The sequence below is a fragment of the Pseudopodoces humilis genome, chromosome 19 (genome assembly GCF_049639895.1).
Source record: "Pseudopodoces humilis isolate 2021_Gansu_Grassland_sample_001 chromosome 19, ASM4963989v1, whole genome shotgun sequence".
Lineage (NCBI taxonomy): Eukaryota > Metazoa > Chordata > Aves > Passeriformes > Paridae > Pseudopodoces > Pseudopodoces humilis.
In genome coordinates this window covers 7,430,375-7,539,476 of record NC_142218.1, presented here as the reverse complement: position 1 = coordinate 7,539,476, position 109,102 = coordinate 7,430,375, and the positions used below count along the sequence as shown (strand labels likewise).

Here is a 109,102-nt window from a genome sequence, read left to right as displayed (position 1 = left end):
GAGCAGGGAGGGGGAAGGATCCTGGGCCCCGGAGAGGACTTTGTCAGTTCTGCTGCTCAGTGCTGCCCGTCTCTCCCACAGAAGAGGGCGGTCACCACTCCAGCTCACCTCTGGGGTGAGCCCTGGGGCTGCCCTGCCTCACACCCCCGCGGGTCCCGGGCGGTTCATCCCCTGGTGCTCCCCGGGGCCGGCTGCGGACGGAGCGGAGCGCGCGGCCGGGCGCAGCAGGACCCCAGCCGGAGGTTCCAGCCTCCTCGCACGATCCCCATGTCTGCAACACTTGCTGTCCCCCAGGACCGGCGCCGCCAGTCCTGGAAGAAGCCCACAATGGAGTGTGAGGTAGAGTACGGATGGCGACTGCAAGACAGTGTTTCTCAGTTATCTCCTTCCTTTCTTCCTTCCTTCTCTTATCTGCAATGACTTTAATGAGTGCGAGGTGTCCTTCCAGCCGGAGGTCTGCTGAGCTTGCCGAGTCTCTGCGGGAGGTTCAGACCCCACTGCTGCTATAGAACCCCTTCGAATAAAGGCCTAAGCAGGACGCTTGCGCTGCTGTTCAGCTCCCACCTACGCTCACTGGAGGCTGAGCAGCCTCGATGTCAAGGACTGGATGGCAAACTTGCTCCCTGTGGGACAAGGGTTCACCAGAGAAACAGGCAGAGCTGCCTGGAAATTAGTAGTGTAGTGATATGGAATGTGTTATTTCACAGGAATAAATTCCTTCTGATCAGACAGACAAAAAACTGGCAATCTGTACAAACTCAAAAGAATCCATTTTCAGAAAAATAAATTACTAAGGGGAGAGGAGGGTCCATTTCTCAATAAATATGTGATTCAGCTCACCTAAGACTTGGAAATTATCCAGGGATGGGAATCTAACATTTGGGTCCACAAAGGTTATTCTAAATACATCTGCAGCCCCAAACCTCCCCAGGCTCCCTTCTGCCCTTCAGAGTCCCACATCCTTCCAAGCTGCAGGGTTGGCTTCTGGTCGGTCGGAGGCACGGGTGTTGGTACGGTTCCAAAACATGTCCTTGTGCCTGAAGTCCCAGGTGCTTGGAGTGTAAAAGAAAACAGGTCTTTTGGATCCCACCTTCTAAAACTACATGTGCCCACCGCGTGGCGGGAGGACGATGGTGGTCCTGAGCAGGACACCGCCGGGAGCCTCCTTCTAGCAGGTATAAATTGTCTTGTCGACCGAGGAGTGATGCAGACACGGGGAGTCAGTTCTGCTGTAAAATGAGGTTTTCCAGTTCGTCTGCAGAGCGGAGCAGGAATGCCGCCGACTCCCGGTATCCGGCGATGAGCTGCCGCACGGCGCTGATCTCCGTGGGGCTGAGCTGGGCCGCCTGCATGCCCCGGCTGGTGCTGTTGGAGGGGGCTGTGCTGGAGGCCCCACCTTTCATGCTGAGATCGGTTGGACCTGCCAAGGGAAAGTGAGAGGGAAGCTCAGGCACAGCAACCTTTCCCATGCTCATCCTGTTGTGATTCCAGACCTTTGCAGCACTTGAAAGGTCCCCAGAGTGCCCCAGATAACGTGAGGAGCGCCTGCTCCCACAGACACCAGAGCAGCCACTCACTGCCTCTGCAATAGGAATGCAGGTTCAGAGGAGACCACAGAGATGCTCCAAAGGCTGGAGCACCTCTGGCAGGGGAACAGGCTGAGGGAATTGGGGCTATTCAGCCTGGTGAAGAGAAGGCTCCAGGGAAACCTCAGAGCTCATTCCAGTGCCTAAAGGGGCTCCAAGAGAGCTGCAGAGGTACTTTGGACAAGCGTGTGGAGTGACAGTAAAAGGGGCAACAATTTCACCCTCACAGAAGGCAGGCTCATATGGGATATTGGGAAGAAATTCTTTCCTGTGAGGGTGGTGAGGCCCTGGCACAGGCTGCCCAGAGAAGCTGTGGCTGCCCCATCCCTGGAAGTGCTCAAGGCCAGGTTGGATGGGGCTTGGAGCAACCCTTTCTACCCTGCCTGTGGCAGGGGATTGGAGTGAAGTCAACTTAAGGCTTTTTCCAAACAAACAATGCTGAGATTCTATAAAGGTGTCTCAGAGCCAACATGACAAAAATCCCATCCTGCAGCCTGGCCCACAGCTCTGTGCAGAGAGGGTCTGCTGGGAGGTAAGCCAGCTCCTGTTGGCACCTGCACCATCAAAACTGCCTTCCAGGTTCTGGTTTTCCCTCTGCATATGGGGAGTAAAATCTCATATGGACTGTGCTCCCCTGGTTTATCTTGACAAGTGACCCCAGCAGGTAAAGGCAGGGGAAAAAGTGGACTTAGCTTCATGTTGGACTAAGCAAGAGAAGCAAAACAAAGAGCAAGAAACACACTATCAATTGGAAATGAGAAATTCCAAGAGATGTACTAGAGATGTGATAGTCAGGGAGAGGAGGCTGGCGAGGCTGCAGCCTGGAGGGAAGGAGAGAATACACTGAACTAATCCCTGGGCTGTGAGCTGAAGTGCCACAGGTGGCTGGAGCTGTTGGTGATGCTGGAGGAAGGCTTTGGGATGGCTGCTCCTGCTGGGTGGCCTGACACAGCCATGGGACACCATGGACACAGAGCAAGGACTGGGTGCTGTGGCTGTTTGCAAACTGGGATGGGAGAGTTCAGCTGCCCCCAAGTCCAGGTGGGTGCCACTGGTGATGGTGGCAGGGAGGGGAGCTCATTGCCCTGGGTGGAATGGAAAGCATTCAAGGAAAGCAGTGCTGGAGCTGCGGGAGGAGCAGCACCAGCAGAAGTGTTCCATGCCAAGAGAACCAGAGCTTCAAAGCGGGGGAGGAGGAGGAGAAGGAGGAGGAGAAGGAGGAGGCTCTCATGTGAAAGCAATTTCACTGGACAGAAAAGGCAGCAGTAAACTGAGCCTGTTTCCCGGCTCACCAAGGGGGAAGGAGCTGGGAGCAGGGATGTGGGCTTGAGCAAGAACTGCCTGAGGTGGGGGATGGAGGGTGAAGACACTTCTGGGCAGCAAAGCCCTGTGGGGCCTCTGCTCAGAGGGAGGAGAAGATGCAGCTCCTTGCAGAGTGCTCTTCCCTCTGAAGGACTGGGAAAGAGCTTGCAAAAACACAACTGCAAAACAGAGGTTTAAAAATCCTCTAGAAAGAAAGGAGAGGTGCTGCTGGGTGCTGCACCCTGGAACTGTTTGCTGTTCCTGGGACTGCTCAAGAACCTTTGTGCAAATTCACTGTCTGACATGGAAGAGCCAAAGGAGGGTGCCCAGCAGTGGGGGACCGGGTGCCTGTGCTGTTCTGGGGAGGAACCATTGCTGTGAGGATTAGGTCTCAGCAGCTGGAGGCCGGGACAGGATCTTTATTCAGGGTTAAGAAGCATTAGGAAGGGATGATAAGAGTTAATCCCAGACAGGCATCTCTCAGGCCTCCGGAAATCACATCCTTCCAAATCCTGGCTCCCGTCGGGGTGGGTTGGGGCAGGAGCCCAGAGCACACCAGGACAGGCAATGGTATCCCAGGGATTTCAGAAGGACTGGACAAGGACTGGCAAGGGATCCAGCCCCTCCTGCCACCACTGCTGCAGGACAGAGGCAGAGGGAACACTTAGTCTCATCCAATACCTCTCACTCCAGGTGTGGGTGAGTCACCAGCTTGGAGCCCTCCTGTGTGCCCTGCTCCTGTCCAGGATACTCTGCTCTGTTCATTTGCTCCTAATCTCAAGTTCTGCCTATGCTCTCCTTCAGCCTTCCTGCCCTGCAGCATCAGTCCTGTTTTCTCAACTGTTCCCAGGCAGTCCCCAGCCCCTCAGAGCCCTCCTGAGCTGTGGCTGTGCCCCCCACCTTGTCCCCATCTCCGAGAGCGGAACGGCTCATACCAGCAGGAGATCAGAGCAGTGATAGGTGCTGCCCCTGTTAATAATTAACAGAGAATCTGATACAGATTCTCCTTTTTTTTTTTTTACGTGACACTCCTTCCCTCCACCAGTGCCACCCAAACCGTCCTTCCAAGAGCAGTTCAACAATTAACCAACCACCTGCTGATGACATCAGCAGAGCTGCCAGACAGAAGGGACAAGAGGAGATTTTGGAGCAGCTCTGTGCAGCAGTGGGAGAGGTGCTGCCACGACTGGGTTCTGTGGGAGCTGCGGGAGCAGCCCCTGCCCCTCCTCCAGCAACCAGCCCAACCCCACAGCGGGGGATGCCAGGAGCCCCTGGTGCACTGCCCAGGCATGGGGCAGAGGTGGGCTCCCTGTGCCCCTGGCACAGCCACTTACCATTACTGTGGTTGCCCGTCTGGAGGGATGCGGGGGGCTGCAGGCTGCCCCCCAGGGACCCATAGCCACGATAGCTGTAGTTCAGGCTTCCATTGATGTAGACCGGGTCTTGGGAGTAAGATGAAGCTGGCAGTGAGTAGGAGGAGTGGGTGATGGCTGTGGAGTCTCTGGAGTGCTGCTTGTCTAGGGCGATCGGTTCATCCTGCACAGGGGAAACACAGACCTGCTCCAGCAAGGAGCCTGGCTGGCCTCTGTGGCCAGCAGGATGGACAGTGCAGGGTGTCCTGCAGGGTGTTCTGCAGCTGCAGTGTGGCCAACCCAAACCAGCATTCCCATCTCCACTGGCCTGAGTCTCAGGACACACCACGGGGTTCTGTTCTGCAGCCCCTCAGACTTTCAGAAAGACTTCTGACCCCCCTATAGGACACTGCCAGTTTTGTTCCTCGCCCACCCCCAGCTGCCAACACCATACCTGGGAGGTCTGGTAGATCTCCAGCCGCATCCTCTTGGCTGCTTTCCGCGTTTCGCTCTCGCAGGCAGCAGCCAGGATGTTCTCTGCCATGGCTGAGGTTAGGTGAGGCGGCGTGGGCCTGGTCTGCAGGAACACAAGCAGAGAGAATGCTCAGTGCTGCCCTGGGCACTGGGACAAGGGGCAGGGCTCTGGGGTGGCCACTCACCATCTCCATCCCATTCTTCTTCATGCGACGGCAGGACTTGAGGTAGGTGCGGATGCGCTTGCGTGCCCGCTCCTGGAACTCGGGGAACTGCCGGCTGCAGGACTCAATGATGGCCTGAATCTTCTCCTTGGGCTGCTTGGAGATGGGAACCATCCGGTCCAGGTTCTCATCCACAAAAAGGCGCACGAACATCTGCAAATGAGAAGACAGTTGGTGGGAACCCCGAGACAGAAGGCAGGTGGGCTCGCCCTCCCTGTGGAGATCTCCTTACATTGAAGGCCTTTAGCCTCTCTGGGTCCATCCCCTCTGAGTCATTGATCTTATCATTGTCTTCATGGTCATCGTGGTCATCATCATCTTCATCAGCTGTGGGGGCCCTGCCGACAGTCAGGTCCTCGGGGCAGCCGCTCACCTCCGTCTTGATGGAGTCATAGCTGCCAGAGCTGTATGGGGGGGACTGAGAGGAGACAGGGGTTACCACCAGCAGCTCTCACCTCATGCACCTGCCCTTTCTCCTTGTCTCACTATGTCTGTCCCCTCTCCCGAAGGCCCCCATGCAACCCAGGGAGATGAATCCATGGCCAGGCTCCTCTGCTTGTCACCTCCTGCCTGCTTTGGGCAGGGGGGAGCATGGTGGCCTCAGCAAGCCTGTGATAACCTGGTGGCCTAATGGCAGCTCTGGCTGGTGGGGGTCACAGCTCTGCCTGATCCTGCAGGAAACACTGCCTGACCCAGCATGAATGGGCTCCTCCTCACATGGTGGCTGTGGTGCAGCTGGTCAGGGGTGAGGTGAGCCCTCTGCAGTGCCCAGCTCTGGGGCAGCGGGGGCGTGGGGCACGTCCCTGGCTCTCCCAGACCATCCCAGGCCATACCTCTGCTGTGGTCTTCACCCCGTACTTGACCCTGCTGCGCAGCCCGTCGGCACTGCAGCTGTCAGATTGGTAGGAAGGGGTGATGTGGGCAGGTGTGAGTTTGTCGCAGAGGTTGATGGGCTGGTCGTCAGCAGAGGCAGTGAAGTCCATGGGGGCTGCGGTGCCATTGCCGTTCATTTCGGGGAAGGCGCTGTCGCCCTGAGTGCTGCTGGAGGTGGAGGGGTTCAGGGTGGAGGAGCCATTCCCACTGCAGCTCTCTGATGAGGAGTCATCTGCAAGGAAGGATGTGTGGTCACTCCCTTGGCACCTTAGGACCACCCTCCCGAAGCTGCTCTGGGCTGACTTGCTGGCTGAGTTGCCACTGGGAGCCAGGCTGGCACTGCTGCGCTTTGGGCCCTGGGATGCAGCAGTTGGAAGTACTGCTGGTGTGCAAGCCTGCAAGGCCATTGTCACAGGGATCCACTCCCTCGTCCCTCAAAGCACACCAGGTGCTGCTGTGCCCCATGCCCGAGCCACCCATCCCTCTGCAGGTGACAGTCCCCACGCCTCCGCCCTCAGCCATGGTGCTTGGGCTTGAATAAGAACTTTGGAATTTGGTCCTTTTCGGTTTCTGTTTGCATTGCAGGGAGGAGAAAGGGGCACTGCCTCTCCCTGCCAGGTCCCCTGCATCCTCCTGGCCCAGTCTGGGGCTGGGTGTGGTGGGAAGTGAGAAGTTCCAGCAGTGGTTAAGGGACATACACCTCTGCAGAGCGCTGGGCCATGGGGATGACACATGATGGGCTGACTGGGGTGGGAAAACCCTGAATCCATGGTGCCTGGAAGTAGCATTAGGAGCTCTGCTCACAGCTGGCACACTACACAGCAAGGCTCCTGCTTGGCATGCTGCTGCAGGGAGGGGACAGGGGCTGCACGATGTCCTTCCTGTCTCACTCAAAGCCCAAGTGACCTACACTCTACATGGACACTCCCGTTCCCAGTTTCCACACACCCTAGACCCATCCCCACAGCACATGCAAGGCCTTTTCCCCACCACACAAACAGGTCAGGGCCCTGGCAATGCCAGTGCCACAGACACACAGTGCACAGATCTTGGCTACATTCACACCCCAGGCCCTGGCACCATTCCCCTGCCTGTGCCTGCTCCCACCATGGCGGTTCCCAAAGAACAGCCCAGCAGTGGCAGAGAGCCCGGCACTGCCTGCACCCACCCTTCCTGCACCTGGCCAGGGAGCCCAGCCCTGGGGCCAGGCACGACATTTCCAACTGCTCAGCCCGTTCCCTTCCCTCCCCCTCGCCGCAGTAAATCCTTTATTTCATTAGGTGCCTCCGCGAGAGGGAAAGGGCGAAGCACGTGGGAGCCGCTTCCTGCGCCAGCGTGCGCCGGGCGGTGAACAAAGAAGCTGTCGGCAGCGACGAGCAGATGGCCGTCCCTGCGCCTGGCCTGGCCACCGTGGGACAATGGGCTGGGGCTGTGGGGCGGCCGCAGCCCCGTGCCGATGGCTCCTGGCACATGGGCGCCAGGTCCAAAGGTGTGCAGGCTCAGGGTGGCAGGATGGTGCCCAGCTGCTGCCATCCACCCTCCTCCTCCCCCTGCCAGCACCTGCGGGAAACTTTCCTGCCAGGCTGAGTGAGTGCTGTGGTGACCCTGCGGTGGCCCAGGACTTTGTATCCCTTAAAATAAACGCACTTGAGGACACTCGGGCATCCAAACCGACTGTGGGGCTGGCCGGGGCTGCCGCCGCGTGTCCCCAGTCACCCCGCCACAGGCGGCAGCGCTCGCTGCCCAGCCTCGCGCCTGCGCCAAGGCAGCTCCTGGCCCCACGAGCCCCTAAATTAAAAGGTCCCTACTGGAGCTCCCTGCTCGGCAGAGCTCCCTCCCCCTCCTTTCCCTTGTGCTGATCCACTTATTCGTCTGAGCGATGACCAGAGCTGACCTAATCCCCGGGGTGGTGTTTATGTGCCGGGTGCTCCGGGCCGGTGGCAGGCGTCACCCGCCCCACCACGGGGCTGGGTCCTGCCAAAAGCCCTTGGTCCCAGCTCTCCGTGCCAGGGAGTGCGGGGCTCCAGAGGGGCTCAGCAGCCAGCACTTATCCAGGGGCACCCTCCCAAGCCACCTCCCCAAAAGGAGCTCCGGCCTCCTGTCCCAGTGTTTGCAATGCTGGCGCTGCAGTGGGCGGCTGCATCCCAGACCACGTCCACAGGTTCCTGCTGCATCTGGAGGGGCAGGATGTTGGGGCATGGCCACATCCTGCCCCCACACCCCTCCTGGCCCAGGGCACTGGTCTGGTGCTGAGCCTCCCAGGGTTTTGCTGTCCCTCAGCATGGGTGCAGGAGCAATGCTGGCTTGGCTGTGGCCCCAGCAGGAGCAGGCAGGTGGCCGGGGGCACAGAGGCCTCCCTGCCCAGGATGGCGGCTGTCCCTCCCCCAGCACTGTTCTCTGCGCCAGGGGAGATGGGGCTCCCAGAGGGAGGCTCCAGTCTCATCCAGCGATGCCTCTCGGAAGGATTAAGGAGAATTATTCCCATGCACGGAGGCACGAGCTGTAGGCCAGGCCCTGCCATCGGCCCGGGCACAGCCACAGCAACAGCGCTGGGCCAATCGGCACCGTGGCCAGGATGATGGTGGGGACCTCCTCCCTCAGCTCCTTGGCAGCCCCTGGCATGGCTGCCTGCACCAGCAGGGCTGGGAGCCCCCCACGGCACAAAATCCCTGCCAGGCAAGGGCACCAAGAGAGGCGTCACCTGGGAGAAGAATGTGCAGGTGCCCTGAGCATCCCCAACCTATCCCAGACATCCGTAATCTGCCTTAAGTACCCCCACTCCACCCTGGGCATCCCACTCCGCCCTTGCCCATCCACCTCCAGCCTCCTCACAGCCCCCAGCTCTGGCCCCCCATTCCCATAGGCAGTGACAGTCCTGCGCTGGCTGCTGACACCGGACAGGATCCTGGGGGTGACACCTGGACCGCCCCGATTCCTCCATGTCTCAGGTTTTCTTTTGTGTCACACAAAACACACAGCAGCAGCTGCATGTCAGGTTTCCACCCGATGCTGCTGCATTTACGAACCCTGGGTTAGCTACAGGAAAAAGATATTACAAACAAAGAGGGAGATGTCTCTAGGAACCTGCCAGGCGGGATAAGGAAATTAAATGGGAATCTAATATCAGTGCCCAGCACCTACAGAAACAACAATTTAGTTTATACAAGGACAGATGTACACAAATAATGATGTTTTTAAACCCATGAGCTACAGATATTTTCTTATTTCTGCATTTTTACACGTTATGCTGTCCCATGAGCTCCACATACAAAGTGGTGGGTTAATCTCAGTACTGTGAGAAGAGAAATGACCACAAATTCAAACTGCTGGGTCCTTTGGTCTGAGTGGAAATGGCCTCAGCCAGCTTGAAAATGCAGATGAGCTCAGGAGGGAGCTGCAGTCTCCTTGTTGGGATGGATGGGACAGGGATGGGGATAAGGCTGCTCCCTGGGCAGTTTTACTGGGGTATCTCCAGCTCCCAGCCATTCCTGAGCACCCCACAGCAAAGTGGGACCTGGGGGAGCGGGAGCAGGAGCGCTCCTGCCTTGGGTGCTGGGACCAGATTTAGGCTCCAGCGTTGCTTTGGCAGCTGTGTCAGGACTCTGAGCAGTGGTGGGGCTGTGTCGACTACACTCAATTCTGGCAAAAACCACCAAGCTCCAGAGCTTGGAGAAGTTTTCCACATCTCCCAGCAGTGCCCAAAGCACATGTCAGGAGCAGGGCTCCAGCAGCAGCAGGCGAGCAAGGCCAGGCTGTGCAGCCATGAATATATTCATTATCAACCAGCACGAGCCTGGTGAGCTCCCTGCTCACGGCTGGAGCTTGGCTGCATGAGGAGCCCCTCTAATGAGGATAATTGGGAGCCCCCCTGCTCCACCCCCGTGCCCTAATTGAAGCAGATGGAACTGCAAAAACAATGTCACTTCTAACCGGTTTGATCTTTCGGTTGGAAAACGGGACTATTTCGTTCTCCTGTTTAATCCCCTCGAGCTGGGGCTCCTTGGGCTGCATGGAGGTGGAGGAGACGCTGGCACTGTGAGGGAGACACTGGTGAGGCTGGAGAGCCCAAGAGAGGCAGCAGGCCCCGAGGTCCATGCAGTGCTGCCCTCTTCGGCCCCTCTGCAGAGGCCAGACCATGACAAGACACGTGGTGAGGCTGGTGAGGTGGCTGTGTGGGAGCAGCCTTGTGCCTGCGCTGCAGCCCCGGCATCGCCCCGGCATCAGCCCAGGAGAGCAAGAAGCAAAATGGCTTCTTGGGTCGCGGTGCTGGGGGAGGAGGGGATCAGTCACTTATTAAATGAATTAATCAGGGCTCAGCGTTTTCATTTTGAAGAGGCTGCTGGATTATCCTTGATTTCTGTGGCGCTGGATTTGAGGAGATCAGGAGGGGAAGGGGCGATTTCCAACACCTGCTCCCTGGGAGATTTTACAGCGGGGAAGTGGTTGGGTTTAACGTCTCTGCCGGCGCAGGCCACCGCACCACTCTCCAGAGCAGAGTTAAAGATGAATGGGGCAAATTGTTCCTCCTCCTGTCACATCTCCAGAACGGAGACAAAACCTCTTTTGACTCAGGAAACAATGAGCTTATGTAAGAGCCAGCGGCCCACGGAAACCTCGCCGCAGCCCCGCACCATGCAGTGGGCCAGGGTCCACCCGGCTCTGCCCACATCCCGCTGCCATGGGACTCCTGGCCGGCCTTGGGGCAGCCCTCCCTCAGCTGCTGCCCACCTGCCTGGGCAGTTGTGGGTGTCACAGCCATGCGATGTCCCACCAGTGACCTCTGGTGCCCCATGGGCCGTCATGGGTCCACCAACCATTGCCCTGCCTGCTTTGACTCCATGGGTGATGGCAGTGGTTCTGCCACACCTGAGTTCCTGTAGCTCGTGGGTGTGTCTGTCCCATTTCCAGCCTGCCATGGCACCGGAAAAGGATGGAGCTGCACACCCAGCCTGGGAGTGGCCGTCAGGAGGGCACAGAGCATCCCACCACTGCCTGCCTGGAACAACAGCCAGGAAGATGAAAAGTGCCATAAATTATTCACTTACAAAAGAGACGAGAAGGGGGAAAGAGGGGAGGAGGAAAGCCTTCGAGGAAGGGATACTTAATACAAATTAGAGACACTATGTGGGAATGGGGGCCCCGTGGGGGGGCCATTACTGGGTGTTTGAGCCACACTCATTAGGGGCAAGGGACCAGTACCACAGGGATCCTGCACCCACTACTGGGTGGTGAGTGGCAAGAGGCCCTGGTCCTGCTCCACTCACGCAGTCAGAGCACGGAGCCCATTTTCTCCAGGTCCTGCCCAGCGTTTTCCTCCAAGATGCACAAAAAAAGAAAAAACCAACGTGGCCGCGGGCCGCAGTGCACTGGGGCTGGCCAGGTTCCAGTTAAGACGCTCTATTTCCTGTCTTCCTTCGCTAACGCAAACCTCGTTATGTCCCAGACAAAGTGTCCACCCTCCACACTCCCTCCCTGGGTCCCTGCCTCGACCAGAGCCCTTGACAAGCCAGACATCTGGCACGGCCGGACACAATGCGCGTCTGCAAGGAGAGCTTGGCCGGACAAGGCAGCGCTGTGCGGCCGCCTCCCCGTCCCCTGCCATGAAAGGTGCCCCCCAGTGCCGTCTCCCCCCGGCTCCACTGCCCAGCCCGAGGGAGCAGCTCCCTCCGGCACCGGGATCTCACCGCGCCAGCCCCGTGCTGGACATTTTCCCATGCACCAAAGCTCATCAGCTCCCGCTGCACAGAGCAGCCTTGTCACAAACACTCTCTGTCCCTCTGTTTTCCCTTCTCCTCCCAAACACTGTCCTTTCCCTCCCACTGCTGCTCCTCCAGCCACCTTGCAGCTTAAGGAATGCTCGAGCCAGGAGCTGGCCCTTACTCACATTGAGGAAGGAGGTGGCACAGACCAAGCCTCTCCTTGTGCCACTGCTGCTGGCAGCCACCCGGATCCTGCTGTAGGGAGGGGACATGCCTTGGCCCCATGCTGCCTGGGCACTGCCTCTCCCCATGCCAAACAAACGGGTTTGGTGGGTTTGGGCTGGATTCATGCTGAACCTGAAACACAGACCTACCACCAGAGAGACCCTGCTGTGCACCTCCAATCCTTTAAGGACTGTCCTTTAGCACTGTGGGGCTCACCCTGCTGTCCCCACTCACCCCTCTGGCTGGGGGTACTCAGTTTGGGGTGGAAGGGAGGGACACAGTGGTACTGGCTGTCCATAGCCTGGTGATCCTCTCTGCTCCAGATTCAGGAAGAGACCCCCAAAATTCCTCTCTGTGCACCAGCAGGATGAACTGACTGACTCGGCAGCAACTGCACCAGACATGAGAGAGCTGGAGCCGAGCTCAATGTACCAGGCTGGGAAAACCACCACAGCCTCACAATGTCCCTGCTGCACTCCCCAGCCTGGCAGCAGGGAAGGACAACTTTCAAAGGACACCGAAAGGAGGGTGTTTATCACAGGCCAGGGCCTTTGCTCGGGAGGAGCAGATGTGCCCCTGAAGAGGTGACAGGAATGGAGTCACCAGCCCAGACCGCTCAGGCGAGGCAGGGACATGTCTGTCGACTCCTGCTGTGGAGCCAGCACGACATGGGGACACCCTGGAGAAAGAGGAAATATATCCCTAATAAAGATGAAATAAGGTTGTGTTTAGCTGTAGTAAGGCCCGGCTGCTGGTCCTAGTCTTGTTTAAAGATAAGGCTTTATGGGGGCCAAAATTCAACACTGGTGCAAGAAACCCTGGAAACCCTGGGAAGTGGGAATTTTACAGCCTGGGCTAAGCAAGTGTCTTGGGGCTCACAGGCCATCTCCTGCACGAGCCAGCTGCCCATGGTCTGCTGGGCTCTGGCTTACAGAGGGTGTTTGTATTCACCTGGAGCAGGGCTAGGCTGGCTGAGGAAAGCCCTGGGAGCTGTGTGACACCCAATGCTGCAACAATGACCCTGTGAGGTGGGCACCACTGCCCCACAGTCAGGTGCCAGCTGTCAGAAGTGTAGCTGTGGAGTGGGACATCGCTTGGGGATGGAGCCTGGCTTTTGATCAGCACATGGCAAGAGGCTGCTCCTCCCCTGAAAGCTCTACTAGACTGGTGGTTCAGGGCAGATGGTGACGAGCAGCACATCATGGGCATCTCATCAAGTGCCAGCAGTGTGACCCAGAGCTGTGGGATATGTGCCATACCAGCGGAGAGACTGCAGTGCTTGGGACAGCTCTATGCCATCCCTGACATCCCAGGGCAAGGTTTCCAGAGGAGTGACACACCTTACAAGTGTCTGGGACTTGGAATCCAGAAATAATGCTTGCCCACATGTCCTTGAGGTCCCTCCTTGTAGCACTCCTGAGGAATGTCCCCCACACCCAGAAGCCTCCCCAACCAGCTGCCTCAAGGGATGCCCCCAAGAATCGTGTGCCTTCACAGTTAAGTAGGTTAAGAAAGTCCTTTCTCCAAGGTCTGGATTAGCCACTGCTGCTCCGGGCAGAACAGACTCAGCTGCCAGTCAAGCGAGGACAGCATGTGGGGATCTCAGCAGAAAGGGATCAGTCCAACATGGTGCCATGAAGCAAACCCATGTCCCTCCCACGGAGTAAGCACACCACACACCCAGGAGTTTTCCCTGCTCTTCAAAAGAGGCTGAGGAGCAGCAAGCCCTGCCCATGGGCTGTGTGCTGCTCCTGGGCAGTGGAGCAGGATGTACAGCCAGGGACAAGGCAAGGTGCATCCTGTCAGTGGGCAAGACAGAGGCTCTTCTGCAGGAGTTCAAGCATTTGTCACACACTGAGGTTTGGGGTCTGACTCCTGCTTTACTTTCAAGGGTGCTGCACTCACCAGAAAGTCACAGCAGGCCTGGGGTGGAATACCCAGCACCCCTCTGGTGGGATATCCTGCTCAACTCTACACACCAAACCAAACTGAGAGATTTGTAGCATGGTGCTCACCTGCAGAAGCAGACAGGCTCTGAAGATGGACAGAGCCCAGCTCAAACTGCCACAACAACACAACGCCAGGGCCTGGGCCCTGCGCTCAGCTGGGACTGGGCATGGGATGCTTTCAGGAATGGAGATCGGCCCAGACAGCGGGACAGCACAGCATTCCGGGTCCCTTTGCTCCCAGTGTGCTCTGGCTCCCACAGATGTGTCCCTCCAGGATGTCCGGCACAATAGCTCCGCTTCAGCAGCGGAGTTTGTGTTGATGTTGCTGTTGCTTTGGGCAGCCGGCGGCTTCCTGCGGGCACGTACGCTGTGAGCAACATCCGACTGGGAAGGGATGTTGCTGGGAGCTTCACGTTTTCCGTGCTGGGGCCCGCAGGATGAGTAACAAAGGAAAATGGAAGGAGCGAGTGTGCGTGTTCAGTGTCACTGCTCAGGGCTGGCTGGTGTGTCCTAGGCCCCACCGTGTGCCCAGTGAGCCAGCAGGAACCCCCACTCTCCTGACAGTGCCTGCTCTGTCCATGACCCAGCCAAGTCTTTAGGTGTGTCTTGCTCTCCCTGCAGTTCCAGGGCTGACACCAGCTGCTGCATGGCTGTATTGGGCCAAGGCCTCTGGGCACCAGGACAAAGGCCTCTGATGATTTAGTAGGTACCTGTTTATCAAAGCATGGGATGACAATTCCCTGCTCTCCCGCCTCTCTGGGTTTCAACAACTCTATGCCACAGAAGAACACTTGCCCCTCTCAGGCCTTGAAAAGACCTGGAGCTGGTGCTTTGGTCCTTTAAACAAGACTTTTTTAACAAGCGTGTCAGACGATACTGCTCTCCTACTAGGCAACTCTTCATTAAAACTTTATACTTTAGCAAGCCTTTCACTGAAGACACACTCCAAGCATCACACCTGTCAAACAGCAGCAGGCAGGACCAATTTAGTAACTCAAAAGGTTTTCCTGAAGGCAGAGAGTATCCAGTCCTGAATAAGCTCCCAGCTGAAGGACATAGTGTGCAACCAGATCCCTCTGTAGTGCCAGGATGCCCAGAGTTGAGCCCAGCCTGGCTGCAGGGGATATGTGGGGCTCACTTTAGCACTGGCTGGAGCTCTGCAGGATGCCTGCAGGGCACAGGGGACAACTGAGCACAGGAGATGTGGACAAACTTCCAGCTTGGGAGTATTTGGGCTGCTCCAGTGCAAGCACACTGCACCAGCAGCTTGGCCAACTGGGCTCCAAGGAGGCTCCACAGCTTATGTGGGCTGGTTACTCACATTTTTTTCACCTTAGCAAGCTTGTGTGAACCTGGAAAACACATTTGTTTCCATAAAAAAAGAAGCACTTTCATAGGTTGAGAGAAGAGGAAACCAAAGAGTGGTCGACACTTGATAGTGCACATTCCCTTCCCCAGAGCAGTAATCTGCTTTTCCTCTCTCAACATGTTCCTCTGCTCCATGCTCCTTCTCTGCTCCGTGCTCCTCCCATAACCCACTGCCCTCCTCAGTTACTCCATTGTCCTTCTTCCCTTCCTGCTCTTGTGTGTGCTCCATTCCTGGGTGGGAGCATTGGTTTGGCAGAGGGACTGACTTGAGGCAGCATTAGTCTGTATTTAGAGCTCTGATACAGATCACGGGCATTCACCACAGGCACAAAACCTCAGTCCACAAAATGCTTCTGAAGTGTGACAGCCTGCTGAAAATTGCAATTCCTGTTTTTTTTTGTTTTTTTTTTTTTTTGTATGGGTCTCATTTGTCACCCTGAGCTTAGCTTGCTTATTTTTTTGACACCATCACTTCTGATCTTCTAGACTTCACAAAGTCTACCCAGTTCAGCTGATGCTGACACCAGGAACACTTGCATTCCTACGGGACTATTTCTGCTTTATTTCTCATCACTGAACCTTACAAAAGAAATTAAAGGAGCCAAGAAGAGCCCCAAAGAGGACACCTGCTTCTGAAGGAAAACCACGGGGCATGAAAAATTGGAAGCAATTCCTAAGAGGGCACAGAGAGAGGGAGGATTTAGATTTAGTGAGAACATCTTGATTTGCCTAAATACGTGAGTCCCTTATTAAATTACTGTCCTTTTGAATAACAGTGTTCAGCAAAGAGATCAAAACTGTGTCATTCTAGATTGTAAATGAGACTTGGGAATTCAGTGGTGAGGGCTAAGTCCCAGTGGGAGAATGGCAAAGTTCAAGGGGTACAGAGAGACCCAGTCAGGCCACAGGGATGAGAGGCTGGGCTTGTTGGGGTGGAGGCTGCAGCCTAGTCCCGAACAGCCAAGAGCCAAAAGCTTCTATGGGAGCAATTGTATCACCACCAAAACACTCTTCCTCTTCCTCTTGCCAAGACACAGCCCCCTGGGGCCCTTGGGCAAGCAGAAGTGCCTGTGTCCATCCCACCACCGGGATGCAGTGCCGTGCACTCAGGTTTCACATCCTCACCAAGGCTGCCTGGCTCCGGTGCAGGGGCTGGCTAGGGAAAACCAGCAGTTTCCCAAAACTGCAGATTTGCAATGGAAACTGAAACACCCCAAGTCACTGGACTGAAGAGAGCAGTGTCCCTGTTTCCCCTTCTGTCTCTACCATCCCTGCCACCGGCCACACCACCAGCTAAAAGCCACACCAGGGAGACCTGCCAGCACAAAAGCTTTTTCTTTGCTTAGGGGTGGTTTTCCAGTCCCCTTTCTTAAAGCAGGATGCACCCAATCTCAGTTATTCCTCAGATTCCTCTGCTCCTTCCTGCACTCCCAGCAGCAGCCAGGCTGGGACAATAAGGGATTCAACCTCTTGAGCAGAAGCCGGTAACAGTCCAACCACCAAATCCTCCCAAGCATCACGGTGACGAACTCTGACCTGAACTCATACTTCTACCACTTATTTACTTGCTCTTTTATTTTTTTTTTCTATTTTAAGCTTGCATGTTTCACAGACGCAACACACCACCTCTCTTCACAAAACTCTTCCTCCCACCCAGCCCATGTGTGCTGCTTTCAGCCCTTCCAACCGCCTGCCCTGAGGGAGGAGACACCCACGTTCACCCCACACAACATCGCTGTGGCTGCTGCAGATTATTCACAATTTCTTGCCTGGGGGATGCAAGACCTGTCAAAGGTGCAGCTTTCCAAACACAGAAACCTGTGACTGTGCTGCAAAGCCTTGGCACCCTCCCTGTGTTCAGAACCAAGAGTGCTCTCCTCATTACCTGGGAAAAGAACTTGGGGAAATAAGTCCTCCCCTTAGAAGGGGATTTAGTGACCTCTTTCTGGAGGAGCTGGGAGACAGCTCCAGGCAGAAGGACCATCAGCTCCAAGTTGGACAGGTCCCTGGCTGAGCAGGAACCCTGAGGCTAAACTGGAAGGACTAGAAGCCAGCTCTGAGCTGATATGAAATCCATCCCACAGGTGGGACACCTGATCAGAAAGGACTAGTTAATGTTTAATAAGTCACAAAAACATCCTGTGGCAGAGGTGCGGGGCTCTTCCCGCCTGCCGAAGCACTCACCATCCTCATGGCCGTGCAGGTTCTGCGGGCTGCGCATGCTCTCGTCCTGGCTGGGGCTCAGGCTGGAGTTCAGGTGCTGGTCAGCTGAGATCCATGTGGAGTCGTTCATATCAAAGTCCTCGCTGCTCACCGACGTCTCATCCTGGAGGCAAGCAGGAAAGGGTTAACTCATGGAGCTATTTCCTTTCCTCCTTTCTCTGGCTTTAACATCTCACCACACTCCTTCCTAAAAACAATTGGGTGGGCAGCTCCTGTTCCCCGCCCTGAGAAGCCTTGCTGGCCCCTTGGGCTTCCCAAGGCCACTGCAAGCAGCCCTTCCCTGTGCAGGGCGAGGTGGCTGCCCCAGCGGGGACCAGGGCTCTGCTTCCTGCCTGAAGACTTGCCTGAGCAATGGCACTGTCTCTAATTGAGGACAATTAGAAAGAGCTCACATCCTGTAGGAGCGGATGGCTGAGCCCTGGAGTTTACCCTTTAATCTCCATCCACCCCAGCGTGCTCCCGGCGAGGCAGCGGCGTGGGGGAGCTGAGGACAGGCAAAAAATGGCTCCATAAAACAACTCGGACTTTTCTGAGATCAAATCATCTGCTACATGAGGAATCACCAGAGCACTGGCAGCAGCAGGAGCAGCTTCTGGGGCATATATGGACACAGGTATTGATCCCCACAGGTCTGCACTGCCTGATGCTGCAGAGGAGGCTCCTCCAGACCTCTCCAGAGGGATATAGCCTCTGTACCCTGATCAAAAATGACAGCACACACCTTGGGAAGGGGCTGGGGGAGTGAGGTCCCCAATGAGGCAAGGACACTCCAGCTCAGGCCAGGGACCCCAGCCAGCTGCCTGCTCCCCGACGATGGCATAGATGACATTCCTCTCTCCCACTTCTGCAGCTCAAAGGACATTTTCTCTCTCCCTCTCTCCCTTCTCACTAACCTTTACAGTACTTCGAGACACAGCCCTTGGATCGCTTCCAGTGCCGGAAAGGTCAGCCACAGGATTTCAAAACCATCATCATAAAGGCAGCACTGAGATCCTGAATGAGAGGAGGGGCTGCGGGACCTCCCCAGGCTGAACTCTCCCAATGCAAAGCTTGGGAGGAAGCAGATACGTGCTCCTGTATGGACACGGTCCTGCTGGTGATCCCTTTATCTGCCTTCCTCTCCCTGCTCCCCTCCCAAAGCCAGGGGCACAGACCGCCCTGGGGTGCAGGGGAACACCGAAAATGTTTCCAGAGCCGCTTTCAACTCTGCTTTCCTTTGATTGAAACATTTCAAAGGCTTGTAAACCTCTCTGCTCTTATTTTTTTTACCCTCCCCCTGGTCCTGAGATAAAATACAATCCCCGCTCCCTTTCCGTGTAAGCAGTAATTGGCAGCACCCCTCCAACCTACGCCTGCTCCTCATAAAAACAGCCCTGTCTGGCTGCCGCTGGCTGATAGTTTTTATTGTGAACAAACAAATGTCTTTAAAGACAGGTTTGTGCTTTTCCTCCCAGCTCTTCGTCCCTGCAGACACATCTGCTGGCTCAGGGCTCGTGCCGCCCCCAGCCCGCTCCCTCCATGTGCCTCCCGGGGAGTTTCCTGGAATTTATGGCTTGTGAAACCCTGCATGCACCAAGGGACAGACTGGAGTGATGGACAGATGGACAGGGCTCGGCAGCCCCATGCATGCCCCACACAGGGACACCCTGACCCCAGACCCACCAGGTGTCCCTGAGCAGCCCCCCTGTGCCCAGGTGGGGCTGAGGAGGAGGGCAGAAGGTAGGGACAGGCACAGTGCCCCTGGCTCAGCACAGCTCCACTGCCACACCAGCCACAAAGCAATCCTGCCTCTCCAGAAACTCCATCTTGTACGTACAGGAACAGAACTGCAAAGGTCTCCCTGTTGCAAACTATAAATAGTCTCTTTATTGTAAGCATTTGCAGGGAGGCAGCCACCCTAATATCTGGCCTTCTTCACAAGGCTTACTCAAGATTACTGTCAGGCTTAAGAGACAAATGCAAATGCCAAGGTCCTTGCTGCCCACAGTCTCTCACCTGTCCGGTGAGGAGGAGCCCAGGGAGCGACCCACGATGTTTTCAGGTTGTTCAGGCTCAGCTGCAGAGGACATCCAGCCTCAGCACCCAAACCACAACCCAGAAGGCATCATGCTCTCCGTGCACTCACACATGGGGGAGAAGCAGTGACACGAAGGATGCCTCACATGCACATGCGATATAAAGTGCTTTATAAATGTGTACAATTCTCTCGAGGTGCAATAACATTTGCCTATTATTAGAAATACTCTGGCTATCAAACCAGAAACTGATAAGCTATAAATGACTCAAGTTAAACAAGGCTGTCACACGTTCACCAGTCCAGAAAGTTACCCCCTGCTTTCCAGACAGAGCTTTCTGCTTTCCAGCACTAATACCCTTGGCCAAAATGCCAACAGGATGAACTTCCCGGCATCTCACAGCTCCCACTGCACAGCCCACCCCAACAGAACACAAAGCCAAACGTGCAGGTGGCAGCAGGAGAACCCTTCCTGGCAGTGGGAACTGTGGAGAAAGCATCCGCTGCCTGCTGGGTCTGGGCAGCCACCCGGCTCTGCCCACACCACAGTGCCCCAAGAACTCTTCACACCTTTGTGTCTCTTTACTAAAGAAAGAGAAAAGCCCCAGCCTCAAGTGTGGCTCTGGCCATCCCCATCACTCCAGCTCTGGCATCCTGCACTAGCCCTTGGCTGCATTCCTCACTGCTTGTAGGGACACCAGAGGCCACCAGCAAACTCCTGCCTCAGGACACCCCTTGGAGACTGAAAGCTGAACACTGTGACCTCCAAGTGCTGCCCATGAACTGCTGGCACTGCCTCCTCATACCAGGGACAATCCCAGGGACAGGAGGCCCCAGCAGCAGTGTCCAGAGCACTGGCTGCCCAGCCACAGCCCAGGAGCAGAGGGACAGCAGCACAGCACAAATCCAGCCTCAAAGCACAGGCCACCAGAGCAGGATCAAAATTTCTGGCTCGGTGGGAGCTCTGGATCTCCCTGGATGCCTGTAACCTGGCTGAAGGCTAAGCCTTGCAGTGGGCTCCCCATCCAGCCAAACAAGGAAGCATTTCTCAACAGCAGCAACAGCCACGACTCGGAGCAATACGGTAAATCTAATCTACCCTTCCACCCTCTTTTGGCTTGCAAGTCAGGCAGCTCATTCTTTTTCCTCTCTGGGTTCTCAGGAGAATTCCCTCTGCTAATTTCTTCTTTCCTGTAAACAAACTTCAAATGAAACTTTCATTAGAAAACAGAATGCAATCCATTACCAGTGCCTGTCTCAGGACCTGCTGCCTTTTCCCCAGTTCCACACCACTCGTGGCACAGATGGAAGTGCCAGTGGCGCCCCAAGCAGCCAGCCCAGAGCCAAACCCTGAACCCTAGCAATGTTGCTGCCGCCCTCCTCCTTCCTGCCTTTCCCAGCTCTCCGGAGAGATCTCCTCACCCCGCAGTAAAGTCCCATCGCTTTGTTTCCAATGTTCAAGGGACTGAGCGATCAAGGGTCAGGCAGCAGAGCTCCTCTCTGCAAGGGGAAGTCGGATCCTGCTGCTGCACTCATAGGGCACACCCAAACATTTGAGCAGGGCTCCCGGCACCACTCAGGGTTTGGAAAACAAAATCCTTGCTTCTCTCCTTATCTACAGTCCAACATTCACAGCTGCTCTACAGACATTCACAGCCAATATTTTCTACCCAGCAGAGGCAGACACTCACATGTGCAGAACTCACACTCCACATTTCTGTCCCACTTTCCATTCACGATCTTCAAGCACTGTGCCTGCAAGCGTCCGCTGAGCTTCCCAACTTCACTGAGAGTTAGGAAACTACTCCTCGTATTATAAAGCTGGAAACCCCCGGTCCTGACAGCCACCCTGGCTGGTCCAAGAACACAGCGAGTCGCTGGCAGACCCGGGAACCTAATCAAGCCCTCCGGACTCCAAGGCTGTAATTGCCAGACAATGTTTCTTCACCAAAGCTCTTCCTCCTGGAGAACAACCTCCCACAGCACGGGCTGGAGCAGGGCAGGGGGGGAAGCTACTCTTATAACCTCGTAAATATATGCAAGACTATCGGTAACCTGCTTATTTTACAGCCAGGCTCAGTTTCTTGGGGACTGCCTTGCTATCTCTCTCCAGTCATTTACATGCTGTGCCTCACGTTTAATATTCCAAGCTCCGAGTCTCAGGACGGTTTATTTTCTCTCTTTAAGTCCTTTTATTTTAAAGCATATCCTTTCACGCCACAGCCTACTATCCCGATGGGATTTCCTTCCGCGGAGCAGGAACCGAGGCTGTGTGCCGTGCAACCTCCCCAGCACACAGCCACGCTCAGCTTCCCACCAGAACCAGCCGTGTTTTTAGAATCAACAAAAGGCAACGCGTGACTGCCAGCCCCCAGAGCTGCTCCACTGCCACGCCGGTGCCGTGCACGACCTGCCCGGCACAGGCAGCCCCCAGACCTGCCAAACCTGGCCAGGGCAGAGCTCCTCGCACCGTGACCCCCGGCAGCGGCGCACAGGGACGAGCTCGCAGGAAGGCAGCCTCATCTCCGTCTCAGCCACTGTTTAAACCCAGCCCTCTGAGCATGCCAAGAAGGTATTGAACCAGATTTGACCCTAACTTAACCAGTTCAGCGCTGAGAAAGGCTTGCTAATGGAAGATAAAACACTCCGGGTCAAAGATTGGTACTGCAGCCCCAAATACTGTGGTGGTCATCGCTTCAAAGCGCCGAGAAGCCTCACAGCACACGGGTGTACGCGGGCTGTGGCGGCGGTGAGCTGTGACTGCGCTGCCTACTCGTGTGTACAATTCTCACACCAAAGAGAACATCCCCGGCGCTCTTTGTCAGGTCATTTACGTCCTTATTTACCGCGATTTCTGCTGATTTCTACGGGACCCAGCAAAACCCGAGTAATTTCTTAGTTCCCGTAAATAGGCAAAACAGTTAATTTTAACGGCAAACGGCAAATGGAAGAGGAAGGGAAGCTCATCCCCTTCTCCCCCTCCCCCTTCTCTAAGAGCTCTTCTTCTGGGAACCCCCCGAGCATTCCCACAGCCCCGAGGCACCGGGAGCTTGCCAGGGCGGGGGGCGGCCCCGCAGCCCCTTCCCGGAGCCGCTGCCCCGTTCCTGCTGTTCAGCGGGGAGGTGCTGAACGCGGGGCAGGGGGGACCGGGCTGCACGACTCCCACCACCACCCTGGAGCCCCGCACCTGCCTCCCCCGCACCTGAACTTGCTCACAGACGTTTGCTTTTCCATGCGAGGTGGGGACGGTGCCTGATAACCGCGCGGTGTGAAAGGGCACTTTGCTCTTCCCCCAGCACCGGGAAGCGAATGTCGGGGGGGGACGGACGCGGTTTCGGAGGCGGTGGCCAAGAGGAGCAGCGCTGTGGGCTGAGCGGCCGGGGGTCCCCGTGTCCCCTCCCTCCCCGACGGCCACGGGACTGCGGTGGGACGCAGCTCCCACGCGTGTGTCCCCGCAGCAGCGAGGTGCGAGGCGCCGACAGAGAGTCCCCGTCCCCGTCCTACCCCCGCCCGCAGGTAAATAGATACTCCCGCGATGGAGCCCTGCCCGCGCGTGTGCGGGGCTCAGCGTGCGGCGAGGATTGACACGTAAGTAGGGCTTTACCTCCAGGGAGGCGGCTATTTCCAGCACAATCCCCGCCCGGGGCCGGGGCTGGTGGTGATGGCAGCGAGGGGCCGGTGCCCGGGGATGGCCGGGGACGGAGCGCTCCCGCCGCCGCCTCCTCCCACTTTCTTCGGCGCTTTTGTGCTCTTCCGGGCGCGGGGGAGCCGCGCCGGGCGCGGGGAAGGACGCGCCGCCCTCCCCCCCCCGCCGCCGGGCAGCCGGGCGGGCGACCCGCAACTTCCCGGGGCCGCGGGGCGGCCGCTCCCCCCGGAGTTGGGGCCGGGCCCCGCGGCCACCGCCCCCCCCCCGCCCCGCCCCGCCCCGCCCGCCGGTGCCCCCCCTTCCTCCCCAGCCCCGCAGCGCCGCGGCCGCGTGGAGCCCCCGCGCATCCCCCCCCGCCCGCCGCCCCGGGGCCGGTACCGGAGCCCCCCGCGGGCGGGCGCCTACCTGGAGCGGAGCCCGGGGCCTGCCGGCCTGCGCCAGCCCGGCGGCGCGGCGGGGAGCGCGGGGCGGAGGGACGGAGGGAGGGGGCCCGGGCTGGCGGCGCTCCGGAGAGGCTGACAGCCAGCTGCTGCCCGGGGAGAGGGGCCGGCGCTGCGGAGCGCGTCACTCCCGGCTCCCGGGGGGGGGCCGGGGAGGCGGAGGGGGGCGAGCGGGGCCCGGCCGCGGGCGGAGGGGGCGGGGGCGGCGGGGGAAGGGGAGCGGGGCCGCGGGGGGCGGGCGCACCGGGCCGGGCGCGGCGGGGGGCGCGGAGCCGCGCTTGGAAGAGCACATTGTGGAGGGCCGGGAGGGCCCTTCCCCGGGAGGAGACAATGTCCAGGGCCGGGCGCCTGCTGGAGAGCGCGAGAATGCGCGGCCGGGGCACGGTACGGATCGGTTCGGATCGGCCGGGAGGGCCGATACCCTCCCGGGCATCCTCCGCTCCGCACGGCCCGGGGGGCTGCAGGCGATCCGGGGACCCTCCTCTCGGGCACGGCACCGGGGTCTGCCGCCCGTCACGGCCCGGCCCGGGGACCCTCTGCCCACCCGGCTCGGTGCGGCCCCGGGAGCTCCGTCCCTGGGTCCGCCCGTGCGCGGGTGCAAGTGCGGGGCCCCTGCAGCGAGCCCCGGGCGCCGTGGGTCCCGCAGCCCCTTCCCCGCGCGGTGGGTGCCGCGGTGCCGAATCCTTTTGTTCCCGATGATTCTCCCTCACTCCGCGGGAGCAGGAGGACCCCGCGCTTCTAGCAGCACCATCAACCACCGCCGCAGCCTCTGAACGCTGGAGCAGGGCTGTTGGGAAACCACCGGCTTGCCCAGCACAGCTCTGGGCAGGGCACCGGCTGCCACATCCCCGGGAGGATGGAGATTCTGCACCCCAGCCCTGGCAGGGCAGCGCTGGGGGTCCCGGCATCCCCCAGGGTGGTACCTGCTCTCAGGCTGGGCTCCGAGGGCAGTGGGTCAATGACCTCTGTCTTAGTTTGGGATCACCATGATGGGATGGTGATCCCCACCACAGTGATGGGCACCAGCATTGTAACATCCCCCTCCCCATCCCACTTCACGTTTCACTATTTAATGGTTACAAAGGAAATGATTTATGAAATAAACCAAGTGTAGCAGTTCAGTGTGGAGCCTGCAATAGGCTGGTACCAGAAATGGTGCCAGAGCCAGCATGGGAACTGCCAGGTTTGGGTTTATGGCTTGTTAGTGCGGATGTCCAATTATGATGTTATCTGTTCCAGCATTAACCACCTCACTGCCAGGAAAGTGGCAAGGGAAGAGGGTGTCTCAGGAAGATCTGAGGCCAGAGGTGAAAATGGGCATCACTCAGTAGTACTACATTTCCATCTCCTCCAGGCTGATCGTGGAGCCAGAGGCTGAAAGGCAAGAGTGGGAGCCCTGGGGGTCTTCTGCAGGAAGTGGATGGCTGGGAGGGCAGCGGGCTGTGAGCCCCCAGCCACAGGGCCTTCTTTGCACTCCCTTCCAGCTCCATGGCTGCTGCTCCTCCCTGAAGCTAAAATAAAATCCTGACCATTTAAGGTGAACAGGAGCCTTGCAGAGAACCTCAGCGGAGCGGGCTTTAACCCCTTCCCATTGCTGGGCTTTGTTTACTCCTTGCACTTCCTTTGGCTTCAAGCTAGACCGGCTTAAAGCCATTTGGAAGAGCACATCCCCTGGGACTGAAGTGCCTGCCCCTCTGTTTGTTGAGCTTGCAGAGGACACAAACTGGCCAGGATGCGAGTTTGAAGCACAGTCACTATTCCATGCTGCCTCACCATGTGGACACTCTTATTTTATACTAAGTGCCTTTGTGTGGGTTAGCTTAATCCACTTTGGAAATGGATTAACCTAAATTTCACATCGGCAAACTTAGTGTGGAACAGCCGGGTCCACACGGGGAGCGAGGGAGGAAGAGTCATTCAGCAAGAGTTGCTGGGCAGGAGCTGTTCCCCTCGCAGGAGAGGGGTCCTGACCCCAAGGGGGGTCACCACTGTTACAAGTGGGGTCATGAGCCCGACAGAAATGCAATTGTTTGTGCCAGCGCGCGGGGTCACGAGGCTGGCAGAAGTGGGGCTCACCAGCGGAAGAGGGGCTGCCTCCAGAAACAGCCAGGGAAGCTCTGGGAAACAGCCCACCAAGAGCCTTTCTAGCGGGTATTTTTCGAATTCAAATGGTCTAGGGGGAAATAACTGGCAATTAGATATAGAATTGGTAATAATAATTTATCGAGTTGTCAGTAACAGGGGTAAGTGCCTTATGAGATTACACATTAAAAAAACGCACACCATAACAAACCAGTGCTGCTGTTACTATATCACATATATAATATACATCAAATCTATTATTTATAAGTCGCTTCCTTCCCTCTCTCTTCACAATGTGTTCATTACCTCTGGTACCTGCCTGCCCCCTCATATGGACACAGATCTGCCCATGCAAAGAGCCTGGGGCTCCCTGTCTGACTGTGTTGGTCCAGCAGGGTCCTGCAGGATGCCACCAGAGCCAAGGTGCAGGTCCTGGGAAGAGCCATGTCCCAGCTGTGACAGCACCCACACCACAGAGCCTGCCTGAGCACCAGGCAGTGATGCTTCCAAGGGCATCGCTAACGATGACCTGACCTCATCTATTGTCAGTTCCTAAGGCAAGGCTCCACAAGAATACCAGGACTGCTGTCAAACCCAGGAATACACGACATTTAAGGCGCTGCAGGAGCTTAATTGAATGGTTGTGGTGCTGTGGATTGTGGGCACGGGGATCTAGTGGTGGGAGCAGGGACTGCAGGCTCTGGCCATCACACCAGAGTCACTGACTCATGGACGACCTTGTGCGAGTCACTTGATGTTCTTGTGCCTCTGAAAAGTAGGTTAAATAACAAACGGGACCTCCTGCATTGAGTCCTCCGTGACCATCAAACCCTGCTGAGGAATAAGCAGTGAAATGCAATTCTCTCAGGGGCGAGACCAGGAAGGAAATGGGCAGGAGGGACTGGAGGAAGGCATGGCATGAGGGGCAGACACAGCTTTTATCCACACTGTACCTTATCTGCCATCCAGAACAGAGTCAGGGAAAAAAAGGAGGGTAAAGATTTGAGAAACTTCATTATAGATCAGGTTCTTCATGGACTGAGGGCTGTATTCCCACTTCATCCTGAGAAGTAGCAGTAGTTAGCATCTGGCATGGGCATGAATAAAAGGGGCTTTTTCTCTCAGGAGCCAAGACCAAGAGAAGGAAAGGAAATACAGCTCCGTACTTCACAGGGTACACCAGTCACTGCCAAATACAGGAGCAGGAAAGGAGTTGTTTCTGTGGATAGAATTTTCTTCTTCTGGAGTACAGGGAATGGGTGTTTGAAGAGATAGGTCCCTAACAGTCAAATACCCCCTAACATTCCTTTCCACTGCCCAAATCCACAGCCCCAGTAGTGATGTCTGCGCTGCTCTATACAGTGAGGACAACCCTCACAGCTTATCTCTTGGCTCCCCAAATCAGAATGGTGTAACCATAAACAGAACCCCCACTAAACCCATTTTTGGCCATTCTCAAGCATTCCACACGATTCAGAATCCATCCTTGTGAGTAAAACTGACTCCTCAGCTCCTTCTGTGCACACACAACTCCTGGTGTGGGTCTGAGGGGCGTGTGCAAGCAGACAAGGTGCAAACCTGCCCGCGCAGGTTGAACAGCAGCGGAAACAAAAGCAAGCACACAATTCAAGGTTAAAAAGCTGAACCACACAGCTTCATCTTCTGTAATAACGGAAATCATTAATAACAGTTTGCGCTCTCAAAGTAGTTGCCATCCAAGCTCTTGAAGAGCTTTATTAGTGAGCAAGACCTCAGAAGTCTCTCTAAGGTATTATCCCCTTTTTAAAGGGAGAAGGCAATTAAGAAACAGCCATTTGTGTGACTTGATCAAAGTCAGTGTACAGCATGTCAGCACCTGAGCTTTGAGATGATGCAGAACAGCCCACCATGCACAGCTTTCCACAGGAACAGGACAGATCCAACTGGATCCATGAGACTACTCCACAGATGTTGCAATAGTGATTTTTCATCTCTCTGAGGTTGACATCTTTACTTTTTCCCCTGGAAATATTTCCCAGCCCCACTTTACAGGCCCTGAACCAAAACTTTGTTTGCTGTTCTACTGGGAACAGCTGCCGCTGATGCTGGTTAACACACAAAGGATTGGACAGCAGCTCTCCTTACCAAACAGGGAATGTAACTAGGAAGAAATGAGGAATTAAAGAGAGGTAGTGTGGCTTCTGGCCCTGCTTATTCAGTATTCCAAGACACAAGCTCATGCAGCTCGGCTGTAGCAGGCTTCTGAGACCAGATAACAGGCACCAGGATAGGTGTGTGTGGTGCAGAGTGATCAGTCCCAATTTCCCATGGGTGGATCTGCATGACAAACACAGCTCCACCAAGAGCCAGAGAAACTTCTAAACATCCCCCAGCTACTTCTCCAGGACCTTAGTTGAGCTGCACAACACCATAAGGAAGTGAAGAGAGAGTGGGGAAGGGACAGAACAGATTGGAGCTGTCACATGCAGAAACTAAATACACCTGAGTAGTTCGGGGGGATGAATTGTCCCCAGCACCAGTAGAAACAGGCAATGCCACTTCTTTTCTTATAGAAAATAGCATGATTAGCCCCAAAACAGCAAAGAGTCAGAGCCTTGGCATCACTTCTCACTGGAAGACAAGAATTACAGTGGCAGGACCGACCCCAGCCAGCCCATGTTGGTCTCACACTGTTTGCTTGCAGCACACGTCATACTGAACAAACAGAGCTCACCTGGAACACTGGGGAAAGTACCGACAGATCCACACAGCGGGAAATAAAAGCTCCCGAGTTTTTACTAGCTGGGAATGCCAGAGTTAATTCCCGTTAACAAAAATGAGTTGCCCTTCACTGAAAGCAACCCATTCACACCAGGGTGAAACCAGGCTAAATGGATCGGTCATCTGACCTCCTGCATCTCATGGATGTTAGGCAAAGGATGAAAGTTTTGCTAAAGCATCTTTGCCAGTAAAGAACCCTGGTGTGACAGCTGGACCTGGCTTTTCCTGGACTAAGTGTGTCGTTAAGAACAGATCCGAAGTTTTCCAGGCAAAGCCGGCTCCCGGCGGCAGCAGCTCTGTCCCCACTAGAGGGCTGTGCAGCCGAGCAGCGAGGAGATCTGTTTCTGACTCGGTGTGTCCCTGTGCCTACGGCCACCGGTCCCTTCTGTGCCTAAGGGTGCGTTTAGGGAACTTCTCTCGTGCTCAAAAAAGACTGAAAAATTGGCAGCAGGAAACAAAAATCTTCCCAAGCTAAGACAAAGCCTCCTGATAAGAGCTATCTGGAGCTCAAGTCAAGTTGATCTGGAGGTATTTATTCCCGGAGATGTTTAACACCCTCTTTAATGGACTGGGAAGTACCTTATCATCCTCATGTGATGCAAACGCATCATCCCACTTCCTTTCAAGTACTGCCTGCTTCTGCCTTCCTCACCTCTGTGAACACACACAGCGTTTCTTCAGGATGCCTTCACGAAACACTCAGCTAAATCCAAATCCCAGGGCTTGCCCAGCAGCTGCCAGCTCTGCCAAATTTGCTCCCGATCTCTGAACTATGTGGAATGAGATGTCTGCAATTTTCACTACTGAATTTACAGACTGAAAATAAAAACCCAGTGTGCCCTCCTCTGTGGCTGCAGGCTCCCCTCCCTGCCTTCTGCACCCCCAGGACTGGATGGGATGCTTCCAAAGCAGAAGGAAGCGAGTGAGCTGCCAGGGGAAAATGCATCTCAGCTCCTCTCAGAGCGTCTGAGACACTGAAGTGAGCAAGCACAGTAATGGGTAGACCAGGGAAAAAGGAGGAGGAATTCACACTGCCAACCAGCCCCTGGTCATGAGGCTCTGTGAGCTCTCAAATCCTGCAGAGGCTTGATCCTCACCAGCACCAGACAAGACCAACTCCATGTACATCGGTGGGATTTAAGCCCCTGCACCCCCCTTCTAGGATTATCCAGCTGTCTGAGCTAAAACATTGCTTGAAATAGTGCTCTGAAAACCACCTCTCATCCACGCACCATCGCACACTCCAGGCTCACAGGGAAATTACTGGATGGATGGGATATGTGATGGTGCAGGACAAGGCTCTGTCCCTCTCAAACACTTACAAGTCAGTGCAGCAAAGCCATAGCAACAAGAAAAACACTCTTCTTATTTCCCATCCAAGAGCAGCTCCTGCCATTCACTGATTGCGTGACCTTCTGCCAGCAGCCACTGAAGCAATCTTTGAAAACATTTCTGTATCATTTAAACCTGGTTACTCGGCCCTGGACTGTTTCTGCCAAGGTAGCAGCAACAACTCCAGAGCAGAGAGAGAGAGCCTGGCATTTCAGTGCTGGGATTTGTCCTCTGAAAATCTGTCTATTCCTCCCATCACCAGTGGAAACCCTGCCCAACAGCGGCATAAAAAATAAATCCAAGGCTGAGGTTCAGCAACACAGAAAAGATTGTCTGAAAAATGACTGCAATAAAATAACCAATCATTTAAAAATGCTAATATTTAGCATTTGAAAATGAGGTGGAAGGATCATTATAGATAAATATCAAATATCTTCTATTCATTCCTTTTTGCTGCTAGATTGGGAAGGTCATCAGTTCAGAGATGCTTTAATGCCTTGGTAGATACCATGAAATGGGGCTAATTCAGTTCTCTGGAAAAAGTGGCCTGATTTTTCACACATGTGAGAACTGGTAAAAAAATGGGGATAAAGGAAGATTCCACCCCAGAAGAACCTGCATGTCCTACTGAACTCAGTATAAACAACACAAGTCTCTGCTGTTTTCCATTGTCCCAGAACAGATGTTCTGACTCCAAAAAATATATAGAAATATATTCTGTGGGAACTCTTAATTTTGTGAGCAACCACGTAAAGAGCTTCTCTTCTGACAGTTTTTTGTCCCTAAGCAGGGATAAAATGCTTTCTTTAAGGTCCTTCTGGCTGTGCTTCCTTCTGGAGACACTGGTTCCCTAATACTGATGTGCTTAGCAGTACTAATAGATTATACTTACACACACTTTTTTTTTTTTTCCTGAATAATGAAGTTAAAAGGCCACTTTGGCATAAATTCACTCATTGTTACCCTGAATGAAGAGAGTTTCTCCTGGTGCTGCTGCATACAAATAATTGCTTTTGGCCAAAGCCAAGGGAAACACGAGTCCATTGCTTAATTTATTTCTATTAACACCATCAAATGTTAGTGAGAGGAAGGCAGCAAAGTGGCACAATGGCAGTGCTCAGTAAGAGCAGCCTGGATATGCTGGTAGATAAAACCCTTGCAGGGGATATCTGCATAGTGCAAATTTTAATTTTTTTTCCTGCCTGTTTTGCATTTGCATAACAGTCAGAATTAGTTCTGCTGTCTTTAGAGGGCTCTTTCAGTTGGCAAACACTTGGAACTCCAAAGGCTGCAATACCTGAACTGTGCAACCCTAACCCTAACCCTGGGGAAGGGAGAGCAGCAGCCTGTGTCACACAGCCTGTGTTCCACGGACTGCCAGGATCCTCCAGGAAAAAAGGATGGCACTCTTTTCTTTCCAGTGCAAAGTATGAATAATAAAATTAGCAGGGGAATGCCTGTGGAGGGAACTGACCCCTGTTATTGGCATTATTACACACATTTTCTTCACGTAGCCTCAGCATTAGCAGCTCCAGGTCCAGCCACAGCTACTTGAGTGTGGCACTTTTCATTCAAGTTGCACCAGGGGAGGTTTAGATTGGATATTAGGAAAAATTTCTTCACCGAAGGGGTCATCCAGCCCTGGAACAGGCTGCCCACCATCCACGGAGGGATTTAAGCCATGTCAATGTGGCACCTGGGGACATGGTTTAGCGGTGGGCTTGGCAATGCTGGGGGGAATGGTTGGACTCAATGGTCCTGAAGATCCTCTCAACCTAAATAATTCTATTGATTCCCCAGAGAAAGCTGGGAAATGTCCCATGTCAGAAGGGACTGCACTCAAATCCTGCTGGATTCTCCCCAATAGATCCAACCATCTGAATCCTCCCCAGACTTTTGTCATGATGGAAAATTTCAATGCTTCAGAAGTCTGAGCAATAGGACTGATCTTTTTTTTTACTTTGCTCTCAGGAATCAGTAGCACAGTGAACAGCAAATTTTACTTCTTCCAAACAGGTTTTTCCCTTGGCTGCTATGGCTTGAAAAGCTTCGAAAGCTGCGCTGCAGTGTAATGACAGGAGCACAGGAGAAGGAAAACTTTAGAGGCAGGGAATAACATCAAACCATTTGATTTATGATCTAAACCAACAACTGCTGGTTGCCTCAGCTGGTCCCTTTTTGTTCCCACATGACATACACTTCTATTCCAATCCCTGCAAGCTTCAGGAGTATTCATGTTAGCAGCACGTTATATCGATCTAGTGACAGTTCCAGTGCAAACTGCTGCACCAAAATTCAGGCTATAAACTCTAAATTACCAACCAAAGTTCTCAAAACAAGCATCCCTAAGCAGGCGGCTCGAAAACTCAAGATCCACTACTGAAGCCTCCCAACTTCTGGGTGGTGTGCTATCCTGAGAGTAAGATCAAACTGCAAGGCCAGTTTGCCACCTGTATAAATTGGGTACAGGAGTTTAATGAAGCCTTGCAGCACACATTTCCTTCAAGCAGCTTCAGAGCCAAGAGGAACTGTTTGAAAATGTATAAATGGTGACAAGTCAAACTACTCAGTCCTCTGTATGCAGCAAACTTAACTTGAAACAACCACATCAAATGCTGAAAAGCACAGGCAGCTTTCATGGCCCCTGAGTCCCTGACCTTGGTGAAGAACAAGATTGCAGGGTCTGCCACACCAACGCCACTCTGCCGGGAGCTGCACCAAAACCCAGCAAACTGCACAACCCAAAGGTGGCTGGAACATGTTGAAGTGGTCCCAAAGTAGCAATCAGGTGGCACAAAGGAGTACATCCATCCACTCCACGTCCACAGCCCCATTCAGCCCAATCCAGTTCAGCCCAGCTGCCCCCCAAATTGTCCACAATCCTACTGCCATCATGAGCAGTACAAAACCTGGCACATCAGCCTTTCACCTTTCAAAACCTGAAACCAATCCTGAAACTCACTCAGGTGTCAAACAAATGCAAAGGAAAAAACTCTGAGACACAGAAGTGCTTCCCACCAGATGCCATTTTGTCCTCCAGCAAGAAGGTTTCACAACAGAAGTGATGGAGGAGCTCGGTATCCCTCCAGCAAACCCACATTTGGCACTTTACACCCTGCCAGTGATGTTCTAACCCACATCCCTTTTAGAAGCTGCTGGATAAAAACCCCCACCGGGTGCTCAGGCTCCCAGCAATGTTTTCCACTACAGCACCATGCAAACGCTGTCACATCTTGCCACTGGCAGCAATGTGTGAAATCAGGTTCAGGTTTCAGTGTGCTGGAAAGAAAATCCAGCACTGGCTTCCAGTGCAGATTGTGGGGAGCAAGTAAAACATACTTTTCTTTTTATAGACTGTTTCCATGGTGCACAGAGGTTCCCATAGCTAATTCTGCAGCTGCAGAACTTCAGAAAATTGCACAGCCTGGGTATAATCCTGTGGCAGGGTGCCCCATACATCCCCAAATTAAAATCCAGAGGCTTAACGCTGTCACCAAACAACAGAGCTGAGTCCCAGTTTGAGGTGGGAGCAGAGCGGCTGCAGCTGAACCCCTTCAAGTTGCTGAGCAGTTTAAGAGAGCCCTGGAGCAACCAAAGCTAGGTCTGGGCTTCAGACCCCATCTGCTAAAGCTCCCAGACATCAGTGGGAGATAAACAAATTACTATTTGCCATATTTATTTTTAAACAATTTCTTAGAAGAACCGTATGTCTAAAGAACAAGCAGACTGTTACAAACAGTAACTTAATCAACCCCATCTCTGCCTCTCTCCACTGGCACAACTCTGAAGCAGCCCCTGAGCCAGGAGATCCAGGATGCACTGCCTTCCAGCTTGCTGTGCTTGGTCAGAGCCTGACCAGCTTGGACAAACCAGCCATTCCCAAAACCATCCTCCCAGAATCAATGTGCCCGCTCATCCCCTCGGCACAGGCAGATCCCGGCACGTCACTCACCTGCTCCTGTGAATTCATCACCCGCAGCTTCATCTGCTTCAGGTAAGTCGAGGTGAGGGGCATGTTGTAGTCAATGATCCCAGAAACCAAGGAGGAAGGTGGCTCGCTCTCTGAAGAACAGAGGAAAAGCGTTACTTAGATGAGGGACCTGCAGGTATGTTCTTGTAACTGTTACTATGGGGTATTCAGGAGAACTTCAAATCCCTGGCAAGAGCCACCACCTGCTGAGAGAAGGTTCCTCTAAGAACTTGACCCCACCAAGAACATAATTACAGAACAGATGTTGTCTTGGGAAAAAAAAACAAAACATTGCTATCACCTGTGGAAAAAGAAGCTACACATAATGTATAATTTTTCAGTGTCCCTCAAACTTGAGGAAGAAACCAAGTCTTGCTGAAGCCTCAGAAGTGCTTCCATGCACATGGGATTTATGCAGGGAGTGATGAACAAGAATCTATTTGCAGCTTGCTTCAGCATTGCAAAGTCTTGCCAATTTTGCTGGGATTCCCTCAGGTAGGAGTTAACATTAAGGCAACATATTAAGTATCTCTATCTGGTGATGAAGATTATTTTTAACATCCTCATTAAAACACAAACTTAATTTTAGAGATCTTTAATTTAAATTGTTCCTGTTGATTCCTCTGGCTGTATCACACTGAGCTCTAGAGATGGCTCCAAGTTTGGATGCTCCTGCAAATTGCTCTGTCTGGCCAGGCCCCACAAAGCAAATTCTCAGTGATTTCTCTGAATTCTCGAAGATTTTTCTGCTCTGCCAACACCACTGTGGACACAGAACATGAAGGCTGCTGGAATGATCTGTTCTAACACTGAATTTGCAGGCTCATGCAGTGGGTTTGTCCAGAAGGAAAGCTGCCATTGTTCACAGGGATGGCTGATGGCTACAAGCAAGATTTTTTTTGCCTTCAGCACAGGCAACTGCAAGTTTGGAGAATTAATCCAGCCCTCCAGCACATGTTGAAGAGATGTGTGGTACCCACTGGACAGGGAGCTTAAGCAGCAACAAAGGAAGAAGGATTCCCAGGAGCTGAAGGTGAACTTATGGTGGGAGGTTTCCATTCCTGGTTCTGAATCTCCCTGGCTGGTTTGCATTTTCTGGGGTCACTGGTTTCACAGGCATGTGTGACAGAGCCCCTTGAAAAAGCCTTCACAAAATGTTTTACAGCACCTCAGAAAAGCCATCAACCCAATCCTAATGGGCCTGCTTCTCAGAAATGCTGAGTGTCAAAAAATCCTGTTGAAACTCAGCAGACCTGAAGATGCTCCACACCTCTGGAAACACCACATCCATCATGTCTGATTAAGAAATTACCTGACCTCAGAACCGCCTGTAATTGACTTAAACATCACAAAGGTCTTTGCAAATCTTCTCTATCAAGACATTGACTGGGTCCATAGAAATACAATGCTTTTTATCTCATGTTCATCTAGTCCATTCCTGGGTAGATGGAGCCTTCCTGCCTGTGGATGCAGGGAAGGGTGGCTAGTGCAACTCAAGCCATTAACTTGCCCAAATATGAAGGTCCAAAGCTTTTAGAAACCTTGTAAACTGATTCCTCCATCTTTTCTCATGGCTTTTTGTCAGCAGTCTCTGTCACACTTTGACCTACAGATTAGGAGCACTTCTATGTCTCTATATATTAAACACCCAAAATAAACCCTTATTCTGCTGTGCATGGATGCTGTGCTGTGATGAAAAAATGCTAAAATCCCAGTGCAAGGGGAGCTTTTCACAGGAACAAAACCTGCCACCTTCCCCAGCTGGCTGAGTCCCTAAGAGTTTAGGAAAGCTTTTGCTAAGAGTAACACAGATTGAGCTGCTCTCTCCTGAAGCTCAGGCATGGATGAGGTGAGTGTTTCAGATCTCTGAGGATTATGAATTGCTGTCCTGCCATTCCCCACTCCACTGCTCATCGCTGCAGAGATGAATGAAGCTGAACAGGAGCAGCTCAGCAACTTCAGATGGGGACCAAGAGGGAGATAAGTGATCTTTTAGTGCTTAGATACTGGCTGAAACCATCCTGATGTAAATTTGGAACAATCCCATTGTAGGCCACAAATTTACAGTGAATTTGTGCAACTGAACCATATAAGGGTTTGAGCCTAAGAAACCAAACCCTTTTTTTTTTTCCCCTTTTTCTAAGTTATCTGGAAAAGAAAGAAAACCTTTGTTTTAAAAGGCCTGGAGGGGCTCCACGGGAACAATCCTCACATCCTATGTCACAAGAGGAAGCTCCTGGAATCCTTTAGCTCATTTTTCAGTTATCTCTATCACATGCCCCACATGTTGGACACACAGATGGAACAGGCAGAAATGGTTTTGATCCTAGTTCCACATTTTATCACTCCACCAGAATTACTTCTAATTTAATAACACCGTAAAGAGATCCCAGTGAAGTCCAGTGACGTTCAAACTTTCCCACAAGCAACACAATTTGCTTTTATGATGTGGTGCCCTGCAGGGTTTGATGTCAGATATGTTTAATTAGGGATTTTTGTGATCACAAATTAAATGTGTTCAGATTTGTTTCACAGACAAGAGAAATAGAAAGAGATGGGAATTACTCAAATTTTGTCATCTCACTGAGTTAAACTTTACCTGTCTGTGCTTCTATGTGCATATGCATGTGCATACACCTCAGTAATTCTTCTATGACCCCAGTGTTTTTTTTAGGTGATTTGCTCCTGATAAATTCCTGAATATGTGTTAGTGAAATCAAACACCCTTCTCCAATAAAAGTAACCTTATCTAATCTACTCAATGCATTTTCACATGTACTTAGTCACTATTTAGGTGCTATTCAGGCAGAGAAGCACTTCTGTCCTTTCATTCCTGAGGGTAAGACTTTTTACCTGTGGGATCCTTTGTATTCCTGATTGATTTATTTTTAAAAGAACTGCTAAGGGGAGAAGCTTTATGAAAATAACCAATAATTGATATTAAGCTATGAATTTGTTCAGGACAGATGGATGTCAGCTCTGATCATGGTTCCCACAGCTAGGACCACACTCTGGGGGATTTCCACAACCAGATATTCCCTGAACTGCTTCTGAACAGGGTGGGTGTGTGTTGCTGGGAGAGACACAGGAGATGCAGGATGGTGGGTGGGTGGAAGCCCCTGAAGGAAGACCAAGTTGGATGGCCTTTGAGCAACCTGACCTAATGGAAGATGTCCCTCCCCTTGGCAAGGGGCTGGAATGAGATGGACCTCAAGGTTCCTTCCAAACCCAACCAGTCTGTGATTCTGTGAAGGAACAACAACCCTTTTCATTAGATGCCTCCTGACACAAGATCCCAAACTCTGGAACTGGCAGCTCAGCTACTGCCAGGCATTTAGGAAGGTGTCTTGGTGTGGGTAAAGCCAACAAGTGACATCCCTGTTGGCCTGACTCATCCCATCACCCTTCCTGTCCATGAGCTGGCTGCTGCAGCCGCAGTGCCAGAACATCACCTGTGATGGATGCAGAGCAATCAGTGTGAAGGTCAGGTTTGCTCCCAGCAAGGCCAAAGGCCAAAACTTTTCTTGATGTAATTGGAAAGAGGGATCAGGCCCTTAGCTGGCAGAGTGGGAAGTGTTGTGGTAATGGAGTTTCAACTAATAGAATTCACATGGAGTTATTTGGGAGAGTTTTTGAGAGTTTTTAAAAATGTAACAAGTACAAAGCATTTCAGTCACTACCTTTGGATAGATGGCACATAATCCACTTACACAAAACCTCTGGGACGTCCTTAGCTCTGCTCCCAGAAGTAAACAGTTGGCAATCAGTATTTAATACTAGAAATTCTCTATTGTTTGGCCTTTTGTTTCTTAAATTCTGCTTCCCTTCTTGATAAGAGCTGCCAAGTGAGCCACTTTGCCTTGCCACTTTTGAAACAGACCAACTCCCTGCAGTTTGCTTAGTTTTTTTTAAAAGAAGCAATTTTAATGGCTGAAACCAATGTTACTTTGATGCTTTGCACGTGATCATGAAAACAAGTTTGTAATTCAGAAAAAAACCACATAAACATTTAACCAGCTACAGTGGAAGACAACCTGTTCCCATCTTCTTCCCAATCCTGCTTTCTCTTAGACCTAAGGAGATGCAGATTGGACCTGTCCACAAAAGAACTGTAATGAGTCAATCACCTCACTGGCCACACTGTTTGTGTACACAGGCACAGTGTAACTGTGATTGCCAAAACACTTGCCATTATCTAACTCAGGATCACGTGCTTATCTATTAATTAGTGTAAATTGCTTCTTTATCAGAAACTTCAGCTATTCAGACATATTTTGTGTCTTTCAATACAAAATTACCAGTTCCAGGGAAAAACTTTAGGTTATATTTTTTAGAAATTCAAGTTTCCACCCACACAGGATCATGGGTGCAGCCATATCTGTGGTATTTTTGACCTGTATTTTGGGCAGCACTGGGGAAGCTCAGAAAGAATGCCAGGCTGCTTCTGCTCCCTAAGCTGTAAGAAGCAGGTTTATGCAATTCCTTCAGCTTGGCTATAAAATGAAAAATAGCCCAGGTTAGGAAAACCCTTAGTTTAGGATGTATCTCCTGGGCAGGGCAGTATCTGGCAGCTGTTGGTGGCACTGTGCTGGTGCAAAATGCAATGTCAGTTCTGCTGGCACTTTACCTTTGGGCTCCAGGCCGTTGGAGTTGAAATGCATCCTCTTCTGGCACTCAGTGCAACTCATCAGGAACCTGGTCACAGCCTCTCTCGGGAGGAAAGCATAGGTCTCTGCAATCTGGGGGAACAACAGAGAGCTGTATGTCCTGGGAGAGGGAGAATGGGGCAGAGAGCACAGAGACCATGTGCACAACTGTTAGCCACACCTGGTCCCCTCCAGCCCTAAATCCCTCCCTCCAGAGCAGCTGTTGGTGGGGGAACACTTTGGGAGCGTAACTGGTGTGCCAGTGAGGCACCAAGACACAAATGAACAGACCTTTGTATCCCTCAGTACCCATTACCTTCCCAGAAACTCCTTCCCATTCCCCCTCGGAGTCTGGGAAGAGCAAAGCTATGAACGTGTAAGAATCAAATGTTAAAGTAAGGCCTTGTCAGCTCTGTTTGCATTGTTAATTACCATCACACCAGTAACCTGAATAATCCATTAATCTTTTGTAAGGGCAGGTCACTTTTTCCCACAATGACAATCAATTACTGTTAATAATACTTTGCACTTCTGTGACATATTTTATCTAGGGAATTGAAAACATTTTTCCAAACAGTAATGAATTAAGTCTCCTGAACCTTTGTGGGATATGTATTTTACAGATGAGGAAAAGCTAAGGATAAATATTTAAAACTTGGTTGCTTGAAGTTAAACAATAGATCCAGACCTAAGCACCTACAGAAGGTGTCTGGCAATCCCAGAGTCCTATTATTGCAATTAATTCCTGCCAGCAGTAATTTTACAGTATTTCTAAAGATCAAGACTAGGTTATTTGGAGAAGGAATGAGTCAATTTTAATGCAGACTTCTTTAAGGCCATAAAAGACCATCAAATCTTGGAGTCTGACCTGTGTAGCACAAGTCATGAAACTTCACCCAGGTTCTCCAGCAGCCCAGTGGCCTGTGGTTTGCCTAAAACATCATCCAGGAAGACATCTGGTCTTAATTGGAAGGCATTAAAAGGTGGAGAGCCCACCTCTTACTTTGGGCTGGTTCCTATGGTTAATCTCCCATCCTGTTTGGTCTAAGTGACTTGTCCGAGCACGGCAGCTCCCAAACCAGGGGCCGTGACCCCCACAGGGGTCACAGCACTTACAAGTGGGGTCATAAAGCAGACAGAAATTCAATTGTTTGTGCCAGTCCTCGGGGCTGCGAGCCCGGCAGAAGTGGGGCTCAGGACGGGAAGTGGGGCTGCAATCAGACACCTCGTGGGTGAGGGCTGGTGACTGGGCTGAGCTGGGAGAATGGCCCAGGATGTCCTGATCCCCCTCCTCTGGCCAGTGGGCATCATCCTCCTATCTTAGATAGTTAACAAATAATACCTAAATTCTAAAAGTCCACATTAAATACAAAAATACCTAAATTCCATGCATTTTTCTGCCCTGAGGGGGTGCTGTTCTAGAAGCAGAGCAGCAGGGCAGGGGCAGAGGCTTTGCTGGATCATGGCTAAGGCAGCGCCGTGCCCGGCTCTGCGGTGGGAGGGAGCCACATTCATCTCCACTGCGCGGCAGCAGAGCCCGGGCTTTCACACACACAGAATGCCAGATGGGTGGAAAGTTCAGGGGATCTTGTCCCAGCGCTCAAATGGAGGCTGCAGTGCCTGGTCCTCATGGGATTCTCCTTCTATTTAGCTGCAGCCCCAGCGAGCTCTGTTGTGGCCAAGCGGATGCCAGCTCAGTCTTCGCCTCTGTGTGATACTTATCGATGCACAAGCACAAGGGATTCCTGCAGAAACGCTGAAATGAGGGGCCTGGAAATTGTTGGTGGCAGCCGTGGTGCAGTGTTGCAGGCAGGGAACTGTCCCTGCGTGCTGCCTGCCGGGCTCAGCCGTCTCCCTGCCTCTTTTGCTCCAGCAAGCCCACAGTCTCTGCTGCAAATGTTCAGCTAATTTTAGTGATACAGTTGTTATTTCTCAGCTGATTTGATGCTCTGCAGAGCAGACAGCTTCCTTGATGAGTTATCTCCCATCCAAACTCCCTTTCTGATTGCCTCCCTCCGGAGGTCATGGACAAGGGCAAACTCTCCAGTGTCTCTAATCAGAAGCGGTGGGGAAAGGGAGCAGGGAGAAGGAAGCAGGGGATCCACAGCCTCCCAACTGGCCACCCAGCAGAGTCCCTTTGTGCACCCGTGTCAGGCATGGCGTGTGCTCTGCACCATTTCACCTTCCAGCTCACAAAGGCGCTCCGGGGAGCAAGGGCAGGAGTGAGGGCAGGAGCGAGGCTGGGCAGCCCAGCCAGCAGCGTCCTGCCAGGTCAGGAGGGGATACACGCTGCTAATGTGATGATCTCAGCTCAAGAGGGAGATGAGGGGTGGAGCATGAAGCTCTCTGACTGCTGTGAGCAGGCCTGGGAAAACAGACGGATCCAGCCTGCTCCCCTGGGGCTGTGCAGGGCACAGATTAGTCCTCCAGAGAGATGAATTGAAGGAATTAGGGAAGGGTCGGTGTGGTCTGCTGGGGAAATGAGCAGAAAGTTTTTGAATTGTGGTCATGCTGGTGGGGCTGCCCTCCCTGGACCATAGAAAGGTCACTTGCCCCCAGCCAGGGAGGGTCAGTGTGTGCCTCGGCCCCCAGCCTCATGCTCAGCCACAGGAGCAGGGCAGGGAGTGATGCCATGAGCTCTGTGTGCAGAGCCCTGCTCCCTGGGGACTCCCACCACATGTGGGAGGCTGCAGGGCACTGGGCTGCCTCACCAGCACCGCCAGCACCACAGCGTGGATGGAGCATGGACATAGGCAGGCAGGACAGACTCCAACCCTGTACTGACTCTGGCAGCACACTGAGCTGGGCAGAACCTCAGGCATCTTCACTGAGACAAGGGCGGCTTGCAAAGACCTCTCTGAGACATGGTATACACCAGAGAGATGAGCTGCCAGCGAGCTACTCCTGTCTCTAAGTGACCTGGTCCTTAGGGCTGTGGGGTTCAAGGGAGCAGCTTGGTTTTGGACAGTAAATTCAGCTCTTCCTGTAAAAGGAGAGCCTAAATGTTTGCATTGAAGGGCTGTGCAGAGTCAGGAGAAACAACAAGCTCCCTAGAGAAGCAGACTTCAAGCTAAATTATTCCTGACCTAACTAGAGTGGTGTTTCAGGATGGATAGAGCTGGTTCTTGGCATCCATAGAACCAAGACAAGACTTAGCTTGGTGCCTGCCTCCATTTTGTAACTGAGGAAACCTAGGATGGGCTGGAGAGGAGGGGAAGGCCACAGCCATGCCCCAATCCCCCTTTCTGGCTGCTCCTGACCTTCAAGGCCCGCATGAGACATTTCCCTCTGGCTGAAGGAGACAGGGAGGCAGATGACCCAGAGCATGCAAGGGACTGGATAAACATTCTCTGGTCCATCACTAATACTGAGGATTTCTCTTCCTTTACCCTTCAGACATGCACAGTATCTTTGTATGGTTCCCTCGCTCTCTCCTCTCCCAGCAGCCGCGCTGTGCTGCTGCTGCAGCCCGGATTCCTGTCCCCGAGCACAGCTGCTCTGCCTTTAAACCCCTCCTTCCTCACGCCTCCCCGCACAGGCACACTGGGCTCTGCCTCGCCTCTGCCTCCCGCCAGTGGCTCTGCTTCTACCTGCCCTGTCATCCTCGTTCCCCAGGGACTGTCCCTCCTGCAGCCCCTCCGCTCCAGTGCCCTCCCTGCCCGGGGCACGGGGGGACTCTCACCGCTCGGTAGGTTTTCTTCTGCCCGGCATGTTTGGGTGCTTTGCCCGGCTCCGACGAGCTTTCCACATGCATCGAGTAGATGATGTCAAAGAAATCTTCCACCACAGCCACGCGTTTCAGAGAGATGCCCTCGGGCTCCGACAGTCCATCTGCCCCCTACAACAGTGCAGGCAAGTTGAGTTAGTGTCAGCAGTGGGTGACAGGGGTGACGAGATCGGCCCGGGGCTAATGTGGTTGGAGGGGGCAGAGTGGCAGTGCTCCCGCCTCGGGCTGCCTTGGGCACGGGGGATGTGGGGGATAAATTAAACATCGCTTCAGGGAGGATCCTGCTGTAGCCAGGGCAGTGGCGGCTGCTGCTGTTGTGCTGCTAAAGCTGGCAATGAAATTGGGCCAGGAATAAAAACAAGGGAAGAGTCCAGAGTGGAGTCACAACTGATCAAGAAATTCAATTTCCGTAATGTGGGATGGTTTTGCTAGGCGGGGAACAGGCAGGGGAAGCTCTTGGGACCGGCACATGGTGCTAAACCATCCTGGGAAGCCCTGAGATGTGAGGTACTCTTGCTGGCTGCAGTCGCCATGGACATGGATCAGCCAGCAGGACAAGGTTTCACTGTGATGCCAGGATGCAGCCCCTAAAGGAAGGAGCCAGCATCCCCTCCTTCCCTGCACTGACCTTTCCAAGGCTCCCTCCCTCTCACAGACGCAGAGCAGCTGAGCGCTGGCAGCAGCAGCACAGCTCTTTGTGTGTTCGGATGTGCTGGAGAGCAGGAGGCAGTAATTCTGCCACACGACAGTGGTGACAGACTGATGGGAGTGGGAAGTGTGGGGAGCAGTGCTCCTCCGAGCTGACTGGCACCAACGGTGTCAGCTCACACTGGCACGGTATGCCGTGGGAAGGGGAGGCAGCCTCTGGGACCCGGCAGCTGCTATCAGCACTCGGCACAAAGCACCGGAGCAGGAAAGGCTAGTGGGAGGTGGTCAGTGGCTACTGTAATGGCAGGGGGGACTGAGAAAGGGCCAGGCTTTGGGAGGTCACTTAGCTTGCTCCTTGAAAAAAAAAAAAAAAAAAAATATATATATAATACATATATGTACATATATGTATATATACCACATATATGTATATATACCACTTTAAGGGCTGCTTTCCAAAAGGAATGCATGGATGTTGTCCAGTGGGTACCCACCAGGCTGCTAAGCAGCAACCTGCACATCTAAGTGACCTGCAAACTATCTTTTTCAGGTGCATTCACACGTCCCTGAGGGCAGGCAGAGGCAAGGGCTGTGGGCAGGGTCTGGCAGGGGTCTGCATGCAAAGGGAACAGCCAGTCTCCTAACCTGCATTTGTGTTGCCCTTGATTGGGCTCTGTGTATCTTCCACAGTCTATAGATTGAATAAATGCTGTTCTTTAAGCCACCAGTGAAGGGCCTCTCAAAAATCAATCACTTAGTGGGCCCACCTTCTGCTAAAGCTACCCAACATCTCAGAGGAGCAGTCATTTAATGTACAGTTCTGCCTATTAGAGTTGGCTCCTCACCCCAATTTTGGAACAGAGACTGCCTGTCCTGGGCACAGGCTGCAGCGGGACGGTCGCTGAGCTCACCCAGGACACGGGCACGAGGATTTTCCAACACAAACCACCTCTGCCCTCCCTGGGGAGCCCCAAGCTGGGTCTGAAGGTGGCTGTAACAAAGAGAATATTGAGAGTGAACACAAGGGGCAGGGTGGCAGGGCTGTGTGGTGGGGGTCGGGAAACTTCGCCCCAGGGAGTGTCTTTGAGGAATATAGATCTAATTTCTTCTGTCACCGTTCAGAGAGTTTCAGTTTAATCGAGGGCATGGGTATTCCCCTGCCAAGGAGGAGCGGGCATTAGGAGGCTTCCTACTGACCAATAATCCTCAGAGCAGGGTTGAAATGAGGATAATTACAGAAACAGGACAAAGGAAAATGCAGCAGGGAAAAAGCACAGTCAGATCTAACAAGCAGAGCCCTCAAAATTAAGGCTGTAACCAACCCTGTATGCAAATCACTGTTTTCAACCAGCTAATATCCTCCTCCTTGCACGGCCAGCAGGTCGGTGTTTCCTCCCCTGTTTCAGAAGGAATGCAGTGAAGGTAACCTCAGGGTCTGGGCATTGCTACAGCCTCCCTGCACACCCAGCAGCGCTCTCCTCTCCACCCCGCTGGATGCCGGATGCCAGAGCTGCCTCCTCAGCATCCCACTCCCTGCAGCGATCCTCCCCTGACTCCTTGCGTCTCTCCATCCCCTCCTCAGCCTTGTGACTGCTCTCCCCGTGATGATTATTTAGCTTTGGGAAGCAGGTGAGATGCAAGCAGTATCAAAGCCACTGGGTATAAGAAGCTGTATCAAGGCAGTGCCTCCAGGATTAGGGAGGTTTATATCTGGCAATATACCCAAATGTTGACCTAGGATTTAAGAGGACACGTGTGCTGTGGAGTACCTCTCCGAGGGGCCCACGCCCCTCGGGTTCCTCCTTCCACACCCAGCATTGCTCACCAGTATTCAAGGCATGACTCAGAGCCCATAATATCTCATAAAGGCTTAAAACCCCTCAGGTTTAAATAGCAATAAAAATCATTTGGGAAGCAGAATGGGAAGAGGGGATGCTTTTACCCTGTCCTGGTGTTGGGGCTTTATTAGAAGTCACCTGCCCCTGCAAGGAGTAAAAGATTTCAGGAGCAAAGCTCAGTTCTGACAGAGGTGCTTGGAAGTGGGTGGCATTTCAGGTGCTGAGGAATCCCTCTGCCACCTCCCATCCATCCTCCTTTCCCCTATATTTGCTCAGCACCGGTTTGTCTCTCCCCCTTCCCAGTCTCTCCTTGTCTGTGTACTGTGCTCCACAGTTCTCACCCTCCCTTTCCTCTCACCCTCCCCACCTTCCCAGAGCTGTGAGCTCCTCTCCTCCATCAGGTCTTTTCCCTCCCCAGTGTCCTTTGTCTTCCCCATCTCCTCTAGTTCCACATCTCTGAGCACTCGTACCCCCGGGACCCTCTGCCCCAGGACCATTCTCCTGGGCCTCGCTGCCGCCGCATCTCCTCTGTCCCTGCTCCATCCCTCCGACCCCGGCCGCCTCCAGCACCCGCGAATCAGTGCCGGGAAGCGCCTCTGCGGGCCGAGGTCCCCTCCCGTGCCCGGCCCCGGGCGGCGACAGCCATTTCAGGCAGCGCTGTCCCGGGTGCGGCACGGGCCGGGCAGCGCTTCCCAGGGCCGGGGACCGGCCATGGCGCTGCCAGCGCCGAGCCCCGGCACCTTTGTTCTCGGCAGCCGCCCCGGGCACGCTCGGCCCCCGCCCGGCCCGGGACGGGGGCGGTGCGGCGGGAGGGGACGGGGAGCGGCCGGGCAGCCCCGAGCGGCGGCTCGGGGTGACATCTGCCGCGGCGGGGAGGGAGGCAGGGCCGGGCGAGCCCCCCCGCCCGGGCCGGGCTGGGGCCCGCCGGCAGGTAGCGGGTAACCACGGCAACCGGCGGTAATCCGCTCCCCCGGGCCCGCCGCCGCCGCCCCAAGCCCGCTGCCCCCGCGCCCCGCCCGGCGAGGACCGGCCCGGGGCAGGCACCGGCGGGGCCCGCTGTGGCCGGTCCCGCACCTCGCCGAGCCTGGGACGGGCGGGCAGCGGCAGGGGCAGAGTCCGGGGCGGGTTCCTTCCACCCCCAGGCACCGCCATCCCGCCGCAGCTCTGCTCACCTCTCGAGGCCCACTGCAGCCCTGCCGCGCTCCCACAGCCCTGTCAGGCTCCCACACGGACCTGCCCTGGCTCCCACAGCCCTGTCAGGCTCCCACACGGACCTGCCCTGGCTCCCACAGCCCTGCCATGGCTCCCACACGGACCTGCCCTGGCTCCCACAGCCCTGTCAGGCTCCCACACGGACCTGCCCTGGCTCCCACAGCCCTGCCATGGCTCCCATAGCTCTGCCATGGCTCCCATAGCTCTGCCGTGCTCCCACACAGCCCTGCCATTGCTCCTACACAGCCCGGTCCTGCTTCGGAGCCTGGCAGCAGCACCCACGCATCTCCATGACCGCCCTCCTCCACCCACCCAGCTCCCTCCTCTCCCAGCAGCCGCCTGTGTCTCCACCAGCCCTTGTGGCCATTCCTTAGCAGCCCGGCCTGGGTGTGAAAACTGCCATAATGGGAGATTTTCACAGCCAAACTGCAGCACTGATGAGCTAGCCCTGTCCTCTGTGGGACAGCAGATCTACGGCCAGCAGCTGCCACCTGATCCAGTCCATGCTGCCCACAGTGACCTCCACCCCAAGCCCAGGTGAGCTGCCACCACCCCAGCGAAACCAGACTCCCAACCCAGGCAGCTCCAGGGAGGCCAAGGGATGACAGCAGGCTTTGTGCATGGGACTTCTCAACCCTGCAAGCCCTTCCCCAATTTGGACTTGGGTTTGAGAGAATCTGGGAGCATTTAACCTGAGCTCTCCAAAGCCTGCATGCTCCCAGCTCCTCTTCAGACTGACTGGGGCAGACACTGCCAGAGGAACTGGAAGCTGCCCATTCTGGGCTCAGCAGCACAGAGAGTCTTGGTTTTGCCCTTGCGCTGGCTGGCAGGGCAGTATCTGCCTTCTCCAGTGGGACTGGCAGTTTTCCTGGGGCCCAGGAAGCTACCCCACTCCATGGCTCTGCAGGGAAGCATCCCTTTTCCAAGGGGGTTATTATGCTGGAGGGCCATCAGACTGGGACTGCTGGAGCAGGAGTGGGATGGGAGGGAGTGCCGAGTGCTTCCCCATCTGCTGTGCTCAACAGCAGATAAAACACTGCCCCGGCCCTTGCGTGAGGGGCTGATACCAGCCAAATTCAGCTTCCTGTGAGTCAAAAGCCGCTTCCTGCCAGCAGAGCCCTGTCTGATAATGGCTGTGTTCTGCTCTCTGCCCGGGAGCAGACCCCATGCCCTCGCCTCTCCTTGCACTTCCCACATGAAAGCGTTCCCTTATGTATCTCCCAACCACAGCATCTCCCCGCCCCAGTACAGAGTTGCACGTTAAACTCTAATTTCCTGCTGCTGGCTGGAAGGGCCACTGTCACACTCATCCCTGGGACAGCCGAGCTGAATGTTTGGGGCCAGCCGTATCGAGCTGTCCCTCAAGGTCACCTCCCTTGTACACACAGACAGGCCACGTTGCTAGCTCTGCCTGTGCTCCAGCTGCTGCTGGCTGTGGGACACAGCCACTGTCCCCAGCCACGTCAGGATCAGAGTTCATCTGTCCCACGGTGCAGTCACCCTATGGCATGACGATGGGTTCCCCAGCCTACACCAGCAGCAGTACCATTCCTGTGGCACTCACCCATCCCTCACCCTTTCTTCCAGCCCTGGGTGGTTCCTTCTGCTGCACAAAGGAGGATCCCTTTTTTGAGATGAACAAAAGTGGGGTTTGGGTTTTATCTGAGCACTCTGCTGCTCTTTCCTCTTAGAAATGTGTTTCTGATTTTCAACAAGTTGTATTTTGTTCTAAGGGAATTTTTGGTCTTATGACAAAAATACTCAGCTGGACCAGGGAGTGGATGTGCACAGGACAAAGCAATTAGGACCTATTTGGATCAGAAACTGCGACATACAGGATGGGATGTAATCCTGCCGTGACGCCAGAGACTTCCCATCAAGTGCTCCAGAGGTCATAGAAACATGGAATGGTTTGGATTAGAAGAGACCTTAAAAGCCATCTAGTTCAAATCCCTCTGCCATGGGCAGTGACACCTTCCACTAGACGAGATTTCTCCAAGTCCCATCCAACCTGGCCTTGAGCACTTCCAGGGATGGGGCAGCCACTTTCTCTGGGCAGCCTGTGCTGGTATCTTGCCACCCTCACAGGGAAGAATTTCCTCTGAACACCACGATTCCTCAAGTCCATCTCCCTGGACAGCCCATGGCTCAAGTCCATCCCCCTGGACAGCCCATGGCTTTGGCCACCACCAGCACCCAACACACAGCCCACTTCTGCAACTACTCCTCCTGCACAGGCTTCAGCACCAAAACAGACGTTTTATTTCAATATGGACTCTTACAACTTTTGATCAAGAAACTGTTCTTGGTACTTCTCATCTCTGGGAAGTCAGCCCTTGATTGGCTTCTATATTTAGACTTCTCCAGGGCTTTAGGAAGTTCACTCCTCATGGTATTTAGGTGTAGGATGAAAGCAGCTTTTGCGGGGGATATGTTAAACCACAGCAGGCTCCCTCTGCTAATGCTGTGAGGAGAAAGAGGAGCTACATTCCTCGAACTTCCCTCTTCCTCTTGCCCCTCATGCCACGGGCACAGTGCGTGCCTTAGAAATAGGCACCAGGGAGACACTGGGCTGAAAACAGTATCAGCTGTATTGCTCATAATAAAAGAACCCACAAGAAGATGATGGGAAATGCTCTGACTGACAGATTTTGCTCTTTTTTCTCCTGGAAGTATTTTGCTAGGAAATATTTCTGATCATTTCTGGTTGAAAATTGGGAGAAAAGCAGTTCCTAAAATGCTGATGATGCTTCCCCGTGCTGAGCATTTTGTGTTGTGTCTTGTTGCACCAAGCAAAGACTAAGCCCCATCCTGCACTTAGAGCTTCAGATCCACTCACTGCAGTGAAAACAGCCCCAGCCCTCCTGAGCAGCTGAGCATCCCACTGGCCCAAGAGGGCTCATTCTCCTGGGGAAACTGAGGCACAAGAAGAAATAATTTTCCCGACACTCTGTGCTGACTCAGGCCAAGACTGGGGGCATTCACATTGTTTCTCTACCCAGAACTGTACACAATACTTTTTTTTTCCCAAAGTAAATACTTCCTCATGAGGGGAGCTGGCTGCTTTATTTTTAGCCGGCAAACCCAGCTGAGGTGTGTGTCTTTCACAGGGCACAGGCACCTCTTCAGAGCAAGCCGCTCTTTCAGCTGCCACAGCTGAGCCACGGGGATGGGTCCAGGCCTTTGCTCTGACCTCAGCTTATTCCTCTCCTGGCTCCCAGGCCTGGGAATGAAAACAGAGCGGCCTGGGAGGGGCAAGCCTGGAAATGGCAGCCCTGCCTCCAGCTGTGGAGAGGGCCCAGGTGCAGGGTGCCAGGGGGAGGTTGGTGTGCTCAGGGTCTGGTGGGCGGCTGGGTATGGGGCTGCCATCCATCCCAGGGCTGCCTGAAGGAGAGAGGAGAAGCCCAGCAGGAAGAGATTCTTGCTCAGATGCCTGCTCAGAGGCTCCTTGGATGCCTGCTCTGCCCGGGAGGCAGAGGACATTTTGCACGGCGCAAGAGAGCAGAGCTGCCTCCCTGCCAGCACCAGGCTGTGCACTGGCGGGGAAGCCGCAGGAGCAGCTGGATCTGGCAGGCAGAGGCAGTCGCAGTGCTCCCCAGTAAATTTGACCCTGCACCTGCTGGCCAGGAGCGAGAGGGAGCTGGCTCTCTCAGGGATAACAAAATACTGGGTGCTGTTGGGCAGCCTGTGCTGCTGTTGGAGCACTGTTTCACTTGGGTTTGGTGAGAAAGGTTCCTGCAGCCTCATGAATGGAGCACCTGACTGACCTTCCTGGGAAATTTCTCCCTGGGGCAGTGGACTTCCCACTCCCTGTCAGGTGGTGAGCATCACCCTCCTCTCTGAGGTGTGCAAGACCTGTGAGGGAGAAGTGCCACGTTGTGGGTGCCAACACGGAAGAGATCATGAGCATTATTATCTGTGGATAATTATAATGTTGCAGTATTTCTTACTATTCTGAAATAGGCAGGGTTTACACAGAGGAACTGTGGATGCTCTGTTGCTGCAAGTGCTCAAGGTCAGGTTGGACAGGGCTTGGAGCAACCTGGTCTAGTGGAAGGTGTCCCTACCCATGGCAGGAGGTTGGAACAAGATGATCTTTAAGGTCCATTCCCACCCAAACCCTTCTAGGATTCTATGATTCTAAAATGTAAGTTTGGTGGGGTTTTTAAAAATATATCTGCAAGGTGGACAGTGATGTCTTAATGTTATTTGGATCTTGGTTTAGGTGATTTGGGGGAGAATGCTATTGGAATGGAAAAAAAAGGGGGGTAAAATGGTGGTAAACTACATTTACAATCAGAAGAGTTTTTATACTCCATAGTATCCTGAAAAAAATATAAAACTAGGAATCTAAAGAATATTGATAATATGTATCTGTAACACAAACTCAGAACATGTCTAGAGGTGGCTCTTCCTTGAAGTAACTTATCACTGTGAGCAATTTCCCCAGCACCAAGCACTAATCTAATAAAAATCACAACCAAAGCAAAATCCTTTGAGTCAGAGGGTGGCCAAGGCACTGTAACAAGTGACGAGATGACCTGTCACAGCAAGGTGACCCCTCTCTGCCTAGGAATAGACCCAGCAGTATCAGGGCAGCCAGGTGACATTGTCACACCTACAGTGAAAATGTGGTGATGTCAAAATGAAACTGAGGAGGAGCAGCAGCAGTTCAGCTCCTCAGTGGTAAGAAAAATTATGTAAAATCAGTTACAAATGATGCTACAGTGAATCAAGGTCAGGCAGGGCTGAGAGGCTGAGCCCTGGATGTGTGGCATCCCGGTGCCAGCTCCCTGTGCCCTGGCAGTTCCCAGTATGTGGGCCACTGTCGGAGACTCCCACAGGAACAGCGTGATGTGCCTCTAGGGAAATGCTGACAAGCTCAGCGGATGTTGGAGGGGGGTACAAGGCCTCCACACCCTCCCCTTCCAAACCAACCTCCTCTCCAGGTCAGGGCACGGCAGGGATTGAGCTGCACCACACCGCAGTGGCTTCAGCACAGCCTGGCCCTGACACACCGAAGCCTGGAAACACCGATTGCCACAGCCAAGCATCACCACGTCTGCTTCCCGTGAGCCCACGCTGGGTTCAAGAAAGGGGGGCATTATAGTACCACAAGGGTCGTGCTGGACTTCATCACACACTTTCCCAGCATGGGAACCCAGGAAAACAGATGTCAACTGCCCTCAGTGAGAGCAGGCACTTGTGTTTACCCTGGGCTCACTTGTATTTATCCTGGGCTCTGGCTCTGCAAGGTTGGAGGGTCCTATACAGGGAGTCAGGGCAGGGGCCACAGGGGACAGACACAGATGGAAGTCTGGTTTTCTCCCTTTGCATTCAGGTAAACCCTCCCCACTCCGTATTCTGATGTGTGTCTGTCATAACCACTCTTGGTGAACCCCAACCCTTCCAAAAGCCAAACCTGGACTTGTAGATGAGCCCAGGAATGATTCCCCACTAACCTGGGATGTCCAAGTGGAATTTTTTTAAGCTCTTACATTTGGGGGGAGTAGAAGTCAAGCATGGTCTTAAACACTTTGTTGTGGTAATCCATCTGTGGAGATCCCTCTCCCAGGTGTGACACTTCATCCCATCACATCTGATCTCAGTGCCACATCACTGCAGGCTGGACACACGGGGCATGTGGAGTGGCCTCACATCTGGCTCTCCCTGGTCTTTTGTGTGTCTGTGTCTCCAAACAGGGATGCTTTTGGGAGCAGAGGAAAGGAGGGGCAAAGCAAGCGGGGCAGAGAAGGCAGACAATTAATACAACCTGCCCTCTGTGTGAGGAATAAATTGGCAGCTGACAGGTTATAATCTGTGCAAGCAGGATCTTCACAGGAGAGGTGAAGGCTCCATTGGGGGCCAATTGGATGGTTAATTAGGAGGACAAAGCAGAGGATTCGTGAAAATGTTTATGAAAGAGTGCTTGGCAAGGGAGCCCCTGAGAAACGCACACCAGAGAGGAGCTGTTTTGGGCTGGGAGAGGAAACACGAGGGTGAAACAGCAGAACGAGCGCTGAGAGGGAAAACAGCCATGCAAATGTGGCGAGAGGACGGGGATTCCCAGGTGCCCTGCGGAGGAGTTCAGGGGAGGACCCGAGGACACCTAATTTTCTAGAAATACACGGGCTGTGTCCTCCCTCTCCCTGCTCCCTTCGCCGTCCCCACCCTGGTGCGGTGGGGAGCGGGCTCTGGGTGCCGGCAGGCACCGCTGCTGCAGCAGAGAAGGGCACGAGGAAAGCAATTAAACCGGAGCTTTGATTGGGCTCACAGATGACTGCTTGTGCTAGAAATGCCTGAGCTTCTTTAAGCGCCTCGGCGGTGGCTGGAGCCGGCCTGATCCCCCATCCCCTCCTCGGCGCGTCGCTGCTGCGGCAGCGGGAGCGTGACTGATGCTCTCTGTCCCACACACGGCTCCGAGAGCTCAGAGGTAGGAACCAGTTGCTAAGAGACAGGACTGTACTTTCCAGCCCACATCCAGACCTTTGTCACCAGCTCAAGGGCTTTCTGCCGGATCCAAACGCCCGGCGCAGGTGAGCGGGAGCAGGCAGGCCTCCTCCCAGCTCTGGGAGCCCCACAAGCGTTCAAACTGAGCATGGAAATGACAGACCCAAAAGCATCCCCAGGGGACCAGCTTCCCTGGACTGGCTGCTTGTCCCAGTGCTGTGAGACTGCAAACCGGAACACCGTGCAGCACCTGGGAACCAGTGTGGGAGGTACCTGCAGCACCGACATCCAGAAGGTTTTGGATGTCACCACAGTGTGGATGAGTTGATGACTCGGTATTTGAAATGAGATCTCTCCTTCCAATGCAAGCCAGGAGAGGAGTCCTGAACTTTCATCTCCTTTATTGGGGGGGGTTCCTGGTGAATTTGGATTCTTAGCCAAAAGGCTCCCATAAAAGCAATCTACTACCAACTGGAAAGGCTGAATTTGAGCCTCAGAGACTGAGTGACCCCATCTTTTCCAGAGCACTCCCTCCCTCTTGGTGAGGAGCAAATCCATCAGAGCCTTTGCCTGTCTGTTGGAATGGAAATACATCCTCTGGGGCTGCCAAGCCAAAGCAGAGCAAGGACAGAGAGAAAGCACTCACACAGCATTGTCTTGCTGGCTGTCACTCTGTGAAGGACCCTGCACTGTGCCAGGAAGACACAACCAGCCTTCACTCCACTTCCAGAGGCTGCTGCCTTAACCTCAGACATGGACACTGTTACCCAAACCTCTGCTCTGCTCTCTGCTCTCACACACTGCACAGACTGTCTGCAGTTATTTCTCCTCAAATAAATTGCTATTCTTTGGCACCAGCCATAAAAGTGGAAGTCAGTAGCTTTCCAATAAAGACAATGATTTTGGCCAACAGGTACCTGCCCTTGCTACAATCAGCTAATTAAACCAGACACTGAAGCTCAGGGGTAGCTCTGGCCCATTCTCAATGTGATTCTTTAGAGGTGGGCACAGATGATATGAGATCAGGGAAAGCTAATTAATAATTTGCACTAAAGAAAGCAATATTAATATGCATCCCTCTGCCATGGCAACACCAGAGCATCCGTGCTGGCCAGGCCAGGTAGATGGACACTCCACCAATGCTCCTGCACACCCCTGGGCCGGGGTGCCTGGGCTTTCCCTGACATTTGCTTGTCCACAGTTAAGTTCACAGACTGCTCATGTCAAGCCTAACATAATGATAAAACTAAAACTGAACCAGTTGTATCAGAAGGAGATTATTGCTGAGAATGGTCCTGAGAAAGTTCCCACCGAAAGGACTGTGGCTAACTCTCTGGGCTCTGCTGCAGAATTTAGTCAGTGACTGAATTCCCCTTTCTGCCCGTGGTCAGAGCAAGCCCCTCTGAGCAATGACCCACGAGGAGAGCTGAGAACAGCCATGTACTGTCCTTACAGCCAGTTCTCATTAACGAGGCCCTCAGTGCTTGGACCATCTTCCTGTGCAAAGGTGGGACATAACCTGGAGTGTGGGAACAACGGCCCCTTGTCAGACCTGGGGTTCTTTCCATTTCAGCCTCATTGACCAAGGCCTGGCAGAGCTGTGCTTTGGTTGTTTGCTTTTGGACCTTCTTCAGAGTGACATCCTTTGAGAATTACAAATATGAAAACAGTTGTAGGTGAAAGAGATAACTTTCAGATAAATGTTATCTAAAACCCACTTCTCTCGGATCAGCAATGCCATGCCTGTTTCTGGAATAATGCAGGATGTGCAGTGTAGATGGCAGAGAGTTATTTTTTTCAGAAACTGTTTGGTCAGACATGTATTGGGAACTGGAACCTTTGCTGATGCAGCTCCAGGTCTCACAAGTGCTGGTGACTGAAGCCAGCACCCAAGGATGAGGGTGGCTGGGATGGTGGGACCTCTGGGACTGGGACATGGTACTAACAACCACACTGGGACTGCCTTTAATCAGGCTTGTAGGCTTGGCAGAAATTAAGCAAGGACTGAATGAGATGCTGGTTTCCTCCTTATCCTTAGAAGTGGCTTCAGTGGGCTGTCCTGAAAGGGTGGGAGTGAGCAGGGAGTGGACTTTGCTGCCAGATCTCCTGCTCCCAGCAGTGAGGAACTTCATTCTGCCAGTCTGCATAACTGCAGATCATCAGAGCTCTTTAAATTCACCTTGCTAAGGCTTTAGCTACTGCCTGGTGAGCCTAAGCCAGCTCCTGGACCCAGGGGATTGGGTGTCACTGCTCTCTGTGACTCTTACCAAAAGCGGCTTCAGATGTAAAATCTGTGACTGATGTTGTGCAAACTTGGATCCGAATCTGGAGAGGATGCTAATGTGGGAGATTTTCTTTAGATGGGGTTGAATGGGACCATGCACCCAGGCCAGAACAGTTGCAGTCTCCTAAGGGCACATTTAAATGTAAACCTGCCATCAGTTCCACTCCTTGGAAAAGCCGGTGCTGCCCCGTGTGCTCAGGGTGGGATCTCTCCACAGGTGAAAGCTCTGCATGCTCTAAGTAAGGCTGGTTCAATGGGAGTAATAGACAATTTCTCAGATAATACCCTCAGGCCCATCTGCCTTGTCTAAGGCTATTCTGAATGGTCTTGATTTATTTTTTTTTATCACTTGAAGTCCCCAGAAAGTCTGAGTGGTTATTCACACCATGAAAACCTTCTGTTGACTGATGTTCTTAGAGGTTATAGATGTGCAGCTTTTTGGGCCACTGAATATGGGCATTGAAGGGTACTTGTATCAGGAAAAATGTAGCCTCTATTAGCTGTTGGAGCAGCATCTTTCTGACATGCCTGGCTCCTCAGCTCCGGCATTCTGCCACTGAGCTGTGCTGTCCCACGGCCTGGCACCGCAGCTTGCACAGCACAACACTCCCTGTCTCTGGAGCTAAAATGAGTTTAAGGATAGGCTGTGCTGTGAGATTTATCCACTGTCCCATGGGATAGTTTTCCTGCTGTCCATGAAAGCCTCCATCCATTCTGCATTTTGGACTCACCAATTATATTTCCAGCGCTCCCCCCACCCCAGCTTCGTTCCTTGGGTGAATTTCACCAGGTACAATCGTGAAATAATTTTGAACATCTGGTGCCAGGGGAGCCAACACAGGTGAGCTGTACCTGTACAACAGCAGCAACCCACTGGAGCAATGCCCTCATCCTGTTAGCGATGCCTACAAAGCCCCAGAGCCTCATGTCAGCGCTGCGGGGGACGGGGAGAGAGCAGCAAAGCAGAATCAAACGTGGGCAGTGCTGCAGAGCCTGCCTGGTCCCCACGGCTCCGCACAGCCCCCGAAGGGCCGAGCTGACGCCAGGCTTCCCCGGCTCATCCCGCAGCCCCCCAGCCTGCATCACGGCCTGCCAGCACGAATCTGTCCTGGCCGCCACGCCGGAGTTGTGACAAGCTCCCACCACACACGGCCAAGTACAGCATCGATTTAGAGAGCAGCTAACGCCCGAGCCGAAGTCTGAGGAGAACCCTCCCCTGCACACCCGCTGCTCCGGCCACAGCCATCTGCTCCGCCGGTTGTCACTGAGCACTGTCCATTTCCCTGCACTGTGGCTCCATCTCGCTCCACGTTTGTCTGGGAAAGACTGTCTAAATGATGCTAAACGCTTAGGACAAGAGGGACATGAGATTATAATGAACTGCATCTTAGCACCTTGTCACGGACAAATTCTCCCACAGTTCTTAGCAAAGCTGGGGAGAAGGATGAGTGCTGCCCATCCAGTGCCAGGGTGTGCAGCCCATCGATAACGAGGGGGTTCACATCTTAGAGTGTGTCAGCCATAGGAAAGAAGGGCAGATCTGAGCACTTTGGGCTGTATCCATTGTCTGTGCTGCAGCAGCACACAAAGATATTCTGCTTTTTCAGTACAGCCTAAATATATTTTTTTCCAACACCCTGACCTAAAGGATGCAGAGTCCAGCCCGTGTGTGAATAGGGCTGTCAGGCAGCAATGTCCTACACCACTAAACCGCCTGTGTTTATCTGCGTAGGGCTTTTTTAATTGTATGTGTTAAATGTCCAGCATCTTTGGGACGTTCATCTGGGAAAAAGAAATGTGAACAGTCTCTGTGCCAGACATCCGTCCGCACTGCTGTTCCTATTCCCAGTGCATTCTTTGAGAAGACCACCATCTGCTCTGACCACCACCTAAGGCAGATGCCCCCTTCTCAGTGCACAGTCCCTGCTCTCAAGCCACCCAAATCTGATTAGGCCTGTTCTGATGAGAGGCCTGGAGGAGGGCAAGGGAAAGTTACTCCGGAGAGAAAATAATAACCACATGTTAATTAATTTTTCACTACAGATGAGCAGAAAATGCACAAGCCAGCTCAGGGTGCAAAAGCCAAAAGGAACAGCTCTACTGGTTTTCTGGGGAGGGGGGGGGGGGGTGGTGGTGGTGATTATTTTGGGGGTTTGGGATTATCATTATTATTATTTTCCAGAGGAGGAGTGGCCCCAGCCCTGTTAGGGAAAGGAAATCTTATCCCCACTGCTGCCCTCTACGCGCTCTTTACCACCTCTTTTCCAGCTTTCCTCCAGGTCCCTTGGATTTCCTGTGGCGTCCTGCAGTGAGAGCAGAGCAGGATGCACCCCCTGCCACCCCCTCACTGCACCCGGGGTGGGGGCTCTGCCTGTCCCTGCAGCAGGGGACATCCCCAGAACGGTGCTCGCCCGGCAGATGTGCTCGGGGAAGGGCGAGCGGACAGGACGAGCGGGATCAGATTGCTGAGGAGCACAGCCAGGGGAAAGCAACCAAAACACTGCTCCAGAAGTATTTGGGAAAAGCAGCTGAACAGACTTTAAACCAGAATCCAGGCATTACTGTCCAGCAAAAGCCTCATATCAGCTTCATGAATTGACTGTGTGCCTGAAAGGCAAGGAAAGCAAGGAAATACACCCCAAACCCAGCCCAAATCACCAAGAATGTGGAGAGCACTGAATTACAAGGAGCTGAAGAAAATCTTTGGAAAGTTATCTCTAAATTTGAGAGCCACTTCAGGCAAAACCAAATTCCCAACTGCATCCATCTGAAATGGTCCATGGGATTCCTGGTGGAGAGTGGCACAGTGGGGCCAGGAGGCCAGGACCAAAGGAGCAGGAGGCAACAACTTCTACAAACCCCACTCCAGAAGGTTTTGGGGACTGTGATGACTGGTCTCCCTTTGCAGTGGCTCTGCAAAGTGCTCCCAGTCCTAACATCTGGCCGGCATCTAGGCACTGGGAAATAAGCTGTATTGCCCCTTGGAAAATTCGGTTGTCCCCTAGGATATCTCTGCTTGTTTGTTGGTTTAGGGGAGCCTGGGTGTAACGCCTGTCTGTAGCCTGCAGGGACTCTGCCAGAGAAGATGCGGGGGCCTAGGCATGCTCCTCGCTGAAACTTCATCTGTGTGGAGGCCCTTTGGGAATATGCGGGCTTGTGCCGGCCTGGTTGAGCTGCTGACCCTCGGGACTCCCTCCCGGACAAAGGGGAGGGGGTGTCTAGCAAGCAGCGGGGTCGAGGGAGTCTGGCTCGGCCTCTCTGGGGTACCATGACTCTGCAGCATTTGGAAGATCTGGGATAGAGTCACTGACTGGATGGAGAGGACCCGGGAGGGAGTGCTGGATCTCTGGAAGGGGGTACAGCTCCTAATCCGCCCTCCTCAGGGGCTCCTGGCACAGGGGGAGTGATAGAGGAGGGCTGCTAAGAGGTCTTAAAAAAAAAAAAAAAAAATCGCAAAGAATTTTTTTGGGGCATGGCATGGGGGAGGGGGGCAGAGAGGGGAGAAAGAAAGGAGCCTCTGAGCACCACGAAGGGAGAGGGAGAAATAATGACCCTTCCCCCTCCCCCCAATAATCAGGCGGACCAGATGGGAGGTAAATAGTGCGTTTAGAAGCATTTGCCACAGATGGGCTGCCCTCAATGGAAGCATCCTCCAGCCACATCAATGCTGGAGTCTGTGTGCACAGAAAACACTGCACCCTTCAGAGCAGCGGCAGCAGCAGCAGCAGCGGGAGAGGCGGGGAGGGACGGGGAAAAAAATCCCTGCCAGAGCCCTCCGGTGCCCGCGGTCCCGGCGGGGCGGAGAGGGGCTCGGAGGATGGCGGGGGGCGCGGGGCCGGGGCCGGGGCAGCCCCGCCGGGCGCTCCCTGCGCGGGGCCGGGGCCGCCAAAGTTGCGCGTTTCCCCCCGCGCCGGGGAGCGGGACACGCTCGGGACGGGAACAATGGGGCGGGGGGGCAGCCCCGGGCGGCGGCGGGAGGAGGGAGGGAGGCGGCGGCCGGTGCCCTGCTCCCCGGCCCGGCCGGGCGCCGAACAATGAGGCTCCGGCGGGGGAGTTCCCGGGACAGCGGCCCGCGAGCGGGCGGGGGAGGCTGCCCTAATCCGGGCTCTGCCGCTGCCCGCACCCCCCGGCGCACCGGCTGCGGCGGGCGCGCCGGGCGGGCAGCGCCGCGGGACGCCGGGGCCGGGCTCAGCGCGGCGGCCGGGCTCGCCCCGCTCCGCTCCTCTCCGCTCCGCTCGGCTCGGCACGGCGGCGGGGCGGGCAGGGCGCGGGGGCGGGGCGGGGGGGCGGGGGGTGCCGGCGCCCCGTCCCCGCCGCCCGCTGCCCTTGACTGCAGCCCTGTCCCCGGCCGTGGGGCGGATGGGAAATGCCGGGCGAACGTGATCGGACAGGGCGGGGGGGCGGCGGGGCCCGCACCGGGCGGCGGCGCGGCCCCCCCGCGGGGGCAGGGGCACGGCGGCGGGCGCGGGGCACCGCCGCCCCCCCACCTCCCCCGCGCCGGCAGCGCCCGGGGAAGGCGGCAGCACCGGATGGGACGGGGACGGGGATGGGGACCGGGGGGGCGGCGGAAGGTGCGAGGCTCCGGGCGGGCGCCTCTCCCCATCCGCACCCCGGGCGGGTCGGGGCGGCGGGGGCGCGGCGGCTGCCCCGGGAACGGCGGGGGCTGCGGGAGCGGCCGGGCCCCGCGTCGCGCCCCGCATGGGGCATGCGCGCTCCCGGCGGCCGGCGGGGCTGGGCCGCCGGGTGCTGGCGGAACAGGGCGGGCGGGGGGGGGGGGGGGACCGGGGCCCCGGGGGTGCCCGCCCCCACCCCGGGCAATTCCCCCCCGCCCTCCCCGCCCGCACCCCCGGGGAGGACAAACAGACACGGACAGGCAGGCAGACAGACAGACACAGAGCCCCCGGGGCACGGAGCGCACTAACCGTTCCCGTTTTCACCGGCACATATACCACCACTTGACCCATCTTCGTCGCCTCCCTGGTGCCGTTTCCCAGGCGGAAGCCCTTGGACCGGACCCAGAACTGGAACTTGCCTTTCTCCCCCCCGCCGGAGCCGCCGCCGGAGCCGGTTCCCCCCTGCAGCACCTCGGCGATGCGCTGGTACTTGCTCCGGGTCACCGTCTTGGTTTTGGCCGAGTCCCCGTAGGTGCGCAGGCACCAGTCCCGGAACTGCCGCCCCAGCTCGCTGTCCCCGGGGCGGCTCCCCCGCAGCAGTAACGGCGGCTTCGGCATCGCCCGACCGGCGGCGGCGGCGGTAACGGCGGCGGTAGCAGCAGCAGCGGCGGCGCCCGGCCCCGCGCCCTGTCCCGGAGCGGGCGGAGGGACAGCGGCGCTCCCGGGACGGGCTGCGGGGGCGACGGGCGGGATGGAGCGGGGAGCAGGAGGCGCAGGAGGGGTGGCGGCCGCTGTAACGGGGAGTGGGGGGGAGCACCGGGGCTCGGACAGCGACCGGAGGGAGGCACCGGCGGCGCCAGCAGCAGCAGCAGCCGCTCCTGTCACAGGATCACAGGCGGCTCCGGCTCGTCCCCCTCCCTCCCTCCCTCCGCCCGCCCGCCCGCCCGCCCGTCCCTGCCTCCTCCGCCCCCCTCCGGCCGCCTCCTCCTCTCAGCGGGATCCCACCTGTTAGAGCGGCCTCGCCACCACCGACGGGTCGTCCCCCCCCCACTTCAACCCCCGGCCCCGGGGCAGCTGCTCCCCCACGCCCCCGCTCCGGTGGGATGCGCTCCCCTGGCTGGGCCGCCTCTTCCCCCCCCCCCGCTTCCCCGCTCCCCGGCCATACGGTCCCGTACGGCCGGGGAGCGGGATAGCGGAGCGGGGGGACGAGCGGCCGAGGCGGGGTAGGGGGTGTCGGTGGGCGCGGGTCCCGGTGCCGGTCCCAGACAAAGGGCCGGCGGGGCGCGGGCGCACGTGTGCGGCGGGACGGGCCGGCGGGGGCGGAGGCGGGCACCTGCCGAGCCGCCGCAGAGCCTGGGAGGAGCCGCGGGGGCAGCGGGAGCGGCGGTGGGAAGGTGAAGAGGGGGGGTCCGCCACCCGCCGCGAGGACCGGGATCGCCCCGCAGCGCCCTCGGTTGACCGGAGCGGCTGCGGCTTGTCCCGCCGGACCGGGAGAGCCGCACCCCGCCCCAAGCCCGGCCCCGGGGCAGCCGCGGTCCTGCCGGCCCCTGGAGCGGGAGACAAAGGCCGGACCCCGGGCCCGGTGCCTCGCTCCGCTCCCCCGCCCTCCGCATCCGCCTCGCGCCCCGCAGCCGCGGCTGTCCCGCGGCGGGACCGAGCGCCGCCACTGCGGGAAGAGCGGGGGGGTCGGGACACGGTCCCGCTGCTCCGGCCCCGAGGGGGCGGGGGCGAGGGCGGCCACGGCGGGCCCCGGGGGGGTGAGATGGGGCGGCCCGTCCCGGCCGGCGGCTGCGGCTCGGGCTCTGCCCGGCGCTCACACGCATGTGCCGAGATGCTGGTGGTGCCACACGTGTGCTCGCGGTCTGTCCATCGCTGTCACATGTGTGCTCCGTGCCCGCCCGGCAGTGCCACGCGTGTACTCCTGGTCTACCCATCAATGCCACACATATGCTCCCGGTCTGCTTATTGGTCCCACGCATGTGCTGCTTGTCCATCAGTGCCATACGTGTGCTCCTGGTCATCATACGTGTGCTTGTCCATCAGTGCCACATGCATGTTCCATGACCTCTCAGCAGTGTCACGTATGTGCTCTTCTTCTGTCTGTTGGTGTCATATGTGTCCCCTGTCTGTCCATCAATGCCACATTTGTGCTTCTGGTCTGTCCATTAGTGCCACATGCATGCTCCACACTCACCCAACAGTGCCATGTTTCTGCTTCTAGTCTGTCTGTCCGTGCCACCACACGTTCCTTGTCTGCCCATACCTGCCACACATGTCCCAGACTGTCCCTGAGTGCCACACGTGTGTTCCATCTGTCCATCTGTCCCATACTTGTGCTCCCTGACCGTCAGTGACCTGCATGCTCCCAGTCTGTCCATCACTGCCATATGTGTGTTTTCTGTCTGTCCATCACTGCCATACATGTGGTCCCAGTCTGCCCATTGGTGCCATTTGTGTGCTCCATGCCCACCTGGCAGTGCCATTCATGTGCTCCTGCTCTGTCCACCAGTGCCACATGTACTTCATGCCCACCCAGCAGGTGCCACACACTTGCTCCATCCCCGGTCAGGGCACAGTAGTGGTCCATCTGAGGGCTGCCTGCATGGCCAGCAGTAGTACAGCTGGCATGAGGATGTAGGAGGAGGAGCTGCAGGACTGTTGGAACCTGGAAGAGGAATTTGATGTGTCAGGGAGTTCTCTCAGGCCGGTGCTGTAGGTGCTGGGTGTGGCATTGGAGAAGCCAGGGCACAGCCAGCAGCTGTGCCACGTGCCAAGGCTGGAGTCAGGGGAAGGTGAGGGCACTTGATGGCTGAAGGCAATTTTCTTCACTGTCTCTTGCTCTGTGCCAGTCACGTGGTGCCAATCTAAAAGATCTTGAGGTGAGAATGGAATGCTGCAGGAGCTGAGCCATGGGTTAGCCATGCCAGAGGAGGTATGGTGAAACCAGGGATTGTCCAGGACACTGGAGCATTGCCATTGCTCATCGCAATGTGCCACAGTAGATCGTGTTGACTGTGCCTATCCCACTGAATATCTGGACAACTCTCAAAAAATTCTCAGTGTCACTATCCAGTTTGCTCTGGGCCCAACATGACACCATTGTAGAGGGACTTGGGCAGCTCAGAGGGTCTTCCCCACTGTGGATTTTCATTCCCAGGCACATTGTGCAGGATGCCTACAGGAACTCGCTGGTGCGCTGCAGTGTTTCTGATGACCACTACAAACAGGATGGACATCCTCTGAAGCCTCAGCCAGGCAGGGAAGCATGGCTTTTTCCAGGGATGGCTGTGAGGAGCAGTGAGTGGATGGAAATGGATGAAAAGGATGTTCTGCAGAATTTGTGTTCAGTGGGTGACTTTCTCGCAATGAATTTGTGGATAAAGTCAGGCTCAGCTCTCAGCCTGCTCCAGCCCCTGGGCATACACTTGTCCCAAACAGAGCAGTGACTGGCTGAGCTGTTGTTCAGAGCTGGCTGGCACAGGGGAGCCTGTGGGGGATCCTATGAGAACTTGGTGAATCAGCATTGTGAGAGATGTGGGGACCATTGGATATTCAGGAGAGGCAGGATAAATCCCGTTTCTGGAGTCCAGCCACTTTGCAGGAAATGTTGAGCAAGGAAGGGAGTAAAAGAACATTTTGCTTCTGCTAAGGAGTTGATCTACCCAGCAGTGATGCTGCATTTTTCACCATGATCAGACTTCCTCACTGAGGTCACCACTGAATTCCCCACCTTGCAGCTGAGCTGCTGAGGAGCCGGTACAGAGGGAACGTCCTCTTGTAGCACCATAGGCAGGGGCAAAAATCTTCTCCTACCTCAGCTCAACCATTGGAAGATTTGGGATCCACTTATAAAGCAATGCAGAGTGTCCCTCTCTGGTGAGCATGGACGCGAGTTTCCCCAGTTTGTGGATGCAAGGCCAGTCACACCAAGAACTGATGTTCTCTGAGTGAGGATTTGGGGCAGACCATTCACACCTGGCTTGAAGCTTCAGATCAATGTTTTAGGTCAAGTCCAGCATGGATTCAATGAGGGTTTAACTTGCACTGCAAGAGCAAACTCCTGCCACTCCAGATTAGAATGCATGATGTTGAGGCACTCTTGTCCTTAATAGTAGGGGAAAAAGAAAGTGGAATTGTTTGGTGGCACTGGACCTTCAGCTGTTGGTTCAGCCTGTCAGGTACTGGGTGTATTCAGCACAAGGTCTCTGTGGATGGCTTTGTTATAGACAAACATGTGGTGACTCCAGGTCCATTGCTATTTATACTGTATTAAAAAAAGGTTGGATTTGGGTTTTATCTGAGCACTCTGCTGCTCTTTCCTCTTTTAGGTGCCTTCTAATTTCTTACAAGTTTTGTTCTTCTGTTTTGTTCTAAAGAAATTGTTGGTCTTCTGACAAAAATGCATAGCTGGACCAGGGGCTGGACATGCACAGGGCAAAGCAGTTGGGACCTACTGAGGTCTGATACAAGACGGGAAGAAATCCTGCCAGAGACATCCCATCAAATAATCCAGAGATCATAGAAACATGGAATGGTTTGGGTTGGAAAGGGACCTTAAAAACCATCTAGTTCCAATCCCTCTGCCCTGGGCAGGGGTACTTTCCACTAGACCAGGTTGCTCCAAGCCCTGTGCAACCTGGCCTTGAACACCTGGACTTGTTGGTCAGCATCTAGACTCGAGGAGAGCCAAAACCGAAACTATTTACTGGATGCCCCTGAGAGTTGCTGTGTGGGATCAGAGCCAAGCAGAGAAGTGGGCACGACAGCACCCAACCCATCCTTAGACATCATTTAGTGCCAAGCCACACAAAGGGAACTCAGGAGTTAATAACCATCCCTTCTGCTGGCATCCAGGAGTGCTTCCTTGGGGAGGGATAGTGAATATTGAGGTATTTTTGGGATCACTACAGATGAAGTTTGGCTCTTGTAACTTTACAGTCACAGCTGGACAGCCAGTGGTACCTGGGTGTCTCTACAGTCAGTGTGAGACAATGAGCACCCACAGAAACCATTCATCCCCATCCTCTGAATGCTCCCCGTGGAGTGAGATGAATTTTTCAATGGAACTGCCTTATTCTTCCCATCAAACACAAAGGGAGTGTCTCTGTCTTCATCTGAGATGTTCACCTGTCCAAGGTTGGGTGGGAAAACTGTGATCCATGGAGAGACCTGTGATCCACCAATTGGGTAACTGTGATCCACCAGAAGAATGGAAAAGAGGAATGATCCCAGTTGTCTTGGGAGAGTCATTTCAAGGGAGGTACAGAAAAGTATGAGGGCTCTGGTGACACTTTGGGCTGCCACCTGGTTCTGGTGAGCCACACGGAGAATTTAGCCTGAAACAAGTGCAGAGAGGGTTTGCTGGATTGTTCAGGAGAGTGTCTTACAGAGATGACTCAGCTCCCTGATCTCTGAGAAATGGATGCTAAGAGAAGACACATTTGTGGAAAACCTGGGAGGGACATGGGCTAAACCCTGGCACTACCTTAGGAAGGGATGAGTAAGAATGAACAGACCATGAATACCCCTGTGTCTGAAATGAGGAGATGCTGACCAAGCATTGGAGCCATCAGGGTCTACAGGAGTGACCTCAGAGAAGTATTGGGAAGAGAACCTGGTGGCTGCAGAAAAGAGCTTGGTCAGGTTCTGGGTGACATGGCCCAGTGTGGTCTCCTCTCACAGTGGGCACTGGGCACTGTCAAGGGTCCCACCGGGGTCTCTTCCCCAAAGTGGGAAATCACATTTAATTCTCCTGTAGCTTTTGCTAACACTGAGCCTAACCAAGAGGTTTTCCCAAGTAGAATTATTCTTGACTTTAATCAAAACCCAATTTAGATCCAGGTCAGATAATAAGTCAAAGCAGCTCAGGGAAGTCAGCAAGGGGTGTGGATTTCTTCTTGGATTGCTGTCCGTATCACAGCACCAAACATCATTTGGTCAGGCTTCTGCTTGGGAGAGGCCTGGGAATAAGAGAAGCAGAGCAGCCGGAGTCACAAATTGAGAGGGGATTTGTGGAAATAATAGACATTTTTCCCACCTTCTTATTCTGTCTCCAGCGTGTCTTCAGCAGGCTGGGAATCAAACCACGTGGCCACTGGATTGATGTGCTTGGGGGAAGAGCCACAGAAGGAGTGGGGTAGCCTGGCGCCGTGGGGAAGAACCGAAATACCCAGCAGCTGCCAGAGCTGTGTGGGAGCCCGGGCAGGAACAGCCAGGGAACTGCAGAGCAGGGCTGAGCTCCATTCCCAGAGCTGCGTGGGGAAGGCTGATGGCACCTGCCCACATCCTCTGTGACTGCACATGATGCCATGTCTCCCTCAGTTTCAAGACCAGTAAATTCACCCTTCCCTGCTTTTTCTCCTCAGGAGGAAGAAGGAGGAAAAAAAGAAACAACCGGGAGACCACAGATTTTCAGGCTAGGCTGTGCTAAGGCGGCACAAGCTGTCAGCAGGCGCACTGGGAGCAGCCACGAGAAGCCGGGAGGAGCTGGGGTGCCCTCGGCAAGCTGGAGATCTCATTGTCTGTGTGGCAGAGGACAAGAGGGAAGGAATATGAACCAAAAATAGTCTTACAGTTTAAGAAGTAAGACTGTTCCTGTGACCTCTCACAGTTGTGTTGGGTTAACAGTTGGACTCGATGAGCTTAGAGGTCTTTTCCATCCTTTGCAGTTCTGTGGTTCCTTGATTCTCTGATTCTGTGCCAGGGGGTCTCTCTTCCTCCACCTGTCCAGAGCAGGTCTTCTCCATTTTTCCAGGTGTGATCTGTTACTTCAGGCACATTGCTCAGGCCGTTCTACTCAGCCCCTTTGCCCTCTGAAATCCTCACCATGGGTACACTCCAGCAGCATCTGCAGCTGCAAACATCTTGATGGGACTTTCCAGTGAGCCTGCTCTGAAGTCAGGGCCATTGCTCTGCTTTCTGAGGAATCCCTGCTGCTTCTGCAGGGCTCCTGGGCACAGCTGGCACAGGAGGGGAAAGCTGGGGTGGGCAACTCTGATCCTTCCAGAAGACCCCTCCATGGGGGTCTAGCCTTTACCTTACAAAATTTAAATGCCAGTGCTGGAAGGAATTCCTGGCAGGTGGAGAAGACAGACACCTTGTGCCTGGGGAGTGCTGCCTGCTCAGCAGGCCCCAGGAAAAGCTGGGTTTACATTTTTGGTGTGTTGGGGGACACAAAGGCCTCTGTGTTGATATTTCTGGGTGAGATTTAATGGACTCGGGCTGAATCCTGGGAACTTATAAAGCAGCAGGATAAAGAAATGCCAGCTATTCCTCCATCTGGCTGTGTCCCACCTCCAAATACTTTAAAGACTTTGATCCAGTTGTTAACTCAGAAGTGGACACTGGTCCATGTGGCTCATCCATCCCCTCCTGCCTAGCTGGGTGCCCAGCAGGGTCTGTGCTGAGGGCACTGTGTGGCTGCTGATGGCAGAACTGCTTGTGGCTGTCCCTGAGCAAGTTCCTGGTGCCATCCATCCCTCTCCAAACCCTGGTTACCAGCAGAGCTGAAAAGTCTCACCTGCAGCATCACCCCCAGGACATGCTGAGCTTCAGCCAGGCTACTTCCATGTGGGACAGGAGACAGCAGAGCCCTCCCAGTGCCATACCCCATCCTATGGGAGGCTGCTCATTCTCATCCAACTTTCTGTGTCACACAGTGGCCAAGGCAGCACTGGGGCAATTTCTCCTGGATTAATTTGGGGACTGTGTGATTGGGTTTTTGCTTGATTTCCTCAGGGATGTCCCACGTGTGGGATGGTCCCAGGATAAAGTGGATTCTGTGCCATCCTAGGGCTGAACGGGTTAATTTTTGTGCTTCCCTCCCCAGCTCGCTGCGGACTCTGGCTGGGACAGAACATCTGTCTGTTGCTATGGCTGCAGTACACTTGAAGGGGATGACTGGATAATTATTGCAAACATCCATCCTGCCTGGTGTGCTCCCGGACCCTCCCTGCCCCAGCCAGGGCAGCGGCCGGTGCTTGGGCCCAACTTCACTCTCAGGGACCCTGCCGAGGAATGGTGAGTTGGCATCACCTTTTCATTTGCATAATTAATGTGGCCGAGGCTGCAGGGCTCCTGGGAAATCCGACGCAGAGCAGCAGAGATGAAATGGCACGGAGGGCTCCAGCCTTCTCGAGGCTCGTTAGAGCTCGGCTCTTTGCTGACGCCCCACTTTGGAGCTACCGGGGAGTCGTTCTTCCATTGTCGTTAATTTATCACCCTCTTCTAACCGAACAGATTGCTCTGGGCTGATCCTGCCGTGCCTCCTCCAGGAACAGGATCCCACCTGGCTGCCGCTGAGCAGGACCCTGCCAAGTCAGCACAAACCAGGCTGTAGACCCCCGTGATTGTCACACCATCAGGGACTTTGGAAGCAGCAAGGTCCTGGGTCGCAGCGTGGACCCAAGGCTTTCCCTGGTTCTCCCTAGGTAGGCTGCTGCTGGCACTGTGTTCCCCGCCTGCACGCCCTGCCTGTGTTCCCCTGCATGTGCTCCCTGCCTGGGCTTCCTTCCTGCTCTCCCTGCCTGTGCTGCTGCTGCCTGCAGCTCAGTGACTTTCAGCTGGGTTCGGCTGTGGCTGCTGCCCACCCTGCAGCAGCTGGGCACTGTCCTGTGTGCATGGCTGTGGTGCCAGAGCTGGATCCCCAGCCTCCAGCAGAGCCTGCTGCCAGTTGCTACCTGGTGATCCAGGCAGGATCCCTGGCCTCTGGTGGAGCCCATTGCCAGTCAGTATCTGGTGATCCACCTGGGATCCCTGGCCTCGCCTTGCAGCCACATGTGCTGGAATGTGGCATGGCCTAACCCCACTTCTCCCAGTAAATCCTTCCTCTGCTCCTAGGAGTCAGCCTAAATACCCATGTCCCCTTTGTTCCTGGGGTTGCTGCTGTTCTTTTGCCTGCTGGCATTTAACCCTGCCCAAGATCTTACCCCGGGGTTGTTCAAAAATCCAGGTCTTGCTCTGTGGATTGTCCCTGTTTCAGCAAGTCCCACCTCTGAATTAACAGAGCAAAAGATAATGCAGAGGTTCCCCTTCTGAGCCGTCACTGCTCTTCTGTTTTACTGAGAACTTCAATGCAGCCATTGTACATTTTTTTCTGTTTATCAACATGTGGTGGGTAAGAAGCTCAAGTGGAGCTGGGACCAGGATGAGGGCAGACCTCCACAGCCACTGGTCAGCAAACAGCACCACAGCTGGGACCCTCTGCCGTGTTCGCTTTCGCTCTGCAGGGATCCAGGTAGGCTGTGCAGGACAAGGCTGCCTCTTTTTCTCATTACCTATAACATCATCAATAAATAATACTATTTTCACACAGTGCTTTGGATCTGCAGAGCAGTTGTCTAGCACTCATTGGTGTGGAGCATTCCCAGAGGCTCCATAGGTAGGGTAGGGAAGATGGAGCCAGGTCATGGGAGTGTAGATAGGTAAGGATGGAGGCAGGTCATGAGACACTCCATCAGGCAGTGCTGCCTCTTCAAAGTAGGAAGGAGGATGGCACAGAAATGGAAAGATCTGTGGGCTACTCCTGGGTCCTGTCTGATCCTTATCATCCCAACATTTTTGTGTATGATTCAACAAAGTCTTTTGCTTGCACAACTTACTTGATTCTCATCTCTGTGACTCAGGTGCAAATGATCTGCTCACATTTGCAGTGAGAGAGTTGAGCCCTGTGGCTACAAAACCTCAAAAACAAAAGAGATCCTCACTTTGATTCAACCTGGAGGACAGAGCCAGGTTCTTCCCTTTTAGAGGCACTTGCTCAGAGAATGGGGTGAATGAGGGTGGCAGGTGGGTAGGTGCCACATGAGCTCTGTGACATGGCTCCCAGGCACGGACGAGGCTGGCATCTGCTTGCCACACGTGCAGGAGGTCTGTTAGAGTGTGAAGGGCTCCTGGAGTCCCCCTCTTCCCCCAGGAGCTCATCATATCCTGCCCCCGAGGAAGCTCTGGGATCTGCTGTCCTGAGTCAGGCCTTGGGCAGCCAGGGCGGGCTGGGCTCTCAGAGGGATGTGCTCTGCTCCACAGAGCAGGCTGCAGGGAATTGCAGGCACTCAGCACCTCGGAAAGCCCTGCCATAGGGTGCCCAAGTCCCCTGGGAGGTCCCTCACTGTGGGGTGCCTGTGCTTGGAGGTGACTCGCCTGAAAACACGCAGGGGATCCAGGAGCTGCAGGGCTGTGGGAGGATCCAGGCAGGAGGATTGCTGTGACAGGCAGAAAGATGGTGCCACTTTCTTCTTGCACTGGGGTATCTGTGGCAGCCTGGAGCAGGTGGGAGGCTTCTCCTCCAGCCCCCTGGGCTGCAGGGGCTTTAGGGGACAAGCTGTCTGTGCTGCCCACTCCTGCCTGCAATTCTCAGGGAGAGGTAGCAGAGTGCCCTGTCCCGTGGCAGGGTGCAGGGCATTATCTCCTGACAACAGTGTCAGTCCAGGGATGACACCTGTGTCCCTGGGCCAGCTCTTAGAGGAAAGTGCTCTCAGGGACAGCTCTGGTTTCTGTGCTCCCCCAGGACTGCAGGCAGAGCCATGGCTGAAATGCAGAGCTGTGCCTGGCAGCGGGGCAGTGGCTGGGGGGGAAGGAGGAGGAGTGGGCACAGGGCTCCCTCAAGGACAGCTCTGGCTTGAAGCTGGCAATGGGGACTGGTGTGGGGATGGAGGCTTGCCACCTCCCCTACCTCCTGGGCTTGGCCCCATTTCCAACGTGTCTTGGCACCATATGGCGCTTGCTTTATTTGTTCTGCTGCGACTTGGGAAGGAGGGCAGTGTTTCATTGTCTGGCAGAGGAGGTGGGACGCAGGCACAGGAATATGCCCGTGTCCCGTGGGATCACTGCCTGAGCCAGGCGCTCCGCATCTCGTCCGAGCTGCAGGTCGGTGTCCTCATCCTTCCAACAGAGGGGTTTCCCCGGAGAGTCTCTGCCGGAGATTCACCCACCCACGTGGCGTCGGAGCTGAAACAGCACCGCGTGTGCGGGCGCGTCCCGGTGCGGAGCACGACCGACCCGCCACGGGACTCTGCCTGTAGGAGGAAAACGTGGCAGCGCTGCTCCTGACTCACTGCACAGGCAGCGATCCTGCGACAGCGATGCCGGGCTTGCCCAGCACCAAAAAGTGACAGCATGCTCCACCCACCCCGGCTGCGGGAGCAGGAGCCTTCTCCGCATGCCCGCGGTCTGGAGGAGCCGCTATCCCGCGCACATGTCCCCGTCCTGCTCCGTGACACACCAAATCTCATCCTGCTGCCCCTCCTGCCGCCTCCGCGCTCCCCCGGCGCTGCCTTTCCCTTCCCTCGCTTGCCCAGGGCTCGGCTCGCCCCACGGAGCTCTGGGATGGGGAGGAAGGGGAGAAAGGCTGCTCAGAGGCTGAGGCCCAGCCCTCTCAGATTTGCATATTTTTTACTGGCTCCCAAACAAGACATTTCTCCGGGGAAGTGAATGCGTCGCCTACCGTCCCCGAGGGTGCTGTGTGCTGGGACAGCAGCCGCTCTGCATGGAGGGGCCGCGGTCCCGCACCCACCGCCACCCCGCTCCACACGCCCGTACTTCTCCGCTGCCGCAGAAAAAGCCTTTTCCTTGGTGGTTTCAAAATTCACGGGCTTTAATGGTGCTGCCCTGGGACTAGGTCCGGTCCCTCTTGGCTCGCAGGAATCCCGGGGGTGGCCGGGCTGCAGCCGCCTGCGCAAATCTGCTCATTTCTATTTTGTCACTAGAATTTCCAGCATGTCCCTCCTCTCGTGTATAATTTAGTCGCATGAAAAGGAACCGCGCGAGGAGGGGAAGAGGATGGGGAAACTTGCAAAGTCAGCCATGGAGAGGGAATCTGTGTCAGGAAGCATCACAAAGGGAGCTGGGGGATTGGCTCCGGTCGCTTCCAGCGGCTGTGTGTGTGCCAGCCCCTCAGGAATCGCCCAGCGGCTCCTTCCCTCCCTGCGTCCCTCTCGCCTTCACTGCGCTGCGGCCGGGCTGGGACAGCCCATCGCGGTTGCCATGGCTGCGGTGTGCGGGAGGGGGGGCTCGGCCGGGTGCCCCCGCCGGAGCATCCCGCGCCTTCCTCCCTCGTCCTCCCCGCCGGCCCCATCGGGTACGCTCCGGCCCCGCCACGGCCAAAGCCGCACCGTGGATTTGACACCCGTGGGATTAGACAGGGCTGTGCCCGCGGGAGGAGGAGAAGTAGAAGGAGGAGAAGGAGGAGGAGGGAGCAGGGCAGCTCCGGGCTGGGCGGCCGCCAGCCGCCCCGGGGAGGGCCGGGAGGGCGGCGGGCAGGTAGGGCGGGCAGCGCGGGCGGTGCGGGGGGAGCCGGGTCCGCTCCCCAGGGAGCGGGGGGGCCCCGGCGGGGCGGCGCGGGGCACAGCTGATCCCCGGCCGCAGCTGATCCCCGCCGCCCCCCGCCAGCTGCCGCAGCGTGGGCGCAGCCGCGGTCCCGCGTGTCCCCGCAGGCACCGCGCACCCCGGCCCGGCCGAGCGTGGAGCCCCCGCGGCGGGGGGAGCAGCAGAGCCCCGCAGCGGGGAGCGGCCGGTCCCGGTGTCCCTGCACTGTGCGGGACCGCCGGGGCGGCGGCGGCGGCAGGAGCCGCTCGGTCCTGCCTGAGGCCGGGACCGAGGAGGAGGAGGAGGAGGGAGTGGGGGCTGCTCCGTCCCCGCAGCCCGGACCGCTCAGCAGGGAGCGGTCGGAGCGGCTCCTGCCCGAGAAAGGGGAGGGGTGGAGGGGCCGCGCTGCGGGCAGCTGCCTCCAACCCCGCCAGCTGCGGCCCCGGGAATGGCCCTGCCCGGCTGTGCCCTCCCCGAGCTCTCCTTGGGGCGGCGGCTGCAGCCTGGACACCGGCCTTGCTGCGGGGAGGCTCGGAGAGCGGCCGTGGGACCGACCATCTCCCGAGCCGGGACACCGGGAATGAGGGCGGTAGCAGCACAGCGAGCCCGGGACCACGGGTGTCGGTTCACCCAGCCCTCGGTGGGAGCCATCCTCCTGCACGCCCACGGCTGCGGGGGACGGGCAGTGGTGTGCCCCAACGGGGCTGCACCGAACCGCGGTGCGTTCCCTGCCACCGGGACCCTGCGCACGCACTCGGGGACAAACGAGCAGCGGTTCCGCCGGGGGCGGGGACCTCCCGTTCGCCCGGGCGCGCCGGGTCGCTGTGCTGTGTGGGGTCGGGGCACAGCGAGCCCCGGCAGTCCTGCAGCGCAGGAGAGGGTGTCATGGCCTCTGCGGTGCCAGCAGGCTCCCGGCGCTCCCCGCTGGGCAGGCAGGATGCAGGCAGGGTGCCTCCGTGCTCCCGATTACCATCTTGTTTGGAGCCAAGGCAGCGGCTGTAATCTGATGCTCTCAAAGTTGGTGTTTACAAGGGACATGGCAGCCATCAGAGGCTCTTCTTGTTCTCCTGGTGAAAGCATATTCCTCTCTCCGCCGCGTGTGGCTGCTCCGTGTGCCAAGCACTGCCAGGGTCACACAGAACATCCCGCAGAAACACCTTAGAGGGTCAGAGCCTCCAGAGCTGCCGTGCTGTCCGGCCGGTGGGGTCGGGACCCCCACCCCGGGGGCTTTCGTGGGACAGTAGGTTCAGAGCCTCTGGTGCAATCGGCACTCGGGGCCAGCCTGCTCCGGGTGCCTGCAATGGCCGTGTGCCGTCAGGAGCCCACCTGCTGGACAGGGAGTGCTGGGAGGAGGGTGAGCTGGCTGCCCGCGGGACTCATCAGCTCCTTGTTGACAAATCCTTTCATTCTCGAGCAAGCAGAGCGGGACAGAGCCCAGCCCGAGGCTTCCCAAAGCCACTCCAGCCTTGCAACTGCCGTGTCCTTGCTGGGAGCCCACAAAGCACCCATCTCCCCAGCTGGGGGGTGGTCTGGCGAGATGCCCCCTACTTGAGCCCTGGTACCTCCCCAAGCTGCCCCCCACAACCCGAGCACTCGCAGCCCCGCCCGAAGCGGCTCATCTCCAGAGCCAGGAAACGCCGCTGGCATCTGTGCCCTCATCTTTTCACCGGGGCTGCAAATCGCATCGGTCGCGGCACTCAGAGCCCGGTTCCAGTGCGGGTGCTCCAGCAGGGTCCGGGAGCTTTGGCACGGCTCCCACAGCACAGCGTGACACGGGACTGTGCCTGACGAACAGATGGCACCAGCGCAGCCACAGCCAGGTTTGGTGGCAGAGGAGAACCTGCTGCCCTGCAGCCAGGCTGCCGCGGGAGTGGGGACCTGCGCCCCGGCCCTGGGGAGGGGCCCGGGGATGCTGTTTGCAGAACGCTGGCTCCAAGGGCAGGCTCTGCTCAAAGCAGGTCTGGGGGAGCCGTGCAGGATCAAGAGCAATAAAAGCTCCATGAGCCCTTTGTGCTGCGCCACGTCTGGGCAGCACTGCCTGTCACAGAGCAGCAGAGTCCGTTTGGGGGTTTTGTGTCCCCAGTCCATGGGGGTCCTACTGGGAGGAGAACACGGGTCAAAGCCAAAGCAGCTGCAGTGGGGGAAGTGCTGATGGGAGCTTGTGGGTGGGTGTGGGGACTGCAGATACCTGGGCCAAGGCAGGAGGTTATAAGGCGGGTTGGAAACCAGGGCACGTTATGGCAGGGAACAGCCTTGGGAAGGGATGAGGCTGGAGCTGGAGCACACTGAGCTTGGAGGCCACAGTGAGTGAGCTGCGGCTATTCACGGTGCCATTATTACAGCCACCCATTTCCAACACCCTCGGCAAGGCGGGAGCACAATGTGCTCCAAGGAAATGCGATTGTGGGTCCTGCCCCTTGGCCCGGTGCTCGCTGCACTGTGCAGATGGAGCTGGCAGCGCCTCGGCTCCGCTGCCTGGAGGGACAGCGAGATGGCGGAGGGGAGGCAGGACTCGTCCTCACGGGCACAGGCAGAGCTCTGCGGGAGGGGGACAGAGCTGGCGCCAAGGGGGACGGAGATAGCGACAGGGAGAGGAGAGGCGAGGCGGCCCCGGGCTGGCTGCAATGGCCACTCTCCCTAATGATCCCTGCCCCATCCAGGAGTGCTTTCTCCTTCTTCCTGGAGTGGAAGGAGTGATGGGCGCGTCACCTGCATGGGCTGGATGTGTCACCTGCCAGCTGCTATGGCTGACAGTGCTGCGCTTGCATCTCTGTGTCCCACAACTGTCCAGGGCTGGCTTGGCTTTCCCCTCCAATCTCTCTGCTCCTGGCTCAGAGGTTCGTTTCTAGGCAGAGCCTTAAAAACCACATGCATACAAGTACTAAAAAAAGCATAATTTTATTCAATAACTGCATTGTGTGCTCAGAATTTGCTATATGTGAGATGGAGCAACTAGAAAAACTGGTGGAAAGGTGGGTGCTCCCCCTCCCCTTCACCTGCTCTGATGGTGCTCTGTCGAACTGCTCCATGCCTGCAGCCCGGAGAGGGGGGCTCTGGCTCCCCCCCAAGTCCCACCCCATGCAGCTGGGCCAGCACGTTGGGCTCTGCCTGAGACCCGGTTTCTCTGCACCCAGGGGGGGCTCCAGAGAGTTCAGCATCCTGTGCTCCTGCTGCCTCCCTGGAACCTGGCCCTGCTGAGGCCACCTGCAGTGGGACAGGCACCCTCCGGCATCCCCCTGTGTATGGGGGGAGTGGGCTAACATAGACAAATGCATAAATACAGATAGTTCTTCCGTAGTGGAAGCTGAAAGTCCCAGCAGGCGTTGTGAAGTGCCCCCCAGAGAGGTGACAGGTCTCCTCGTTATTGTTATGATTATTTTTAATCTGCTCTTATCAAAGCCAGCCCGACCGAAGAACTGCCTGACCCAGCACAGCACAGGGCATGTGGGGTGGGATGAGAGCTCACTCCAGTACCAGCCGCGGGTGACAGAAATGAACAGGAACACTTGGGTTCAGTTTTATTGCTTTTGAATAAATCCGGGGGCTCCTGCCCCGACTCGGAGCTGAGCCAGCACAGGGGGCTCTGCCGGAGGCGGTGGGAGCCGGTGCTCGGGGCTGAGGCTGCTGCAGGGGCAGTTCCGAGGAGGCTGGGGTGGGATGGTCCCGCCGGGCGGTATCTGGGGGTGACGCCCGGCTTTGGGGTGGGCGAGGAAAAGTGTAATTCCGGGGCTCCCGGCTGGGAAAGCGCTTGTGGGAACTGCGGGGGAGATGGTGCTGCTGGCGGCTGGAGCGGGGGTCGAGGCCGGGGGGGCTGCCTGCCGGGTGCGGGGAGGGAGGGTCCATGGGGCCAGGAGGCGGACTGGGGCTGAGGAAGGGATGAGGGAGAGGAATGCGTCGAGGAAAGGGGACGGGGGAGGGAGGGAGGGAAGGATGCCCGGGGATTGAGGATGCAGGGAGATACCCGGGAGGAGGGGGGGCAGGATGCCCCGGGGAGAGAGGGCGGGGGACGGGAGCGGTGGATGCGGGAGCGAAGCTCGGAGAATGGAGGGCGCGGGGCGGGGTGTCCGGAGGGTGGGACCGGGTGGGTGCGGGGAGGGATGGGGGTGTCCGGAGGGTGGGACCGGGTGGGTGCGGGGAGGGATGGGGGTGTCCGGAGGGTGGGACCGGGTGGGTGCGGGGAGGGATGGGGGTGTCCGGAGGGTGGGACCGGGTGGGTGCGGGGAGGGATGGGGGGAGAGCGGGGTCCTGCGCGGTGCTCTGGCGCCCTCTGCTGCCCCGCACCGCGCACCTCAACGGGGGCGGGGCGGGGGGGGCACCGCCCGGCAGTGCCGTGAGTTTGTCGGGTCTCAGCAGCGAGGGTGGAAACGGAGGGGCCCTGCCTGGGGATCCCACCCCAATCCCCGCCCCGCGGGAGCTGCTGAGCCGGGCGAACAGCGCTGCCCGCCTTGGTGGTCCCTGGGGAGCGTTGCCAGCACCCATCCGTGTCCCAGCCAGTCCTGCAGAGGAGGGGAGGTGGGGAGAGGGTGAAGGGACAGTCCCCAACCCCGCGAGACGGCGGGTCGGGGCCACCCGGGTGCTGGCGTGACGCCGAGTCCCAGCAAGGGAAGGGCCCTTGACCTTGCTTGCAGCCTTCACATTTTCCCGCAGGAATGTGAGCGGTGTTGTGTCCCCGTGAGCAGCAATGGCCTCGGCCACCCAACGACTCCTGCCTGCACATTGGCTCCATCCTGCTCCTTATCCACATCCCAGCTGTCGATGTGAAACAAAGCTGAGGGATGGGGGCATGATGAGGACCTGCACTGTCCTTTCTGTGCTGCTGCCATGGGCAGCGGCTGCAAGATGTAGCCTCAGGGATTGGTGCTGCTGTCATGGCTATGGGGCTGCTCTGAGAGGAGAGATGTTGCGGTGCTGGGGCTGGCATGGCAATGGCACGGGAATCCTCACCTGGTGATTCACAGCCACCCATCACCGCTGGGACTTGTTAAAAGCTCGTTTCTAAGCAAAGCTGCCCCCCAGTGCTGCGGGATGTGTCAGTGGCACAAGGGTTAACCCTGCTTTCCCTCTCTGTCGGTGCCTGGTCTGGGATAACCTCGTTAGCGGTGGCAGCGATGCCCCTGGGACAGAGCAGCCCTATAAACTGGAGCTGAGTGCTGGGAAATGGGCTGAGCTGCCTCAGCGAGGGGCTGGTGGGTGCTCCCCCCGCCAAGCACCAGCCCGTGGCTGCTCAGGGTGTCATGGAGAGGAGAAGCTGTATTAAGCTCTTAGGGACAGGATGGATTTGTCACCACAGGGCCGGGCATCCTTTGTGAAGCTGTGCCTGCAAGGCAGTAAATGCCATCAGCCACAGATAGGGCACCCCAAAGGCACTGGGTGCTGAGAGGGGCTGGCCAAGCTCTGATCCAACAGCTTGGGGGCTCCTCTGTCCCCCAGGACTCAGCTGTTCCTCCTCAGCCACCTGCAGTGCGGGATCACACAGGGACCTTGTTACCATGGTTGTGTCAACCATGCCACCCCCAGCCACACATGGGGCCTGAGGATGCCCAGCCACCCCCTCCCTCTCAGTTGTTCCTTGCATGGGCTGGGCAGCACCACCCCCCTTCCCGGGGCTGGCACTGGCACGGGTGCATGGGCATTGTTTCTGTCTGTGCTGTTGTGCCACAGGCTGGTTTTTGGTGGCCACCTCCCCTTGCTGTGGGAGAAGATGGGTTCCGTATGCTGGAGCATTCATTCCCTCTGCTGATCGACAGCCTGTGGTCTGGCTGAGCAACCCCAATTGTTCCCAGTGTGCTTGGACAAAGAACTGCCTAGAGAGATGGCAAGGCTTAGGAGCAGACGACATGCTAGGAATATTTCCACTGCCTTGGACACCACCAGTCTCTTTCCCCACCTCCCGCAAGAATGGGAGGCAGCAGCTCTGTTTTGCAGGCAGGGTGGGATGCTTTGCCCCTGTTCTGAGCAGAGAGGTGCAGAATCCTGTCCCAAGGCAGGCTGAGGGCTCGTGCCTAGGAGCGTGTCCTTGGCTGCAGCATGGTGCTGTGCCCAGTGCCAGCCTCATCTGTCTGCTCCAGTGAAGAGACTGTGAGTGCCATGGGAACCCCAGGGAGCCCCTGCAGCCCCTCAGGGTCCCTGTCCCCAAGGATTCATGTAGCACAGCAGGATGGTGGTGCACCCCTGTGTTCCCAGGCAGACAGATCAATTTGGGGAGCTGCAGTTCACAGCTGGTGTTTTTGCTTGGTGCTGCATCACCCCAAAACCTGGAGGAATTGCGGAGGAGGACAGCATGGGGTGAAGAAGGGCAGGATTGTCTTCAGCACTGGACTGAGCTCCAGCTGCCTTGGGGCCCTCACCTCCCATTTCTACTCCCTGGCTTGTCTCACCTGCTGTGGCTCCCTCCCAGCTGTTGGCCTACCCTGTGATTTGTCACTCTGTTTTGCAAACGGGAAAGCTGGGACAGGGATACACACCAAGCTGAAAGTCCTCGGCACGGACGGGCTCCTGGCGAGGTTTGTGGTAACCAGGATGTCCCAGAGGAGCTCTGTCAGTTCCCACACAACCTGCTCATGGTCAGGCAGAGCCGACAGCGAGGAGCCACAATTCCTTCTGTCCCTGCTTGCCTGTGGGCTCACAGGCACGAGTGGAGTCCACATCTCCTCTGCTCCCTCTGAGCAGAGGCTTTTGTTCTCAGGGTTTGGAGGATTCCTTCACATATGAAGGGAGCAGCAGCATTGACATTTCCAGCAGGGAGAAGATGCTTCATTTGAAAACATCCCAGTTCCCTTGGTCATTAGCATCTGACATGGCTGAGAATCACAACAGCATTGAATCCACGCTGGGAACTGACAGACCCCAGAGAGCAGCCCCCGTTCTCTGCTGTCGTGCTGGAGCTGGCAGGGATGAGCAGGAGGATGCCTGGCAGCACAGCATCCCCACTGCAGCCTGGCTGCTGGGGCCACTCTGCCACCTCCCCTGCACTCAGGAGACGCTGCCTGGCAGCCCAGGCTGTGCCAGGGTGGCCTGAGGCAGCAGAGAGCCCACAGCACTGTGAGAGGGGCTCCACGAGCATCTGAGCACGCAGGGAGGTGACCATGTGTGGCTTCAGCATGGCCGAGCTGCCCCTGCCCCGCTGCAGCCGGGGGGCCGCGTGTCCCCACACAGCAGGGCCAGGCATGGGGGCTTGTGGCTCGGCCGCCGTGGAGGAAACGGGCCGGGAAAGGCCTCGGGGAGGCAAACGGCTGCGGGAGCACGGTTAGCTGCACCCCAGGCTGCTGAGAGGCCCCTGTTTCCCCCGCGCCCGCTGTCCCGCCGAGATTAGCTCTCGGCTGGCTGGGCTTGATGGGCAGGCGGAAGAGGCCGCGCACACGAGCACGGAAACACGGGCAGAACGGGCAGAACGGGCACCCGGCTCCTTCCCTGCCGCCGCGCCTGGCTCCCCGCTCAGCCCTGCCTGGGCTGTGCCCGCCGCCCGCCAGCGCCCGGTGCAGGCCTCTCACAGCAGCCCTCAGCCCTGGGCCGCGCTGCGCAGGCTGCACCGCTGCCACGCTGGCTCCCAGAGCCGTCCTCGCTCCTGGCCGGCCCCATGGGAAGGGTGATCCCTTCATGGGTATCATCACCCCGTGCCCCCTCCAGCCCTTCCCTGCCAGCCCGGCTCCCGCACAGCCAGGCGTGTGGGGTGGAGGGCCGCTGGCAGCAGCAAGGCCAGGCCGCGGCGCAAATGCCGCCGATCCGAGCTGCCCGTGGGGACCATGGAGATGGCCAGCATGGAGGTGACCTCTACACTCGGGGTCAGCGGGCTCGGCGTGCGTCAGCCCCGAGCGGCTTAATCCCAACCGGGCAGGGGGAGGAGCACGGGGGGGGATGGAGGATTCCTGACCCACAACCAAGCCTGGCATTTTCTCCACAGCGCCGTGGCCACCTCCCCACGTTACCGGATAGGACTGAGTGGTGCCGCCCTGGCACTGGGAGGGTGAGGAGAAATAATGGGAACAGGCAGCAGAAAACGTAAAGCAAAAAAATTGCTTTTGTCTTGAGAAGGCAGCAGCCATTTGGAGTGCTTCTTCCGCCCTGAAATAGCTTTTCCTGCCACCCAAAAGGAGACCGAATATTCTGTAGAACATTATTTCAGAGGTTTTTGGTTGGTTTTTTTTAATTTTTACAGTAATCATGTGACAAATCTTGGCATGCTTGTGACTGACCTAATACGTGGGAAAATAAATAAATCCATTCCCGGGTTTGCCAGCAGGATTCCCCAGTTCCCAAATGTATGGCTCAGCCTGTGCCCGCTGTCGTTCCCAGTCACTCCTGCAGCTCCACAGGAAACACAGTGCAGGGACAGCCAATGTTGGGTTTGCTGCAGCTGGAAACCCACGGGTGAAGCTGTGAGCTGCAGGGAGCTTTGTGATGCTTTTCTCACAGAAATGATCTCTTCGGGACAGGTCTAACTGGAAGCAGCTGCTGCTGCAGGGAGCCCCACAGCAGAATGGCAGGACGCCATGGGACAGTGCATCCCTTCAGGTGGAGCCTGGAAACAGAGTGTTTTACTGGGATATTCCCTGGTAATGTGGTTTATTCCCTTCACTGGAACTGCTGAGTGTTGCAGGGACACAGAGATGCTTTGGGACATGCCCTGTAAGAGAAGCTTCCTTCATCCCTGTGCTGTGGGACAGGCTTCAGCCAGCTCAGGCTGCTGGACAGCTCAGCAGTCTGGACATGAGAGGAACCTCAGTGACTGTAACATCACCCACTGCCCCAGGTGGGCTGGAGCACCCCTCTGCCTCCTGATGAAGAGCTTGTCCTCGCCCTCAGACAACTGAAGAGTTGAGCTAATGGCACTTCCTGGGGTTTGGACATATGTCCACCGGGAAATAGGCTGGCTCTGACTGTGCCATGTCACACAGGCTGCAGATTAAAGAGCAGCACATCCAAATGAGATTTATCACGTCACTCCCTGACATGTTCCCCCCAGCCCTGTGCACAGAGGCAGCTGTTAAGTTATTTAAGATTTAAAATCACCTATCACTGAGATACTTTTCCATAATGAGGCACAACTGGGAAGAAGTTCATCAACATGTTTCTTAATACAAGAGAAGGGAAAGGGTTGAAGGGGGCATTGATCCCCCACATTAGATGCTCTCCTTGTTTTCCTCATCCTCTCTGCTAATTCTTCCATGTTTCAAAATTAAACCTGTTTCTCTTTTTCTTACAAAATCAGATTCTGATACAAATGGAGCAGGGTGGGAATGGGTTTATTTCTTTGCTATTTTAGTAGTTACCCACATTACTTCTGATAATACTATAGTGTAAAAAAAAAAAAAACCAACAGAGTGGACTTGTAGGTGCTTTGAAAAAGCTGAAACTTTGCCCAAGTTTCAGGTTCTAAAGGACTGATGGGTCCTGCTGGGCCATGACACCACTGCTCATTGCTCAGCTTGTCTTCTCTTATCAGGGTGTGAAGAGTCAGCTGGGAAAGAGCAGATCTGCAGACCCATGAGGAGGAATTAAACATCCCAGACAGATGTCGGCTCAGGTCTGTGCAGTTTCAGCTGAAGCTTTCCAGGCTGGTTTTGACCCGTTCCATTTCATGCAGAAAACTGTAGAACTGGGGCAAAGTTAACTCTGCAGAAAAAAAGTAGAGGCATCAAGTCTTAGATTTCAGGTTACACTTCCAACATTAGCAACGCTGTTCTGGTGCTACCATGAAGCAATTCATGTTCACCTAAGCTGGGCAGGATGAGCCACTGTGATTCCCAGCAGCTGGTTCCTTATGCTAGCCAGGCTGCCAGGGGGGCTAGGCTGGGATCATCCCATGCTGGGATGGGATCTCCCAACAGCACTCCATGCTTGGGAATTATTTATTTTCCTCCTCTGCCCTGCTGCTCTGACTGCTCTGTGGCAGATCTGTGTTTACTGAGGCACAGATGTGAAGATGCCCAAAAGTCCATGTTCCTAAACAGTTTTGGAGTGCCTGTGGCAGGGAGAGATTGGGGCAGGAAAAGCCACAGTGATGGAGAAGCTGAGGCAGGAGTAACCACATCGATGCTCTTGCAGTCACCCCACCCTGATTCTGCCCCCAGACTCCCCCAGCAACACCCCAAGCCCCAAAATGCATCTTTTCCGTCTTTCCCTCTTGTCCAGAACTGTTAACTCACCAACATACACATTTTCCAATTGGCTCCCTTTTTTAATCACCAGCTTCAGCTTGAGGAAAGGAAAAGCAGAAGTATTTTAGTTCAGGGATCTGTATCTGAGACTAGGAGAGGACAGCAGAGCAGAAGTCTGCTCCTGTGAATTTGACTGCTGCACAGCATACACATCTTTGACAGGCTTTTCAAGAAGTGTCACTGTAGGAACAGATCCCTGGGCATTGGGAAGATCTCTGAAAGTCCTTGATCCCACTTTCCCTCCCTCCCCAAGATGTTTGACCTTTGCTAAACTGAGCTTTTTGAACAGCTTTCCAGAATGGGCCATGTTCTTGTGATACCTCATGTCTTCAGAGGAGAAACAAACAGCAACCTTTCTGCTCTCTGCTGGCAGCAGCACTTGGAGACTGAAGATGCAGTCACAGAGCCCATTCCTATGAGACCCAGCTTCCCTCTCCTTCCCCTCTCCGCCAGTGCTTCCCACATGCCTGGCTGGAGCTTGTTCCTCAACTGCCCTACAAGCTGAACTCTGTGATGTGGGAGATTTACCTGTAAGAAGATACTTCCCACTTTTTCCAGCTCACTGCTCCCAGCAGTCACTGTGAGTCAGAAAGAAGAGAAGGCAGATAATCGGTTAGTTAAAGGTGAAATAAAACGTTATTTAGCCAAGAGCTGCTGCTGGGTTTGCCAACCCCTCCAGTTTAGGTTGTAACTTTATTACCTCCAAACTTCCACTCCATATCTATCAGCTGGTTAATCATCAGTGTCTGACCCACAGCCAGGCGTGTTAGGGTGGGGGAATTCACCTTCCACTACAAGAGCAAAAGACACATCAGCAATTAATTAAAAGAGGCCTGTTTGTACCCGAAACTTCAACAAGAGTCAGAAAGAAGGTACAGGATGGCAGAAGCTCAGAAAAAAGAGAGAACTAATGTGGTCAGGAGGGCTTTCAGAGGTGTTTGAATCCTGCTAGGATTTCCATCTGCCCTGTCACTTCTGTAAATGAAACTCACTGGTTTTGTTTTAGCACTGGTTCTGTGTAACAATATCTGTGCAAAAAGCCATGTGTTCATGTAACTGCATGACCTCAGGGCTCAAAGCATGGGAAGCACAAAAACATCACATGAAAGCCACACAGCAGTGCAAGAACTGTGACACTGATGGGGGAGAGGCCCTGGCAAACCAGAAGTATCATCAGACAAACTGCTCCTTATTAGTTCTCTGAGGATCTTCAGTTCAAAATCTCAAGCTGGTTTTGAAGAAAATACCCAAAGTGCTGACACATCTCAGGGGCACAGTGGGGTTTTACCAGTCCCCACTCACAGAACTGACATTTTGTTAGCTTAGAAACAAGCAAAAATATATGAATACCTGTTCTGCAAAATAACTGGCTTTCTCTTCACTGAGGCCTGTGGGGGGAAACCATATGAGATTACTATATGTGATAAATATTAATTATCTTTTATTTAGTGGAAATCACGTGACCTACCTAGAGCAATAAAATCTGCTCTGACTTGTTCAGAAGACAAATTCCTCTTCAGGGCACCTGAATAAACACCACAAAGAAAAAAAAAAACCACTTTTTAATGAGTCAAACCAATTTTTACTGAGTCAAATAGAGACAGGGACAGGACCTGACGATGGAAAGCCTCTGTTTCTGAGCTGTGTTTTGAAGCAAACCACACAGCTCCTCGGAGATCGGAAACCCAGTCGTGCCTGCCGGTATCTCTGCAGATGCCCGGTGCTTTAAAAGTCCGGGCTCTGGGAGTGCCTGGGAGAGGGCGAGATCCCATTGCAGGTATCCATGGGAACAGCGGCAGCGGTTATGTTTTGAAGCTGCTGCTTTCTCTCCTGTAGCCTCTTTGCTTGTTAAAGGAGAACTGTTAAGGCTGGCGGGCTGCTAATTTGACCTACCTGCTGTGTTTGGGATGATGGGTGTGAACGTGTGCACATAACACTTTCCCCCGCTGCGCCTTCCCCCTTTGTTCTGGGGCCCAGGCAGCACAGGGACCTTTACAAGGATTCTGCTCTCTGAAGCCAAGAACAGAAATCTCATAAATTCAAGGAGACTGCCTGCCCCACGTGGCTTTCCGGCTGTGTAGCACAGAGGCAAAGTTATCTGCTGTGATCTGCTCTGATATCGTCCGTGGCATCCCAGAGCTGAGGAAAAGTTACAACGATATTGAAACCAGAGCACACACACAGGAACGACAAGATGAGGCCGCCAAGGCCTGAATCAGGATGGGAAAAATGCAAATTCCACATTAAATCCCCACAAGACGGTTACAGGAAAGAAAATCATTGCTACTCCTGGATAGGGAAGGTGGCTTGAAGCAGTAGCGCAAGTTTAAGAAATTCAGAAAACAGTTGTGCATCAGGGCTGTGAAGGAAGGTATAGGGAACCCAGGGCTGAAGGGTAATAGCGAGGGACTATTAATAACAGGAAGGATCAATGCAATGAATGTGCCGTGGAGTGTTTGATCCATTATCCTGTCAAACGGCAGCCACAACATCACAGTAATCCTATAAAGTGCTGGAGTCTGGGGTATTCCAGTGGAATCCCCCCAAACCTCTTCGTCACTGTTTATGAACAAGAAAAAGCTGGACACGTTAAGTGTTTCTCCAGAACAAGACTGCAAGGTCAGCTGTCTCCTTCACATGGCCTAGAACTGCAGCAGTCCCCAGCCCGCTCCAAATGGGTGTGCGCTGTCGAATTTGTCTCCAGCAGCGCTTGTCCTTGGAGGAATTACAGCACTGGGTCACTCGGGTGGAAGTTCCTGCAGAGACTCGGTGCCAGCACGAGGCTGCCCTGGTCTGGCAAAAGGGATTTACAGGTGCTGCTTAAACCAAGCACTGTCACGGGGCTGTGCTGCATTTAATGCACAGATATTTAAGGGAGTTTACTTAAGCCTGCGAAATGTGCATGCAGGCAGGGTATAAAGAATACAAAGAATCACCAAACAGGGGAACTTTTGATTCTTAAGTGCTAAGCACTGTATTAGCTACCATTTACACTTATTGTGCAAACCAAGCCCTGTGGGAATGGCTGGAACAGTTTGGCCTCAGGGGAGCATATGCAAATACATCACTTACCGTTGGGTACCAGAAGAATACTTTTGACAATGTTTTTCAGGGGGCCCAAGCTGATTTTATTCATGGTGGCAAAGTCTGAGAGCTGAGTCAGAAATCTTTCTACCTGCTCAAGAGAAAGAGCAGTGACCAAATCTTTTCTCTCTTTCTGACCAGAGCTGCACTCACACATCTTTTCAGTTCTGCCTTACCTCCTTGGGCTCTGTCAGAAAGCGGAAAAGCACTTCAGTCAGCGCTGAGAATTGCTGTGAAGAAACAGGACAGTGTTAGACTCGGACATCAGCACCTCACCACCCCACCAGCACCACGATGAGGTGGTGATGTACCCCCCAACCCAGCTCCACCCACCTCCAGCACATTGGTCCCAGAGCTGGACCTGTGCTGGTGCCCTGTCCTTGGCGTTATGGGATGGGATTTGCTCAGGATGCTTTTCAGAGCCTCTCAAGGGGTCTGTGCAGCTGGTAGCTGGCACTACACAGGGCCTTTGTGACTTGTGACTAATCGGAAGCGGCTGTTCTATCTTGTGCAATCCAAAAACTGCGAGTGGGAAAAGTTGTGAACATCCAGTCTCATGTTTCACAAACCCCACGGGATAACCAGACTAACTAGGGAAAGGAAGAGAACTGGTGAAGGGCGTAGTTGCTGCTTTCAGTGTTGTGGGTGTGCAGCTGGCAGGCAGGGATGGAGAGGCTGCCCGAGTGTCGGAGCACTACCAGCACCCTCCTCTGCAGCACCAGCGCTGGCTGTGATTTTCTGGGTACGGCCAAAAGTGGCATTGGCTGCTTTGTGGCTGCAGATTCTGCCCTGGCCTCGGCCATGTAACAGAGATGGCACTGGGCTGTTACCAGGCTGATATCCTCAGTCCTGGCAAGCTGGGCTGGAAAAGCCTCAGCATTTCCACTAACTTCAGCCCAGGCTGCACACCCGGTGTGTCAGTGACCTGGAGGCAGATGGTACCAAAGAGCAGGACCTCAGCTTGAGGCAGGAAGTGCAGGGTGGGAATCTGGGGTGGGATCCACAACCAGAACACTGTGTGGTCCCACCACAAACCCCAGTATTTAACAGGACCCCCACTGCCCACCAGGCACGATCTGAGCCCTCCACCAGGAACTCCACCAGTGTCCCTGCCCACGGCAGGCGGGTGGAACTGATGGTGTTTCAGGTCCCTTCCACCCGGAACCGTTCTGGGTTTCCATGGTTCTATAAACATCCTTCAAACAGCTCTGCCATGCGCGGGGCTCGCCCTGCTGGATCCGGGCTGTACCACCGGCCACGGGGCCACGCTGCCCGCCCTGCCTGGGGCACCGGGCCCAGCAGGGGCCTGGATACCCGCTGGGACCGGCACACCCGGGACTGCTCCGGTGCCGCGCTGCCGGCCGGGTCCCGCTCCTGGTGCCGGCCCGGCCGCCGCGGCCCCGCCGGTTCCGTGTCCGGGGCTGCCCCCGCAGCCAAACCCGCCCATGCCCGTCCCGGCGCACCTGGGCGCTGAGCTGGTTGAGGTTGTGCATGTCGGCGCTCACCGCCTCCGGCAGCGGCTCACGGGTGAAGTTGAGCAGCCCCATGGCGGCGGCGGCTCCGCCCGCCCGGCCCCGGCCCCAGCCCCGGCCCCGCCGCCGCACCAGCCTGAGCATTGGCGGCCGCACTTTCCCCACTCCCGGACCGCGCTCAGGGCATCCGGGGGCCCGGGCAGCATCCCGGGGTGGCCCCGCGGCCCCCGCAGCCCGAGCGCCCGCAGCGGGTCCGGGGGTCGGTGGAGAGCTGGTTGGCAGCTGAGTATTGTGGGATTTTTTAACTGTAAAAAAAAAAAACCAAAAAAAAACAAAAAAACCAACTAAAACCTAAAAAAAATTGCAATTGTTTGTAAACGTGGTTTATGAGGTGTATGAGGTGGATAATTTGGGTTTTTATTTGGGTTGTGTATGTTTGGTTGGTGTTTTTTTTTCCTCCCCCGAAAATTCCACTTGGGAACTGAAACTTCGGTGCTTTTCCCTTTCCTAGTGATGCTCCCAGCGCTGCTCTCTGCCCAGCTCGGGACGATGGGTGGTCCAGGGACGAGCAGCCCACATCTCAGGACTGGGCTCCGTGGAATGGTCAGATGTTGGGCAAGGAAGCAGCTGCCCTGGGATGAGCCAGCCCATGGACAGAAAGTGCCCAGATGTCCATGGGGTCAGGATTCCATACGGAGATTTTGGCCCAGTTCTCGACATAATCCGTATGCAGGAGGTCTCTTTGACTCAAAGATGTGTTGTAGGAAGGCAGAGGAATTGCCTTCTCACTCCCTGTTGCACAGTCTGGTTTCTGTTCCGTCTTGGGAGGAAGGCCTTGGTCCAAGAATATTGAAACTTGATTTATTCCCGCAGAGGACAATGGAACTGATCCCATCCTGAAAAACTCCCTTGCCTTAAATTGCTGTTTCACAGATTCCCTTGAGCAGGAGCAAGAGCTCTCCAGGATTCCACTATCAGTGTGAACGTGTCTGACCCATTTTACCCTGGAAGGTGTTCCCTGTCTGTCGGGCCAGAGGACGGTGTGTAAAAACTTTTATGGAAGGTGAAACATCGATAGCCCACAAGTATTCTGGTTTATTACTGACAATTGCAAATGAGAATATAGGAAATTTTATAGTGCTTTCATTGTAAGACTATCCCAGCAGTGGTTTATAAACAAGGAGATAAGCAGCTAAGTACCACTAATGATGGGGAGTTAAGAGATATTTACTGGTTGTCTGGATGGCAATGGCTTCCAACTTAATTTCCTTCCCCCTCTACCTCCCAGACCAGCTGGTTTCTGTTTCTGTTTCCTAGATCCAAGGTGGGACTGTGCATCTCCTCGATTTTTGGGGTGAAAAAATTGCACGTGGAGGAGCATGCAGGATTTGATCCTAAATATTTAAGAAACCTTTTAATAAGGTAGAGATTTTTCATATTGGAACAATGTATTGGTTTCTGTGGTGAACTGTCCAAGCCAGCACGTTTAAACCATGGGAAATCCTTGTGTCTAAAAATGAGTTAATCTGAATTAAAACTCCTGCGGGGAATGGGATGCAGCGGGTAGCAACTGGATACCGGTATGTGCGAACACAGAATTCCTCTCTGGCTTTAAAATGCTGCATACAGCCCTGTGCAATTTTTCCCAAGCGTAAATTACTAGTTGCAGTTAATTATCGCACATTTTCACAGCCACCACATTTCCCCCTGTACTCTGTGTTCGAAAACTTGAAACCAGGTGAGAGTCAGCCTTCTGCCAGGTTGGCAGCCAAGGTCAGCCGTGCAGGAGCAGTCTTGTGGAGGATCTTTCCTTGCCCGTGTTTTCCCAGGGTGATGCTTTAGGAGCTGCTGAAGGGCGGTCTGGGTGCGCGCGTGTGCCGGCACGCCGGAGGTAGGGCAGGACGGTGATGCCAACGCTGCCAAAACTACTTCTCCGGCAGCGAACCAAATTCTCGAGGAAAGTTGAGTGACTGGATCCAAGAAGAAGAGTCTCGACTGAAGTACGTGATCACAACATCCTGTTTAAACAATCACCAGGAAATTCGGTGGTCCTTCCTCCTGGGATATGAGCTGACGGCAGTGTGGCATGCCACGAACCCAGCTATGGCACGGGCGGCTCTGCGCTGCCAGAACTTGCTCAGTTCCCAAATCAAGAAGGATTTACTCGAATAAAAGAGAAGGTTGCAGGGTGATGACCGTAGTTATGGGGGTGTCTGGCGGGGGATGGTGCTCAGAGCCCCAGGGCTGCCGTAGGGGTGCAGGCAGCTATTAGCCCATGGGTGCTCCTGCCATTCTCATGCAGAACGCGTCGCTGATGGACTCATCAGAGCTGAGGACAGGCCAAGGGCAGCAGTTTGGAGTTGCAGGTATGTGCCCTTGTTCGCCATAAATACCAAAGTGAAAGCAGCAGCAAAAAAGCAATGGGGACACACACACACAGACACACACACACACACAGGAAAACAGTCTGAAAACGTTGCTCTTCAAACTGGGCAGAGGATCCATGTGCCCTACTTGAAAAGCTTCCTCAGCACTTGGAGAGTGCTACCTGTTGAAGGATCTTATTATGTATTCCCAAGAGATCGAATCCTGGGGTGTCGCCATCCTGTTCTCTGATGCCATTATCTATGCCAAGCTCTCCCAGCCCTTTGCAGTTGCTCCCAGGTCAGCCTTGCAGCTGAAGGGGAAACACTGCTTACATTTGCCAGCCTGAGAAAGGCTTGGAAAAGGCAAGAGTCTATGAAGAAGCCAAGAGGGCTTTCACACAGCTGCTCAGAGCCCACCTGCTCTCTCGGTGTTCTGCCCACCCGCAGTGTCTGCCTTGGGCTGGAAGCACTAAGAGGACATCTCTGTACATAGTCTGAGGGATGCTGTGAGACCTCTTGGCTGCCCAGCTGATATTTCCAAGGAGTTCTATCCCCATGGATAAATGAGATCTTTGAGACCAGGATTTCAGTTTCTTCTGCAGTTTAATGCCCCTTCCTCTCCCCATCACACTCCTCAGCTTTTGGTCCCAGGCAGACGTTGCTGCAGGAGCAACTGGCTGCCAACCTTTTGTGCAAAGGTGGAGCAGGGCTGGGAGCTCCAGTGCTGGGCTCTGCCACACTCCTTCCTGCCTTGCAGCCACAGGCAAAACCCTCCCTCTCTCCAGCGGCTCCTCTGCTCCTGAGCAGGGACCATAATCCCTGACCCGGGCAGGCAGGAACAGCTCTGGACCTGGCGTGGAGGGAGGGGGCTCTGTCGGCAGCCACCCCCTGGGAGCAGCGTTCCTCTTGATAAAAGTATATGTGCTTAGGAGGGTGGTTTGGGGAGGCCTCGTCACTTCAGATTAGGCTGTAGCAGGCGTATCCTGTTTTCTAGGAAAAAGAGGATTTTGTGGCCAGCTTTGTTAGAGAGGCATTGAAGATTTTTCTTTGTGTGCCTTGGCGTTTGAAGTTCGCAGGCGGGTAGCTGCAGACTTTCTAGATGTTCTGGGTACACGGATGACACTTATTTTTAACCTTTTTTTTTATTAGAGGTTTGTATCATGTGGGCCTGGCCAGCCCACAGGAAGGGCTAGAAACTTCTTGTAGGAGGGATAACATTTCCTATCTCTGTGTAAACAGCAATTCTCCCCAGATGGGAAAAGCTAGCCCAGCTGTAAGGCAGGCTGAGGCTGTATTCCACATGTGGCAGCAGGATGAGGCTCTCCCACAGCAGGAACAGACCTTGATTCCAGCAGTCAGAGCTCTGCTGAGTGGCACAGCTCTCCCTGGACTCAGCAGAGGTGCCAGGGACAGGAGACAGGAGCCGTGGTGAGGAGGGACTGACTGCTGAGAGCTGTGATGGAGCAGCACTGGTGGAGCTGGTGGAGAGGCAGGTGGCCAGCGCAGGGCTGGGGTGAGGGCTCAGACCATGGAGATACTCATGGAAGAGGAGGAGACATCCTGTGGGACGTGCTGCGATGGGGTCTTGCAGTGAAGAATGCTGTGCAGTGAGAATGGTATTACTATGGGCTGGGAAAGAGCTGCTGAGCTGTGTGTGCATCAACATGGGCACCCCAAAGCCTGAATGCAGCAGGAGCATCGCCGCCAACTCCGGTGGAAAGAGAAGTTCCTCCTGCTCTCAGCCCCAGCTTGTGACTGTCCAAGCTGATTTAATGGTGCTGGTGCTCCTCCCTGCCTGCAAGAAGACCAAACAAGTGGTCAGCCATTACTGGGATGTGGGAATCTAGGACCCAAAAGATCCGGAGGTGACAAGGTTACACTGCTGCCAGCTGTAGGTAATGACACATATTTGCTCAATCGCTTTATTTGTGGAGGATCTCCATGAACACTGCTGTGATACACAGAGTAGGTCCCAGCTAAAACCTTTGGGGGCAGAGCAAAAGATGGGAGGTGGTGGCAGCTAGAGCAGAGCTCTGGGCAGGGAGTGGCATTGGTTTGCCTGGCCAGGGTGGCAAAGGAGAATTTTAGGAAGAAATTTGGAGTGTGAGAACTGGGTGGACAGAGAGGAACTGGGCATGGTGACATACCCCAGGTGCACTTCAGAGAAGACACTGGCTGAGCAGCCTTCAGTGAAGAGAAGGATTCAGGGTTGGGAGTGAGGAGTTATGTGTGGAAGAGCTGGAATGGTTGCTGGGAAGCATGTGCAAAATGAGGAGTCACTTCCGATGTGAATGGATGTTGCCAGTCCGGACTGTGTCATAGTGCCAGGGAATGGCTCCTTCAGCTGTTTGGTCACTGGCTCCATGAATTTGAGATGCCAGCCAGCCAAAGGAGCACAGCGAGACTGGGGGAATGGTTCTTGCTGGAATCACTTTTTGCAGAAGCTGGGCAGCCCAGCCTTCCTGCCGATGGGAGTTCCTCCATCCTGGGCAGGGATGTGGCCATGGCAATGGTGTGTGGGGGCCATGCTGCTTATGCCCAGGCATGGTGAGGGACCCTCAGCTTTCCCTTCCTGCTCACATGAGCCCTGGCCGTGCTGCCTGCTCCTTGCAGCTGCTCCAGCTCTGGAGTGGAGGAGCTTTGCCCACACAGCCATGTCCCATCACTGGTCTATGCTGGAAAGCCACAGGGCTGGTGGGAAGCAGTGAGGGGGCTGCTTTGGTACTCTTCTGACAGAGGCTGCTGATGCCAGCCAGCCCTGGGTCAACAGGAGCTGCTGAGAGCGTGATGCAGGTGCCTGGAATGAGTGGCAGGAGCCTGGATATAAAATCCTCTATAGAGGTACCTTGTTTCCTGTGAAATGACATACAAATCCTCTTGATTGAACAGAAATAAACTCTCAGCATCTCTCTGGTGTGTGTAGCAAAGACAGGAAAAGGATCAGGCTTTGGCTCATCATCTGCCAGAGCTGCTTTGTCTGGTACCAGACCTTTCCCACAAGCAGTTTGCAGAGCTTTGCTCTCCTGAATAAAATGATAACTGAGGGGCAGAGAGGGAAAGAGGGCGTTTCGGCTGGCGGGAGATTGATGGCAGGTCAGCGAGGCCAACAGCAGCAGGAAGGTTTCCGTAGAAAGGGAGAGGAACCCGTGGATGCGGGAAGGACTGATTCTACCCTCACAGTGCCCTGGAAACTCTCATGAGCACAGCTCTCAAAAGCATTTCCCTTTCCTAATTCTGGAAAAACAAATGGGAGTAAAATATATTTGCCTGTTTTAATGTACTTGCCTGAGCTGCAAATTTGTTTTAGGTTTATGTGGTGCATGTTTGTTTGAATGGTGACGTTTAGTATCCCCAAGGGCTTATTCAGAGTGGGTTTCTCAGCTCCTCCTGTTCACTTGCAGAGCAGTTTTTACATTTGCTGCCAAATTTTTCATGCTTGTGTTGTGCAGGGATGGAGGTGTGGTTTGGGGGAACCTGCCGTACAGGCCTGGGGCTGGTCCTGCAGATTTCAGACACTTTGGCTAACTAAGATTTCCTCCTGACCCTGAAAACTAATTTCTATCACACCAGGATAATCATATTCCTTTTCTTACTGTTACACACTTTTTTTCTGCTGAATCTAGAAGTAATAACAGGCGAGCAGGGAAGATTATACCCCACGTGGACTCCGGATGCTTTGTCTGGGACAGGAGAGGCGCGGGCTGTGTCCCTGGCCCCGGCGCAGCCCTGCAAGTGTCTTGCCTCTGGACGGGAAAGGGAAAGAACAAACAAAAACTGAGTGTAAAACTTGTGAGGCTTTGTCTGCTCACGGTGCTCTGAGCGGGGCTGTGCTGCATGGGGCTGTGTGGGGCATGGTGCTGCTGGAAACCGGAGGGCAGAGAGGTGGCTCGGTGGGAGAGGGCTCTGCCCGGCCCCAGGGTGCCAAGGGAATCTCCTCTGCCTCCGGGATTGAGCTGTGCGGGGCTCCAAGGGCCGAGCTCCGGAGAAATGATGAACCCTGGGGAATGCCGGGCAGTGGAGGCGATACCAGGACGCCGGCGGGTACCACGGGGTGGGGAGCCCGGGAGGGTGTGAGACATCAGAGGAATGTGGAGCCCCCGGAGAGGGATGCTGAGCCCCGCGGAGGTGATGCAGAGCGCCGGAGCGGGTACGCGGGGAGCCGAGGCAAGGGAGATATGGGGTGCTAGGCGGTGGTCCGGGCGATGTGGGGCAGTGGATGGGACACATTGGGGCACCGGGGGGGTGTGGAGTCGCCGCGGGGAAGGATGTGGCGCCCCGGGGGATGCGGGCCCTGGGGGAATGCGGGAGTCCGAGGGCTGCGTGCCCCACGGGCTTGGGGGGCCTGGCGGGTGCGGTGGCGGTGCGGGCCCCGCGCTCCCCTCCCCCGCCATGGGGCGGCGAAGGAGGAGGAGGAGGAGGAGGGGCTGCCCAGCACGGGCAGGGTTAAAGCGCCATGTAACCGGAGCGCGGGGCTGTCGGGGGCCGGCCGGGGCGCGGGCAGCGGCGAGCGGCGGCGCGGCCCCGCTGGACGGCGCGTCCCGCCGCGGCGCAGGTGAGCGCTGGACCGGGGGGACCGGAGGGTCCGAGCCGGAGCCCTGGCACATCCTCGTGGGCGGCTTTGTTGTCCGCGGCGGTGGCGGGGGACAATGAGGCGGGAGGGGAAGGCGGCACCGGGCGCACCGGAGCGCGGCGGCGGGAGCGCCCCGGCCGGTGTGGCGGCCCCGGTGTCCGGTAACCGGGAACTCGCGGCTTCGTCCCGAGGGCTGGGGCAGGGGATGGTGGGCCCCGCCGCCACTTGTTGCCGGCACTCGGCTCTGGGGCGTGTTGTGGAGATCGTCGGTCCCACAGCCTCAGGCATGGTCCCCTAAGTCCCCCTGGTCCCGCCCACCCCTCCGGTCCCGTTGCAACTTTCGGAGTTTCCCGCGGAGGCGCCGCGAGCCCCGGGGGCGCGTCCCGGGACTGTCACCACGGGGCCGGTGCGGGACCCCCCGCGGGGGGACTGAGCCAGGGACTGCGGCGGGAGGGTCTCCTCGCTGATACGGCGAGTGATGGCTGCGGGGCCGGGATGGTTCGGGGGGGGCCGGGGTCCCCCTGCCCGGCTCGGTCGTCCCGGGCAGCGCCGCCTCCAGGCCGAGGGCACCATGGGGAACTGCTGGGTACCGGGACACGGTGGCGCTGCTGCCCCGGACCGAACACCTTTGTTTTCGGTTTTCGGTCGGGGATCTGACAGCGCATCTTCCCTCTGTTGGCAGGAAAAGAGGTTCCCGGCCGCACCTCGGGCGCGAAGCTTCTCCGGGGCCGATCCGGAGGGACGCGGTGGCCGGAGCAGGTATCGACCGCAGGGCTCTGCTGGCATCCGCCTCCTGCCGAGCCCGGGTGCCCTCCCTCCGGGGAGGGCAGGTCTTCGGAGGAGGAATGAACTCTTCGGAGCGGCCCCAGCGTGGGACACAAGTCCCGGGAAGCCGGGAGAGGGGAGCGGCGGGGCGAGTGGTTGTCCTGGGGCAAGAGGTGGTCTTGCACCGACCTCCCTCGGAACGGGAGAGGGCAAAGAAAGAGTGGCTGGAGCGTGCTGCCCTGAGCAGTATTAGTACTCTCCTTTCCTGCCTCAGTTTCCAGCTTCCTAATTTTCAATCAACTGAGGAGTGAGGCCGGGTATCCCAGTCCCGTCTCTGGGGCTGCACAGGCTTTGGCGGGCGGCCATGGGGACAGCCAGGTGTCATTGTCATCTTTATGTCCTCTTGTTCAGGGGGAGAATGAAGCAGTGACGACTCCGGACAGAAGACTCACCACCGCTGAGCGGGACTCACCTGTGCACCAGAGCCACCACAGCCCCCAAAGCCTCCAGCCCTGCCCACAGCCCCCAGCTACTGCCCGCCGGCTGCCACTGCCCCACGCCGGGGGGCTCGGCGGGATCCCAGCGGGATGAACATGGTAAAGAGCCCGGAGCAGCTGGAGCAGCGGTTGGCGGGGATGGTGGCCGTCCGGGAGACGTCTCCAGCCTGGTCTGCAATGGGAGAGGAGGGGCCGGTTTGTGTTTTGTTTCTTTTCTTTAACCCAGCTTTGCTTGAGAGGCAGCGGGGAGAGCCAGGGTGAGCGCCGAGGGCTGCGGGGGGAGCGGAGCGGGGCAGGAGGAAACCGGGGGAAATGGAGGGAAGTGCCGGAGCCGGGAGAGCAGAGAGGCCAGGCACAGGAAGCGGGCAGGGGGAGCCTGCCCTTCGCCCCCTGCCCTTCCCAACGAACACATCTGCGAAATCGGCGCCTTTCTTACGGAACTGCCAACCCAGCAACTCCTTTCTTCCCAGGATTAGAAGAAAATGTATCTTTTTGGGAGACTTAAAGGCCATTAGTGTGCACGACAGCCCAGAGCCAGCCCGGCCATTAGGGTCCTTTATTTCTTTTTGTTATTCAAACAGGGCTTGGGCGATGGCTCCATCCCAGCCATGGGTAAAGCTCTTCCCTCCAGCTTTTGATATGCATGCCCCTGTCTGGAGGCAAAGTCCGAAAACTCCCCACCTCCTGGGGACATGCACCTGATAACAGGCCTGTTTTCCCAGCAAGGAAAACTGAAACCAGCCTGGGCCAGGCTGGAAGAGCAGCCCCGGGAGCAGGGGCAGGGATGCAGTCCAGAGCATGGCCCGGCCAGGTGAGCCCTGCCCACCCTGCCCTCTCTGCCAGGGGAGCCCAGCCGTTCTTCCCACTCTGCCTGCTCTGCCCACTCCAGGGTGACCAGCAGTCATGGCCAGGCAGGGACCAGAACTTTCTCTAAGCAGTTAATACTGTGGCATGGTCTTTAACCAGTTTAAATCTTAAAGAAATTGGTATTGCAAAATGAAGGCGGGCTGTGGAGTCAGCGAGTTCATTGTCTTCTCGGTGGGATTTGGCTGCAGGGCAGGTCCTGGTCACCAGGCAGTGCCACGGCTGCCACTGGTGTCCGGCTCTTGGGGAGCTTTCGGCAATGGAGCTGGAATTCTGCATTACTTGCCACCTTACGGATTTTTGTCTGGAGTGCATGACTGTGGAGCAACCCGTGTGTTTTGCAGGGTGCTGGGAAATGCAAAAACACTGCAGGGTTGGTCTCCTGTGAGCCAACACATGTGAGGGCAGTGCTCTGTTTCTTATTATTAATGCCCTGAGTGCACATGTTGGTGTTTCTGCAAGGGGAGGCGAGGACAAAGAACCAAGCCTTCCTCTTGAGCAGGAGGGGGTGAGCTCACAAGGATGTGGCTCCTGCGGGGGACCCTGGGCAAGCAGTGGGCAGCAGGATGGGCTCGTGTGGCTTCAGCACTTGGTGCAAACAGCAGGAAAAGGGATGGGAATTGCAGTCCTGCATAGGCTTAGGATTTTGGGAGAGGGATTTTGAACGAGCCATTTGTGCCATGGTGTGCTGTTCCTTTTCCCATCAGGATGGTGATGGGATGTCCTTGAGTGATCCTGAGCAATGCAGCTGGAGAAGGGCACGGACCAAGCAGGGAGCTGATGTGCCTGTGCTCGCGGCAGGGCCTGTGGCCTGTGCCATGGACCCACAGAGCTGTCACCTGTGGGTCTCTGCTCTGCCAGTGAGCAGTTCCTTCCAAAGGGATAACCCTTTTTTCCCCACTTTATAGCTGGAATAAAGGCCATGTGGGAGCTCCCTAAGCACGTGGCAAAGCTGAGCTTGGGGCATCAGGTGTTCAGTCCTGGCTGTGTCCCTGGGGACACCTGGCCACACTGTCTCCTTAGCTCTTCATCTCCCCAGTGCTAGGCTGACAGGACAACTTTGCCTGGTGTGCTGGACATGAGGCAGTCCCGGGGCTGAGAAAGGAAAAGCCATTTTGAAATGCAAGTTTGAACTTCTTGGACTAAGGTTCCTGACAAAGGAATGAATGTAGAGGTTTTCTGAGGGTCCCAATGGAGTTTTGTGGGTGCAGGTGTTTGGGAAGGCTGGGAGATATCCTTGCCTGCTTCTGTTCTCCCTGAATCTTGCCTGCCTCATGCAGGCAGCTCCATCTCCTTGTTACCCTCTGGTTCAGATCACCCTCATGCTGGGAGAGCAGCATGCCTAACGCCTTCCTGTAGGGATTCCCAAGGGGCATTTACTTTTTTTGGTGAGTTTTTGCTGCCAGTCATGGCTGCTGCTGCTCTGCAGCATTGTGGGCTAGGGGAGGGGGTGCAGACCAGGAGGAGCTGACCCTGACCTGGCTGTGCTGTGGTGGATTGCTGCATCCTGGAGCATCTGGGGCCATGTGGGACCATCCGCCTGGGCCGGGGGCAGGCGGCGAGTCTGGGCAGCTCCCAGGAATTGTTTGTCGGGTCTGGGAGCAGATGTGCTGCAGCAGAGGGATTTCTGCACACACAGCTGGGGGGGGTTATGCAGTGTCCGGTGCCATTCCTCTCCTCCCTTTGTCGAGGGGGGAGGCAGTATGCGCACCGGGGTCTCTGCCTGTGGAGGTGGGTGCTGGACACCTGTTTTCCTTTGTGTTTGGGTGTTACCAGGTTTTTAACTCTGCCCTCTGCATCCAAAATATCGAACTCCAACCGGTCTTTGTTTGTCAGAGGTGCTGACAGATGATTTCAAAGCAGAAATCTCAATTGTTAGGGCAGTGGTTGGAGGCGATGCAGAACGAGAGTGACGCAGAAGGGGCGGTGGGCTGGAGCTGGGGTCTCCCTGGGGCTGAGGGGGGTGTTGCTTTGGCTTCCTAACACGGCTGTAGGTGGGCAAAGCCCTGCAATCTCCTCAGCTCTTGAGTTACGTGCTGCTAAAATAAATGACTGTGCTGCTGAAGAGGCAAGTTGCAGCACAGACCCATAGCCCGGCAATGAGGCAGCACAGTTCATGGCGTCCGGGTGCCTCTGGGAGAGCTGGGAGCTTCCACTTCAGAAAACAGGAGCCAGGGAGGCTCAGAAAACAGGCCCAAGGGAAGGAAGGCAGCAAGCAAGGCGAGCCCCAGCTCTGCAGGGGGACACCAGGGCAGGGGGTGCTGGGGTGCTGTGGCACAGCCCCGTGCTCTGCCCCTTCACCCTGGGGCAGGGGAGCTGAGGCCAAGAGCGGGGGCAGGAGGAGTTTTCTCTCTCTGGGAGAGTTTAATGCAGGCTCCAGGACTTTGCCCCTCATGGCGGGCTGCCTGCTTGTCCTACTGCTGCAGGAACAGCCCACCCACCTCTGGGCTGGGCAGCCAGAATACAGGGAGCCTGCTGCCCCAGGGGTGGGCTGTCCCCAGGGCTGGGCTGTCCCCTGGTTTCTACAGGGTGGCCAGGAAAATGCAACTCCTCTCCAGACAGGGCCTGCCAGAGTGAGCTGGGGCTTGGCAGCTTTGAGCCAGCATACAGACATTGGGGGAAAACCTAGTATTTCCCTAAGGATAAGTGGGTTGTGTCTGGGATCTTTTTTTAGATGGAGCTGCTGGTTGGTTTTCAGGACCACCACATTTGTGTGGAGGTTATGCACTTTATTTCCCAGGACCTTTAGATGCATCTCCAGTCAGACCCCTCTGCTGAAGGGCATGAAGTGAAAGCTGACTCAAGGACCTCACTATGTTTTCCGTGCCCTCCCTGGGGCTTCCTTGCACTGCTGAATTTCCTTTCCATTTTGGCTTCTGCAGGCGACTATGAAGAAGGACAAGAGCCACGGGCAGGATGAGGCAGACTGTAGGGCAAAGCTGATCCTCATCAATGGGGACAATGCACCTGGTGTTGTACTGGAGGCGAATGGGAAGCCCAGCACTCCAGGTGAGGGTCACCACGCTGAGCCCAGAGTGCTCCCAGGATGTGCAAGGATGCAGGGGGTTGGGGATCTCACAGCCTCTGTCCCAGAGCCATGCTGGGGGATGAAGTGCTGTGGCTGTGGCCAGAGTCCCTGCGTGACCCCACTGGATTTCTGTGATCCAGTAGCACGTGCAGGCCATGCTATGGTTGTGGAAATGTGTGCCATACTGGGATGCTGGCTCTGCTCCTCAGTGAGGAATGAGGAAAGCAGGGGAGCCCCTTCAGCCTGAGGGGTGCCATTGACCTGAGGGGCTGCATTGCTGCTTCTGGGATTCTCCAGTCAGCGTTCCCAAATCCCACCTCTTGGGATTTGAAGCCCTGAAGAGCTGGAATGTGGCTTCCTTGTGCCTCTGAGCTTTCAGGAACAAAGCAGTAGATCAGAATGTCCCCATGCTTGCTGCTAATCCCTCCCAGTTTTAGGGACAGGTGGGTGATCTGGGGCATTGGTGCCACAATGGGGGAGCCCTCGGGGCGCCACTTGTCTCTGTTCTCAGCCATGTTTCTCTGAGATGAGGTTTTGGTGTCTCCAAATTGTGCTGTGGGAGCAGTGGGAGGCTGGGGCATGCAGGGACACAGCCAGGTGGGCTTGCAGAGCCTGAGGCTGCTCTGTCTTTGCACAGATTCCAGAGGCCTGGGGCTGCTGCCCCTGAAGAAGAAGGACAGCAATGGAGACCTTTCCAAGGAGGACCTGGCCTGGCCGCTCGATCTGGCGCCAGCGCAGAGGGTAAGCGAACACCTAGGGTGCTTTTTGGGGCTGCTCTGTCGGGGGGCATCCGGTGCCAGGATCCTCATTTCTTTCCCTCTGGGCTTCTTTTGTGCTCAGTGCTAGAGGAATAGTCAGTGATGGATGCAATACTCACCAGTTTAGTATTTTACTTTTTAAATTCCTGCTTCTCATGATACCACAGCAGTAGGAGGGGGTGGTGTGGGATGCAGCAATGCCCATTGCATGTTGCAGCAGCCTAATAATTATGCTGATAATTTCTTTAAAGTCTTGGCTGTATTGATAGACTGAAGTATCTCGTGCCTCCCACTGTTAGGGTGAGCTGCTTTTAGCTGCTGTGGGGCTGGACCCAAATTTCACCCACCCTCTTTTGTTGACCAGAGTGACAAGCCTCCAGGGTCTGGACTTTTTTTTGCCTTCTGGCTGTATTGTTTTGAGATAGAATTAAACCCCAGGGTTGGAGATCTGCCTGAAATGAGGCAGCTTCCAAAAGAAAGAGCCGTAAGTCCAGTGGGTGAAAATTCAACTCTCCCACTATGTTTAGTTTGAGGGCTCTTCACTGCAAAATGTCATTTAATTTTGAACCTCTGTTATGCTGGATGCAGGAGACAAGTCTGGGCTGGACTGTAACTGTGACCACCAGAGAAAGGCTGCCCTGGGTGCTGCTGCAGGGTTGGCTGTGGGAAGGAGCACCCACAGGAGTGTGAGAGCATCAAGGGTGTGTAAGTGGGACCATGCCTGGGATGGATGCTCTGCTGTGCTCTGGTTCTCCTGGCATCCCAGTCTTCCCAGCTGTGGCTCCTGATCTCTCTGTCATGTGGGTGTAGTAGGCTGCAGCAATCGGGCTCCTGAGCCTTGCAGAGGTGCAGTGGAGGAGAAAGTTGCCCAAAGGGGCTCAGGACAAGGTGCCTCCAGCATCCATCTGCCTACTCTCACCTTCCGCAGGGCTCTGCCTGTGGTGCTCAGCCCCATGGGGCGCAGACTGTCCGTGTCCCCTTGTGAGGAGGGCACCCATTCTGTGACAGCCCTCTGTGCTGGTAGCAGGTGCAGCCCTGGGGCAGTGCTGGGTGGGAGAGCAGCCTCAGGCAGAAGCCCACCACCCTCTGCCTCATGTTCCAGGCAGGGCGGACCCGGCATGAGATGCGGATCAAGGAACCACCACGCAGTGTGGAGACTCTCAGGGACCTGCCAACTCCCGTGCGGGTGAGGGTCTGGCAGGGCCAGGGCTTCTTCCCTGGGACTTCCCTGAGGCTTCCCTGGGGCTTCCCTGGGGCTCCAGAGACCTGCACTGCTGCTGTGCCCTGGTCCCTGGTCATGTATCTTCAGAGATGGTGCAGCCTCCTTGTGCCTCCCTTTCCCCTGTGAAGGGGGTGTGTTTATGCTGTATTTTGCCCCTGCTACGAGCTGGGTGTGTTGAGCACCCCGGGGTGGATTTGGGACAGGAAAGTGGGAGGAGGCAGTGGTGCACCATTTCCTCTGGGGCTGGCAGTAAAAGCAGAGCAGTTCTCCTGCAGATGGCCTCATTAAGGGCTCTCCTCTCTATTGATGGCTGCAGTGGTGCCCTCGCTCCCTGGCTCCCCCTCTCTGATCTGACTGCAGGGCATGGCACAGGGCTGGGGGTGATGTGGGGCAGGTCTCTGCTCCCCTGTCCCTCTCCCTGCTGCACTCACACTCCTCTGTCTCCGCCATGCAGAGCTCCAGGCGTCGCTCAGCCGTGCCCACACCTGTGACCATCGACCTGACGGAGGAGGATTCCCAGGACTCATCCCGGAGCAGCAGCACACTCTCTGGTAGCAGCTCCCAGGAGGGGCAGAACAGCTCTGTTGAGCTGGGGGCAGAGGAGTCAGAGAGCAGAGACATGGGCATGGCACTGGAGTACCAGGTACGGAGGGGCTGAACTCTGCTCCTGCACCCAGGAACACAAGGAACCTCTGTGACTTGTCCCAAAACAAACTGGAAACCTCAGAGCTGTTTCTCCTCCTCTGCATGTCTGGGGTGTGATGGTGCTGGGCTGTCTCCATCTTTCAGGCTTGGATGCTTTGGGGACCAGCCCTGCCAAGCTGCCACTGGTGGCACACGTGGGCCCCCCGAGACACGCATGCGTGTGCCGTGTGCCGTGCCCTGCTGAGACAGGCAGTTGCATGTGCAGAAAACATTTCTGTCGGGGATGCTGGAGAGAATCAAAGCTGCTGGGGCTGCAGAGCGGGATTCGGCGCCTGCAGGCCACAGGGCAGGGCCCCAGACTTGCAGGAATTGGGCAATTGCATCTTGCTGCATAATTAAGTACCTAATTGCAGAACAAAGCTGGGAAGGAGGGCTCTGCAGGGAGAGAGGTGACTTTGCTCCCTGTGAGGTGCCTTGCTGTGCACACACCCAGCATGGCCTGCGACGGGTCACACCAAGATTCTCAGCTCTTCTTTTTCTTCCGTTTTCACTGTGCCACATTTCCTGTTCTCCCTCGAAGGAACAAGAAGAGGGTGGGTGGGTGTCCTCTCCCTGGGGTGCAGCCACACAACACAGGCTGAGCTGTGAGCCCTGTGAAGTGGCTGCTCTGTGCCAAGGAGGAGGCTCATCTGCTGAGGGCACCCAGGGAACAACCTTGGTGCGAGGCTTCCCCGTGTTCGCAGAGACCCTGGGAGGGCAGGCAGGAGTGGACACGCACGGGCCCCGTGCCAGGTGGGCTGTGCAGGACGGAGCATGCACCACGCCGTGTGCCAGGCACGGGCTCAGCACGGGGCTGGCACGCACGGGCCTCCCCACCAAGCTTCAGCATGGATCAGGGCTGGGATCCAGTGCTCCCGGGGGAGAATGGCTTGGCCCTGTGCTTGAGGGAGGGGTTGCAGTTTCTGTAGATCACTGCACAGAGGTTCCACACGCGTGGCACACGTGGTGACACACCGGGGCTGTCTCCTGTGCTCCAGGGCTCTCCTGCGCAGCTGCCCAGACAAAATGAGGAGTTTGTACTTTTGGCTGATCTGTCGTGTTGTGCTTTCAGGATGGGAAGGAATTTGGAATTGGGGAACTCGTCTGGGGAAAGATCAAAGGTTTTTCCTGGTGGCCTGCGATCGTTGTCTCCCACAGAGCCACGGCCAAGCGCCAGGCAGTCTCGGGCATGCGGTGGGTGCAGTGGTTTGGAGACGGGAAGTTCTCTGAGGTAAGCCTGCTGCCCAGCCCTAAACACCCTTCCCTGCATGTTTCTACCCCTCTTGAGGCTGGCTGTGGGGTATATGTGCTCCTGCAGCCTCCCAGGCCTCCCCTCCCAGTGTTAAGCATATCCAGGCCCTGGCAAGTTTTCATGACTGTGACCAGTCTGTAATTAATGACTGGTAGGTTGGTGACAGCATCCAGACATAGGGACATCTGCCTGGCCACTTCACAGGGTTTTGTCCATGCTCCAGGGCTTCCCCTGTTTGGTAAGGGATGTCCCCTCAGAGCTTGGTCACCCTCACAGAATCAGAGCATCCTGAGTTGGAAGGGACCCACAAGGATCTTTGAGTTGCGCTCTTTCCCTGCACAGGACAGCCCTAAAATCCCACGATATGCCCAAGAGTGTCATCCAAACACTCCCTGAGCTCTGTCAGCCTCATGCCATGACCACTTCCCTGGGGAGCCTGTTCTAGTGCACAACCACAAACCTTTTCCTAATATCCAGTGAGGATATCCAACCCCTCCCATGCTGCAGGCAGGAGGGAGGAAGTGCCGTGCTGGTGTCATGCCAGCAGTGCCAGCAGAGGGTGCAACCCACCCGTCCTTGTCGCGCTGCTGCTCTTGGCAAAGCTGCCACTGGGCTTCCTGGTGTGGCCACAGTGCTGGAGCTGGGGACTGCACTGTGCTGGGGGGATATGGCCAAGCAGGGCTTTCCCATCTCACAGGTGGGATCTTGATGCTCTCTCTCAGGTTTCTGCAGACAAACTTGTGGGACTGATGGCCTTTAGGCAACATTTCAATTCCTCCACGTTCAACAAGCTGGTGTCCTACCGCCGTGCCATTTACCATGCCCTGGAGGTAACCAGCAGGGGTGGGTGGGTGGGTGAGGAGGTGCCAGCTAAACCAGCTGGGCTGGGGGGCCTGTGGGATGGAGTGCAGTAAAACCCTCCTTTCACTGCTGAGATTATTTCCAAGTGCAGCTGTGGGGCCAGACTCTGTTTATCCTGAGGGTTTAGGGGTAGCAGCTGCTGCTCCAGGGTCTCACTGTTCCAGACCCCCAGGCCAGGCTCCCTGTGAGGGCTTAGACGTGGCAGCATCATGGCAGCAGGGCAGTGCCAGGCTGGCCAGAGGTGTCCCAGGTCAGTGCTGGATGTGCTTTGAAGTCAGGGCTGGTGCTGAGCAGCCATGAATCCACTCCCCATCCAAGGGATACATCACATGTCAGCATATGGGGCTGCAGACCCACAGGCACCTCTTCTGCCTTTTCTTGCTGCCACTTGCTGAATTCCAGGGTGCAGAATCTGGGCAAGAGGTGTGTTTGGGCTGTCCCTGCTTCTGGCTCCACTGGGGCTGGTGGAGGACAGATGAGCTCATTGGAGGGATGGAGGCACCGGAATGTCCCAGAGCGGGAATCCATCAGCTGCCACTGTCCTTGGGCCACCAAGCCCCACGTGTGTGTGTGTTTTTGTGTGTGTGTGTGTGTGTGTGTGTGTGTGTGTGTGTGTGTTTTGGGTGGGGAGGGGGCCTGGGATTGTGGCCCTGGCAGGTTGTGACTGCTCCCCTAACGGAGACCACCCTGTCACCCTGACCCCTGCTGCCCATCCTCATCAGGTTGCCCGGAGCCGGTCGGGGAAGACGTTTACAACTGGCCCCAGGGAGTCACTGGAGGAGCAGCTGAAGCCCATGATTGACTGGGCAATCACTGGCTTCAAACCCCTGGGGCTCAAGGGACTGCGGCCACCCAAAGGCTCAGGTGAGGTGGTGGCATCGGCTGGCTGGGGGCTGGTGGGGGCTGGCATGGGCAGTGGCTGAGCCTTGTACCATGTGTAGGGACCCAGGTGGCCAGGAAGGGTCCTGCTGTGGCTGGAGTGAGACCTGGCAGCAGGGCTTGGCAAGAGGCATCCTGGGACAATCCTGAGGCTGGAGGCTTAAGGAAGGTTCCCTTTCTTGCAGAGAATGGGGTGCTGAAGAATGGGACAGAGGAGGTGGTGTCCCTTGAACAGTGTCCCCCCACCAAGAGGCTGAAGACCTACCCCTGCAACAACAGCAAGGAGCAGCGAGTGGAAGAGGACCAGACCCGAGGTAATGAACAGAGAGAGCTGGGGAGTGGCTTGGCCTGGGCTGTGCACCCTGAGAGCACTGGGAAACCATTCTGGCAAAGGGCTTGGCTCTTCTCAAGGGACCATGAGCCTGGTTTCTGAAGGCAAAAGCCTTTGTGGTCTAGTGGTGCTGACTTGTGCCTTACAAGACACCAGCAAACCCAACTGCAAGACATGGGCTGGGCCCCACCAGTGGCTCAGCTTGGAGCATGACCATGTGCTGCTATGCTGAGCTCTAATCTCCATCAGTAAAAGGATGTGGGTTTTGCACCCAAATCTCTCAGCAAAGCTGGAGTAGTTCTAATGCAAGAAATAAGGCACCTGTAAGGAGAGTGCATTTAGAGTTTGTTACATAAGGAATAATAAATTCTTTTTTCCATTTTCTTCTTTTCAATTTTCTAAAGAGCAAATGGTTTCTGAAGCTACGAGCAACAGCGGGAAGCTGGAAGGTAAACACTGTCTCTGCTTGGAAGAGGTGTGAGGTGCTGGGGGTGCTCAGCAACAGTCGTGGGTCCCTTTTCAACTGCACCATGTAGGAGGGGGGAAGGTGCTGTGAGTGCAGGGTGCTGAGGTGAGGTGCAGGGTGAGAGGGTGAGAGGGTGCTCTGCGGATCCTCCCTGGGGAGCCACAGCCTCATCCAGATACAGTTCCTAGGTCAGGCCACATTTGGATGCAGTTCTCAGGGCAGGCTTTATCCAGACACGGCTCCAAGGGGAGGCTCCAGCCTCTGCAGCCTGTGGTGTGGTGTAAGGAGTCCCTGCCCTGGGTGCTCCCTGCCCCGGGTTGAGCGTAGCTCTCTCTGTCCCACAGAGAGCTGTTTGTCCTGCGGGAGGAGGAACCCGGCCACCTTCCACCCACTGTTCAAGGGGGGCCTCTGCCAGACGTGCAGGGTAAGTGCTGCCGTGCTGGGGCTGAGTGGGAGCCTGGGGTCAGATGATGGGGCTGGGGTCCAGCCAGTGCTGCTGGGACAGGGGCTGGCTGTGCCACGTCCTGGCCATGCTGTGTCTCCCGTGGGGCTGTCCCGCAGCATGTTCTCACCACCTGAAACAAGATGTACATCTCTGAGTTCTCATCGTGTAGAGGGAATGGTGCAAATCTATGTTCTCCACCCTCTGAGCACAGTTCCTGATCCTATATCCTCCTCTGCTCCTGGATGTCCTTTTGCTAGGATAGATTCCTGGAGTACTTCTACATGTATGACGAAGATGGGTACCAGTCCTACTGCACCGTCTGCTGCGCAGGCAAGGAGCTGCTGCTCTGCAGCAACAGCAGCTGCTGCAGGTGAGCTCCATGTCTCTGCTCCTGGGGCTGAGGGCCTGGCATCATTCCCAGGGAGCTGCAGGAAGCAGGGTGCTCCATGAGTCTGGGCAGGGGCTGTGCTTCTCCCCAGCTGCCTGCCACGCAGCATAGCCCAACGCAGCCTACCTGCACTTACTGAGCCTGGCATCACTTGAATAAGCCCCGTGGAGGTTGGCAGGAGATTTACCCATGCCTTGGTCACCAGCTTGTGTTAGCAGCCTTAAAAACCAGGGTACTGCCTGAAAAAATATTCTGTAAAATGGTGGGGGCTCCTGTGTATGGCAGGGGAGACTCCAGGAGAAGCTGGGGTGACCCAAAGGGGTTGCTGGGGTGACAAGCACAAGCTGTTGTGGTTTGGCAGGTGCTTCTGTGTGGAGTGTCTGGAGGTGCTGGTGGGCCGAGGGTCGTCAGCCAGAGTGAAAGAGCAGGAGCCCTGGAACTGCTACATGTGCCAGCCCCAGCAGAACCATGGCGTGCTGCAGCGCCGGCAGGACTGGAACACTCGCCTGCAGGACTTCTTCACCAGTGACAAGGGACAGGAATACGTAAGGGCTGTGGGCAGGGAGCCCAGTGTGCTGGGATGTGGGGAAGAGGGTCACTGAGGGCAGGGTGAATGACCTGAACTTCCTCTTTCCTCTCCCTTGTCTTGTCCATCCACCCTTCCAAGGGTGCCAGGCTCTTGGTCCCGCAGATGCTGTCCTGAAGGTGGAGGTGCTGCATTCAGAGCTTTATGGGACAATGCAGCACTGCCAGGGCTGGGGTTTCATGACTGTCTCCATTGCAGGCTGCACCCAAAATCTACCCAACAGTTCCTCCAGCGAAGAGGAGACCAATTCGAGTGCTCTCATTGTTCGATGGGGTGGCAACAGGTGAGGCAGTAGGGGGAGCACTGCTGGGTAGGTCTTGGCACTGGGCCTTGGGAATGAGTCATTCCATGGGCTCAAACCTGTCTCTAAAAGTGTGGTGGGGAGGAGGGGCTGAAAGCAGGAAGATCCCCATCAGAAGAGAGATGAGGGCAGGGTCTCCCTTTTCTGCTGGACAGGGCTGTGGAGGAGGGAAGGGATTGAGAGAGGGCATGAAAGGGGAAGGGATGGAGGAGAGGGCGTGTGTGGGCATCTCATAGGGGTGTTCCTGCTGTGCCAAGTGTGATCTGGGATGGCTGGTTCCCTGAGAAACCAGAGCTGTGGGGACACCAGTAACCTGTACTCTGAAGTGCCTGAGTGCAACTGGTTTGGCTCAATTCACTCAGCCCTGGCATTCTGCTTTCTGGAAGCAAACCTGCCTGGAGGAATGGGTCAAATAAAAGTTTACTCACCCTGAAGTGCTGTTTGACTACACCCACCTAGGACATCCAGGAGCAGCCACATCGAGCGGTGCTGACGAAGGAGACTTGGAACCTAAAGAGAGCAGTGCGACCTCAGACCTCTGTCCGTTGGCAGGGTACACGGTGCTGAAGGACTTGGGCATCCAAGTGGAGAAGTACATTGCCTCAGAGATCTGCGAGAACCCCATCGCCGCGGGCACCGTGCGGCCCGAGGGCAACATCACCTACGTGCACGATGTCAGGAACATAACCAAGAGAAATGTGAGCTCTGCTTCTGTGGGAGCCTGAGGGACATGGCACCATGGGGGCACGGCTCTCGCCCCACCAGCTCCGGGACAGGCTTGTGCCCTGGCCCACTGGGGAGCAGAGAGCTGTTTCTGTGGCGTCTCCTAACGGTCTGGATTGTCTGTTCTCTGCAGATTGAGGAGTGGGGTCCTTTTGACCTGGTGATCGGTGGAACCCCCTGTGACGATGTTTCCCTTGTCAATCCAACCAGGAAGGCGCTGTTTGGTAAGGCTGCTTTGCCTCTGCTGGGCTGCATACCTTGGGATGTTCCTGGGGCATGGAGCCACCCTACAGCCTGGGGAAGTGTTTCAGCCCCAAGCTGTATTGGTGGTGGGCTGTCTCCGTACCCATCTTGGCGAGGAGGGCAGCCAGGCCCCCCGGCCCTGCAGCCCGTGTCCCAGCTGGTCCAAACCTGCTGCTCGGCTTTTTCCTCGCAGAAGGAACTGGGAGGCTGTTCTTCGAGTTCTACCACCTGCTCAACTACGCTCGTCCCAAGGCAGGCGAGGAGCGGCCCTTCTTCTGGATGTTTGAGAATGTGGTGGCCATGAGGATCAACGACAAGAGGGACATTTCCCGGTTTCTGGAGGTAGGGATTGCTGACAGCTGTGGGAAAGGCGTTGGAGCAGGTGACACTTGCTGGGCTGTGCAGGGTGTGCCGGGTGTGAGGGTCTTGCTATGGTTTCCTGTGGCCCTGGTGCTGGAAAACCCCTGCCTGGTGCACATGCCAAGGAATCAAGTTTAGTCTTGGCTCTGGATGCTCCCGTCTGGATTTCATCAGGTCAAACCCAAGCACTAGTCCTCTGGGGGAGGGGTTTTGCCAGCCTTGCAGAAAGCATCTGTTCCCAGCAATGCCTGTTATTTCTAGGGAGGGGGGGTGGTCAGGGACTGGGAAGGAGTTTTAACTCTGTGGTAGCCAGGATGGATTGTGGGTCAGTAGAGACTGCTGGTGTAAAATCACCACTGGAGGCTGACAATCCTGATCCTGGTCCATGCAAACCAGCACTGAGCACCCTGTGATGGTCAATAGCTGCTGGCCATGGCCATGACCTGGGAGCTCATGTGGCCACCCAGGCTGTTCTCTGGTGTGAAACAGGGCTTGTGGGAGCTACATAATTCTGAGGATTTGCTGAAAACTTTTAACTTCCTGCAGTGCAGTGGGAAGGGCTGTCCATGAAGGAGAGAGGCAAACCAACATTCCCTCTAACTTTTATTTCCTCTCTTTTTGGTCCCTAGTGTAACCCAGTTATGATTGATGCTATCAAGATATCAGCTGCCCACCGAGCTCGTTACTTCTGGGGCAACCTCCCTGGGATGGACCGGTAATCAGTCTGCTGTCCTCTTGGGCCTCTCACAGTAGTTTTGGTTTGTTTTGTAGTGCCTGTTCCTGTGGGCTTTTTGTCTCCCTGGCTCTAAGCCCAGCTCCTGGGAGTGAGCTCCCAGAGGGGCAGCTTCCCTGCAGGGATGTGCACATGATAATGCAGCTGCTGTGGCAAAGCATGAGTGCACCCTGCTCCACACTTCACAGCCTGTAGCACCCTGAATTCATGGCAAAACACTACAGAAGGAGTGGGAGTAGATAAATCCAATTACAAGCAGTCCTGCACATCAAGTTATGTGAGAAAAAAAACTGAAGTTTTTTAGTTGGATGCTTCTGGCTAGTAAACAAGACTAGGGTTAAATAGTTTTCCTTGCTTATATTTAAATTGTCAGTATTTGTTGGAGTTAACACTGAGCTAATGGCATTTGAAAGTAAAATGACAATTCCAAGCCTTTGTGATGTGAAATGGCTCTTGGACTTTCATCTGATTGTAAGGGAAGTGCCCAGCCCATGACTCAGAGCTACCCAGAGCTACTCAGTCCTATCTCCATGGAGTACCCCCAGGGCAATGCTTGCAGAGGTGCTGCTGAGCAGAGGCAGGCTGGATGCCCGGACATGGGAGCCTTGCCAGGAAATCCAACAAGGTGGAGGGCACTGAGGATGGTGGGAATTCACAGCCTGGCCCCATCCAGAATGGTGACTCTGCTCAGGTCACATGGGGCTCCAATTGTGCTGGAGAGCTGAATCCCCTCCCCACAGGAGACTCCCGATGCTCATTGTCTTTGGGGTGGCCTGGGAGTGGTACTGCCCAAGGAAAGGGATTCCTGCTCCTGCTCTGCCTCACCTCCC

At 55.7% G+C, this 109,102-nt stretch overlaps 3 protein-coding genes across 7 annotated transcripts in view; 1 reads left to right on the top strand and 2 right to left on the bottom strand.

Moving 5' to 3' along the window:
• Nucleotides 1–677: 677 nt before the first annotated feature.
• Nucleotides 678–59,555, bottom strand: NOL4L (nucleolar protein 4 like). 5 transcript variants are annotated; one of them, XM_005524726.3, is made up of 11 exons: nucleotides 59,247–59,555; nucleotides 41,848–42,003; nucleotides 38,147–38,258; nucleotides 33,502–33,611; nucleotides 17,237–17,378; nucleotides 5,772–6,043; nucleotides 5,171–5,356; nucleotides 4,900–5,091; nucleotides 4,695–4,817; nucleotides 4,223–4,424; nucleotides 678–1,420 (listed from the first exon to the last, which is right to left on the bottom strand). In XM_005524726.3, exons 1-11 carry the CDS (start codon nucleotides 59,553–59,555, stop codon nucleotides 1,221–1,223), a joined length of 2,004 nt encoding a protein of 667 aa, XP_005524783.1. In that variant the 3' UTR covers nucleotides 678–1,220. The 5 variants fall into 5 exon arrangements, with proteins under 5 accessions (XP_005524783.1, XP_087920748.1, XP_014109732.1 ...); XM_088064622.1 differs by lacking the exons at nucleotides 33,502–33,611; nucleotides 38,147–38,258; nucleotides 41,848–42,003; nucleotides 59,247–59,555 and adding an exon at nucleotides 23,341–23,460; XM_014254257.2 differs by lacking the exons at nucleotides 33,502–33,611; nucleotides 38,147–38,258; nucleotides 41,848–42,003; nucleotides 59,247–59,555 and adding an exon at nucleotides 22,894–23,022.
• A 20,908-nt stretch (nucleotides 59,556–80,463) lies between these two features.
• Nucleotides 80,464–86,094, bottom strand: COMMD7 (COMM domain containing 7). Its single transcript, XM_005524725.3, has 9 exons — nucleotides 85,942–86,094; nucleotides 84,655–84,708; nucleotides 84,467–84,569; nucleotides 82,863–82,919; nucleotides 82,745–82,782; nucleotides 82,095–82,185; nucleotides 81,923–81,972; nucleotides 81,383–81,431; nucleotides 80,464–80,849 (listed from the first exon to the last, which is right to left on the bottom strand). Exons 1-9 carry the CDS (start codon nucleotides 86,092–86,094, stop codon nucleotides 80,773–80,775), a joined length of 672 nt encoding a protein of 223 aa, XP_005524782.2. The 3' UTR covers nucleotides 80,464–80,772.
• A 3,978-nt stretch (nucleotides 86,095–90,072) lies between these two features.
• The window catches only part of DNMT3B (DNA methyltransferase 3 beta), a 20,592-nt gene continuing 1,562 nt past the window's right edge, over nucleotides 90,073–109,102 (top strand). Inside the window, exons 1-20 of the mRNA XM_088064446.1 lie at nucleotides 90,073–90,211; nucleotides 93,569–93,645; nucleotides 94,063–94,343; nucleotides 97,895–98,021; nucleotides 98,678–98,781; nucleotides 99,901–99,984; nucleotides 100,475–100,663; nucleotides 101,777–101,935; nucleotides 102,679–102,786; nucleotides 103,540–103,681; nucleotides 103,882–104,010; nucleotides 104,432–104,476; nucleotides 104,838–104,917; nucleotides 105,196–105,308; nucleotides 105,688–105,871; nucleotides 106,111–106,195; nucleotides 106,673–106,911; nucleotides 107,070–107,160; nucleotides 107,373–107,521; nucleotides 108,169–108,254. Coding sequence (XP_087920572.1) covers nucleotides 94,239–94,343; nucleotides 97,895–98,021; nucleotides 98,678–98,781; nucleotides 99,901–99,984; nucleotides 100,475–100,663; nucleotides 101,777–101,935; nucleotides 102,679–102,786; nucleotides 103,540–103,681; nucleotides 103,882–104,010; nucleotides 104,432–104,476; nucleotides 104,838–104,917; nucleotides 105,196–105,308; nucleotides 105,688–105,871; nucleotides 106,111–106,195; nucleotides 106,673–106,911; nucleotides 107,070–107,160; nucleotides 107,373–107,521; nucleotides 108,169–108,254 — 2,219 coding nt within the window. The 5' untranslated portion in view covers nucleotides 90,073–90,211; nucleotides 93,569–93,645; nucleotides 94,063–94,238. The remainder of the gene's footprint in view (nucleotides 90,212–93,568; nucleotides 93,646–94,062; nucleotides 94,344–97,894; nucleotides 98,022–98,677; nucleotides 98,782–99,900; nucleotides 99,985–100,474; nucleotides 100,664–101,776; nucleotides 101,936–102,678; nucleotides 102,787–103,539; nucleotides 103,682–103,881; nucleotides 104,011–104,431; nucleotides 104,477–104,837; nucleotides 104,918–105,195; nucleotides 105,309–105,687; nucleotides 105,872–106,110; nucleotides 106,196–106,672; nucleotides 106,912–107,069; nucleotides 107,161–107,372; nucleotides 107,522–108,168; nucleotides 108,255–109,102) is intronic.

What these genes read in the sequence shown, in the direction of transcription:
- COMMD7 (XM_005524725.3), bottom strand. Translation starts at nt 86,094, where the DNA reads ATGCTCAGGCTGGTGCGGCGGCGGGGCCGGGGCTGGGGCCGGGGCCGG. An exon ending in TTCTGACAGAGCCCAAGGAG is followed by an intron (nt 84,570 to 84,654) that starts GTAAGGCAGAAC and finishes TCTCTTGAGCAG; the next exon opens with GTAGAAAGATTTCTGACTCA. An exon ending in AGCAGATTTTATTGCTCTAG is followed by an intron (nt 82,783 to 82,862) that starts GTAGGTCACGTG and finishes TTCCCCCCACAG; the next exon opens with GCCTCAGTGAAGAGAAAGCC.
- NOL4L (XM_005524726.3), bottom strand. Translation starts at nt 59,555, where the DNA reads ATGCCGAAGCCGCCGTTACTGCTGCGGGGGAGCCGCCCCGGGGACAGC. An exon ending in TGCCGGTGAAAACGGGAACG is followed by an intron (nt 42,004 to 59,246) that starts GTTAGTGCGCTC and finishes GCACTGTTGTAG; the next exon opens with GGGGCAGATGGACTGTCGGA. An exon ending in GGGTGAAGACCACAGCAGAG is followed by an intron (nt 5,357 to 5,771) that starts GTATGGCCTGGG and finishes GTCTCCTCTCAG; the next exon opens with TCCCCCCCATACAGCTCTGG.